This window comes from Perca flavescens, chromosome 9, assembly GCF_004354835.1.
Source record: "Perca flavescens isolate YP-PL-M2 chromosome 9, PFLA_1.0, whole genome shotgun sequence".
Classification (NCBI taxonomy): Eukaryota; Metazoa; Chordata; class Actinopteri; order Perciformes; family Percidae; genus Perca; species Perca flavescens.
This window is the reverse complement of record NC_041339.1, coordinates 20,595,004-20,739,182: the sequence shown is the minus strand read 5'-3', so window position 1 is coordinate 20,739,182 and position 144,179 is coordinate 20,595,004. Positions and strand designations below refer to the sequence as shown.

Here is a 144,179-nt window from a genome sequence, read left to right as displayed (position 1 = left end):
GATGAGGCAATTTCTGCAATGTGTCTGCAACTATCAGTCCTGGATGAGATGCATGCAGCCAACATAGGATTTGTGTTTGTTACATTTGAGCTGTGGAGCAGGAGTGAACAGAGTATCATTGGGGAGTGAAGACTGTGAAATATTTACTTCAATCTGATACTTCCCTAAAAGTGCTAGTTAAACCAGTTTGAGTTAAATCGCTACAAAAGGCAAATGCTTTACTTTCCAGTCCTTCCCCTAAAAAAATCACCCGGCTTAAAACAAAAGAGTCCCTTTCCCTTTGACTGTTCAGCCATGTTTCAGATTTAGCCAATTATTTGTCATGCAGAGGAACACACTCAAAGCCTTTTCTCGAGGAGCATGTGCAATCACTCTGAGAGATACCGGCAAAGTATGCCAAGCAGATTTATTAGGTGAAATTTAATTCAGACAAGTTATTCAAAGAAACACTGAACCAAAGTGACTTCTTACAAAAGAAAAAACAGGGGAAACGCTGGATATCTGGATGTTTGTCTGATTTGCTGTACAATACTGTAGGTCCTTGTTAGGTTTCAAGACAGCTTATCTTGCTCAGACTGAAGACATTTCAAAGTGAATGCATTTATAATATTTTCACATCCAAGATAAAAAAAAGGCTGTATTTTTAATTAGCAGTGTTATATTCTAATAAATACAGCATTAAATTATTTCGGAGAGGAGAAATTGTGATACGGTCCAATGATCAATCTTCAGACTGATGCCATTAAAATCACATTTGTTAGTTTCATATTATAATGTGAATTCTGAAACAATATCTTGGCTGGAGGGTATGTAAAGGTCTCACTTTCGGACAGCTACTGCAGATTAGTGTGCTTTCTGGAAATAATAACTTTCTGCTAACAATCTAACCCGTCAGTCCAAATACTGGGAGAAGCTCTGTGTTTCACAGCCCAGTGAACAGATAGGCGGATTGTCTGTCGCCAACACAGACAGTAGATCATATCCTTTTGTTGGCACCAGGGAGCTGCCGTGGCACTCAGGCATAGTAACCAAACCCTCAACTTAATGCAAACTAACAGGGAATCATCAGGTGCAAGACAATTTCAAAAACACGAATCCGGTTTATAGTTTGTTCCCGTTTGAGTTGCAAATATGGGGCTCTGACAAAGGTGCCTACAGTGTATGCACGGTGTCTGCTTAAATGGTGAATAAATAACACCCATGGAAGCTTAACTTGAAGATAACAATACCCGGGAAGCACAAGTGTAAGTGCTTAGCCCAGGAGGCAGGCCTGGCAGCAGGACGGCAGGAGAGCTCAATTGGTATTCCTGCCTGAGCTGCATCCCAGAAGGCCAGCCCTCATAAATAATATGATAATGCTGTATTTCCAGTTCTGCTGAGGTTAGCTGTATGGCAGCGGAGGAACAATGCACGGTGCTGTGAGAGTGACCCGAGGTGAGTGGCAGGGATCGGCAGCCGCGGGTGCATCCTGAGGTGATTGCGTTTGCCACCAGTCGGAAGCCGAGGAGAAGAGGAGTGTTGACAAGTTTAATCAAACTGTGTCAAGCTTGACAAGTGCAAGATTGGGACTGTAAAAATGGCTGACAGGGGCCTTATGTTTATGCAGAAAGCACAGCGCTGCTGGTAACAGATCATTTAGCCAAAGGTTTGGGGTTTGTCTGAAGAACGCTTTTGCCCCTTGTTTAAGGAGAGGAGATCTTAAGCTGCTCGTGTCATGACCCAATCTTTCTAAACAAACCCTGCTCCTGCCAGACAGGGTATGAGAGCGGAAACATTGAATTTAACACTGCCACAGGGTACATAGATGGGAAAGTACAGGTTCAGTTTCTTGTTGCAGCTGCAGCATAAAAAGGTGACTGCTGAAATCAACAGACACACAGAGAGTGTAACTGCTCAACCCACTGTTTCTGCAGAGAACAGCTACAGCAGCATCTGCATATGTATGCAGAACCGATTTCGACTGTAATGGCATTTTATCTCTTTGGGTTCACTGTAAGGATGATATGGATGTTAACAGGATGTGTACAGTACCATTATAGTGCCAGAGAGCTTTATCTCCCTGTCTTTCTCCCTCCCTCCCTCATATCTTCCCCTATTTTCTTTATAAGTGACATTCAGTGTTTGTGATATCTTTAGCTCAAGTGTTTGCATTCGCTGTCATTTTTCAACATGACACCCAAGCACGCTATAGTGGAACCACTTAGATGTAAGCAATATCTGCCACCTGAGATGGGATATACAGTGGGGGAAATAAGTATTTGACCCCTTGCTGATTTTGCAGGTTTGCCCACTTACAAAGAATGCAAAAATCTACAATTTTAATCATATGTACATTCTAACAGTGAAAGACAGAATCCCAAAGAAAATTCCAGAAAATCACATCATATGAATTTATTAAAATTGATAACCATCTGATGAGGAAAAACAAGTATTTGACCCCCTGGACAAACAGCAAGTATTCTGGCTCCTACAAGCCAGTTAGTCTTTCTTTAAGACACAGCCCCAATCCGAACCAATTATCTACATCAAATACACCTGCCTCACCTCGTTACCTGTATAAAAGACACCTGTTAACACCCAAACAACCAGCATCCAACATCACCACCATGGGCAAGACCAAAGAGCTTTCTACGGACATCAGGGACAAGATTGTTGATCTGCACAAGGCTGGGATGGGCTACAAGAGAATCGGACTGTCGGTGCAGTTATCAGGAAATGGAAGAAGCACCACACCACCGCCAACCTCCCTCGGTCTGGGCCTCCACACAAGATCTTGCCTCGTGGGGTGTCCCTGATCATGCGAACGGTGAGGAATCATCCCAAAACCACAAGGGGGGAACTGATGAATCAACTGAAGGCAGCTGGGACCACAGTTACAAAAGAAACGGTTGGTAACACACTACGCCGTCATGGATTGAAATCCTGCAGCGCACGCAAGGTCCCCCTGCTCAAGAAGAAACATGTACAGGCCCGCATGAAGTTCGCCATTCACCACCTGGACGACTCAGAAGAGGCCTGGAAGAAGGTGATGGGTCAGATGAGACCAAAATAGAACTTTTGGCCTCAACTCAACTCGTCGTGTTTGGAGGGCAAAGAACACCGAGTACAACCCAAAGAACACCATCCCCACCGTCAAGCATGGTGGTGGCAACATCATGCTTTGGGGGTGCTTTTCAGCCAAGGGGAAGGGACAACTCCATCGTATTGAGGGGAGGATGGACGGGGCCATGTATCGTGGAATTCTGGACCGACATCTCCTTCCCTCAGTGAGAGAGCTGAAGATGGGTCGAGGATGGGTGTTTCAGCAGGACAACGACCCTAAGCACATCGCCAAAGCAACAAAAGAGTGGCTGAAGAAGAAGCACATCAAGGTTCTGGAGTGGCCTAGCCAGTCTCCAGACCTGAATCCGATTGAAAATCTTTGGAGGGAGCTTAAAATTCGAGTTGCCAGGCGACAACCTCGGAACCTGAATGATTTGGAGGCTGTCTGCAGGGAGGAGTGGGCCAACATCCCTGCCGAAATGTGCACAAACCTTGTCACCAACTATAAAAACCGTTTGACATCTGTGCTGGCCAATAATGGCTTTTCTACAAAATATTAAGATGCTGTTTGTCCAGGGGGTCAAATACTTGTTTTTCCTCATCAGATGGTTATCAATTTTAATAAATTCATAGGATGTGATTTTCTGGAATTTTCTTTGGGATTCTGTCTTTCACTGTTAGAATGTACATATGATTAAAATTGTAGATTTTTGCATTCTTTGTAAGTGGGCAAACCTGCAAAATCAGCAAGGGGTCAAATACTTATTTCCCCCACTGTATAAACTATAATTCAATACAGTGCAGTGTTCCTTAGTGAAATGGTTTTCGTACTTCACTGCAATAAATATACTATATGTGGAGACATCTTTTTACTTGCATTTGGCAGCATAATATCTTAAATGATTGTGCTTGGAGGATAGAGCTGTGATAGCAATGCACCCCAACGAGAATATTTTTCCCAAACAACAAGCCCAACACATTTTTATGATAGCTGAGACAGCATTACCTTTATCACCACGTAGTCACTCAAACTATTTTCAGTTCTTCAAAGGCTTATTTTGAAAATTTTAAAGCTGAGAAGGTACATCTTCACATTACCATATCAATATACATTTACATCTATGTATTTTCTTTTTTAAATGGATATGGATGTGTTTATGTTCACCTTCCCAAAATAGTATTCACAAAATCCTTCCACTAAAACAAGTTGCCTCATGAGATGGTTTACCACATTTTTACTGCTCGATAATATTCAACAGTGAGTCACATATTAAGTTATGTGGCTTGTTTATGTGACAGTTTTGTTCTTGTTTTTTGAGAACAATTTGTTTTGTTCATTCTAACATAATTCTTACATTGATGTTACAACAGCGTAGTTGATATTTTCTGTTTTCAAACCTGTAATGACTGTGACTAATAATAGTATTATACTACTACTATTACTCTCTACTCTCTACTCTCTACAGTGACCGCCAACTTTTTTAACGGCTCTGGTTCCGGAAGTGTTTTTCCCCATTTAATTTTTCCATTGACGTTTCAAAAATTGCTTATATAAAGATTTTTAAGTCTACAACCAAGCCAGCCAGCTACGTGAGGAATCATGACAAGTAAACATTTGATTTGGCGCAAAAAAGGCAAAGGTACAAGACTGTGTAGAAACTATCATAGACTTCTCTAACCAAACTAGCCGTTTGCGGTTCACGGGTACGATAAACATTTCCATGGTAAAAGTGAGTTGGACCAATCAGAGACGTTGCTGTTATGCTTAGGTGGGCAGTGTAGCATTTCTCAATAAGATGCAAATAAAACATGTTTTTCTTAAAACAAGGTTGATTTCAGCCAAAACTTTCATTTCAACTTCTGGAACAACACTGTTGATCTCTACATACTATTAATTTTAGATTTGTGTCATTTTCATCACATCATACCACACATATTTTGTCAACAGGAACATCAGTCTACTAAAACTTTGAAACTTGAAACAACAATTTATTTCCGGTTGAAAATGTATCTGACTATCCACCAGCTGCATCCCAATGTCCTAATTTTGTTCTGCTCTCTATTTACAGGACAAACTGTGGCCTGTTTCTAACCATGTCTCTGACAGGTAATCCTTTCCTGCCGGGCAAATAGTTTTGCATTTTAAGACATAGTGCTCCTTTCAGAAAAGAATCAGGAGACTGGCTTCGAAATCCAGTTTTTCATCCAACTACAGCAACTCATTCAAACATTTAGTTGTTTCCTGTTTTAAAAATTGGGATGTCTATATTTAAGAAATCAATGTATACTGGTTATCATCTAAATAGAAATTGTAACAACCCTAAGGATGGTAGGATTTCAAGAGTTGTTGGAGCAGTTGTATGCGCTGAAAACAAGAACATTGTGCCTCTATTTAAACAAACATGAACTGTAAATCATCAATAGATTGATGTTAAAAGAGGCTTAATGCTACATTTGTGGCTTTGACATTATCTTTCCTTTAATCTTTCATGTCAGATCAGTATGCCAAATGTTTTTTTCATTGGCAAAACTATCAATAATTTGAATCATCAGTATTGTCGCATTACAAACATTGATAAATCCATATATTGTCCCATGGCTATAGTTGGAACACTATTACAGTAAAACCATTGGCTTGTTGCTAGACTGACGAGCCTGCGGTCTTTTTCTACAATACACACAATAAGCATTTGTTGGGAGCCGAGCCAGAGTGTGTGAGAGTTGATTTCTGCCTGTGGTGAGGGTAACACTCAAACCGTTCGATTAACAAAGTCTGCCTGGAGGCTCCATTTTGAGACTTCCTCAAAAGGGGAGGACTTTATCTCACAGTGAGGACATGATGGAGAATTCTGCCTTTGCAGTGGGTAAAACACCATGAAACTCAAGCCAGAGTTAATATCGATCCGCTACAAAAGTCATTCTTTTCTTGCCCTTGGAGTCAGAAACAAAAAAGAAATCTGTTTCCTTCATTGACCCACCCACACAGACTTGTGTATATATCCCTGCATAATATGTAGCTTTAAGTACATTAAGTCAGATTTTAAGGAACGGGCAGTGCTGCAGCATAAAATGTGAAAATATTATCAAAAATCTGCACCACCCAGATTTTATTTTATTAATTTTAATTATTTACAGGCCAGTGTGGTGGAAGTTTTCCTTGAAGCAGCAGCGTTTAGAAATATCAATGATCAAATGAAAACGAATAACGACTGTTTGAGAATTAAACCAAAGTTTGGTCTTTGAGTATTTATTTACATTTGCAAATGGAGAAAACACAGTTTCAAAGGTACACGCAGCACAACTGAAAATGTCTTTCTAACCTAAAATCTAAACATCCAAACATCATATAGTGAAGACCTCTGTTAAGCCACCCCTCTAAATGTGTCTTTTAGCATGGCCATGATTAAAGAGAGGACATCATTAACAGTCACACCATTGTCTCACCTTCCCCTCTGCTCTCTGTTCTTAACATTAGCCTAAACAACACTTTTATCTCAGGAGACAGAAACCTACGTAGTTGTCACTGTTGTAAACAGTCATCGGCCTTCTCCACTTCTATCTAAGCAAAAAGTGAGAAGGTTCAGGCTAGTAGAACTAAATAACTCTACTGGGCTATAGTTCACGGTTGCCAACTATTTCACTTGGAGCCTTTTGAATCTACACATGAAGAAGCTAAATCTTGTGGCGTTATAAAACAATCAAACCAATGGTTAATATCATTAAACAAATGGTTAAAATAAAATTTGCCACCACACCAGCGCAATCTATTCCGGAGGCCTGTAGATGATGCTGCAATTCAGATGCTGCTAAATAAGTTAGAAAGAGCTGTTTTGTAAGAAATGTAAAGCCGCCTGGATTACAGTTTCTATCAACATGATGATGTAAAGGTTTTTAATGTATGTGGAAAGTCACAAAATGCTAAATGTATGGTCAAAGTATTTTACATTTATTTTCCTTGAAATATCCGCACATAGCAAGTAAGCATTTAACGTTTTCATGGTTTTGTTGTGTAGCTCATAGCGCATGGATCGCCGTCTTGGTAAAATATTAATAAAGTCAAAGGGGTCACGTAACGAAAGACATGTTTACTTCTTTTTTTTTCTTTTTAAATAAAAACATGTTTTTACCTAGCCTGACGTGGTCCCGACCCGTTGTGGGCAGGGCTAAGTTCAGCTGGCATCCAGGCTAGTTTTTACCAGGAAAAAGGGAATTTTAGCCTAAACTTAACCACACAGAGCAGATGCCTCAGGGCCAATAACTCCAGGGCTTTATAAAAGTTTATACCTCACAACAGGGAATTAAAGTGGGTCCTGCTTTATTATCTGATCTTTCAATCCTGTCTTGAAGATGTCCTGTCAAAATATACTGTAGTTTCAACACCATCATGTCAGATTTGTGCTTAGATGTTGCATATTCCTACAACAATTTGTAATTGATCAAATCAACATACAGCAAATCTGGCAGGCTGTTTTTGTATGCTATTTTTACGAACCTGTTCATGAGAATGCGTTGCAGCCATGTAGTATCCTGCATAGAAAGGCTGTACACAATACACATTGCACAGAAAGTGGGAGGAATGAGATCCAATGGGGGTATTTATTTTTTTTGTAAATCCAGCAAACAGGAACCCTAACACTAACACTCCAGCCTGAAAGAAATGTAGACAGTGACATAATCCATGCATTAATCATATGTGTCACACTGTATAGGAGACAGGGTCAATAATGTCCCTCTTACTGTTGTACTGTAAAATGTAATAATTTACAAAGTAGTGATTTGGTTCCTTTGATGATTTCATGTGGCTGTAGAGCATGTCAAGGCTGTGATGTGCTGAATTCTGACAGCATTGGTCACATTGCCAGGTGCTCTTTTCTCAATTCAGGTCAGTGCCAATGTGGGACGCCGTGGAGGCATTGGTGCAAGAACACATGAATGTCCGTCGATGTGCTAGACTCATAGAGAGACGTGTTGAAAACTCCTGTAGAACCAGAGAAAAAGGAAGAATGAAGTGTGTTATCGCAGACGAGAAGAAAAAAAAAAAGCCCACTGTGTGAATGACAAGCCTCGGAGAGACAGGAGGACGTTGCATTGCCATGCTGACATTCACTCTCTGGAAGGGAGCTTACTGCCAAAGATATGGCAAACCCTGTGGCGCTTTCACAGGGAGCAGTGAACACACACATCGGTGGGCTTCAAAGCTCTTGTCAAGCCACTTTAACCTCACCCTCATCCTCTCCGCACGTAACCCTTAACCCTCACCTTTGTTATTTTCCCAGAGTTTCCAAGCATCCTGTGACAAGCCAGGTATATCTAATTTGCCCCTGTGCCCTGTGGGCTGGAGGAGCTGCCGTGCGCTGGCTGTGAACCGTAGGTGTGACATGGCAGATGGAAGGAGCGGTGGGAGACTAGGTGATTCTTTCAGTCCTACAGCGAGTCTCCTGGGCTGCAAGTGGAAAGTGACCGCGGTAATTAATCCATTTTCACCACGTTTTTTATCCTCCAAACATTGAGCCTCACGGGAAGAGTGATCACTGAAGGACACAAGTACACCAAATTTAATTTCAACCTTTTTTTTTTTGCTCTCTTGAAGTGGAGGGGAAAGGAGGGAGTGAGGTTGTGTGTAAGTGCGAAGGTAATGTGTAGTAACTGCATAGAGCCGTGTAGAGGGCACATGGTTGTATCATTCCAGGGGAATAAACTGAAAGAAATCCAAACATGTTAATGCATAGCTCAATTTTATGTAGATGTTCCTCATGTATCAATCAACTTTCACTGTCATGCATAAAATATTCCAAGAGACTAGAAAGGATAATCTTCTTAGAGAAAGTATTTGAATATTGGATGTATTAAATTGATGAGGCCTTATGCATCAGTCTCTAGCTATAGGCTTCAACCTTTTGTTGCATTCATTGGGATGCATTTGAAATGTGCAAATAAAGTTTTTTTTAGAGCACAGCATCATCCTCATTTTTTTCTCCCCACAAGCAGCTTCACATACCATTACAGAGAAACCCAGAAATTGGTCAAAATTATCACATTTCTCACCCTCCTGGCGATTTCCCTTATGAAATCTGTTCAGATCTCAGAGGTTGCAAAGAAATTTCGATGTTGCATCATAATGAAAACATTACATCAAAGGAAGGAACTCTGTCTCTATAGATTAGCAGTGTAACAGCAAGTATTATATTACAGAGAACAAAGGGGTGGTGTGCTGTACAAGCATGTACAAGACACAGAATTAAGCTTGTGGACGGCCAGGTGCAAAGTACTCAAGCACATACACAGGGAAGATACATTTTAATTATTTCAATTTACAGCAGCAGTTCGGAAAGAAAGCAATTCGGCACTTGGCCTTCATCAGTGTTATCATGATCTTGAAGGGAAGTGACCTCTGGTCAACAAGAGACAACCGTTAAGGCAGTAAACAAGAAATGCCCGGGAGGTTTACTGAGAACATTTCATTAAACAGATGACCAGTCTTGATGAAATTTCTCTTTGGATTTAAGATTGACCTTTTTATTGCCTTATAAAGAAGTTGACCCGAATATGAAAACATAATGAAGTCTCTCTTCATCAAGGATGCACCTTATCATTGCTACCCCTGAGATATGGGGTAAGCTCTTGTGAAAAACAAATTTTATTTTTTAAGGGTATTTATGTAAAGTCGCTCTGAACTAAGATATATATATATATATATATATATATATATATATATATATATATATATATATATATATATATATTCTATGAAGGATAGAGTGGGCTAACATTAGAAAAGTAACTGCCAAAAGAAATAACCATCTTGTCAGAAAATCATATTTCGTTCTACACATGCCTGCCTGAAATTACTTTAAAAAGATTAGCATTAGTAGTGAGTGCAAGAAAAAGCTTTAAAAGTTAACCAAGCCCTGGGTAGTATTTTTAAATACCTTCCATGGTTAACTACAAATCAAAGAATAACTTTGAACTAAAATCTTATAGAAAATTAAAAACTGCTTAGAGAGTTCTGAAGGCATCATTATCATTAACAAGACAAAATAAATGCCTCATCATTTTATTATCAAAGATTCACATTTGACACATTTTGACATACAGTATATATATTTATATAAATGGTTAAAAGAAGAAAACCAAGCACCGAGCCTGGGAGCTCCTTTGACGACTGATAGAAATCTATGAAGCAAAAATATCAAACTCGGTCTGTCATCATTTACAAACCACAGCCTGGGCCGATGACTCAGTGCCAAGTAATCTCTGTCAGGAAATAGTGCGATCAACAGTGTCAGAAAGATCTATAAATAGGCAGCAATTATTATCTGTGAATTCAATGAATTTCAGTCTACCTGCCTCCTGACAAGCAGGCTTTGTCATACTCCATACTTGCAGCAGTGGTGTTTGGTGCAGCGTTAAAGTATCACAACATACCGAGGTTGAACTTTCACGTGTCGGTTGTATCTCACAACATTTTCTCTTAAACTGCAAAGTTCGTTTTCTTCTGCTTCTGGGATCAGATCTGTGCAGTTTATAACACTGAAAGATATTTAACATCAGGCAAAGTTATTTATGAAAAATATACTTTTTATTGCCTTAAAAGGAAAGCTACATGATGGCAAACCTCATCTGCCAGACATGTGACAGAAGTTTTGAAAATACAAACTTTGAGGATTGTTTTGGACAAATATTTTACAGAGACTTGGTTTTTAACATGAGTGCTGATGTTACTTTATTGTTTATTAGTCAGACACAAAACATGCATACTTTAGACTAATTGCTTCTAATTTATATGGACTGTATATATAGTAAAATATATCCCAGGTATTTGCTGAACATTGACAATCAACATCTGCAGGAATACATAGGTTCATAAAAGGAGATTATCATTGAAGATATGTCTTACATTTATGTCTTCTAAATTTGATGGCAGTTAAAGGGGTGATAGAATGCAAAACCGATTTGACCCTGTCATAGTTGAAAAACGAGAGTTTGGAGGGTAACTAGGACATACATAGAACCTCAAAATCCCATTGACACCTCTTTCCTCTGCAAATCTCACAATTTGAAACTGCCTGTGAAAACGCCCCAACATTTACATACACTACACCACTGATCTGAGGTCAGCTTAATCTTCTGAATCTAGCAGATCTCAGAAATGTTATACATTGTTTGTCCGCTTTTTAATTACTAAATTCACTTCTGAGACTTTTTTTATGCGAGAAATCAACTATGTAGAGGTCAAATATGGACTGTTTTACAAAAATTGATGGCTAATTGCAAATTTTGTCCGACTGCGTGTCGCAGTTCAGCAGTAGCTCAGCAGGCTAACGTGACAGCGGCCGGTGCTGCCTCGCCACGCGGCGTGTCCTCCTTCAGAGACCCTGGCTCGCTGTGAGCTAGATGGACTCCGTCACATCAAAACAAAAACAATTTGGAAAAAAGGCATGACCCTCCCCCAACAATTTATTGATATCTTCTGGTTTGCTATTGTTTTTTTACAGCAATGACATAGGTATGTGACTAAACCTGTGCATTCTCATCTGACGCATCCCAGTCCTCTGTTATGGTGTGGTGGCCATTTCAGTAGATTTACTCACTAACATTGTTGTGGAAACACAATAAGCATGGAAACTAAATGCACACTTCCTGCATTACTGCATTACTTCAAATACTAAGTTACTCCTCTAGTAAACTAGTATTCACATAAAATAAAACAATACAATATTGAGACCATTCAGCAAGGCACTCTGCGTAACATTCAACACACAAACTGGTTGCTATGGTTTCGTCGCTAGTCTTCCTCCACTTCGCCGTTTAAACAAAGTGGAATAAACGTAACTCCAAATCTACACAAAACCCTAAAATCTATTAGTAAGCTGACATCAAATGTGGCATTTAGGAAACCTTTATTGCAACCTTGGCACGGTAAGATGTCCAGACTAGCAATAGTCATTTTTGTTTTTTACGTCATGCTGCTCCCATCGTCAGCCAGGAAATATTTTTTTTACTAAAGCAGTATATGAAATCAGATGTATTACCTACCACCATTTAGTTGTTTTGTGTTATTTAAGATATTTATAAAATATCTGGTCATGCCAGACGTAATTATTCCACTAATTTTTTAAACAATGCAATTATCCGTTTCAGCCACCAGGGGGGGCAATGCTCCCCCTGCCCCACAGCAAACTAATGGACCAGACCCATCTGGTAGCGGAGGGCCGAGACTGAGGGCTACATGGAAAAATATGCACCAAACAAGCCACTTTGAAATTTTCTATGAATACAAAAGTTGGGTGACCCCGGACAACATTTTTTGGATGACCCTCCCCTCAACAAAGAATAAAAAGACCTACTGGTGGTGCAAGAGCAAAAGTCAAAGGATCCGTTAAGTTCATCCTGGAACCATGATTGTTTGTACAAAATGTTATGGCAATCCATCCAATAGTTAGTAAGATATTTCAGTCTGGACCTCAAGGGTGGACTGCCATCATGGCTAAAAACAACTGATGTAAACACAAGTGACTGAAAGTGGGATTATTTGTAGTGCTCATTTCACACCACTGTATGTTTTTCATCTTGTAACTGAAATGCTCTGAAGAATCTGCAAATACAAGTAGATCCATCTACATGCCACCTCAAGAGTATGTGGCCTAAATTATGACGACAGTAAGAGCTAAAAGCTTGAAACCAAACACACAATAGATGTATTTCATGAAACGTTTGGATTTGAAGGTAAACATTCAATGATTCAGTTAAGGCTTGCATACACACATTAATTGCAAGATCTTACAGGATTCAGTGCATGCATATTATGCTTGCCTTAAGGCGCTATGAATGAAGACAAGCGGAGAAGGGGTTTTACCGCCAAGTCTATTAGTAGCAAGCCCATTAATCCTGAACATTAATGCACAACATAATTATAGCTATTTAGTGACTTTTATGTCTTCAATTTTTCTTGTGCACAGTTTGTGTGACATGCCATGCTGTCTATGGTAACTGGAAGCTAAAGACCAGTCAGGTGAGACTTTTTTTTGAGGGGGTTGAGCAAGTTATTCCCATTACTGATGTTTGGTTTGTTGGTATCTGTCCTGTGCCCACAAATGAATCCCATTATAATCCAACCAAATGTCTTTGTTTGTGTTTATTTGTTTGGCAAAGCGCTGAGATGCTCTTTGACACTAGTGACTTTAAATGTGACTTTCAGCAGCCAATTTCTGTGCATTCGTGGCAACATTTGCAAAAAGAGCTAAAATGTTGAGCTAAATGCCAATGTCAAAATGCTAACATGCTCAAAATGACAATGCTAAAATGCTGATGTTCAGCAGGTATATTGTTTACCCGGATTATCTACACACAAGGACAGCTGAGGCTGATGGGAAAATCTTAATTTGTCATAAACCAAAGTATTGGACACACTGAAGTTTTGACCTGATGTTGGGGCTTGATGTCAGGGAATCACGAAAGTTAATACAGTTCATTCATGGGGAACATGGATGCCTGAACACAACTGAATGGCAATTCATCCAATAATTGCGGCAAAAATGTTACTTAAAACTACAAATGTAGACCTGATGGGGGCGCTTGAGGAAAAGTCAGGCAGTCACCAAAGTCAGTAGGATTCATCATCTGGGCACCATGAGAATATTCTCCAAATTTTGTCATTTAAATAAAAGGTGTTGCTGATAGATGATTGGTGCTCTCTGAATCCATGACAGTCATATAACACAGTTATTCAACACAATGATGCAGTCTGCTTGGCTGTGCTGCTCCAGGATGGAAAACCAGTCATGGCAGATTATATTTATAGGCTCATTTGTGTGTATTGTGTCTCAACAGATACCCTGTGGTGTGTGTTTTTCAGATTACACCTATTTATGTCTGAGGCAGTGCAGCCACAGTCAACTTGTCAAGTTGTTGTGTTAAGTGTTACTTTAATCATTCTGCTTCACTGAGAGCAGACATGGCATCAGACCTGCAGTAAAAGCCAAAGCACAGTGGAGATTAGGCACATATTTCAGGGTGTCTAAAAGTGTTTGATAGTTGCAAAATTGAAATTCTCTCATTTATTTTACAGTGTGACACAATAATTTATTATGCTACTTCTCATTACCAGTGTGTCAAATGAAGTTGACTGGTAGAACACATTTGTAGCTTCATCACATCACAATATGATGTCTGGCTTGTCACACTGTATACAAAACACATGGTATCTTGCCTGCTCGATTAATTTGCATTTGAAATATTTATTAATCTTATAAAGGTGTTATGCAACCTGTAGCCAGTCAACATTAGCCACCAATGCAGCAACATGCAGTCCATGACTCTCCCTTCAAAGAATATAATAGCTCATATTAGTAAAGAGACAGCAACAAAACACATTTCAAGCAGTTTCATGCTGTGATGGCCTGTAATTTCTGGCTATTATCTCTCTATGGATGTGACGATATCAAAAGCAAGAGTGCAGTCCATCAACAAAGACCACTTTAGCTCAGTTTCCTATAATATGTAGCCTAATTGATGCAAGACTGAGTAACAAGAAAGGAAAAATGCCATTTGGTCTGAAACCCTTTAAGGAAAGAAGGTAACTACTTCACACGCGTTTCAAAATACATTTTTTTTAGCTAAAATCTTGCTCCATTAATGAGCTGAGCTGAACTCAGGTGTCACACTGGGTGTACCTGTTATGACTGTTATGCTTTTTTTTTTACATGCAGGTAAGCCTATTAGGAACAGCAGTCACACTAGTTCTTTGTGTGTGTGTGTGTGTGTGTGTGTGTGTGTGTGAGGATGGGGGCAATCTGTGATCTACACAATCTGCAATCTACTTAGCTTAGCTTGCCACTTTTCGAGTGGGAGATAGTTAGCTTAGCAATGGGTCCTTCCAAATAGCCTATTAAATGTTGTAAAGGGACAAACATCTTAAATCGCTACATAACCAGCGCTTGTTTAAAAAAGGGAAACATGTCTTGTGTGAATGTTCGTAGGCTATTAAGGCTATAACATGCTCCATTTAGGAGCACACCACACAAGTTCAAAACATGTCTCCTAGCAACAGCGGTTCAGTATCAGCCAATTGTGTCATGAGAAATGGCCACCAAGCGGCCTGACTCTGTTACAAATATGTCAGAAATTGTTTTGTTCATCATGATATCATTATAGTTATATTTCCTTAAACAGAAAGCGAGGACAATTCAAATTTCAAGTCGACTTTATGTAGCAAGAGCCAGGAGTCGATTAGCTTAGCTTAGCATAAGGACTGGATGCACAGGTTTAAATAAAAAGTTAAAAAAAATGCTTATTAACACCTCTAAAGCTCACTTATCCACACTTTGTATCGTCCATTTGTTTATTATTGTTGTAACTATTTCTTCCAGTCTCTTTGCAGTCTCTCCACTGGTTGCTGCTGTTCTCCAAGAAGTAGTTACACCACATGACTCCCCAGTTAGTACATTTCTGTTTGAGTATTGATTAACAAACAAGATACAATGTGTTAATAAGTGAGCAGCAGAGGTGTTGGGAGGTATTTTCTTTCTCATCTAACTCTCTGCAAGGAAGCAAGTATGCATATTTATAGTATAAGCCTAACTGCATTGCAATCATACATGTGATATTTTTTCTCCACTGAGAATATGAGCCCAAATTTTAAGTTGTACCACACTGTGAGATTTATTGGCTTCATCTCTAATTTCTGTACAGAGTAAATTTGGTTTTGATGGGTTATTCCCGTTGTAAGAAACTCTTAATTGCATCTTGTTATGGTATGGTTAAATGAGCCGCAGCATCAGTGTGTTACACAGTGTATATTCTGGTCTTTGCAGGGATCAAGCCTGCAAGCCTCCAGTCACACCGCTAATCTCTAATCACCGTGTGGCCCTGCCATATGCTCACCTCAGTATGTAAATGTTTACTAACTACAATATAAGCTGCCTGATAGATTAATTTATCCGCTTGAGCATATGTCATGTTTTCACTTGACATCTGATGCTGTTCAGAGATCAAAACTACCCATCACACCTCATAGTGAGCTTGTTTTTCTGACAATGCATCTGCATGTGTGTGTTTGCATGTTATTGTATATCACATGTACAGTATGTGTGTGTAACACCAGTAGACTCCCCTAGTCTTTATCGCCTAGAGAACCATGATAAACTGTATGGTTGCCATGACGACCACTCTTCACAGGCGGGAGGCTCAGTGGCCTTCCTCTGGGATAAATACAGAGCCTATAGGACTGCACATGAGGAATAAGTGTGTTCTTGGCTGCCGAATACCTCACTGCTGCTCTTTCACAGTGCAATTTCTCTTCCTTAATTATCAAAGATCTCCTAGCAGAGTTACAGTGTTTCAGAGGAGAAGGAGGGAATTGAGTTGCCTACTTTAGTAGTGAAGCAGATTTTCTTATTGCTTTATTTATCATTTATGTAACAAAAACCTTTATTATGCAAGAGCCTTGTTGGCCTTGTAGCTCTCTGACTATCAGTACAATAGATGCTTTATATGCAAAAGATAGATATTGGGATGTAAGGAATGTTTCCATATGATTTGAAGTTGCATATGCTGTGCACCATAAAGTATGATTTCAAATGTATCATTCTTTAACAAGACACTTGTTTTGTTGTGTGTATCTTCATTTCTGGGTCAAATGGGAGGAACAGGAGAATAGCACTGATCTGTACAGGAAGACATCACATTTATTATTTTATAAGAAGTAAAAATAGAAAGGAAGGTCTCCACATGTAAAGGCTCCTTACGTCGCTGGTCAGATCAACAGTGCCCCCTCCTGGTTGTTTGGCTGTGTAATCTGTGTTATCTCAGTTAAAAACTGCTCCTAAATAGTTGCTGGGAAAATTGAATGACATCTACAAGTTACACTGTGTGCGTCTGTAAAAATAGTGATTATGTCTGATCAGTTAAAAGGACTAAAACAGACAATGCTGATGCCAACGAGAGTAATGGATATTTAAAGCTTTAAAGTGTTTTGCCTGCTGTTCTATCAGACAGAATTACTGTGTTAGAGGATCAAAAGATTATGTATTGCCTACCAAGTTAATGTTTATCCAATCAGCCCTGATTGTGCAGAAAATTGCTTCTGTTACTCCCATGAAAACATTTTATGCAGCATGCCACACATTTGGGAAACCTTTTAACTCAGGCACAATGACTCCAATGTGCCATAATCATTTAGAGGCGCAGGGGGCGGCCATTAAGTCCACTTTAAGTAGGAAGAAAGACAATAAAAAACAATAAATATCCAAAATATGTTACCTTATGTATGGAAGATGTGTGTAAACTTGAAATCTTCTTAATTTGTATTCACAATAAAGGCAAAAAAGATCATATAACAAAAATGGTATGCCTTAGGGACGCTATAGTCAGTCATTTGAGCAGCTTGTATTTTTTGCTATGTCTGAAACTTCCTGAGTCTGCCGTTGATGCAGGATCTGAGCTCGGAGGGTTTTCTGAGGAAGTGAAAAGACAAGAATATCAAACTATTGACTGACCAGCTACAAGGATCAGCCAATCTAGGTGCATGTTATAAAAATGTTGATGAGACGCTTGAAAAATGGAAGTTGCATTTAGCTGAATGGAGCCCTTTGTGTTATCTGGCTTGTTTTAGTCATTATGCATCAATCAAACCTGCAATAACTAACTGAATTTGGGGGCAACACTGACATATTATTGTTTCAGTTGTGATGAACTTGTTAGCAAACATTTGCCTATTTCACAGACAGAGCAACAGTAGCATTCAGTTATTAATTTGGAGTCGCATTTCTGTCCACTTGGTTAATGTAAGTCTAATATTTACTCTCCTTTTAGCTCTAATTTTGGTCTCTACCAACTCCTGAAACAAAAAGGGTCTTTGGCTGTTGAATAGTCCACTTTGTCTAATTTAGTAGAAGTTATCTGAGTCCATTGTTAATATAAAAAACATTTATTATAACTGCTTAAATTAGCTGTTTTTATACATTATGTAACTGTGCACATTAAATTGGGAACATCCAGTGCAACCAGTGCTCAGAGGTCAACATAATATGAGCAGAAAAAATGTGTCTGTGTGCATGTGTGTGTTCAAGTGTGTAGTCCAATGAATGCCGGGCTTTCGGCAATACCAGTTGGTCAGTCGTTTTGGCACATTGAGCTGCCGACCTTACCTATGTTCCCTTAGGAGTGCACCCTTTATAGACCATTTTTGTTGGGGTTTAAGTCAGGGTGGGCTTATTCAGGTTGATTTCAAGGAGCCTCACTGCAGCCAGGGGCCACTGGCAGGGTTTATGGATTTGTGATGTACTTATTGGATAGCTGAGAATAATCCTAAAAATATTACAGAAGCAAAAGCTGCCTCTGTGAAAACGCCTTGGCATTTGGCGCTAATAGGATTCAGCAGGCATTCACACAATAAGAAAAAGACTTTTTGATTTTACTACACAGGTTAATACCTCAAACAGTCATAAAGACACCTCTTTTGTGTTAAGCTGTTGCATTTCGACAAAGGAATTCCCATTTTGAATGCTCATGATTTAATCCGTCTATGTGCTGTCAATATATTATGCAATCTGTTCACCCCCATAGCTTCACTATAAGAAGTTATTCCAGCAGTTAGGTTCTCATAAATCTAAACACACTACAAATCACTTCAACTCTTATACATCCCCTTTGTATTTAGAATGTTGGTGTCCAACCTTATTACTACCTTCACCTTCTAAACAAAACTCAAGTCTTTGGGCATCATCATTCCCACAAAATTGTCGGATCTAGTTTCTGTTGTGGTCTGTGTAACCCTCTACTCAAAACAATAGATCTTTCATCAGTGTAAGCACCTTTTGTTGCCTTTCAGAGGCAGAATGGTCACTATAGAAATAACAGTTCTCCTCAAACTCAACTATGTCTTCTCTGCAGTCCAAGACATACAGTATACCCCCTCTATCTAATTAAGTTCTCTAGACTCCATAATTACAAAAGAAAACCCCAAAATAAGATTCACAGCTGGCAGAAAAACAGATCTTGTAGAATTCTGGAAGCATCAAACATTTATAATTGCTTTTTGAATAACCAAGGTTAGTGTATTTTTTGAAACAGTTATATTCCAACATCAATATATAATTATTATTATTCACTAATCTATCCACTTTCTATACCGCTTGTCCTGTTTAGCTTCAAAAACTCTGCAACTCTGACAGCTTAGGGCAAACCACACAAAATCACAAATTTCACACAGGCACTAAGGAACAGCTTTTACTTAACAATAAACAACAGAGCTTAATAAAGGAGAACTCCGGCCGATTTTTACCTGAATCTTGATCGCTAGATGTCTACGAGTACTGTCGATAGGAAAAAAAAAAAACAGTTGTGGGGGCATATTTTAAAGAGTGCCTTTATGCCTATTCGCAGACACAAAATGCAATTAAAATTTCTGTGCAACATGACAACAAGATGCGTTTTCAACTCAGATATTGTATTGGTGTTTATGCTAAGGCTAAGAAAACAACCACACAAGCCACCTCTACCAAGCTTGTATCTCTCCAATGCCAAATCCCTGGAGCATAAAATGGACGACTTGGAATTACAACTCGCTGGAAATCGTTATGTTCGTGACTGCTGTGTTTTGATTATCACTGAAACCTGGCTTCACCCGTGGATACCCGATGCTAGCATGCAGCTAGCAGGTAGCACTCTGCTCCACTGGGACAGGACTGAGACATGCATGAAAACTGGTGTACTGGTGTAACAGGATAATTATACTGTAGATAAACACTGTTCCCCTGACCTCGAGTATGTCTGTAAGATGCCGGCCTTTTTTTCTACCTGAGAGAGCTAACAGTAGTGATCGTCACGGCTGTGTATATTCCACATACGCCAATGTCAACACGTCACTCTCTCTCCTGCTGAACACCATAAACGAACAGCAGCGGGCCCACCCCGATGGTGTTCATATAATCGCAGGAGACTTTAATAAGGCCAACTTGATGCACAGGAATTTTAATTGCATTTTGTGTCTGTTTAGAGGCACAAAGGTACTCTTTAAAATATGCCCCCACAAGTGGCATTTTAGCTAACTGGGAGCTCTGGCTCTGGCTGCAGCAACTCCAGTTTGCTAGCACCAATTTTGGTCGACAGTACTCGTAGACATCTAGCAATCAAGATTCAGGTAAAAATCGGCTGGAGTTCTCCTTTAACTGGCAACAAAAAGGCTCTGTACAACTTTATCAGAACAACTCTTTTCTAAACTTGGAACAGAACTTTACAGTCTAATTTCTTGGTATCTAAATAAATAAAAATAAACTTTTTTTTAAAAGTACCAATTACATGTTTTATTTATCAAGTAAAAAACATGAACACGCTTTTGAGTGACATCACATATGTTTTAAAAAATAGAAACATAAAGGGCTAAAAAAAAAACAGTCATTATACTGTTAATGCTCACTGTTGACTGATCTTGAATTGAGCATTATGAATTGATATTTCCCTTAGTGTGGAATTATGTTTCTGTATTCTTCAGCCTTGTGATATACCCTCTATTAGCGTACAGCTCCTGAAATAATCAGTGTCTGCACTGGCTCAATAAAAAAACTGTGTTTGAGACAGCAGATTTTACAGCCTCTGGCATGAAAATCTCACTTCAGCCATCTGACCTTAGTTGGCAGTTCTGTTTATACAAAGGCCCCAAAGAGGCTGCAATCACTGCTGTTATTCAAAATAATAGCAGCAACACAGCATGGTAATCACATATAATAATATTAATATTGACACAACAGTCTAAAGTGTGTCATGATCCTGAACATAGACATACTCTTAAGATGACAGTAATGTTTCAAATGAGAAGCCACGTTATACTACGCTTTGCCCTTCCCTTAAAATATGGCACAACTACTTCAGTGCAGATCAACATGATTTTTTAACAACATCAAGGAACTTGGCAACAAGCTCATTTAATGAGAGTGATGGTGAAATGATGTGAGCTCGGTGGAAGTCATACAGCAGGCGTGATGTCAGATTTTGAGCCCTCTGGAGGAGTCATGAAGTGTCTGTAACTAGGTGTGCCCACTTGGTAACGTCAGTGATGTAACCGGTCTCGCCCACTCAGTCACATTTCACCCTACATACACGCCTAATGTCAGTGTACCTAAAATTAGAAAGGGAGGCAGTTTATGTAACTTCATGTGTGCTGGTGAAAAAGCAATCCAGTTTATGGCTCATCCGAATTACCCGATTGATCATTCGCTGATGCTCTTCTTCACCTGACACCAAACCAGCTCCCCTTGCTAATGAGAAATTGGTATCAACTCAGAGACGAATGTGCCCATGCAACTGTAAGTGCAACTCCCCTGAACATAAACCATGATTATCTGTTAATTACTTTAAAAAAAAACAGCATTAAGATAAAGTGGTTAGCAGTATGCTGCTGCCTTCAGCAAATAATATTAACAGTCAGTCACTGACTGCTCTGCCAGGCATATTTTAATGTCTGCTAAACACTGTCCTCTAGTGCTCACTCTTTGAAACACACACACACACACACACACACACACACACACACACACACACACACACACACACACACACACACACACACACACACACACACACACACACACACACACAGGCTTGTGGCACTATCTTTGTGGGGACCCGTAATTGACATATTTGCATTCCCTAGCCCCTTAACCTAACCTTAACCATCACAACTAAATGCCTAACCTTAACCCTTACCCTCACCATAACCATAACCTAATTATATCCCTAATCATAAAACCAAGTCTTAACCCTCAAACAGCCCTTTAAAGTTGTGGGGTCCAGCATTTTGGCCCCACAAAGCTGTCGGGACCCCACAAGTATACTGGACTCCACAAACCCCCACAAATATAGTTAAACAAGAACACACACACACACACACACACACACACACACACACACACACACACACACACATAACACAGGATTATGCTCCCATGTTGTCAATGAAAAAAAATTTGCTTAGGCTGATGTTAATTGTTCCTAACGTGCACCATCTGTTCAAAAACTGCCCCAAATCATTTTCATGAAGTGTCACTTGTTGAACTATTGGTTTTATAACAAAACTCTTCAGCTGCATTGACTTTTTGTTCCTCCAACATGGAGTAATAGCTGCAATTGGACAAAATGTCTGTAGCCATGGTTTTATTATCAGCTACCCTCAGATGACTTTTAGCAGGGCTGGTATAGTCTGCCTAATGAGGCAAGTCACAGTCACAGAGTGAGCAGCAATGAAAAAGGAGGGGAGGGCCTATACCTCCTCCTCCAAATTACCTGATCAATCATTTACTAATGCTTTCTAACCAGCTGATTTCACCTGTCAACACAAGGTCAGGGTGTCCCGATCATCTAGATGACAAGAGGTGATGTGAATCTTGACGTAGGCACAACAGATTCACAATCAGCCTGTCAACCGGCACTTGAAAGCCCACAGGATATTAGAGATGTAAATGGAACATAATGGTGCCATTAGAATTGTGCTCATCCTGTTCAGGCTTTGATGGCAATGTCTTTTCTCTGCAATTCAACACCATCTGGCTAAATCCGCGTAGGCAGGAGAAGCAGAGCCAGGAGTAGTTAGGACAACCAGTCTTTGGTAAGGATGCAATCATTATCTTTGGCTAGTGCTACATCCCATTTGTTACAACTCAAAGTCAAGATTTGGGCCGAGGCCAGTTCAGGAGCCCCATTTACAGATGATTTACATCTTTCATCCGTTTACAAAGTAATACCTCTACTTTCAGATCTCTTAATATTAAATAATGTAGTGCAACTGTTCAATGAACATCTGACATGTTTTAGCAAAGGGCACAGAGTGCTTTGTTTGGCAGAGGCAGTGAACTTTAAGGGCATGCATGGTGACATTGTGTACTGATATCTGCAAACAGTCCTGTTGGGTGAGTTGACCAAACAAACAGAGCAGGTCATACAGACCTTGTACACATCGGTCTCTTTCAGTAGAAAGGTTCCAAAAAGGACATTCATGATCCAGTTTGATGAATCCAAAACTAAACATTCAGTATTTTGACAATGAAATGGGATATTTAGAGAATAACAGGACCCGTAACAAAGGCTATTCGTTTGCCAAATTGGCTGCTAGAGTAGACAAACCTGCCAACTCCATCTCTTCCATATTGTAAGGAAAATTAGAATTGGCAAATATAATGTCATGCAAATTCCTTTTTTTTTTAAAAGCAAAAGCAAAGAGCAGTGCAAAGTTACAATCAGACAAGTTGACACTCTTCATTTAAAACTAGAGATTTTATTACTTGACCTGGATTTCTAGGGATTTCTACTGCTGTCTAACTTCACAACATTGTGTGATGAGCTCAGATTACATCTCAGTTAGTGTAATACCATAAATCAATCATTTAGTTCTAAATTATATGTCATGAAACGGTCTTCTGTAACTACAATCCAGCTGCAGAAACTGAACTTGGTGGAGACTCATTAAATGTTGCTGTTCTGCATTTTAATCATGGGATACACAGATTCAACACGTTTGGATTAACAAAAGATTTATATTAACAGAATTCAGAGCGAAAACACAGATTGCTGAAACAAGTTTTGATGAATCCAGTATTATGAACAGGGCATGAAATTAACACCCGCCCACCCGCCAAATGCGGGTGAATTTTGCAATTGGCGGGTAACACTGTCACTTTGGCAGGTAGCCAATGACAATTGAGTGATTCAGATGCGTAACTATAGAGAGCCGAAGTCCCGCCCCTACCGGTGGACCTCATGGGACCTTAACTCAGAAAAAATATGAACGGTAGTGAGCGGGGAGAGGAAAATTATTTTTTGATCCCGTTTGAATTGAGCCATGGATTACAAATATGATGTTCGTCAATTTAAAAGAGAATTTTTCAACCGATGAAAGTCTCAGTTAGCCTTAGGTTTGTCATATGACCACTTCGTTTTGTGTGAAACCGCTCAGTGAACTACTGTACATCTCCCGTCTCACACAATCTACCTCACCTAGCTTGCTGCTCAGCTTGCTAGCTAGCTAGCTAGCTAGCTTAGCTCTGTTAAACAACACATGTAACGTTATCTTAGCTGGTGTGTTTTATCCAGTGAAGTGTTTTCAGCAGGTAAGCAAAAGAACAAGCAAGATCCTCTGCTCATTAGAGTAACGTTACATCCCCTGGTCCAATCAGGGGCCTGCATCACTGGAAGACATTGATTGACAGCCGGGGCTCCCTATCGTGCAGCAACTGTCCAAGCGGGAATGAGAACAGGTAAAATGAATTTCCTTGTTTCTGAAGACGAGACGTGTGTGTGACTTGAACATCTCACATTACCAACAAAACGTACGGCGAAAGACCGTGCAAAACATTTCAGACCGTCCTACCAACATGTATACATTATAATCAATCAATGTACGCTGTAACAATTTTTCACTCTAAAATTGCTGCTGTTTCAATCTTGTCAGCTGTCTGCAGCGGGCGGGGCTGTTGCGCCGTTTCCCCCGCGACTGACGCGCACACACACACAAACACACACACAATCACACACGGTGGATGCAGGAAATAACGCAAATGAGACCTAAAGGATGACCTAAATTGAGGATAGCTACTTTATTGGAAGTGCAATGATAAGTTAAAGTCCAATTAAGTACTTTATTAAACCGTATGAATGAGAGTCCCAGCCCAGGATAGGAAATTAACTAACAATGTAAAGATCAACAACTACTACAGCACGTGATGACGGCGCAATGTCCATGAGTAGGCTACCATGAATAGGACAGGATAGGATCATAGAGACACAGCAAGTCCAGTTTTTCACCTTTATGAGGCAAAAAAAAATCCACCTGCCAAAGTGGCTGGTGGTCAAAAAAGTTAACTTCATTCCCTGATTATGAAGATACAATATTTCGGGACATAATCATGAATTTACAAAATATTTCATCAAAAGACGGTGTTCAAATATTAACACACTTTATAATGAATAATTCAGGACCTTTACAGGTTATTTTCAAAAGGGTGACATCTGACAGATTACTGATGCAACTTTTATGATCCTCACTTTCATCACGGTGGTGAGATTTTGGTTGCAGCGTTATCACTGTGAAAAGAGGCATCTGGATCCCATCTCACACACACACACACACACACACACACACACACACATTACACAATACTCAAAAAGACAGAGGATTAATATGAAAATACAATTAAGGTTAATCAAACTGGTTTCATGCAGCTTACATGTTTTTATGCGCATCCAAAGCTGTCGTTTGTTGTGTTTCTGAGGTGTTGAAAATCCTGAAAACAGCCAGGTGGCAGTGGAAACGGAAAAGCCTGCCTGTAGACTGTATACTAATGACAAGACAGAAGAAATGACACATTCATGTAAATGCAAGTTTTGCATAAAAATGTAGGTAGTAAATGTTTCCTCCAATACCTCTGGGAATTTAATCTTCACATCGACGCTGTCTGCTGAGGCAACAACAACTGATGCAGAAACCTCCTGCTTGGCATTTCTCTCATGTTGCTCGTAGAAGCCGAGAATAAAAGCGATGCCTGGAATGTAGCTTTCAATTCTGGGAGAGGTAAAATAAATAAATAAATAAATAAATGCTTCTTTAACAACACATGCCAGTATGTCTCAAAATTGTGAACACAGAATATTTTCCCACCATGCTCTATAAAGCAAAGTAAGTGATTTGAAGTCATTTTTCTCCTTCTTCTTTAGATCACACTCCTCTTCCTCCTCACATTTTATTTACTCCTTGATACAAACTTCACCGTTGTTCTACTGAGGCTCACCTTATGCCCATCTCTGCCATGGTCTCCGGTATCTTGGTCCACTGTACTTTGGCCTTGATTGTTGGCTTGGAGCCAGGCTGATGTGCAGTTGCACATACTATTGACATTTCATAAGACTGACATTCAGCTCCCCATCCAATGTGTGCCTAGGCCAAACACAAGAGATCAATCATGAAGGGAGTACCTACAAGCAAAAGACTTGGCTTCAGCCTCAGTATACAATATAATAAATACCTGACCATATTATATGTACCATATGATTTTTAATGTTAAAATTGAACGTACAGTTTCATAGACAGTGTATTTGAACAGATGTATAGGGCAAAATATATACATAGACAACAACTGAATCTGTGTTTTTATATATATGTTTTTGATGCTATAAAAACTGAAAAATGTAAAAGCCAGTATGCAGTTAGACTTACAGTCATTTACAAAAAGACTGTATTTGTCCATTTTAAGAAAGGACAATTGATAGTGATGGTGGCAGGATGTAATTTGGTTATGTATTTTAAATGTTTTTAAAGGATAAGGCTAGCAATCATTGCTGGTTTTAGTCTTCTTAGGGAATTTGCTGGTAATAGCATAAGCTAACAACAATATTATTCTTGACATTTCTGGCATTTTATTCACTCAGATAAAAATAAAAATTTGTATTGTGTGTGTTTTTTATCTACCATTGCCTCGACATGGGCATTCACATTGGTGTCGATGCACATCTTCCAGTTGGTGTCTTCCCCAACCTGGGACACAATCATCTGGGCATTGTGAATGTTTGGCTCGGGTGTGTAGTAGAAGACTGCATCGTAACCCTCTGGCTTCTGGTTGCCACTCATGGCCAAGGCTTTGATAATCAACACAGCTTCAGGTGTTGAGTTCAAGCCCTATTGAATGAGATAGAAGGCAATCCATTAGGCTGTAATAGGTTAGTGGGCATCATGTCCAATATGTGCAGAGTTTAGATCACATGCACACAAATAGCTGCATTTCTAATATGGGCCACTTTTTTGTGATGGGATCATGAATCATTAGCACAGCTGAAACATTTTACATGATGACTTTGCTCAGAACAAACAGCCTATTGTTTTGTTTATTTTGTTTTGCAGTGAAACAAATCTTAGGTCACTCTGTGGAGCATGTTTAGCATACTTCAAATAGGTCGTCATGATGACTGTGATGAGATCCTCTGACGCTTGAGGCTGAATCAGAGGACAGACGTACTCCCTGGGTGGCTTTCTGTAAACACAATTAAGCACCAGGAGAATTTGAATCGATAAAACACCAGAGCAGGTGCACAGATAACAACATTACAAGGGTAGCCGAATACCTTGGAAAGCCTCCTCAGAGTCTCAATCAGTTGGCTTGTGCTGACTGGATGTTTGCTCGGGCCGGCGTTAACCTCAAAGTGGATTTTGTCAACAGCTTTGATTGCCTGGACTAATAAAAGTGCACAGGCTACGTTAGCAAAGAATTAAGACAGAAATGTATACAGGCAGAAACAATAACACGAACACCTGTAAAATCTAATGAAATCCAATTTCTGCTTTGCCATCATAAATTTATTTTACTTTGATAATTGTGCAAAACCAAAGAAATAATGAATAAAAAATAACAATTTAAGAGTAACTTAACATCCCCTAAAATCTTGTTTTTTTTAACTCCAGTGGTTAAAGTTGCTGTACTGATATAAAAGTGTATACTCCAGGGTGTATTAGTACATGGTGACATCAGTCTTGGGTTTGGTTACAGGTGCAACAGAGCACACTTCTGAACACACCCTGTCAGAAGTGCATTGTGTCTATAATGTAAGTTTAGCAGTGTGACTCGAGTTGTGTGCCCTAACTGCGTTCTTGAGGCCATATGTAAGTTTATGATGCTGTTTTGGATTGCCCAGTACTGTAAGGTGTAGGTGTAGATGTGTTGGGCTTGTTGTACTGTACCTGGGACTACTTTCAATGCCATGTGGGTATATCCCAGGAAATAGTACAGGGGGTATTCCTCATGATAATAGTCTCTCCTTAACTCAGACTCCACACACAGACCAGCTCCATAAATCTTACTCTCAGCACACAAGTTGTATCTCGGATGCCATGTGTTTGGTGTCAGTACCTGTTGGATTGGATGAAAATCATAAATATATTAATCTACTTTGAATTCTTTGAATCAAATATCAAATAAAAATAAAAAGGAAGGGGACGTATGATGAAAAACTCACTTTTTCAGTGCTTGTGCACATACATTTGAGTATCTAGAATGCATATCAACCTAACGGCATCCTTCAGTGCTAAAAAATGAGTGCCAAGCATTTCATAAATTAGCATCCCTAGAGGTGGCAGGAAATACAACCCACAGGCGGGACTTAAATGCGCTCTGTCTCTATGGTAGGATGGAGGTGGGCTGTAGTAGGATGTGATTGACCATTGTTCAGATGAGAGGCAAACCAGTGGGTCAATCATGTGATCTTTCTCCTCTCTGTGGGCCGGTCAGTCAAAGACCGATGATGTGAATGGCCAGTGTTTACATTAAAGACACATAAGTGGGCCAATCATATGATCTCTCTTCTCTCTAACGGCATACAGCACATGCGGCCCACACAAATAGACCCGCCCACCGGGAAATCTCCCGGTACTCCGGATGGCCAATCCATCCCTGCCAATGGCTTGAGAACTACTTTTGCATAAGTGTGCCAAATTTTTCTCACAAGCCAAATAGAGAAAAATGGGCTTCACGGGAGGGGGGCTTAAAGAGACAGGCGCAAAAACTGAGCGTTTCAGACAGAGGGTGAATACAGGTATATTCAGACAGACAGTATGAGAATAGCAGTGTGTTCTGAATTAATCAGTTCAGCTCTAATCTTAGGTGTTGACTGTACCTGATCTGACTCAGGCCCCACAGCTGTTGGTCCCTTGTGGACGACTTCATCATTGGAGTCGATAGCGGTGGGCATAATTGGAGTCATTTTAGTCAAAGCTGGATCTTCAGTGTTCCTGGAGACTGCATACACATTGGAACTGTTGGTTGGAAAGGAACGTAAGAACTCTTATACTTGGCACATTGGATTTGGATAGCTTTTATAAAACTTAAAGCACAACTGTATTACATAACCATTATAAATAATACGTGGGTTTGATTTTGATTCTTAGTGTCATGATTCAATTCAGTTGAATTTCGATTTGGCGTCAGGGGCATTATTTTAAGGCTGTTACTCCAGCACAGAGCATGACAAAGCATTCAGTGTTTAGTCCGCTGAGTTTCAACAACCCGCTGTTTTTTTAACATAGCGAGGAGAAACCATGATGTTACTTTATGGGCCTACAAGAATTGATTTTTGAAATTTGTGAATTAATTCAGAATTTATAACTTATGTTGAACTATTACTTCCCATACCCTAAAAACATACCTGACTGAAAAAAGTTCAAACTCTTTTTTGCATGGAGGGAAGTCGAGTTCAAACTTCATTTCTGCGACATTGATCTTGGCAGCAAAATTCCAAGGGATAGCAATAGGTATTTTGCTCTTAAATTCGGAACCGCACTGAAAAAGCTCGGTGTTGATCCCATAGAAAACCCAAAAATCCTTTGTGTAACTAAAAAAGAAGAGGTTAATTCACAAGTTGTAACTCCACAGAATGAATACAAATAGTGTACAGACAGTGTAAGGCAATTTGGTTTGCTTACTACAGTAAGTTGCTTAACATGATGGTATATGTTATTTAAATTAAATGAAGATTAGATATTTTACCCAATAAGACCATCAGTCTCCAGTGAAATTTCAGAAGTCAGCAGTTGCCCAAGATGATCAGTCAGTGGTGGATTTACTGCAGCCTTGGCTACATAAGAAGAAAAGGACTTTAATATTGGTTTATTGAATAAAATAAGTTGTTTTAGTCATTAATAAATATTCATTTGATTTGTAAGGCATTTAAATGCTGTAGGATTTGACTCCTCACCATTTACAGTGATCCCATTGATGGTCTGATAATATTTGCTTATCTCCAGTGGGACACCCAGGGTGGTAGCTTGGAAGTAGCGAACTTCAAAGATTAAGTATGGTTTTGTCCAATGCCATGACACTCCCTTCTGTAAATTCTCAATCGAAGCCCACAGAGGGCTCTCTTTCCCTGAAGAAGGACTGACAGCCTGCAAGAGGGATCACAGGGGAGCAGCATGTAACAGGCTTTGTACACTGCATGAAAATATGGTCCTTTTTGTTGACTAAACTAGCTTAGACATGAAAAGATTGTTCTCTCACCCTGAATATGTTCTGAATGGTGTCTTTGGTAATATCAGCAAAGAACCACTCTTGTCCAAAGGTCCGTGTGTAGGCAGAAAGGACAGGCTTATCATTGGGCAGAATTTCCCAGTTTTTAAGCTGAAAATGACATAGCACAATGGTCACCCAGAAATGAAGCTGACACATCATAGTACAGTTGTGATGCTGCGTTAAAGTCTCAGTTATATACTCACCACATTGAGAACAGCCTGAAAGTCACTGACACTGAGATCTCCTTTAAAATTAGGGATGCCAGCTCCAAGCAGCTCCTTAAGCCCATCAGCATGGATACCCAACTGCGGCATAAAAAGAAAAGATGATTAATATTCACAATTGGGGGACATGTTTATCTTTAGTGAAAGTTTCAATATAGCGCTGTACCTCCAATAGCTGCAGAATTCTACCAATGAAATAAAATTTTCCTTTCATCATGATTTCAGTGGGAAAGATGTTTGTTGCACTTCGTAGCATGAAGACTTCTGCTGCTGTACCAATTAGGAAATCATCTGTATCGGAGGAAAAAAAGCAAATTGTCATGTCAACAGTTTCAGATAAATCCAAGAATCTGTATTAGAGCATACCATTAAACCAGTCCATGCGCGTTGCTTTGCTGTAGTGATAGCTGAGACGACCAAATTTAGGGGCCAGGATTTTCCCGGCTACGTTGCAGGCAGTTGAACTATCGTCGAGAACACAAAAAAGGTAAGTGAAAGCTGGAGAACATCTGAGATTATATAACATAAACAATAACACCCAACTGGTTATAACTGCATTGTTTTGCTCACAGGAAGTGGTTGTTTGGAGTACTGGATCTGGCAATGCTTTTAAAGTAGGAGTATGCAAAGCTAATAACATGGAGGTCTTCTTCCTCCTGTAGATGTACAGTCACTGTGGACACCAGAGCCATTGATGGCTTAGCGTCAAACAGTATCATGAAGGCCATCATGCGTATCTCAGCGGGAAGGTTCTTCTGCAGGAACAGACTCATGGTGATGTCTTGGACCTGAAAACACAAGTATTATAATGATTAGGAGTTCAGAAAGATCGCCATTTAACCAACTACTGCTCTGAATTGATGTTCTGTTCGAATACAGTGTCTACAAATTCCAAACTAACAATGAACTAGTACTTGAACTGTAAATATAGATGTCAATATGGAGACGATGATGTACTTCCACAATGTAAAGACAACATAATAGCAACACATTTGACATCTTTATATGATTGTTAAAAAAATAATTCTCACCTGCGACAATGAAGAAAATTAAATGCGCTTTCCAGAATTACAATAGTTCACTGTTTCATGTAAATGCATTGTTAATCTGAATTTGACCTTATTAAAAAAAAAACATTTTCAGTTTGACTATGAAGCACAATGCAATTGCAATCAGCATAACATGATTTATATAAAAACCTAGCATGTAGCTGTGATAAATGAGCATCTAAAAGGTATTCTTGTTATATATAGTTACACTGCGAGGGTCTTTGGCAGCTATAAGTCTCATAGACTGCACAGCGGCACTCAGCACACGAGGTGGCAGATTCACAGGGCTGGCAGCAACTCCGGGGAGGAAGCGCATGATGGTTTTAATGCTGCCTGGATGACCCGCATTCCCCAGAGCTTTCAGAGCAATGACCATGTCTGCCTCGGTGCCATTCCTCAGACTTTCCACAGCCATGTCCAGCAGCGGCTGGTACAGATGTTGAACAATTATGCAGTCAGTTACTTCAAATACTTATATATACTTATATAGTATACTTTTACATGCTAGCGTGTTAATTTATTGATGTTACTATGCAGGAAAGTGATGTATTCCTCTGGTTAATTACCTGAACAGCAGCTACAGGACAAGGTGTATAATAGGTGCAGTGCTTGTACACCAGAGAGCCATAGGAAAGCACCACAGCATGCCACAGATAGATATTGGATTTAGAAAAGGGCATGTTTAAAAACATCTGTGAAAAATACACAAAAGACAAAGGAAAAAAGACGTTTTGACATGATCAGGTATCATTGCATGTATATCATTCTTCTTCAAACAATTTCTCTGTCTTTAGTATTAACTTACTTTAGCCATCTCAACCAGATCAGGAATAGGCTGGAGATGGTTCATCACAAGCAAAATGGCTTGCAGAGCTTCATTAGCAGACACATCTCCAGTCTGGAACCTCATTTGGAAGAACTTCAGGATTCTGGCATCGTTGACCTCAACAATCATGTCCAAAAACCAACGTCTAATAATAAGTCAAAGAGGAGAAAATGGATAAATCAGATAATACATAAAGGTCCAATATGTAATATATTTACTATAATAAATCCCAAAATGACCCCAATGCGTCATCAGATATTAAGGAAACATGTTAAGTTGAAATACTATCTTTTCTGACAACAATGCTAATGCCAGTATTTTCTCCTTTTGAAATTTCTGTTTGTGTTTTGGCCTGTGTGTTGTTATCAACGGCCCAGTTTAACAGCCAGGCCGGGTTGCCAGACATACCTGTAAAAACATAAACCCAGCGCGCTACAGCGTTAAAGTTAGTACAGCCATGGAAGCAGCAAACAAACAAACAGGATCAACGGAGATAGATTCTACCCGACTAATCTGGCATGTTTCTAACAGTTGCGTGACCAGAGACATAACAAACCCCGGGTAAATATTGGAGATGTATTTGAAAGACGGAGACAGCTTAGAGCCCAGAAGGACGCCAAGTTGGCTAATTTCCTCCTGAACAGGTTAGCATTAGCTACTTTATCACAGTTACTAAGGACGGGCATTTTATGTAATTTCAATATTCGTGTACTAACATTGAATAATATAGCTAGGGTACCCGAGTTGGTTACTTGCAAAAACAGTTGAGACACAGCCAGTAAAGTGATCCCGACTGGTCCTGGCTAACACCATCATGCTAACCCTGCTAACTGCTAACGTTACCGGAGGACCAGGTAAGCGGGCCACGGCTGTTTACAACGTGTAGCCTGTTCAGCGGCCGTAGCCAACAACGGTGAGTTATTTGAAGCCAAGAGAGGGGGGCTGTAGGTCGGGAAGAGAGGACCGTGAGTTTGGAGTGTGTTTAGCGATTGTTACTGTAATTCTAAACCAATAAAGTGTGTATTTCAGTCGGGTGGAGAGGACGGAAAGGTAGCAGTATTTTTAGCGGTACCTACCGTAATTCTAAGCCAAGGAAGTGTGTCTGTCTGGTATGTGGAGAGGACGGCGAGGTTGTGGGGTTTTTTAACGGTTCCTACTGTAATTCTAAGCCGAAAAAGTGTGTCTGTCCGTCGGGTGGAGAGCTCCGCGTGAGCACAGGCTTCAATGACTGTCAGTATATCCAGCATCTAACGTTAGCCACTCCGCTGTACTGTGGAGTAATGTCTGGCTATGTGAGACAAGCGTCTAGCAGCATTGTTGGATGCTGTGGTCTCAGCCTGGCAACCAATGTGAACTTCAAGTCTGGGGAGGAGGGGGTGGGGGAGACGACTCTCTCCAGTATTTTGAATTTGTAATGCAGTAACTATTTTAAACATTATCTATCAGTATTACATATTGCACCTTTAAGACAAAACTTATCCTTCAAATACATAAAGAGAGAAAAATGAAAAGTGTGAAGGACAAGTTCAGATGTCACATTTAATTGCACTTGTACAGGATAAAATACAAGGTTTTGGTTACTGCCGTGATCTTAATGAGTGAGGAAAGCAGTCTCTTTCTGTCATCATGCCTCAACTTGATTATAAATCATTCATCGAAGCTAATGTGCTAAATCCCCCCTGAACTAACTCAGAGGATGCTCTTTAATTAGCAATTCAGTTGAGTGGATCAGTATCAAATTTGAGAGATGGCCTTGGACTATTTTGTTCACCATCCTATAATACTATAATGAAATGCTTGGTTAAAGGTTATCTATAAAGGAATTTTACTTTCAAACCTTGCTGCAGTGTTCTCACTGGGTCCAGGGTCAAGTTTAGTGAATGATCACATCTTCAAGGCGACACTGACACACCCATGCACCCAACCCCCACAGCATGACATTTTGCTCTACTGCATGATAATCACAATACTTCCTGAACTGAAAATTGCAATTGGCATGTCTGCTAAGATGCCTTTTGAAAATATATTTCATCGCATTACAGTATATACTGGAATTTGGATTTCTGTTTTAGTTTTAACCATTTGTTGCTGCATTTAAAAGGTTTACACTTAAATTGTAACTCTTCCGTTAATTTTGGAGATTTATTTACCAAGTTGCTGGTGCACAATGTGTTATGTTCAAAATAAATAACTATTCAGTAAATATATATATATATATATATATATATATATATATATATATATATATATATATAAATATCATATATATGTATTTATTTATTTTCGTTTTGCAAAGTTAGTAAGGCAATGTTTTATTCAAGCCTGTTGTTGCCTTTCACATAAAAGAATGATTCGAGGTACTTTCATACAGCTTATTAATTAAACAATGGTATCGGTATCGGTATCGGTATCGGTATCGGTATCGGTGTCGGTGTTGGTGTCTGTGTCAGTATCGTTGTCAGGGCTAAAAAAGGCGGATCCATGAATCCCTACAGTTTTCATATTTTGAATTTCTGTTTTTCATCTGAAATTTATATTATATTCTTAATATTTAGAGCTTATAAAGTGCTTATTGAACCGCTGTTTTATTTTTTGATTATTCATTATTGACCAACCCATAACCAAGTACTCACCTTTGCTCATCATTGGCTGCAAATTGCTTCCACATAACTTCTAATCCTTCATAGGGAATCACTCGCAGGAGTTGATACAGCTTTATAGTGTCCTCTGATGTTGCACTGTCAATCTGGTAACGATTAACCTCAGCCAGATGCTTGACCAACTCAATAGCCTTTAAAGAGGATCAGACAAAGTCATTCCTTGATCAGTGTATGCAACTCTAGAAATAATTTTTCTTTAGAGTTAGGTCACTTTAAACGACATTATACATTATTTCAGTTCATTATAGAAAAGGAAAAATAATAAATAGGAATGTAATTGATCTCATTTAATTGTTTCCTGCTATTTCTATATTTATTTATTTTCTAGATTTCACGTTGTGTATATCTTTTACAGTGCTTTGTGATGCTTTCTGGAAAGATTTTACAAACCTATGAATTTTATGTAGCAGCAGTATATAACTGTTACCTTTGGTACTGGGTTGTCCAGGCTCTGCATCAAAATAGGGACATTAGCTTCTGCATTGACAAACTTGTAAACAAGGTTGCCCTTGCTTTCCATTGGCCCAAACACGGCGTTTCTCTCTGTGTCATTCACGCCGAGCAGCACTATTTCCTTCCTGCAGGAGAGGTTATTTAAAGCAGGCAATTTGTATTGCAGACAAGCATTGTGGATGAGTGGGCGTAATGTCTTACATCGCTAGCATCTGGAAACTGCCACCCTTCACGTTGAAGGGACTGAAGAGCTGTTGCTCCAGGCCATGAGCCTTGGTAATGAGACCTCCCTCTGCTGTTGGCTTGACAGTGTAAATATATCTCACTGTTGAAATGACAGATTCCCCTCTCTAGATTGGAGGACACACAAGCAAAAATAGTACTGACCTAGGTCTGTTTCATTTATAATGATAGGATCAGATGCTTCTTCAGTGAGGTAAACAGACCTGTTTGGAGACTTGGTCAAACACAGCGGTAGCCATGCCACTGTACATGGCTGCCTTCTCCCTGCAGTTACCGACATCCACAACCTGAGTGATGGTCATGTCCTTTGTTTTCACGTTTACTTCAGTAGCATAGTTACTCGGACACATGCCATGGATGCCAGCCTACAAACAAAATCAAACGTTGAAAAGAAAAATCACATTTTTACTGATGCTGATGGTGCAGCGTAGAAAGTAATGTATTTGTCTGCAGTGATTTACCTCTTCAAGCTCATAGATCGTCTGTGTGGTCTTCACAGTGACTTGGAACAATCCCAGAATCCCTCTCACAATGTTGACAATAGTGTCAGAAATCTCAGCAGAGGCTTGGATGTTACCAACGTGTCCACCAATGTAGTCAAACATGAAAGGTTTGACAAGCTGGGCAGCAATACGCTGGGTGAGCTTTTGGGAGACATTAAAGCTGTTTTTCCCCAGGAAGCCATTGAACTCCTCGAAGGCCAAATCTGAAACCTTTGAACCAGAGTTATTGATCATGTGCCACATTAATGAGTATTTGTAATGAGTCAACATGAAAAACTCTCTGATGATTCTCTGTTAGATGAAACACAGGTGGCATTTGTAACCCAACAAAAGTAGACAATAACTGGTATGTGCCTGTAGTATTTTACTGGATTATTAAAGCTTACTTTACTTTAATTATAATAGAGTTTGAACACAAAATCTGTTTGGCCACCTGTTGGTATGCAAACATTTGTAACAAACAATCTCTGAACTTATTTTCAGCCCTTTCATAAAGAAAGAAGAACATTTCAATTTATTAGATGGTTTACAAAAAATCTCTACATTATTTAAAAAGTCATTTTGGTGGATTAGAGGCTTCACAACCTTCCAAATAATTTATGAAACCTTAATTAATGATAAATGACAAATGATGCATTTACTGTATTGTGTTAGAACTGAAATGAACAACTTGTCATTGTTCGTGCTGCACTACTCAGTTACAGCTTTTCTAACATGTTTAAACAACATATTCTGAGAGAGTTTGTATAACCCTCTTCTGTCTTACCTGAAGGATGAATGTTTGTGCAGACACACCAATGATCTTGATCTTGCACGTGATTCTTGCACCAGACTCAGCGAGGTTTGGCATGCCGAGTCCAAAATTTACCGCTCCCTCATATTTGTACTCGTAGGTTTTCTTTGGGTTCAGGTGGGGCTCTGGAATATGTTTTCCAAAATGAAATGTCATTTCACTTCTTCTTTATGGAAAGTTCTAGAAATGATTATTTTGACTTTATGATGACGATAAAAAGACTCACCATAATTGACACTTTGACTCGCTAAAAGAATAAAAATCATAGTGTCAGCATAATAACCTTTGTAAATATATCAGCACATTTATTTGATGTATTTATGATCTACAAAACAGGTTAAAGTGAGAACATTTCCAACTTGATCCCAAGATGTTAAAAGACAGACACAAGACATCAAAATGAATTTAGAATTGTAAACCAAACCAAAAGAGAAAGGGTGAGGCTATTTGCCCCCCTGGTACAATTAGCAGTGTATGCTATTTGCCCCCCTGGTACAATTAGCAGTGTATGCTATTTGTACCCCTGGTACAATTAGAAGTGTATGCTATTTGCACCCCTGGTACAATTAGCAGTATGCTATTTGTACCCTGGTGCAATTAGAAGTGCTATTTGTACCCTGGTGCAATTAGAAATGAATGCTATTAGTACCCCGCCGGTGCACACAGCAATGTGTTCTATTAATACCCTGTCTGGTACAAATATCAATGTATGCTATTTGCACCCCTGTGCATTTACAGTACCTTGGCATATATTTACACACAGTTATCCATACTACTCATGTATTACACCTTTTGGGAATATTATCGCCCTGACATTCTTACCTAACCATAACCAATCCTATTCCTCTTGCCTAAACCTAACCAACCCAACCAGAGCAGGCATATTCATGAGTCTTCCCCTACCACCCCGCAAAAAAAACAAAAAAAAACATTCGCGTTCGCGGGTCCTGACTTGCGCAATTGCATGCAAATTATCCAATCCAAATTAAAAAAAATAAGACCACCACACAGGGAACTCGAACTCCAAACTCCCATACCAAAGGTAAGCGTACTAAGCACTCATCTAGCAGTTCCTTCAGGATATTAAACAGTACTGTTTACTACTTGGTAGGTACTAGCTAACTAACAAACCAACGGTTATATGCTTTCACTGAAGACAGAAAGTGCAACCGTAGTATCCATTTTCCGCTAGAAATTCAATTGTTATAAACTTTAGAGACAAAACTTCCCTAATATGCCAGTTTCTGCGGTCATGGAAGATGAACGTCGGCCATGATTTCGGTGCACGCGAGCAACGTTTTTTTGTTGTTACGTCACAGGGTGTAAATAGCTCAGCTGTGTGGCCGAGGCTATTCGTACCGGGGGTGCAAATAGACACTCCGAAAAAGAAACATCCATGTGATACACCAAAATACATCGAAAACAGATCGATGGCTAAAGTAAAATTCATCGTACTCTGTAAATGATTCACCTCTAAAAGTCATAATTGACCAACTGTAACTAGATTACTATATTACCTTTCAAGATATGTTAAAAACATATTTCTTATTGAATGGTGGAATAACAATTGCAAAAAATATAAGTGAATCCTCAGGATTATGAGTAATTTGCAAAAGCTCTGAAACTGAAGTTAAACAATTCTGAGGCAGGATTGTGATATCCTTCTACAAGTTAAACAAATCCATGAAAACTTACTGGCCAGACCCACGAGGCAGCATAGGAGGAGCCCTTGCATGTTGAACTTGAGGAGTAGAATTGAATTTTCTGCATTTGTCCTTTATATATACCAGCATGGGTTTTGATTGGGGAAACTGGTTGCATTGAGATCTTGTGATCAGGACAGAGGTCCAGTTTAGAGAAGTGACTGATTTAAAGTAAACACATGCTGTCAGCACAAAAGCCATGTTGACCTGTGACAATGTCAGAGGGACATGAGTAATATGTTAAAGATAACTGTCTCAACAATATTGGGAAAAATAAGGGTTAAGGTTAAGGTCAACTTTATTATCCCACAAGGAAAAATAAAGTGTTTAAAACACAGAGGTACAAAAATAAAAACGGAGGTACACTGTGTAAAAGTACCTTGAATTTGAATATCAAAGTTGAAACCTTATTTTTATTCACTCAGAAAATGAAGTAAACACATTTCTCACGGCTGAATGAAGGGATTAACCCAGTGGGATGCTCATCTATTCCCTCAGTGAAACCCAGTCACGTGGAGTGAAGGCAGAGCAGATGCCGGCTGGTTTATTCTTTTACTTATTAAATATCTGGAGCAACTCCTGCTCTTAAAATGTATACACTGTCCCCTGGCATCACAAAGCTCTCCTCCTGGATACAACAAAATCAAACAGTGTTGTGAATTGCTGCTCTTCATGCCAATTTTACATTCTGTCCCAGCCTAAAGGGCTTCGCAAACAGCGCTGTTGTTTACATGTGCAGTTTGAATGTGATGACACCAAACAGCAATCATCCAAAATGGTGTGTTCCTGTTGTCTTTTAGGGTTAGGTTTAGATTGTACAACACAGGAGTACTTTGTGTAATAAATCGCACATAAGCCATTGTACCTCTTTCATTCCCAGGCTTCGATTCACCTGACCATCTGCTTTTCCTGTTCGTAATTTCAGCAATAGCCAGTAGAGGTCTCCAACATCACATTTTTGTCCTAAAATTGGATCGAGAAACATTTTGAGGACAAACAAAGAGGGGAAAAGCATTTCAAACACCTTTGAAGATCTGTGGGGTTTATTCAGGTCATGATCTGAGTTCCAGTAGCACCTTTGTCAGCTAAGCCTAGTACTTTCTAGTCAATTCTGTATTTCTCTCCACTTTTTAAAGTACTGAGACAGCAGTGAGACAGCAGGAAACGTAGTGCAACTTAGTGTAAAAAAAAGAGAGAGATGTAGACCTACAGTATCTGCAAGGATATCATCAAATTATGGACCAGAGTTTAGAAGTCAAAGAATGCCTCTTTGCACAGACATGTGACCCATGCACAGGAAAACATACACTAACTCATTTTTAGACACTAAAAAAAACTATCTATGATTATTGTAGGATATCAGTGTCTTGTCTCCATTCATTCATACAAGAAATGTAAAAATAACTATTTTAAAATATATTAATGAATAATCAATTAACACGCTGCATGAAATTTCCTGTTCTTGTACCTGTATTTCCTGTTGGCTCAACGTCTCAACATGTTTGTTAATTACAGTAAAAGATTAGTGTTAAAGATTCTGGACTGGATTATTGGACTAGACTGGGGGGGTGGTTTGAGTTGTCATTAAAAATCATTCGTTGTTTTAGGCATAGGCTTAGTTTACAGGGGGGATGGGGTGGTTACAACCCCCCCCCCTACCAAATATCTAATAATAAGTTCCTTTACATAATTAAAGATATTTGCACCATAAATTGATGCAGACAAGGCACAAATTGTTGCAGAAAAATTCTCCAGAAATGAAGTGTTTAATATGCTCAAGAGTAAAATTTTGCTTAAAAGTGGAGATATCAACCCCCCTCAATGTTGAACCCAAAGTTACGTCCTTGGTTTTAGGCCTACTGTAGTTTTGCTCTGTAAGACAGTACAGGTGAATAAGGCAAATATTTTAACTAATAGATATCACCATGAAAATATTTTAACTAATATATATATATATATATATATATATATATATATATATATATATATATATATATATATATATTTATATATATCACCATGAAACTTCCCCAGTTGATTACTTGCCTTAATAAGACAGTTATTTTTTGTATTACAAGTTATCTGAAATGTTTAAATCTGCAAATGAGACATTATCTAATTAAATATTTGCTTATTATTTGGGATTCAGACAATTTATGAATATAAAGTCACAATATAAGCACATTTACTGGGAAGATATTTATAATGTCAGTAATTTGATACATTTAGTTCATTGTCCAACACTCAGCTTCTTAAAGTCATTATAATACCCTGCAGCCCAGGAGACAGCTGAGTAAGAATTGTTGTAGCAATAAGGCAAAAACACTTAAAAAGCAAACATTAATGTATTTATGTACAGCCCAGTATCACAAGGCCTTAAAGGGCAACAACATCGCTCATACGGACCAACATGCTACAAAAAAAAAGAAATACACAAAGAGGAGTGTTTGTCTGATCATGCAGACAAATATAATAATCGGACAGTGTTACCAGCTATGAGTTTCTGTCAAACGATTTCTCATTATGTCCAGTAGATGGGGCCATTGGCCTACCTTACTGTCATGAAAGAGAGAAACGGTCCTCACAAAAATTTATGTTTAATATATTGTACACTTAAGTTGTGTGATGTTCATAAAAGGGAGGGTGAAGAATGTATTAAACACACATAAAAAGACATGCTCACATAAAAAAAGTGAGCAGCAGCATGTGTTAGTTTGCCATGTTCATTTTTAATAATTTACAAATCAATATCAAACACAAGAAAGAAACAAAGACAATAGACTGCGTAAATTATTTGGAGTGTAACGCTGATAACTGCAAAGGTGTTAAATTACACTGAACATACACAAAATATTTTGATACCTGCATTACTCTCAGAAGAATGTGTTTGTGTCCATTGTACATAAAAGAAACAAAAATGATGTATATGTGTCGCAGTATGTGCTACGTGTTCTCATTTATAAGACATTTGTACTGAACAATTCCTCCCACACTGTTTTTCAAAACTGAAAGCATGAGTCACAGGATATTGCAAAGATGTACTGTGGACTATTATTGTAAAAGTGATCATGCTTTGGTCGCATTAATTCATCTCAGGCATTCAAAACAACAAGGCACGTTTCTGAAAAGCCTGTAGTACTCCTCTTGAATCTGGAACGACACATTCAAGAAAGTAGGATTTACATCAAAACATATATATATAATATAATATACTGTATAATTAAATAAAATTCTGAGGCATAAAATAAGCATTGTTACAGAATAAACTAACCAACAACTTTCAAAGTTCTAGCTCTAAAATTAAATTTTATAGATTTAGCTCTACCTTGGCAACCTTAAATTGCTCCTTACATGTTCAACAGCTTCAATGAATCAGTAATAATATTCCAAGAAACATACAGTTTATATATAATCAGATTGGGGCCAGTACTATTATTTTTTAACATTAAGTACATTTTGATGCTAATAGTTATGGAAGAAGGTTAGGTCCAAACACAGAATTCTGACTTTTTTCTCAGAATTCTGACTTTAAACTGAGAATTATGACTATAAACTCAGAGCTCAAAGAAATGTTTCACATGTGGCCCTAATCCTCGTCCGTAAATAGTCCTTTAAGAGTTTGAATGCAGGACTTTTACCTGTAATTCTTTTATTGTGGTATTGCTACTTTAACAAAAGTAAAAGATCTCAATACTTTTTGCATTACCTAATAGTAATATAATATTATATAAAATTCAAATGAAACTTTCTAAATAGCAAAAAGATAGCAGATTTCCTTCCTATTTTCCTGATCTGAACTGTTAACTGTCCAACTATAGTCACGTAATGAATGTTGAATGAATAAATAGAAAAATGAGACTTGTTACCTTTCTGGACAGGACACAGAGGAAGATGAAGATGAACATCCCCTGGAAGGCGTTTGCGATGGTGAACAGATATGCAGTGAGGGTGGTCTCATTGAGGATGTGCAGCACTCCTAGGGTCCAGGTGGCTCCCAGCACAAACAGCAGAGCCAAGGCACCACGGGCACAGGACCTGAGGGTCATAAAACTGACATTAATAGTCTCGCTTTGCCAGACCTATCTCCACAACGCTGCGGAGGAGGGTCTGGCTAGTCCAGCATTCCGGGATGGCATTTCTTTAAACCAATCACAATTGTCATGGGCGTCACTAAAAATAATAATAATAATAATACTACGTTTATTTGATACAACATCTTTTACAGACAAAGTGCTTCACATGATAAACATTTGTAAAAATACAGTAAGATCCAACAGAAAATCAGCAAGGAAAAAATAATTGAAAGACCAATGAAAATCATTTAAAAGATTAAAACCTAAAACCCAAAGTTACAACATGAGTCAAAAGCGAATTTAAACACGTGCGTCTTCAGCTGCTTTTTAAAAGCTTCAACAGAGACTGCAGAACGTAAGACAATAGGAAGGGCGTTCCACAGGTTTGGAGCCACCGCTTCAAAGGAACGGTCACCTTTAGTTTTTAAGTGAGTGCGTGGGACCACCAGTAATCCCTGGTTAAAAGATCTGAGGGACCTGTTAGTAGTGTACGGATGGAGCAGGTCCGAGGTACAAACAGGTGCCTGACCATGCAAAGCTTTATAAGTCAGAACAAGAACTTTAAATTGGATCCTGAACTTGATTGGAAGCCAATGTAATGAGTATAAAATTGGAGTGATGTGCGACATCCTGCTGGACCTGGTCAACAGCCTTGCAGCAGAGTTCTTAACCAGTTGTAGACGGTCCTGGGACAACTTGCTGAGACAGGTGAAAATGGAGTTGCAGTAATCAAGCCGGGATGATATATAAAACCATGACTGATCTTCTCAAGCTCAGAATGCAAAACAACAGCTCTAAGTTTGGCAATGTTTCTTAATTGAAAGAAACATGTGCGGGTCAGTGATTTGATATGTTGATGTAGTGACTTCGCTCTTATCTTCATTAAGCTGTAGGAAGTTGTTTGCCAGCCAATCCTTGATGGAAGCCAAACATTTAAGCAATTCCAACACTTTGTCAGTCTCTTCCATGTTAAAAGAGACATAAAGCTGGATGTCATCTGCATAGAAGTGACAACGGATATCCCCAAATTGGCTAATTATATGTCCCAGGGAAAGCATATACAATGCAAATAAAATCTGACCTAACACAGAACCCTGAGGCACCCCACAGGAAAGGGCAGCAGTTTCTGAACAATAGGGACCAAGTGACACAGAAAAACTTCTATCTGAAAGTTAGGAGGTGAACCAATCCAGGGAGCTCCCTGAGATACCAACCTAGTGCTTAAATCTTTCAAGCAAGATGTTGTGATCCACTGTATCAAAAGCTGCGCTATGCTCCAGCAGCACCAAAATGTAGCATTTGCCCATGTCAAAGGACATTAATAAATCGTTGGACACTCTAAGAAGAGCGGTTTCTGTTGAGTGTTTCTGACAGAAGTCAGATTGAAATTTATCTAAAATGTTGTCTGTATTCAAGACAGCAGTGAGCAGTTTAGCAACAACGTTTTCTAAAATTTTAGAAATAAAAGGCATCTTGGAAATGGGCCTACAATTTGCGGGAATTGATGTTAAAATACGAAGGGACACAACCAGATTGCAGAGAGCTGTTCAGTATAGAGAGAACCCAAGTACTAACAGACCCAAGAACATTTTTAAACAAGGTAGTTGGTATAATATCTACTGGGCTTGAGGAAGATTTCATACTACTAAACAGATCAGTGAGTTCTTGTAGCGAGATCGACGCAAAACAGTTCAAGATTGGTGGCCAGATTGAGTGAACCGAATATGGAGTAGTAGAGGGGATAATGCCATTTCCGACATCACTAATTTTATTAACCAAGAAATAGAGAAGTCACTGCAGTCCTTATTTGAAAACACTGGCACTTCAGGAGGAGCAGGATTGACAATATTATTGATGGTTTCAAAAAGGACTTCAGGGTTATGTTTACTGGAAGAAATAAGGTTAGCAAAGTAAGATGTCCTCGCCTCCTTAAGCATGTTGTTGTATTCAGTCAATAGGTCTTGAACATAAAGCATGAAGGATTTCCACTGTCGTTCCGCCGTTAGTTGACGGAGGAAACACACCGCATTTTACTTGGAGCCACTTTATCCAAAACTGATGAGCAATATGTGTTGAATGAATGGACCAGACAATTAATATCAGCATGAGAAGACAGCACTGTGCTTTGGTCAAAAGCTGCAGAAAACTTGTCAGCTGAGAAGCGATTTAAAATGCGACAACAGCTTACATGTTTACTGGGCATTCAATCTAAACTAAAGATAGGTTGAACAAAATGCAGTCATGGTCAGTAATATGCAGTTCCTCAGAGCAAACAGAGTCAAGATTAAGACCAAGTGTAAAAAAAAGGTCCAACGTATGACCCCTGACGTGTGTGGGACCAGACACATGTTGGATAAAATAAAAAGTGACATTAAGAAAATCAGCAGCAAAAGTGCAAGAAATGTCATCGACATGAATATTGAAATCTCCAACCATAACCACTTTATCCAACTTAATAATAAAAAAATCATGTTTGAACCAGGGGTAAATTAAAATACAATAAAACGGATTAGAACTACCAACTTTGGTCACCTGCAGTTCAAATGAGGAAAGACCCCCAATGGGTACTCTCTGACTTTGAAAGCAATTTTTATACACAACTAAATAGCCTCAGGAAGGAACTTGTTTTTGTGGAACATGTATACGTTCAAAAGTTGTTTTAGTCGTGCAACAGAAAACTCTATAGATTTGACACATAGTCTAGCTAGCTGTCTGTGTTTACCCTACAGAGATCTGAGGAGCAGTTAACCATAGTCCTCAAAAATCGACCAGAGTTTTAAATTCCAACACAAAGAAAGCGGAAAGGAAACGGACATCTAGGCGAAAAGAGCGTGATCCGGCGGAATTTACGGCAGCACCAGAGCAATTCCCGGAAGTGGAATGTCGTGGATATTGAATAGTCGACAGCTAACTGTAATCTGATACTACAAGAACACCACGTGATACCATAATAATCCACCATAAGGAAATTTCATCTCGATTTTCAATATTTTTTTTACCTTCTCAACAAGAATACTGATCATCCTACCTGATGTTTTCATAGTGGCTGATTTCAGGCCTTTTCACAGCAGTATGCCGGTACACTTTGTAGATGATGACTCCAAAAGCCAAGAGATTAACCTTTAGTGGAGGACGACCAAAACAAACACAACAAACACACACATTCAAATGGATATTTATCTTTGAAACAATCCCTATTTGATGATTCCAATTAATACTTTAACACTCATTTTTAGATCTTACCAGAATGATCAAACATGCCGGCCCAATGAAACTCCATATAAAGTGGTTTTCTGTGCTCAGCCAGCAACTGTAATACAAATATAGAATGTGTTATTTAACAAACACTTTATTGATTGAATGTGTGTTTTAAGATCTCTTTGTTGCAATAATCCCTCCTCTTGCAATACCCTCTATCATTGTACTTCAGTCTAATCTAGCCCAATCTTAATTATGATACAATATTGTACGGGCTAGTACATACCTTTTCTTTATCTTACAAGCACAAAAACAATTGGTTAGAAAAAGCTACCTCAACAATCAGCACTTCTTTTGCATAACCTCAATCTTTTAATTATATTTTACATTAGATTCTATTCAAACTCTCCATGGTACCCAAAACCTTTCAAAATTTCTTTTACACTAATTCAGTTATTACCTTACTCTCTACGAGGCAGTGTAAGCATCTTCTACTTCCTTTATGTCCCCGCAGGCCAAATTTAATCTCTAAAGCATTTGTCTTCCCACTCTTTCATTCCACTTACACTTTATCGGTGCCATAATATTTGGAGCCAAGTGTTGCCGAGATGGTCACCACCACTGCTGGGCTTCCATAGCCGAAGATGTAAAAGTTACGGTGCAGGAAGCCTTTGTTGTAGATGACGCCAACCACTATTAAGTACAGATGGATGCCCTCGATGCACATCCAGGCAAAGGCCGCAAGGAAGAAATAGTGTAGCAGCCCTGCAATAACGGAGCAGAAAAGCTGCCAAGAAACAGACAAAAGAGGAGAGAGGAGAGAAGAAGGGTTTTTACTCAATGAAACACAATGACACACACACACACACACACACACACACACACACACACACACACACAGAGACAGGAGATTTCCTTTGTTTCACTGGTTTCATCCAGAGCTCACCTTATGTGTGTTCATGTTGATCCCCACCAGGAAGATGAACTCGGCCATGAAGAGGCTGCAGCACAGGTTCTTGTGGATGGTGGTTCTGGTGCTCTGGATCTCACTGAAGAACCAGAAGGTGAAGATGCACATGGACAGACAGATGAGGGAGATAATCATCCCCAGCTGGGTGATCCGGGTCAGGATGGTGTTGTGTGCCACCAACTGAGAAGCAAATGGAAAGGGAGGCAGTTTCATTCACGGTTTCACGGTATGCTGAAGTTGGAATTTGTTAGGTTTTCTGCTTGGAATCATTTGACATGACATGGGTAGATATGGGCTGGGGTTACACTATGTGCAGACATACAGGAGAGCTCTGGTCCTGCTGTATCAAATATCAGCCAGTTGTAAGCCAGTTGCAACCAAAATGGTCGGAAAAAATTTCATTTTATTTTGCATCATTCAGTATCTTTTTCTTTTTTCGGCAAATTAATTCTTCATTTATAGATACACTCCCTGTTTTTGTTAAAGCAGTGCTTCAAAATCCCTAAAAAGATTAAAGAATTTGAGGGCACTGCTGAGTGCTGTAAAGCAATGGAGGTTGTGGGTGGATATCTCCCACAGTTTCTTTGCCATCCAATATTTGTAGTGAGTCACATTGCGGGAACAATTCGGGGGTGTCTTGCCCCAGGACATTGGATCGAATCACTGAACTTCTGATTGGTAGACAACTGCTCTACCACCTGAGCCACGGCCTCCCTACTTATCTAGAATATCATCCTGAGTGGAATTAAATACTTGGAAGTCTTGGTATGCAAAAAATTGGATAGAAGTTGCTACATTTTATTAAAAGCTGGCACAATGTTGACAATCAGCACCTTCAACACAAAATACTGGTGTTGTCATATAAAAGCGTGTATTGGTGGAAAACAAGCACACACAGAGGTGCATCTAAATAGTGTTTGATCTAAATAATGGTTAAACATAAACAGTAGGTAATAACATTCATTACATTTGAGGTATTAGTGCTATTTTATAATATTTAGAATTTTCCAAACATAATGGGAAGATTATGGATTGGGAAAAATAATTTAAAAAAAAAACATAGAATTATCCTAAAATTCATTGTTACAAATTCTTCTTAGCTCATGAAAAGTTAGCATTTGGGAGAAATGTGTTTCTCACAGGACAGCAACAATAGATGATCTGAGCACATAAGGAATTATATAAGTAGGGAGTAATATAAATAATAGAATAAATAATTTAATACTAAATATATTAATTTCCTCACTGAGGTTTGCTCTTTAATTAGTCATATAGTTATAATAAGTCATAGATCTAAGGTTCAATATTCTGTATCTGTTGTATAAAACCCTCAATAAATAAATCATTTTCTTCCAGTAAAAATCTAGATCCAGATATGAGGTTCAACTCTTACTAATTTAAATGAATGTGTTCACTATGATCAACATTTTTTTCTAAAATCATTTTAATAAATAATGTAAAGCCCCTGCGGAGAAATGTAAAAAAAAAAAAAAAAGGAAATACCTTTGCACAGTTGTATTTTTAATGTATGATCACTCACATTGGCTCGCCCAGAGGACATGAGGATGGCAAAGTGTGTGAGGTGATTGCAGGAGCAGGTGGTTGTGTTGCTATTGACGTGGATGGTCTTGCAGCCGCGCGTGGCCCAGTGGCCCTGCAGGCTGTCCACCCCGTACTCCCAGAAGGCGCACTTGGTCACATCAGCTTTAGTGTCTATGGGCTTTAGAGGATAGAGAGGAACAAAGATGCTGTTAACTCTTCATGGTGCTGTTTTTATTAGTTTTTATACTGCGCTGCTTTCTGATACCACAACAGGGGGTTAAAAACAGATTGTGCAGGTCTCATCAAAATAGCACACATAAATGAATTACTATGCATCCAAAGTTTTGATATGTAAAAACATTATTTTAGTGTAATTTCCATGGGTTGTCCAATTATGGCTGTGTTTTGCATTGGCTTTTCTTCTTATCGTCTGGCAACTTGTATTACTCATTATTAGAAAAATAAAATGGCAAATAATTATCATGCATGACTTTGGGTCAAAATGAATGGCACGGGGGCAGAAAGTGCAGTCATGTGTGCTGCACCACACAATGCAGCTCACTGTAGGTGTTTTTGTGGGAAAGTAATCTCATTAAGATGAACATATGTACAGCACTACAAATTATCATTAAAGTTCGTGTGAACATTTTGAAAGCACATATTTTACTTTGATTATTATATGCAATCTTACTAGAATGAAAACGATCCACAAATTAACCACATTTGCAGTAAAAAATGAACATACAATAAACAAATAAATTAAAGTGAGGTTTAGTTTAACTCTCTAATTCTCTATATGTTTACATTCAGTTAGATTTGTATGCAGCCCAATTGGTGTAACATGTATGATATGTTTTGTGTAAGAACTAGCTATTCATCCACATAAATCACTAAATTATTTACTTTCAAATGAATGCGAGCAGAGTAAATCTCAAGAATACTGAACAGGTGCAAGCAAGAAAAAAATAACCTGTGTGTCACAGGAAAATATACCACTTCTCAGGCAGAAAGTGTCTGCATGAAAATAGAGCCCAAATTATTGATTTTTTCTCTTTAAAGGCAATTTACAGAGGATTTTCACTGCTCAACATAAATCATCACCTTCTTTGTTAGGCTTAAGCCTCAAGGGTCCAACAAAAATAATGATTTCACTTTCTCATACATTTTAATTATCTTAAAAGAAAATACCAGTACATTAACTTTTAGGGTTATTTCCCTCATTACTCCGCTTTCCTCCATCATCTATTCACCTTTCCTCTTTCATTTCCCTTAACTGAGAGGTCATTGCAAGAAATACATGGAGCAAAATCTTTCATAAAAACCTTACACAAAGCACTAAAGACTCCTCCCATGTGAGTTTGTTTGAATTTGACTTTAACGGAAACTCTGGCAGTTATCAAGTTGCTGCGAGAGTCAGTGTGAGAATAAGTAAGCTGTTCTTCACAGCCTGACAGGGATATATATGATGGGATATTGATGTTTCAAATCAAAGATGATCATGTTGGAAGCCACTGTAATGTTGATAAATGAATCATATATGAAACAGGAAAGGTAGCAGTGTGTTTAAGGTAGTAGGGAAGTAAAGAAAGCTTTCATCTAGATTGCGCTCAGATTTGTCAAACAATAGAACATCTTTTAAAAAACATCATCAAGAAAGATGTTCCTTTAGCCTCATCAAATGCTGCTTAAATAAATCAAGTCATTAAGGGATTGAATCAGGAAGAAGAGCAAAAAAATCCACCACCAGCTACTGTATAACTGAGTATAACACTGCCACTCTAAAGCAGCATACATTTTGAAGGTATACATTAAGAGTGCAGAAGTGGAAAAACAGCCTCAGCACTCTGTATAGTCTTTACCTCGATGTGTCTCAGAGTGAAGGTGACGTGGTCAAGTTGGTAAACGTCAGCAGGTTTGACGGCTGCGGCTATGACTTGGGAATTGACAGTGATTTCCCCAGTTCCTGCATACCGCGAGTAGTCGGTGACACCAGGGTCGCTGCTCGGCTTCAGGATGTCACCGATGCTGTCATATTGCACAAACACCACTGACACACTACCTGATAGACACAAAAATAAAGTTGGACAGGGGGGATTCAGACTTACTGTATTTTTAATCAAACTTTGCCAGTCGATTCAAAGTGTCTCATAGATCATGCAGAGCAGAAAGCTTTTTAGGAGATGTTAAAAGTCAGTGTGCAGATCTGACTAAATGTGTAGAGTTCAATGTGTATAACTAATTTACCACACCGACAGTAACTTGAATGTCCAATAAAATCATTTAACAATTGAAATTGTCTTTGATGGTTTACTTTGTTTCTGCATGTAAGAAAATGTTAAAACAGGAATCAATTTTGGATTTGGTTTAAATAAACAGTTCATAAAGATTTTTTTTTTGTATCCATCATTTGCAACTGTTGCAATAAGGACAAGGTAGCCTTGCAGATTTCGGGATGGATCAGATTTTTATTGCGAATTCTAACATATGCACCTGAAGGCATCAGAGAAAATGGACTTTTCAGAAATATATAATATGAAAAAAAAATCTGAATACTTAATTTGTCTTCGGCATACAACATATGTGGCATTTGGCGACACATAGCAAAACAGTACTCCCTGTACACCCAAACACGCAGATGGTCACAGATTTTACCATCCGTTAAACATGTAAACTAGGCTACTTTACCATTTCTGTCCTCCCCTGGTCTCAGTTTTGGAGTTAGATGTATATGATTTCCTCCCATGAAAGCAGACAGTTTGGTTGTTATGCGTCGAGCATCAAAGGTGAAGAGTTTCAATTCTGCGGTTGAGGATTAAAAGAAAATATTCAGATGCCAAGGAATTAAAAGTATGAAAATGACAATTATCCAAAACCTCACTTCTCTGCTCACAGGTGGCAGGACAATTTAATGTAATTGGAGTGTCTGTAAGAGTGCTCTGTGTTAATAATTATCTCACCCATTTCTGTGGCTTTGATTTGGAGCTCAGTTGGAGTTTTGTAGTTGTTAGCCAGAGTCAGAGCACTTTCTTCAACAGTATGTAACAGCTTGGTGATAGTATGTTCCCGGCGTCCTTCTTTCATTCGGTTCCAAGCCACCAGTTCATCCTTCTCCACCAAGTTGTTTACTGCTTTCACTAATTTCTGTAGGAAGGCAGATTTATCAGTGTGACATGTGTGTGATAGTATAGCATGTAACCTAACATGTGCCTGTACTGCAGTGTTTTTAATAAGGTATGGTTAGAGGATTGTTTTTCATCTTCTTTAGGTATGTGTCTTTTGACATTTTAATAATTACTGAATATGATGTGGCTTTTATTTTTTTAGTGCACATAGTAACCAAAGTAACCTAGCATAGACGTTTCTCTTCTATTGCATCGTATAGCTTTTTAAAATGCTGTCTACACAGTGCAAGGTAGGAGAGGTTAGTGGATAATTTTGGTGACATAAGCAAGAACATAAGCTTGTACCTTCAATACAAAAGTCTCTAAATTGTCTTTCCCAGAAATGCACAGCACGCGATAAGAAGGAACTAGATTGTATGCAGTGTAGTCCCCAGCCCCCTCCCCCAAACCAGTTCAAAAGAACAATAGCAGTTGAGGCAGAACTCCACATGTTGATGGAGAAACAAGAATGGTAAACAAAGATTACTGTAAGACTTGAGTTGATGACGGATGGTTTGACAGTGTAATCCTTTTCTTGGGCAGACAGTTTTGAGGCAGATTGAGACAAGGCCTCAACATATGCGATCACTTCCACTGAGGTGAGTTCGCCGGACGTCTGCTTGACAATTTCCTTCAGTAGACTCTGGGGCTCCGTGAGGTTGCTCATCTAGGATGGAGGGGGGGGGGGGGGGGTTAAATATCATTACAATTATTCATTATTCAATCACATTCCTGCAACCCAATACATCCAGTCCTTCAGGGTTATTTGTTGGATCCAGACTGTGAAATGACAATCACTAATAGGCTACTTCTGCAGCTTTCTTTATTTCTTTATTTGTTTTTTAATTTCTTTTTTAGATTTAACTGGTATGAAGCTCACTCACAAACTTTAGCAAGTTGGAGACTCCCGACAAGGAAGAGCTGTTTGGTCATTCTAAGAACAGACTTTGGCACCTATACGTAGGTTATAGGAGCAGTTTAGACATAAGTAAATTTCACCTCTAACAAATAATGAAAGTAAAAGATAATGGCATGTTAACACCTGCAGGCAATGGGTGTTTTAACAACTGCTGTTTTGTTGTTGTTGGAGTGTATGTTTAAATATAATTTCCAATATAATTTTCATTTCTCATTTCTTTTCAACAGAGGGCAGTGTCATTCTATCTATGTTTACCTTAATTGGCTGAAACCCTGAGGAGGGGTACTTACATATTCAAGTGTTTTGTTGACAGTCCGTGTGATACAGCCGATGTTGTCATGGCAGTATTTTTGGGGATGCTCTGAAAAACAACAATTACCCAAAGTATCTCCTTGATTGCTAAATTTCTTTCCATCATTTCAACACAATAAAACATGTTACAGTAAAGTCTGAATTGCATAAAACCTGCACAGACATAACATCTCATGGCTCTCTTTGTGATTAACATAGCTTAAAACATCAGGAAAACGTAAGATTGCACTGTTAACTTGATGTATTGCATAATAGATTCTCCAAAAATGTTTAAAATTCAGTTATGTGCGGTGCCATGAGTGACAGAGAAAGTAGAGATGAAGAAAGATGTATATCCCTGGATGAAAGTATGAATGCGAGAGTGTTTTGTGTGTGTGTGTGTGTGTGTGTGTGTGTGTGTGTGCATGTGAGCTCTTCCTCATACCGACCTTTACATCTTACACCTCTCTCTGGATGAAAGTGCTGAGTGCCTGAAGTTGGGATGTAATCACGCTGACAGGTGCAATAGAAAGATCCATTCGTATTATGGCAGTGTGAGTTTGGTCCACAGACCTGTCCTGACTTGCATTCATCAACATCTGAAAGGTGCAAATGAAGAGGTCTGCTCCATTAAAGATAAAAACAATATGATTAAAGTCACACTTTCAACATAACATTATGTAAACAACTAATAAAAACACACATGTTAATGAGACTGTCCTCCCCCGAGAAATGACCCCATAGGTTGTTTGTTCAAGCAACTATTACTGCCGATATTTACGTTTATTGTTAGGCAGCGTCCTCTAGTGGCCGTAGTAATTATGACGTGAGCAAAGCAAAAAGTTACATTCTGTGAGGTGGTATTAAGACCGAGAAAGTCCGTTAAGGTTAGGGGGGGAAGGATGGTAAATTTGTCAGAACAAGCACACAACCTTCACCCAGGAGACCGGTGTTCATGCCTCGATTGAAAATAACAGTAAACGACAAGTCATTTTAACGTCAAGTACGTACGCACAGAAGTGAAGTAACAAATTACTAGTACTAATTTTAAACCAAACCATGATCTTCTTCTAAACCTAACCAAACTACTTGGTTAGGTTTAGTCTCGCTTTGCCAGACCTTCCTCTAAAGCACGCTGAAAGAGAATCTGGCTACTTCACACAGCATTCTGGGATGGGAGGAAAACGTGCTCTGGTTAAATGGCATTTCTTTAAACCAGTCAGAATCGTCATGGGCGGTGCTAAACTCCGCACAGAGCCGCTGCAAAATAGTCGTGCGAGAGAAAACTCAGATTTGACAGATAGTCTAGCTAGCTGTCTCAATTTACCATGCAGAGATCTGAGGAGCAGTCAACAATAGTCCTCATAAATCCACCGAATTTAAAATTCCAAAACAAAGAAAGCGGAAGGAAACAGAATTTCCTGCAGCACCGGAGCAATCCCGGAAGTGGAACGTGAAGGATATAGACTAGGTTAGGCTTAACAACATGTTTAAAATTGTAACCGTAACGTTTCGGTGTGAGGACGGAATACGCTCCTGTGGGTTGTATTTCCTGTCGCTGCTAGGGGCGCTAATTTATGAAACGCTCCGATGGGTAGAATTAGAGTGTAGGAACAAACAACCTATTGTTTGTTTGAAGGACTTGTTGGTATTTATGTCTACACTATTTCCTCCTCAAAATGAGGGAAAGTGATGCTGAAAGGGAAGTTAATGATTTATCTTAATACAAATAAAGAATGAGGCATAAGTAGTCACGCCCATTACATTACACTGTATAATTGATTTTGGAAGAGAAACTGCAATTCTTGCATGAATGTTATACATTTGAATATTTATGAGTTCTAACTTCTAGAATCAGCTACATGCTTCTTGTAGTGTGTACTAAGGAAGACTTATGCTGCAACATGGGATAATGGTGTTCTTCTATTGCAAATGGAGCAAAAGATCTCGGGTGGTTACTCAGAATAGCAGATGGGAAGGAAGTGAAAGGCCAAAAGGGACAAATCACCTCCAACACGTTTATCCTCCTCAGTAGATTGAAAGAGAACACAAACAACTCACACACACACACACACACACACACACACAGTCTTGACGCACTCACAGCTGTGTGGTACGTGCTTTTACACATTTACATGATATCTTGCCTACTCGTATGTGAGGTCCTCTGTCAGACAAAAACAAACTTCTGTGCATTTCTAGTGCTGAGCGAGTAAATCGGGCATTACCGATGCATTCAGTGCCATCGTTAGGCTGGAACTTGGCCAGTCCTGTCGATGTGTATCCAGAGAGACATGTACAGTAGTAGCTGCCAGCTGTGTTGGTGCAGCTCCCCCTGTCCCCGCAGATATTAGTCACATTCTGGCATTCGTTGTCATCTGTGGTGAAAAGACCAGGATAGAAAAATAAACTTGGTTAGTTGCTAGAGGAAATACAATTACATAAAACTCAAATAGGATTGAAACACAAAGTGGATGAGCAAAGGAAAGACAACACATCTTTGCAGATGAAACTGACTGCTTTTTGGTTGCTGTGATTTGCCCAGACAGTGTAAAAAACAACTGACCAGCAGGTCAAGACTACTTACTGTAGGTGTACTCCTCATTTTTATTACAAATACAAATTCCTGAAAAAGTATTTAGATCTACAAAAAAATTTACTAATTGTGGATGGTTGTTTATAACCTTTTATTTGGACAAGGATATTTTTTTATATTCTTAAATACAACATTCAAGTGTTTAATCATCAATTTATGGCTGCTCTTCAATTTATTGTACTGTAATAGTTTCCTTTTGACTTTTGTTCAGTCTACCATGTTATCATTCCTTCTTCTGCTACCTTTCCCATAAGGCCTTTCAATATACTCCAGAGAAATGCCTGGATGTGTAGCAATCAGCTGTTCAATGAGTTTCTGTTGGAGATATTTGGAGAAAACTGTAGTTGAGTAATGACTAAGCATCAGTTCAAGTTTAGCGAACGTGAATCTTTCCTAACTCGAAGAGCTGCAAGCCTTGTGGCTGAATAGCATTTTGGTTTGCAGTTGGTAATGAAAGTAGAAATCTCTGCTCTGCCTCTTTAACAATGAATTTCTTCTTTGACTGCTGAACAATATGCAAAATGGCTGGACTATCATACAGCCCTGGCACTAACTGATGTTAATCCTTTATGTTTAACTTGCAGTAAATTATCTCTGCAGTATAAAAGGATAACACCACAAAACACCAAAATTAGCATGACGTGCTTGGGATATGGTGGCAATATTTCTTAACAAGAAAAAAACAGAATCCATAGTGAGTATAATGCATTTAGCCATCAATATACGAGAGAAGAGTTGGTAGGATTAAGTAAGTCAGTAAAAAGTAAGTGAAAATGTGGATTTCCTATATTAATCCATGTATTATTTATCATTTCATCACCATAGCAGTATATTTTCAGATTTTCAATTTTGTGTTTTGCTTTTGGCTTTGAATGTTCACACAAATATTGACTTGATCCGTCCTCCACAATTAGATTACAAGTTAAAAAAAACTTCAATTTGATCCTGACCCTGGGTCCTGGTGTTGATTTAAACTTGGTGAAGCTCAGTTTTGGTCTTGTCTTAGGCTCCACTACATTAGTCTTTATTAAAGCCTTGGCTGGCTCTAACTTCTATGCAATTTGTATTGTTCCTATGTGTCATTGCTGAGCAGTTGTTTGCCTTTGTTTGATTTTGAGAAACTAAAATTAAAATATATTTATCTTTGTTGCCTAGGTTTAGAAAGGACCAGATACAGAGCTATTTACCGCGGATGCTACTGTGGCCCACGCATTATAGAAAGTGCAGTTCCAGCTTTATTCTCAAACACACCTTCCGTCTCTGGTTTCTCAGTTTATTGGAAATGACCTGGTGAGACTTTCCACTGTTGTTTTCACTTGTCTATGATGGATGCTTTGCTCTTCCTCTCCTCTGTACCTTTTGCACAAAAGCTGTCCGGGAAGGGAAATCCTCTGCTCTGATGAGAGAGGTGACTATATTCAAAGGGGAAATACCTCCATAACACACGGGACCCTTGAGCCGTCATTGTTGCACACACATTGCACCCTACATGTTTTATGATTCACTTTGATGTCTTTAATTACACAGTAGACAGTGCTTTCGTGACTTAGTTTTTTTATTTTTTTAAATTAAACAGTGAATGTATCCTGTCAACAATTCTATAAATTATTTTTTTTCGCATTCTTTTAAATTTTTGATAGTAGTTCAGTCTTTACACACACACAAAGTTATAGTAAAGTCAAGTTATGAACTATTTCATGGCACAAAGAGTGACAGTTTACTAATAATCACTTTGTTGATGTTTGCGTTAAACTGTTACACACACCAAAAAAACAAAATTATTTTTTTGTATTTGCTGCTACATAAGGACTCCCTTAACCTTAAAATGCATTCTGCCTTTTTGTTTTAAAATCATTTGCCACAGTGTTTGCACACTTACATGATGTTGGCCCTTGAAATGTGTAAACTGTTCTGTGATTGTGATCAGGTTTGGTCAGGAAACAAAAAGGGTTCCCGGAATTCTAAACAGCCCAGAAACATAACAGGAGTAACAATGCTGACTGAGAGGCAGTGCTGGCCATTAAAAATGTTACTAAAATAATCTGCATTGTGGAGATATTTTTTCACATTGCAGTGTTTTCTCTGTAATTAACTCTCAATGAGGTGAGCTGCCGACTAACTGGTGCGGATACAAAAATGTTTTCCCCACCAGTTCCAAACCACCACAGCTGTTCCAACAAAGACAAACTGGGTCTCAAGGAGGGTATGGTGGACAAGAACACATAAAGTTGTTGAAATTATTAACACAGATCTTAATTAAACTAACCCACATGGTGCCTTTGTCTTTTGCACTGCCATTCAGCTCAAACACAAGAATTAAAAGCAAGTTTCCTTGCATGTAAAAATCACAGTTAGTTAATTCCCTTCCAAGTCAATGGGCTAAGAAATGCAGCATACTGGCTTTACTATTGTTGAAAATAATGTGTGATTTTTGCGGGCTAACCATCTCAAATTCTTTAGATAATAAGAGACAGTTGCAGAAGAGCAATATTGTACAGAACATGCTGATGGTGTTTTTTATGGGTTTATCTGAAACTGAAATGGATTTCTGTCATGACATCTTAAGAAGCTTTAACACATCTAGCGCCTGATATATTTTTAATTGCTTCCATCCTAGTTATTTTTTAACTGCACAGTCAACCACCATGCTCTAAAAATGTTAAATGAGGCCACATGTGTACAAATGTTGGCCTCATGCTTCTGTCTGCTTATATTAAGCAGCCACAAACAACAAAGGCCTCCTAAAATAGTCAAGGCTTCCATGACAGCTACACACAAGGTTGTACTCTTGCATCATTGTAAATACTCAGTAACATATCGGTGGCTCTGTTTTTTTATATTCACCATTGCAAAATGTTGTTCCATCTCCAGTATATCCGTGGTTGCAGAAGCAGGCATCGTTTGATCCGTTCAGGGCCTTGCATGTTGCGAATTGGTGACAGGAATCACAAATGCCAGAGAGGCTGCATGGGTCCATCAGACTGGACAGCCATGCTGCGTAGACACAAGAGTAGGTAAGTTTAACTTATACCATGAAAGTAATAGTCCAAATCATTTTGTGATGCCACTGCTGCTTTTTTTTTCCAGTAAAAATCACTTCTTCTTCTTTTTATCTCTGGCTCTCCGGTTAACCTGCTATCCACACTGGGATCCACTGATCCACTGAACTAATCCATTGAACCAAAGTACATACACATTTAGAATACAGCAACACAAATAATCTGTTGTAAATGGAGAAAAAAAATCACAACATCAATTATAATTTAAAACTGATTTGGAAATCTTATATCAAGCTCAACGGCTGCTCCATCACATAGCCCAAACCCATCACAGCTAATATGTAAACCCATATATAAAGCTACATCTACTACTGTCTCATTCTAAAGGATAGATAAGCTCACGTACCTGTCAAAAGTACAAGTTTCATTGGTGATTTGAGCAAAGACTCCATACTTGCTCTTGGTCTCGATTCTACTTTTAGCGCAGACTGCGGTGGGCTGGCTGGTGACGCAGTCCATTTCCTTGCATCAGTTTTCCTGTTTCCCTAAACCTGGCCCTTCCTGTCTTGATCTTTAATCTGCTTTGAAAAACATGCAGCCTGGTCCCTTCACCAAACCACTCCAACACACAGCACCCAGTACACTTTCTCATTTGGTTCCACTTTACACCGAATGTGAAAGACGTTTCAGCAGCATTCAGTAAATTTTTTGTTGCGTTGTTGACAGTGTGACCTATGTCACCATTTTGCAAGCCTCCATGCTATTGTTCTCACTTGAACACGTACAGTAGGCTGTGTAAACACAGGCCAAAACAACACTGACTAACATCACGAAAGGACGACCCCCTCCCTTCCGCAAAGGACTGTACACATATCCATACACACATTCCAGTGCTGTGTCTTCCAGTGACCATCTCATTGTTCTTCAGACAGAGGCCAAATATTAGTTAATATACTGAATAATGTAATGGATATTCTTTAGTGTACTCACTGCTGTTTTTAATATTAACTAAATGCTTGCCTTATTGGGTCATATACAGGATATATGACACACAAAAAAAGAGAAGGTGAAAGAAAATATTCCATGTCTTGTCTTAATAATGACCAACTTCTTATTTAGATTCAAAGAATTAGCCTTTTTTTCTGATCTGTTGAAGATAAAATGTGCCATTTATGAAGTTGTTGAAACGTTGGGCTGTCTGCTATTGTTCACATTTCTATGTACAGTGCCTTGAAAAGACGTTGGATTTCTATCAGCTGGCTGAGGTAACAGTGGTTTTGTAAAAAAACAAAATGTTAATATAAGCAGCATTTTACGGCCCTTTGTCCTGCAGTTAAGTATGCCTTTGAAGATAAGCAATAAAACAACACATTTTACTTTTGTTTCTTTGGCATCTGTCATGGACTAATGACCCCATTCTCTGTGCGGGAAACGAGCAGGGCCGGGTGTTTGTGCTGGTGAGTTACTGACCCACACAAAACAAAGTTGTGTTAGGTCACCTAACGGCACATGTCAGTTTTCTTCGAAGCCTCAAAGCTATCCAATTCAGGTGCAGATATTTATAATTTTGCTAATCCACCACGCCCATAAATGTTAATACTTAGTACAGTTTTTTGAAGAATGAATTTAACTGGAGTGGCAGTTAGGAAACAGGTGAATTCAAATGTGAAATGGGGACAATACTCAAAAAAGAGAAGTAGCCATTCAGGTGTAACTAAGGTCCTTTCAAACCGCCTTCTTCTTTTTGGCACACAAACACATTCATTGATGAATAGTTTCACTTGGAAGATAAGTTCTTTGTTGAATGTAATGCAATCTATGGAGGCGGTTTGAATTGCTTAGGCAAGGCGTTCAGTTTATTGCTGAGAAAGGCAGCTGCTTTGAATGACACCATTAGAATTGTGCAGCATTACTGTCCTGGGAAAGTGCTTGGTGAAAACCACATCTGAATGTCTCTCTCTGACACTCTCCTAATGCTAAGGAAGGAAGTGATGTTGTCTAGAACAAACCTGGACTGATTGCAACCTTCCTCCTCCGCTTTTTTGTCTTTGAAAACCTCTCATTTAGTGAGAAATTCATAAAGCTCACAGGAGCTTGCTTGCTCCACAATGACATTGTAAAAAAGACACCTAAGAGAAAAGATCTCTTCAACTGTGTGGAGGCAGTCTTGTGTAAATGTTTCCTCTTTTCCTTTCCTCTCTCATGGATATGGAAATTTTGACTGCAGTAGCAGAATTGTGTGTGTGTGTGTGTGTGAGCAAACGAAGAGTGTTGTTTATTTATGCTATTCAAGCAATATTGAGATTTGCAATACAGAGTACAGTGGAGAATGTATTTTGACACTTCTCAAACATATCTGTTCTGATGTTGGCCTTATGTTCAGCCATGATGGGAGGACTGAACGCTTGGGGCACAGATGGCAGTAACTGTCTCCTAAACTTGGAGCTCTTGAATATTTCAGTACACAAGGTTGAAGAGACAAAGTGCGCTCTCTGCTTGGGTTCAGAGATGCCAGCTGCTGTGCGAGTGGAGAACACACAACATTTACATTACACTTAAGTATAGATGGCTCTGCTTTAACAAAACAGTCTGCACTTCATTCAGAGGAAATATCCATCCTAAAACTGAAATAACACCTGACAGGCTTACAAGAGTAAAAGGCAGTAACTTCAATTTTGGTTGAAAATGAGATTTTGTCATTTTTTGTATGTCAGCATTTGGTCAGGGGAAGATAAGAGGATCAAGAATATCCTCTTATAACATCATCAAATCACCACAATTTCAGGAGTCTTTTACAAGCTATTTGGCTGACCGGTGAAAAAGAAACCTCAGAGGCATTTTTGACAGCTTATGTGTTTTGAATTGTACTTTTGGAGACCAAAAACTCTCTCTAATATAGGCTACAAATAAGCTGATTATATGTTAACAGGACAATAGACAATCGACCTACTGTATGATAAATCATATAAGTGACACACAACTAACAATAGTTACCAAACTGTGAATAGTAATACTAAATGTGTTTGGTAAAGGTTTCTTCTTCTGTGATTTCCTTCAAAACTTACAGAGCTAACTGTTGAAGTTGAAAGACCATCTTGGCAAGGTTTTCACTGTTAGAGACATTTGTTAATAAAAAATAAATAAAAAAATCCATGTCCTTATTTTGTGTCATATTAGTCATAAAATGTAGGTCTCCCAAAAGAAACAATTTGAGTAATTAAAATGACTTTGTTTTTGCATTGAGTTCAACTTTAGTGCACTTTGACACTGAATTTGCGCCGTTGACCAATAGCAAGCCGTCTTGACAGCGTCAATGACCTGTGAGATATATCCACAATATGGGAAGCTATCATTACATGTGTGTAACTTTACATCCACTTTTATTTAGCCCTTCACTCCTTTTTAAAGTATAAACTGCTACGCAAAAGTACTGGTTTGCAGGCAGTAATGACACAGGAGTCGACGGTAAGATTTTATTATGTGTATTACTAGATACTGTATCATTGTCCCGTTAGCGCCCAAGCTAGCGAGCTTGGAGAGCTTTTTATTAGCTAACGTTAGCTCTTTATTGAAGGAAATTATGCTACAGTCTTGAGAAAATGCCAAGGGGAGTAAACGGTCCCGTACATAGAAACTAGAGAGAGCTATTGTGACTGTTAAACTAGAAATAAGCATTGTAGCATGTTCTCAGCTCGCTAGCATGTTAGCTGACTCAGCAGCTACGTAAATTAAGGATAGCTACAGTAACGTTAGCTAACTAGCTCACCAACTAGCTAGCCGTGAGTAACATTAGCTAACAGTCCCCATGTCTCTGTGCCTCTAGCAGATGGATGACTGTTGTTGTGCCACTGGTGTGGAACTTATAAGGCCCACACCAGTGGCACATTGAACCTGATATTTTAAGAGAGATGTGATAATGGTGGCTAGGCTAGCAAGTTTGTACTTAGCTAATGTCCACAGTGTGTTTGCCATCCATTAATCATCAGTTTAATAGTTTTGTTCTATCTCATGTGCTTTGCCATCACAGAGTAAATAACAAGATGGAAGCATTAGTGGGCTTTTTAACAGCAGAAATGGACCGGTTCCCAAGCGAACAACTCATGCTAGAAGGTGGTAAGTTTAAAACACTCTTAACCCTTGTGTTGTCCTTGACTCAAATTTGACCCAGAATTATGGGTCAAATAATTGACAGAAATATGGGTTTCTTTCAACCAAATAGCCCACAAATAACATGGATGTATGTATTTACATTGTAGGGAACCTATACAGTACAATGTTCTTCGCAGGTAAAATAAATGATTGCTTTCATTGAATTTTGGATGTTTTATTACATTTTATAGCATTTGGAGAAAGAAAATGTCAATGGTTTCAAAACAGCATCCTGACTAAACTTTGACATAAACCAGTCCGTCATAATTTCTGCTTTTTACAAAAAATTAGCTATAAAGTCATTTAAATTAGGTTTATTGACCACCAAAGCTTTGAAGAGTCCGTTTATTTTTGTATTTAACCCAGAAGGACAACAAGTTAATGGTCGACAGGAAGACAACACAAAGGTTAAAAAGCTAGCTAACTTAAACAATCAAAGAAAATCTTTCTGTCAGTAGCGCCGAGTTGGAAAGTGGCTGATGGTCAGCCACTGAGGTACATAGGCCTATGCTGATCACCTGGCAGCACATGCCGCTCACTACAGCGGCATGTGCTGGTGGCTGATGGCATATATGCCACTGACTGTGACAGTGGCATAAACCGATCCACTGGCGGCACTGGCCGCTCACTACTCCGACCTGTGCCGGTTGTGTTCCACCCGCTAACCGTTTAACGGCAGGTGGACGTGGTAACGTTAGGCAACGGTCAGTGACAGTTAAGTAATTTCATATACCCTTGCAGATGTACCCAAAGTATTAGTGCTAACATGGCTATTGTCAGCCTCACTACAGTAGAGGCTTATTCCCACAGACTGCTTAACGTTATGCAAACCGTTTAACTTTAAGGTTACTCATTCGAAGTCTCCTTATGGTGAATAACTTGTGGTAAATAACATTATGCCATACTTGTAATTGTTCAGAAGCATCACTCATGTTATAAATCATGGATGAAAAGAAACATATAACTTTACATGCCTTTTACTTTGTTAACTTTTGTTGACTTATATTAGATTAGTTAGACTGGCTACGGTGGCGAGCATAGAAATAAAAATATGTATAATTATACAGTCTATGGTGGTGGTATAGGCATAAGCAAATCCCCTGGTGGCACTGCCCATTCACTAGGCACACCAGTCACGGTGGCTGATGGCATATGTCACTGTGGTACGTTAATACATCCATGGAATAAGCCACTACGGTAGCAAAGCCAGCAATAGCCATGTTAGCTCATGTTGGCTCTAATACTTTAGGTACATCTGCAAGAATATATGAAATTACTTAACTGTTTGACCCTTACCTAACGTTACCACGTCCACCTGCCGTTAAACGGTGTGACGTTGGAACACAACCGGCACAAGTCAATGTAGTGAGCGGCCATTGCCGCCAGGAGATTGGTTAATGCCGCTATCACGGTATATGTTTTTATATATATATATATATATATATATATATATACGCTTTAAGAGGGATTTATGATTCCTCGGAGGCTCCACGCAGAGCTTTCGCTGTAGCCTACATAAGTGGCCTGACGTTTAAACTTGTGTGTTAGAGCGAGTGAAGGCGATTAGCTTCGGAGCGACAATTCTAATGGCATAGTTAGAGAAACAAAGTGTCTACCCTGTGCTTTCTGACCACTGTGGGAAATCTGTAGCAGGAAAAGTTAACCCTGTCCTTGATTTCATGTTGTTTATGGAGTAACTTTTCCTTTTAAGGATTTCCCACCTTGGTCAGAAAGCACAGGGGAGACACTTTGTTTCTCTCACTATGACTCTCTGAGTCGGCACTCGTTTAGAAGCTAATCGCCGACACTCTCTCAAACAGTCTACTACAAACTCCCCCCACACGTGCCTGCCCTGTAATTCTCTTAAAAGGACAGATGTACGTAGGCTACGGCGAAAGCTCTGCGTGGAGCCTTCACAGGACCATAAATCGCACTGTAGGGTCAGTGTCTCCACGTATCTACGTATGTAGCCACTAGAGGTCGACCGATATGGGTTTTCTCTGGCCGATGCCGATGCCGATCTTTAGAAATCAGGGTCAGCCGATGGCCAATAAATGCTGCCGATTAATTTTGGCCGATATTTGGCCGATATGTGCTTGTTTTTAAACCTCTATTTGAAAGATAAAATGTAACACTAATGTACACAGAATTTCTCAACAAAAACATTTATTAAACACTTCACCAATCTACACTTGTATAATGTAAAAACATACTGTATATTGTATAAATAATGTATGAAAAATATATTAAATAAACGAAACAGGTAAGAAGAAAATAAACTTTGTCAAATAAACTTTTAAATGAAAAAATAAATTTTAGTGCACTTAGCAGCATTTAAACTTCTGAGAATACAAATCTGCAAGCTTCACAGAAAGTGACATGTTAATATTAATCTCAACACTAACTCCTGTTGAATCACATCAGACTAGGGCTATCTAAAGTCAATTCTTGTTCACCTTGTTTGTTAGATCATTGTTCATTTGTTGAAGTGTTGTATCCGTGTTTTGGGGATCCTACTGTTACATGTCCTGTTGCACTCATTAGGATCTTATCTGAGCAGATTTCTGTCATTCAAACAACTCTGAGTTGTAATTTAAAACTAGTCCAGCCAATTTAATAAAAGTAAGGGTTTTATTCGTGCTCGAGTCCATAGATGCAGTTAATGGATACAGGCACGGAGAACTGAAGGCTCTGTTAGCAACGATTAGCTCCGTTAGCGGTTAGCTCCGTTAGCGGATAGCTTCAGTTAGTGGATGAGACTGTCACGGACAAGGGTAACAACCAGACTCTGATAAATGACATTCGGGGAGCTTCCACAGCGGTGTGGCCGCGGTGTTTTGTACAGTTTTATTAGTACAGTTAAACAAGGCGATCAAGGCAAGAACACCAGCAATATGCTAGCTACTACTAACGGTAGCGTCTGAGCCTAAAGTGACTGTGCGAGACACACAGCGCAAGAATTCATGAGGGGAGGGGCTGGAGGCAGCTGGTCTGAGTGCGCTGTAAAAAATGTTGCCTAATCATGTTTTTAACACTAGGCTGCCCGCAGATGCGCCTGCCAATAATCGGCTTGATATACTGGGATATTGGCCGATGCCGATTATGTTAAAAAATGCCCAAAATCGTCCGATTAATCGGCCGACCGATTAATCGGTCGACCTCTAGTAGCCACGGCGTAGATTTAATGCAGAAGCATAAGTCACGCTTTAAACAGAGTGAGGGAATGTAGTTACTTTGCTATAATGTCATGTGTACTCTGAAATTGAGGCAATTTTTACGTTAATCTTGTTAAGTCCCGTTTAGCCAAAATGGCAGTTTTGGGAGCATAATACAGAGTGCCTTTGTTCCTCTTAACAGACACAAAATGCAATTAAAATGTGTGTACAACATGAACAGGGCTCTTACCTGACAACAACATGTGTTTTCAACTCAGACATCCTGCCGCTAGCTCGCCCTGCAAGCTGCCATCCAAGAGCCTGTGTTCAGCCAGGCTCCTGCAATAATGATCACCGTGTGTATTTGTAGCTCATCTATTGTGTGTGACCTTGATCTGGTGTTGGTGAGTAGGAGTCTTGGCAGTGGCGATCTGTTTGGTAGTTTCCTTAGCCGGGCTAGGTGGCCCGACTGGCCTCCTTGCTTCAGCTTCCTCCCCGCCTTCCTCGCCTGCTGCGGCTGACAACAATCCAACGAGTGTCCGTTGGTCTGGTGGATGTCCTCCAGAGGACCGGTCATGCCTTCGCAGCGAGACTTTTTTGTTTATTTCCCCCTCAAAAATAGGTAATTCAGCACTGTAGTGGTTATGACCATATCAGTGGCTATGTAACTACATGAAAACGGACCAAATTATGTTTGTGGCTTGCACAGTGATAGCAGAGAAGGCTAGCTGTAGTCTCATGCTGAAGTCCCGTGGGAATTCAGTTGTAGCAGGAAAAGGTAAACAGTAGTGTGCAGATTGGAGTGTAGTGTGTGAAGAGTGAAGATCGGAGGTGTTCACAAGGGAAGAAGCTTGGAGTAAGAATAACTGTCCTCTGGAAGACGTAGCCAGAACAGCGGGCACTCAGTGGATTGTTGTCGGCCGCGGCAGGTGACGAAGGCGAGGAGAAGCAAGGATGTCAGGCGGGCCTGCTAGCCCGGCTAAGGGAACTATCACACAGATCGTCAATGCCAAGCCTCCTACTCACCAACGCCAGATCAATCACACACAAAATGGATGAGCTACAACTACACACGGAACTGCTGCTAGTTGATTATCACCGAAGCCTAGCTGAATACACTGAAGGCCAGATGGCAGCTAGCAGGGCGAGCTAGCTACCGGCAGGATGTCTGAGTTGAAAAAGCATATTGTTGTCAAGCGGAGATGGGGACTTGGGTCTGAGACTCGGACTCGAGTCGCACTAACAGCTGACTTCAGACTTGACTCGGACTCGACCCAAAAGACTTCAGACTTGACTCGGACTCGAGCTTCGAGACTCGTCAACAACCTGTTTTCATGCAATTATTGCTTTTTAAATCTAAATTTATTCATGTATTTCTATTTTCTTTCATTGGCGCATATACGTTGGGGAAACGTATGATGAGCTGCATGTCCCCTGCCCTTTGCCATAATGTGCAACGTAGCGCATGCGTTATGCCTTATATGCCGGACATAACATCGGACTTCATCAGGCATCTCAAAACGCACCCAGGCAGGTCAGTCACTTGCAATGTGAAAGAGACGTTACATTTAGCAAAGTGTTGTGCTAATGCTGGGAACAGGCAGATTGTATCTGTATAGTTAGTAGTTGCTGAGGCTCAGACATCCATGGCGCACAGGAGGCGGGACGCACAGATCCATCTCCGCAGAAACAAACGCTGTGCCAGGTGGACAAACTCATGTGATGCGTAATTGATCCTGTGGATGATTTGTAGGCTATTAAGTGAACAAGGTGTACCTGGTCCACCAAACACTGGGCCATCTTGACTGTCTTAATTTTGGACGTATTTCTGTTACTGTAGTCCTGTTTACTATTTCATTATTTCATCCATGCGTGGCGCAGCGGATCCGTGTGCACGGTCACCTGCCGTGGAGACGCTGGCCTCACTAACCTCTCCTCCTCTGAGTTGGGTCTCCCTCGCGCTGGAAGCAGTTTCACTGAGCGTACTAACACACATAAATAAATTGCATTACATCAGTGTGTTCAAACTGCTTATTGTGGGTAATTTGGCATTGAGACAGTGAGATGCATGTTGTTCTGCAACTGGTGTGGCGCTGCCACTATACTCTTGATTTCCACCTCAACATTAGACATTTCTTTGAGTGAAAGTGTTATGCTAATGCTGGGAACAGGTAAATTGTATCTTTATAGTTGTATCCATATGATGTTACAGACTTAGGTTAATATTTCACCAGGTTCGAGGGCTAGAAGGATGTGTTAAGTAGACCCCATGAAGTTATCCTACAACTGATTTTGATACTGTACTGTATGGATGGTAGTAGGGCTGAAACGATTCCTCGAATAACTTGAATAATTCGATTACAAAAAAAGCTCGAAGCAAAATTCTTTGCTTCGTTAAATCAATGTAATTAAGGTTGTACGGCTCACTGTTTCCGCACGGAGGATTATTACTAGCGCACAAGAGGTTTGCGCTTCTGCGGATACAACCAATGGACACAACACAAGCACAGACAGTATATAAACACAAGACCGACGGCCCAGATTACAAATGAAGGAAGACGAAAATAGCGAGGGTCTAAGAGAAGAGACAGGCGAGAGAGAACGACAGAAAGTTTGGGATCATTTTAAGCTGCAAACATGCTTCTACATCACCTCTGTAACAAACATCCAGTGTACACATCCATTCCACGGAGCCAACCCGACACAAGGTAGCTAACGTCTGCTGCTCTCGTCCACCGCGCTGTTTACACAAGCTACTTACACAAGCTACTTACAACATGCTACTCTGCTAATAGTGATGTTTTACACAACTAGCCTCCGGTATTTGGTTTTGATTGCAGTCATTTCTGAGAATCCTGCCTCACACAAATATGCCGACGTGAAAGGGAGGAGAATCTTCAAGGTGACGTCACAGAGTTGAGAGTATTCCTGCATCAATGCTGCCCAGAATGACGAAAGAGGGCAGGAGGTCAGTGGCGTAACTAGCCAACACCGGGCCCCTATGCAGGATTATCAAGGCGGGCCCCCTAACAAAGGCAGGTATGACGGGCGCAATGTCCACGAGTAGGCTACCATGAATAGGACAGGATAGGATCATAGAGACACAGCATATAAGAGATGGGATGACTGACAAAATCAGGAGTAGCCTACGCGCACCACAACAACAAAAAAAATACTGGTGAACGTTGACCATAACACATGAAAAACCACACAAGGGCAGTCCCTCCAGGATTTCACAGCCTTTTTTGAGATTGTTGCGGCCCAAAATGCCTGATTTCACGGGAGCTTTTGTTAAAAATTGCGATAAAAGTTGTGGTGTCTTTTGTATGTGTGTTGCAATGAAGTTGCAGAAGTTGCTGCAACTGCTGCAACTTCTGCAGAGTGATAGTGCTTTCGAGTCTCCAAACACCACAAAAGTCTCCAATAACACCAGTAAAAGTCGCTAGATTAGTTTTTGACAAAAAAGTCGCCAGGAGGATGATTTGTTTGTGTGTTACAGTCCAACCACTTGCATTTCAACATGGGGGAAATTCTTTTTCGGAAATCTTTTTTTTTTTTTTTTCCCATCCTGTAGCCTACTCGCGCCCCCCCGGGAGAGTGTCCGCGCCCCCCCAGGGGGGCGGGCCCCACCGGTTGAGAACCACTGGTATAGTTGAATAGCCCTGCTGTAAGCTTCATACAGTCACATTTACCCTCTGGTCAGTGAACAGCTCTTTTGCATATCCAGTGCAAAGAGCCAGAGGCAAGAAGGGGAATGGGGTGAAAAGTATTAACATTTGGGCCACCAAAAATGTACTGTTGTAATGTATTTTTATTTGTAAACAGCAATAATAAATATTTACTATTGCTGCTTACTAAGTATTTCTTACTAAGTGTTTCTTATCCGATTACTCGATTAATCGATGGAATAATCGGTAGAATATTTGATTACTAAAAAAATCGATAGCTGCAGCCCTAGATGGTAGCTACAGGACATGCTTTGAATTCATAATATTTAACAATACAGTGTTAGGGACAGATCAGATGGCCAGAGACTTGAGACTTGACTTGGACTCGTGGCAAAAGACTTGAGACTTGACTTGAACTTGCCCCCAAAGACTTGAGACTTGACTTGGACTCAAGCTCAAAGACTTGAGACTTGACTTGGACTTCCAAAAAATGACTTGTGAACATCTCTGTTGTCACGTAAGGGCCCTGTTCATGTTGCACAGACATTTTAATTGTATTTTATGTCTGTTAAGAGGCACAAAGGCACTCTTTAGATCATGCCCCCACAACTGCCGTTTTAGCTAAGTTGGAGCTCTACATGTAGCTGCAACAGCTCCGTGTTACTAGCACCGATTTGGCTCGGTTTTTTTATCTATTGACTGTACTAGCGTATTTATAGCGATCAAGATTAACGTAAAAATGGGCTTTTCCTGCTACAGGGCTCTAGAGTGCGACCAAAATTTGTAAGGGTGCGACTAAGATTTTTCCTAGGTCGCACCGCATCCGCTGCCTCTCCACAAACGAAGCGATATCGTTTATATGGATATGGTTTAATGTTGCATTACATGACCCATTCCTTCTGGAAAGCCGTGCCTGTGTTTGGAGCTCTCCTCCGCGCATCCCCGCTTACATTTGTCTATTTGTCTAAGACGGAGCCTGCTGGATCATAGTTCATAAAAATACTAACTATAAACTAACTATATATATATATATATATATATATATATATATATATATATATATATATATATCAGGGCTTGACATTAAGGCTTGTCCGCTTGTCCGGGACAAGTGGATTTTTTGTAGGGCAAGTGGAAGAGAAATTTACTTGTCCCACTGGACAAGTTAAAACTCAAACAAACTAAAATGCCATTTTAGTTCACGTTACCGTGAACTTACCGATTTGAAACGATAATTTCTTTCCCCGCAATCCCGGTCAGCGGACCGCTAACGTTAGACCCAGCCCGCTGTTCAGCTCGTTCTCTGTAAGCAATGCAGCATGAAAGCACGGTGAACCTGCCGGTGTTAGTTAGCTAACGTTAGCTTGCTAACTAACTCCGCCTTAACGTTACCTCCTCGCCACATCGTTGACAGAAAAGGAGAGACCCGGTGCTAATACGGCACCGGTGCCTTAACGACCGTTATCTACCGGACCGAATTGCAACGCGGTGCCACTGAAATGCCTGCGCTTCTCTCGGATGCTCCGAAAACGGACGTTAGAGGCAACCTATACATCGCCGCATGTTACGATAGTTAACACTACACTCAACAGCAAGTAACGTTAGCCTATCGTTAGCTAGCAGCTGGAGTAAACAACTAAAATCCTGAAAGCTAAACTGTGTAAAAGTGTGTCTGAATTTCACTGGAGAGGAACATATGACGGTATGCAGCTGCTGTTGTCGGAAAAACACAGATGTTGCGTTCACTTGAAATTCGCCCCGTCAGCATCGTGCTGCATTCAAAGTTGTTGTAAAATACCCTTTTTCCTATCCAGTGGTTGTTTTTGTCGTTTAACAGGAACTTACTGGTGAAATAAGTTATTTTTATAAGTTATTGTTGTTACATTTTTAATAAATCATTTAATTTTTCCTTAGCAATAAACAAGCCGTTCTTAAAAAAATATGCAGATTAAATATCAGGTAATAATCAACTGTAAAGTAGCTACACCTTTTTAAAAGGATCCTTTCGGTAAATCAGCCTCTGCCGGGTAGAAATTTGTGAAAATGTATAAAAAAAGTTAACACCAACATTTAGTGGCAAATTCCATTGTTATGTCTACAAAATTATTTTAGATATAGTAGAAGTTCAAGTCACCACTACCTCTGGTCAAAATAATGACTTAGTATCTCAGAATATAAACTAAGAATCTCTAAGTAATGAGAAAATGTCAAATATTGACTTAGAATCTCAATATATTGGCTTAGTATCTCAATATATTAATTTATCTCAAAATATTGACTTAGTATCTCAATATTGACTTAATATCTCACTATATTGACTTAGTATCTAAATATATTGACTTATCTCAAAATATTGACTTAGTATCTCAATATATTGACTTAATATCTCACTATATTGATTTAACTCAAAATATTGACTTAGTATCTCAATATATTGACTTAGTAACTCAGAATATTGACAAAGAATCTCAAACCAATAAGAACATTTAAAATATTGACTTACAATCTCAATATATTGACTCAATATCTCAAAGTATCGACTTAGTATCTCAATATATTGACTAAGTAACTTAGAATATTGACTAGGAATCTGAAAGTAATGACAAACTTTCAAATATTGAATTAGAATCTCAATATATTAACTTCTGCACACCAGCGTGCAACATATTACTTTGTATTATGGAGTCTGGAGATCCTTTTTTCTTGTTGAAGGGGAAATCTATTGTTGGGGCACGTTTGTTTCTACTGTTTCAACAGAATTGTATTAATGTTGATAGTGTTTGGATGCTTTCAATGGTTTGTTCAAATTCTGCATTAACAAAACACAATTTTTTTTTATAAAATGATGAATCTTTACCCGGACAAGTGACTTTTATGCATGGACAAGTGAAAGGTAAATGTACTTGTCCGAAGGACAAGTGCCTCAAAAAGTTAATATATATATATATATATATATATATATATATATATATATATATATATATATATATATATATATATATATATATATATATATATATATATATATATATATCTATATATATATATATATATATATATATATATATATATATATATATATATATATATATATATATATATATATAGTTAGTCTGGAGCCCTGTGCTAAAGGTTTCCGACTGTGGTCAGAAAGCACAGGGGAGACACTTTGTTTCTCCGTCTCCACTGCCAGAGTTGATACTCACTCTGGAGCTAACCCCGTCACTCTCTCACTTGCTACCACACACCTCATGCACACACACTACGTACTGGCTCTGCTATTCTTTTAAAAAGATACGCTAGAACGACACAGACACCAGCGAGCTTGTGAACTGTGAAATTTATGCCCTATATAGTCCTCTAAAAAATTCCAACAATAGGCCCCTTTAACAAAAGATGCTTTTGTCTGCTGTGAAAAAAGCCTATAGACTGAAAAAGGTAGAGTCCATGGCAGTGCAATGTGTCACATTTTAAAGATGCACAGATGTTTTACAGATTTGTTGTTGTTTTACTAAAATTGCAAGTTACTACTTACTTTAACTATTGAATGTTGATTATATAGGGACTAGTGAGTGAATGAACAAGTGAATGATTTCAGACAGCACTTATATTTCATGAAATTTAGAATATAAAAGCAGCATCAAAACTTGTTATATGTTTTATTTGATTTCATGTGGCATTTTGTTGGCAAGTGGCTTTCCGTTAGTTGGTCATTTGGCTGCTGTCTGTTTTACAGCAAGTTAATTACTGTAGATGAAACCTTCCATTGTTTTAAAAAATGTAATAAAAACAGCTTGCAGATATTATATCCCTGCCATCAACTAAGATGAAACTTTCTTTCTAACATGACATAGTAACACCTGCTAGTTTGACCTTAAGTTCATTTTCGCTGCTTTACTTTCACTACTGTAGATGTGAAGGCAGACAGGAACTTGTGACGTTCAAGTGTTGTTTGCAATAAGTGTGCCTGCGCCACCCACACTCTGTATTGTTCCTGTAAATTTAGAGGTGTAGTGGAAAAAGGGGGGTTTGCTCTCGCAGCTGCCTGGTGGTCAGGAGTCAGGTTAGGGGCTTTTTCCTCTCACATCCAGACAATAGGAACAGAGCAGCCGACAGCATGTTCCCCTTCAGGCTGCAAGTGTGCCACATGGGCGTCATATGTAGTGTGAAGGGCCTGATTGTTATATAAGTTAGTCTAAATACTAAGGGTTTTCGACGTTTTACCATGTTTTGGCCTTGACGAACACTTGATTTAAATGTTGCTGTAAAGGTAGTTCAGATTAATTTGTTTTGCTGTTTTTCTGTGTTTTGCCACCAAGGACAAGATGTGCCAATTCTAGGCAGCACTTACAGAGACATATAATAAATCAAATATTCAACAGTCATGAAATTGAATGCAGTAGTTTATGTATGTTATTGAATAGTAATAGCTGGACCCTTTTCATACACAAGTGGCCAAAAGCCTGCATGCTGTTGACAAACTAATATGACCGCCAAGCAACCAGCATACAAGCAGTGATTCCTCAACTGAGTGAGGCTTAAGAGATGCAAGGTTTTCAAGGCCACACGTGTCCATTTGTTACACCGGAGCTTTCAAGGCCAGTGAAGTTGGCTAAATAGTTTCTAGAGTCAAAGTGGATGTCCCTGGAAATATCTGACAGGCTTTGATAACACAATTGAAACCACTTTGCGTAATTGTAAAAGTAATTGGAAGGATCGCCGGATCAAAGTTCCTGTGTGATTATGAAGGACTGGAATGGGGTCAGTTGTCTTAGTCTATAGTTTGGACATGTGATGAACTCTGCAACTGACCAACACAAAGTTCATAATGAATAGGTGCTTTATTTCTCTTAGTTAAGTAGAGGACTGCAGTACATTTATAAAAATAAAATAAAATGAAGTGGCTCAGTATTATATTTATTAAAATAGAAGCTAGCAAAGGGCAGTCATTTATTTTTGTGGAAACAACAAGACTTTTTATATCAGTGGCTGGCCTTCAGAATAAAAGTGTGTGAATTATATTAATTTTCTTTTAGTTTTTTAAAGTGCTGTAATTTGGTGTATAATCATCCTTCACTAAATGAAAGCGAAGATTAATATTTGGCTTCAGAAAATTAGTGAAAATAATAGAATGACAATTGTCCAGGCAGAGCTGTTTTAATCAGACACAGTACAATTCCTCTTAATGCACAAAAATACATCATCATCTTTGCTTCCAAATAAATGTAATATTCCAAATAGATCTGTATACATGGAATTACACATCAATATTTCTTTCTTCTATATGACTCCGGTTGGACCTTAGTACCCTCTCTATACCCACATCCTTCTGTCCTTTTGTTGAAAGTTATTTGATAGGGACGGATCATTTACATACAAATTATTGTAGGATTACATGTTTTCCTTGTCTCCATTTAAAATTGCCAAATAAATAAATTCATGCAACGGAAAGAATGGCATTTTAAAATGTCATAAAAAAACGTAATAAAAATGATCCTGGCACTTTCCTAGAGGCTGTCACATTCAATATGATGATAGCTTGTAGAAAACTGGCAAAGGATACTACTAAAGTGAAAAGTAGTTTTGTGTTCTTTTATTGGAAACATGAAATATACTTAACTCAGATGAAATCCCTGTACAGTTGTATATATGAAATAGACTTTGTTTTGTGTCAATTCTGCATCTGGACCTGAATTTGAAAGGGAGCAATTTCTCCAAAGATCGGGTGCAATTTACAAATGAATTTTCTACACGCTCGACTGCTTCATAAAGGAATTTGTCCTGACTCAGATTGAACACAGTTGAATGATCCTATCCATATTCCCGACTTCTTTACAAGACAATGTTTTCCATTTTCTCAAACAGAAGTCTTAAGATTTCAATGTTCTTAGGTGCAACAAGTGTTACTGATAGGGCCTTTTTTTCTGCCACCAACCTCTTGTTAGGTTACTGACTGGAACAAAATGACAGTGGAAAGAGCTTGTGCTCTTTCAAGGATAAAGGAGACCCTATTGAGGTGACAAAGCTTTAGACTGTCACGTCTCACAACTGCACAAAGTACGATGATCCATATTGCTTTCATATTAAGTTTTTCAACTGTATTCAGATTGAGATAATTGCTGAATAGTCATGGAAACGGATCAATATATCAAAATCAATTATGACAAATGCATTTCCACTTCTAAAATAATGAGGATTCCACCCACAGGGCTTAAAGTATTCCGGCACCGTGCTGGGTCTCCGGCGTGCGGCTGTGAGGAAAAAATAAAAAACTTTGCATGCGGTTTAGTATTTTCGAGTCAGTTGATTTCACCTACCAATCATATGAGAGGAACTCAGCTCTAACTAACGCAGGGCTTAAGTATTCGGGCCTGGTGCCCGATTTCTGGCGTATGATATTTTAGAAAAAGTAAATAAATTAGAAAGTGGGATTTGTTTTTGATGCGCTGGATTTAGCCAATCATCGAACTTCCAGCCAATCAGATGCAAAGTAGGGCGGGTCTTTGCCGAAAAGCGAGAGTGCGGTGTGGTCTCCGTGGTAACGCGGCTAAAAAAAAATGGAGGCAAAGTTTATCAAAATGGAGCATATGGATACAGCTTTAGTTGAGAAAGGAGTTAAAAACAAATGGCGCTGGGCAAGAATAGAGGACAAGGGTGGAGACAGGATCCCGTTTAGGCCTAACAAAAATAATTGTTTGGTTCCGGTTTCCGACCGACCCAGTCAATTTATGTGCGACCCAAATTTATTTTATGAGCTTGGGGAAGAAATTATACAAATTTAATAAATACACAAATAAAAAGTTTGAGGCAAACTATAATTACATTTTTGTACAGCACTCTTGCGATGCAAGATGCCTGTTGTCCTCCAGCAATGCTGGAAGAGGACCCAATGTCGCTGCAGCGGCACTTAACGTTGCTGTGTCTAGTTTTACGGCAGCAGCAGCAGTGTGAGGACGGCGCCTTCAACCAGCCCTCACCGGCTTGCTACAGCGCTACTGCGCCGCCGGGGAGCGTCAACACGTTAAACAGGGCAGATGAAACCACTCATGAACTTTATGTTGTGTTTAATGTCGTTCAAGAGGATGGCAACGTAGCAAGCAAACACGATCAAATGAAAGGTAAACACCCTTTAGAGTGCTCTAACGTTACAGCAAGTCCCTGTGGCTCAATGGAGGTGGCTAACAGCAGTGAAGCTAATGACAACTTCACAACACAATTCATTTGGATGCAAGAGTTGCATTATGGAAGATAGACGGGATTCTGAACAGCGATGCACGCACACACACACACACACACACACACACACACACAGCAGAGCCAATGTGTGTGCGTTACTTCACGCAGCACATGTAACTGATTGGAAACAATACAGATTATACATTATTTACTGCCGCTGGCGCGGATGAACTAACGCTACACTCCTGTAAGTAGCCTACAATAAACTCTCCATGATTTAAAAAGTCAATACTTATCAATACCCACCTACCTGTTCTACAGGCGGAAACATGTAGAAACCAATATTTCAGTCTGCTCTGGCTGCGCTGTCCACTCTTGTCCACCGTGCTGTGCAAACACAGCTCTACTCTGCAAGCGACTTTTTACAAACAAGCTGAAATGAAAGATGTCAGTTTGTAGTCTAACTGTTTATCTTAGTTTGCAACGATTCTTGAATTTTGGACAAACTCTTATAAACTTAGCTGCTGTCTAAACGAACCATCCTCTCCGCTGGAGCGGTAAACCTGTAGATATATATCACCAAAACAGATAAATGTGGCTACTTAATATGCATGTGATTGACGCCTATCCGTGTTTTCAATTTACTAAGTGACAACTGTACATGTAGTAACAGGTAGGCTATGTTATGAAAAAATACAGTATCCATTGCCACTGAAAAAAAAAAGAAGAAAATTCCCTATCTGTATACATGGAATTACACATCAATATTTCTTTCTTCTATATGACTCCGGTTGGACCTTAGTACCCTCTCTATTCCCTATCGATCCATGACCTCAACTGACAACCAACCAGAACCAAACTATTATTTTTTTTATGCCTTAGCACTTGATGCCTCAAATTGAGGGAGCCGTGTGCTTTCTTCTGCAGCGCATGTTCAAGGAAGATATTGTACGGCAGCAGCGGTAAGAAAGTGCTTGCTAGTCACAAAGCTTCGGTCCGTGCACTACGAGTAAGTTATTGGGCAGTAACACCTCTCCGCTGCAACTGCGCCTTCACTGACCGACCGTGTTTGTGATATAAACATGGACAAAATCATCCATCCATCCATCCATCTTTGTCCACTTATCCGGTATTGGGTCGCGGGGGGAGCAGCTCCAGCAGGGGACCCCAAAATTCCCTTTCCCGAGCAACATTAACCAGCTCCGACTGGGGGATCCCGAGGCGTTCCCAGGCCAGGTTGGAGATATAATCCCTCCACCTAGTCCTGAGTCTTCCCCGAGGCCTCCTCCCAGCTGGACGTGCCTGGAACACCTCCCTAGGGAGGCGACCAGGGGGCATCCTTACCAGATGCCCGAACCACCTCAACTGGCTCCTTTCGACGCCGGGCGAGCAGCGGCTCTACTCCGAGCTCCTCACGGATGACTGAGCTTCTCCCCTATCTCTAAGGGAGACGCCAGCCACCCTCCTGAGGCCGCTTGTACCCTGGATCTCGTTCTTTCGGTCATGACCCAGCCTTCATGACGATTATTGAGGGTAGGAACGAAAACTGACCGATAGATCGAGAGCTTTGCCTTCTGGCTCAGCTCTCTTTTCGTCACAACGGTGCGATAAATTGAATGTAATACCGCACCCGCTGCGCCGATTCTCCGACCAATCTCCCGCTCCATTGTCCCCTCACTCGCGAACAAAACCCCAAGGTACTTCCTTCCTTCACTTCACTTTCCTAAGGACTCATTCCCTACCTGGAGTAGGCACTCCATCGGTTTCCTGCTGAGAACCATGGCCTCAGATTTAGAGGTGCTGATCCTCATCCCAGCCACTTCACACTGGGCTGCAAACCGATCCAGTGAGTGCTGAAGGTCACAGTCCGATGATGCCATCAGGACCACATCATCTGCAAAGAGAAGCGATGAGATCCCCAGCCCATCGAACTGCAACCCCTCTCCACCCCAACTACGCCTTGATATCCTGTCCATAAATATTACAAACAGGATTGGTGACAAAGCGCAGCCCTGGCGGAGGCCAACCCTCACCTGAAACGAGTCCGACTTACTGCTGAGAACCCGGACACAGCTCTCACTTTGGTTGTACAGAGATTGGATGGCCCTGAGAAGAGACCCCCTCACCCCATACTCCCGCAGCACCTCCCACAGTATCTCCTGGGGGACCCGGTCATACGCCTTTTCCAGATCCACAAAACACATGTAGACCAGTTGGGCATACTCCCAGGCTCCCTCCAGGATCCTTGCGAGAGTAAAGATCTGGTCCGTTGTTGCACGACCAGGACGGAATCCGCATTGTTCCTCCTCAACCCGAGGTTCAACTATCGGCCGAACCCTCCTTTCCAGCACCTTGGAGTAGACTTTACCAGGGAGGCTGAGAAGTGTGATACCCCTGTAGGCAGGTCCCCCTTTTTAAAAAGGGGAACCACCACCCCGGTCTGCCACTCCTTTGGCACCGTCCCAGACTGTGCTCCTTCCACCGCCCTATTACCTCCTCAGTTGAGGTCAACAGTGTCCCATCCTTACTGGTCCCCCCGCCCCCCTCCTGAGGTGGCGAACAGCTTTCCAGAAGCACCTTTGTGCCGACCGAAAGTCCTTCTCCATGTCTTCTCCAAACTTCTCCCACACCCGCTGCTTTGCCTCTTTCACGGCAGAGGCTGCAGCCCTCCTTCCGGTACCCTGCAACCGCCTCCGAGTCCTCTGGGATAACATATCCCGGAAAGACGGCTTCCTGACCACACGTTGTCCACCACGGTGTTCCCGCCCCTTGAGGCACCTAAGACCCTAAGACCAAAGCTCCTCAGCTTCAGCAAGGGAAACTTTGAACATTGTCCACAGGTTCAATGCCCCAGCCTCCCAGGGATGCCTCCGCCGGAGGTGTGAGTTGAAAGTCTGTCGGACAGGGGCCTCCTCAGCGCTTGGATGGTTGGGCTTACCAGGTCTGTCCAGAGTCTTCCCCACCCCTGACCCAACTCACCACCAGATGGTGATCAGTTGACAGCTTCTCTTCACCCGAAAAACACACGGCCTCACGGATGAAACGATTACAAAATCGATTTGGGTGCTCTGGTACCAAGTACACTTATGAGCATCCCTTGTTCAACATGGTGTTTGTTATAGACAATCCATGACTCACAAAGTCCAACAACAAACAATCACTCTGGTTTAGATCCCACACCCTCCCAATCACGCCTCCAGGTGTCTCCATCATTGCCCACGTGCGCGCTGAAGTCCCCCAGCAGAACTATGGAGGGAGCCCCATGCAGGACTCCAGTCAAGGTCTCCAAGAAGGCCCCGAACTCCTGTTTGGTGCATATGCACAAACAACAGTCAGAGTTTTCCCCACAACCCGCCCCTCTCGCAACCACCGGGTAAACTCCAACGTGCGGGCGAGTCCCCACACCCGGGCGCCTCATAACAAAAGAAAGAGTCCAACCCCTATCCAGGAAAGAACCGAGACTATCCCCCACCAGATCTAACCGACCACCTCCCGCACCAGTTCCGTCCTTTCCCCACAGAGTGTTTCCCCAGAGCCAGCGTCTGCTGCCCGAGTCTGGTCCGTCGAGGCCCCTGACCTTCACTACCACCCGTGTGACAACGCACCCGACACCAGCGGTTCCTCCCACAGGTGGTGGGCCCATGGGCTGGAGAGATAGGTGCCACGTAGCTTTTTCGGGCTGTGCCCGGCCGGGCTCCGTGGCAAACCCGGCCAGGAGGCGCTCGCCGACGAGCCCGCCATCTCGGCCTGGCTCCAGACGGGGGCCCCGGGCTTTCTCCGGGCAGGGTCACTCCATCTCTACCTCATTTATTCATTGGGGTTTTTGAACCATTCTTTGTCTGGCCCCTCACCTGAGACCACTTTGCCTTGGGAGACCCTACCAGGAGCACACAGCTCCAGACAACACAGCCCTCAGGTTCACATAGACACACAAACCTCTCCACCACGATAAGGTGATGGTTCACGGAGAGGTGGACAAAATCATGAATATACTAATTCACTTTTTTGATGATGACCTGGCCAAAGTATACACAACATCTAGAAAGTTTAGTTTTCACAATGATTCATTGTAGGATTATGATATTATTGCAATATGTAAATCTACATTGACTCTTAATTTAACATATGGTTGGAAGAAGTAAAAATTGATCCAAAACTTTTTACTTCTTAAAAATTATGACTTTTATTATTGTGTAATGTTTTGCCAGTCAAATTAACTTTAATAAGTGCATGTTGAAATATTACACTGTGAACCCCACTCTCCCCCCAAAAAATCCTGAGCCTGAAACTTTTTTTTGCTCTGCACCCAGTAGGTCACATCATAACAATCTGAAAAATCTGCTTTTACATTCTCTTTTCTTTGCGCCAATTATTTCCATTGTCAATTAATTTGTTAATTATTTTCTTGAATGATGGATTAATCTTTTGGTCTAAAATATGTTACATACCACTGAAAAAAGACCATCAAAAGTTCAGAATGCCCATGGTATTATCTTCAAAATTGCTTGTTTTGTCCGAGCAGCTGGAACCTAAGAATGTTTAGCAATTTTACGATTTTATGACTTAAACAATAAATCAAATACCTACATTTAATTTTCGATTTACTAATCATTTCGGCTCGGTAAAGATTGTTTTTGTTATTTTTAATGGTTTATAATTATTAATTTTAAGCAGGTGTATATCCCAAGTCCATATCCCATAAGAAACTGAATGAAATGACATATTATAGTTTTATATTTACATTGATATGACATACTTATTGTTGGTGGATTTTACTGTACTCAGTGTTCTTCAAGACAGAATCAGTGATCATATGTGTGTGCATACATGCAAGGATACATATGATCTCATACACCTGTCTTTTACACTTCCTAAATTACTACATGTTATGTTGTTAAAAACGGCATTGATACATCCTGGCATGATGTGTTCTAACCTTTGGTGCGATTGATTTATGCAAAGCTAAAGGTGAAGCCATTAGTTTCTGGTATGAGATCTCTCTGTGAGGCCGATTCTGAATTTATAAAATTTCAAGGAGCTCTGATAATTTAATTTAGAGTGCCCTTTCATAGGTTAGGTCACCTGTAGCGCGTCCCGCAAATTGAATAAAGAACAGTAATAGAAAACAGGATGTCAGGTGGGCTCCCTGCTTATAAAATCATTAACAACAGTTTGTCTTTTCTCATAAAGGAGCTCATTTATTCTGAGGAGGAAATGTTATGAAAGTGTAGGGAGCAACTCAATTTATTTTTCATTAGAAATTAACTCAGGAGAATCACTGAGAGGGTTAATAGCTGTATGTGTACATCAGCAGTGTGAACTAATAGGTTGGGGAAAAGCCTGTTCAAAAGACTGCTGTACATTTAAAAAAAAAATGCATTCACTCAATGTGCCCTTTAAGAAAGGTGGAGTCACCATGTATAGTATTAATAATGCTGTATTAGTTAGAGCATATAAAATACTTAATTTCTAATGCGTTTATTGTTTACATAGCAATATAATTTCATTCCAATTCTAAAGGTATTGCCTCTTAATGTAACTGAGTTTTTCTTGTAAATTCTGTCCATATATTCATCTTTGTATATAAAGAGGGAGGATAAATGACAGACACAGACTGCACCCCCTACACTTGTCCCATGCTGATGGCTTTGTTTGGGTCATATCAGAATAATGCAGCAGCTAGTCCTAATCCTCTACTTCCTCACCAGACTTCCCACAGAGCTCCTGGTGCTCCCAGCATGACTCAGGCCATGTACCGCAGGAGGTAGAAAACCCTGCCTAATCACCTTAGTGCTTTTACAAATATCTATATTTCCTCACTGAAGAGATCTGAAGATTACTGCTGCAGCCCATGTATCTGTGAACAATTAGTTATTATTGTAGCCACATGGTGGCTTTTCATAGGCCCAGCAATCTATTTTATGGTTCATGCAGCTTTTCTGCCACAGATCTTGAGAATACAGTAGAGTATGTGTTGCAGCAGCTGTAAGTTAAATACTTTTTAAATTGAATATTAAAACAAAATGGTTTTGGACTAGTCACTGTCACTAGAGCTGATTTGGGAATAGTATTATAACAAAGTTATGCCTTTTTACAAAGCTGTTATGAGCTCTCAAACTATTTTGGACCCTCAAGCAAGACATTTGAAAGTAGACCACTTATTGCCTGGCAATGCTGCATTATTTCTGCCACAAATTGCCAACTTTGGCAGGGCTCGAAAGTAATGGTTGTCCGGTTGTCCGGTTGCCCTTGGCAACCAGATTGAGTCAATTGGCAACCATTTCGTGGCCTTTGGTTGCCCCCTTTGGCAACCACCTGTTCAATATTTGTTTTTGTTTTTTTCCAAAACTTTTTCTATTAGAATTTAAAATGTTTGGGCGCCCAGATAGCTTGGTTGGTAGAGCGGGCAGCCATGTGTAGAGGTTTACACCTCGACGCAGCGGACCCGGGTTCAATTCCGACCTGCGGCCCTTTGCTGCATGTCATTCCCCCTCTCTCTCCCCTTTCACTTCTTCAGCTGTCCTATCATTAAAGGCCTAAAATGCCCAAAAAAAATAATCTTAAAAAAAAAAAAAAAAAAAAGAATTTAAAATGTTTGTGTTTTTTTTTTTTATTATAAAAACGCAAACACAACATTTCAGCTGTTGTGCGACCGCTTTCCACACATGCACGTTTGCCGTGAAAATGGCACAGATGTCCGGTATCTACCGGACGGAATAGCAACACGGATTTCGGTGCCTCATTACTGGCTGGCGGCAGAAAGACCCGCTCTCTCACTAACGAGGCACTAACCCGACACCTTCACAACGGTGAAACGGTACCACAGGAGTGGATTCTATATTCACTGTCCACCGGAGACATTTGTTGCGTTGCCTGTAAAGTGCTCCCAACACACAGCAGCGCATGTGTAGTAGGGTTTAGCGAGCTGCTGAGGGAGCTGGACTTTGAGGATTTGATCTGCGACTTTGCAAAGAAAAAGACAAGAAATTAGAACTTCTAAAGGTAAGAGCTATTATGCTATCTGTAAATTGAGTAGGTTAATATAATCTGTTGTGACCGTGTGACCAGATAATGTACATATTTTGTTTAGTTTATTGAAATGCCATGCATATCAGACGTATTGCATCATAATTTTGTGATGCTGCTATAGGCCTGTATGAGACAGTTGTCAAGTGCAGTAGCCTATATGTTGGCACTCTTAGATACTGTCACCAAAAATCTGGACTCAGCACATCCACACACCAGGATTTTATTTATGGATTTTTCCTCAGCTTTTAACACGGTGTGCATTGATAAACTTTTACATCACCTTTCTGACCTTCACGTTCACCCAACACTGACCCTGTGGACAAAATGTTTTCTGCTGGACAGACCACAACAGGTGTCTTTTAATGGGGTTGAATCAACCAAGCTTATTTTAAATACTGGACTTCCCCAAGGCTGTGTTTTATCCCCAATCCTCTTCTCTGTGTATACTAATAACATATTGTGTAACAGTGAAGGTATGGCACTTTTTAAATATGCAGATGACATTGCTTTGGTTGCACACATGGCCAATATTGACGCTGTAACCCGCTACCAGCAGGTTGTAAACAATCTCTCTCAAACTTTTGTTGAGCTCTCCTTGGAGCTCAACACTACAAAAACTAAGGAGCTCTGCTGTGGGGGCAGTGACAAGGCATCACCTCTGTTCCAGCCACTTAGCATCCATGGTCAGCCAGTGGAACAAGTGGAGGTATTTCGGTACCTGGGCACAGAAGTAGACACTTCCCTGTCCTTTTCACAACACACAGACATAATATACAAAAAATCACAACAGCGGCTACACCTGCTCAGGAAACTCAGAACCTTTGAGATCAGTAAGGACGTGCTAACTTTGGTTTACCGCATTTCAATATCTCTTCCTGGTTCAACCAACTCACCATCAAACACAAAACAAGACTTTCACGCATAGTGAATCATGCTGCCAAAATAACTGGCTCATCCCATGCTCCCCTATCTGAGCTGTATATCAGGAAAGCTAACCTGATCACAGAGGACCCGTCTCACCCCCTCCATCAATCCTTCCAGCTATTACCATCAGGCAGGCGTTTTTAGGGTACCATTGGCCCGGAAAAACCTCTACAAGAAATCCTTCATCCCATCTGCAATGTTAAATAGGACAAAATGAACACTGCTGATACCTCAAATTCATCCCATGTCTTGTTTTTACATGTATGTATGAATGTCTCTTTGTAACTGGAGCCTTGTCAAAGACAATTTTCTGGAACCCTGTGTTACAGACAATAAAGTATTATCTTATCTTATCTTATCTTATCTTTTGCAGTTTGTGATTAAATTAATTGTAACACTGTCTTGTGATGTGTGAGTCAGATGGCAGTACTTGGTTTATTGAACTGGAAAGGTATACTTGATGCCTGCTCAGCTGGACTAGTCATTCATCTTTTTTTTTTTTTTTTTTTTATTGTTTATTCGATAGTGACAGTGGATAGACAGAAAAGGGGGGGAGAGAGAGGGAATGACACACAGCAAAGGGCCGCAGGTCGGATTTAAACCCGGGCCGCTGCAAAGGAATCTTTTGACCAGTAGTGATTGGCATTGATTTAGTGCCCATTTAGTTTGCACCGTATGTAGCCTACTTCATGGAGGGGGGGGGAGGCAGAGGTAGAGTCGTTCTGCGCACCCCCCCCCCCCCTTCCCGACAGCACCCCGCACCTCCTGCTGAAAATGACTTCCCGCGCCTCTGACTGCTAGTAAGTCTTAGGGGTGGGAATCACCAAAGGCCTCACGATACGATATTGCAATTTATTATCTTTTTTCCAATTTCAAATTATTTCCCCAAAAGGAAACTTTGTCTCTATTTAATTTAAAAAGCACAGAAATACATTTCTCTCTCACTTCACTTGTATTGCTGCAAAATGGAATTGTCAAGCAGACAAACTGACCAACACAGCAGACAAACTGACCAACACATATTTTTATATAATAATAGATCGATACTTGGCGTTTGTGTATCGATACAGTATTGCCATGGAAAATATCGCGATATGCTGTATCAATTTTTTCTCCTCACACCTAGTAAGTCTGGTAAGTTCAGAAAAATACATCACTTAATGTACAAACGTAATGCAGCCTTTAAAACCAGGAAAAGACAACATTTGTATCATATCATGATATTACGATATCCAGATTTAAGACGATATCCAGCCTCATATATCAATGTGTGTGAATATTCGACAGAATAGTTCGACAGAATATTCGACAGAATAAATGCCTGGCTTTATTTCCCCTGCCTCTACATGTCTTCTTTTGAAGTAAAGAAAGAAACTACATATAAATAAACAGATAATTTACACATTTTCATCTGCATACATCATCTGCAGTTGTTCATTAGAATATTGTGCTTTGTAAGATATGATTATAATGTAAGATTGAACACGGAGTATACACATATTGGTTATTCATACAGGTTGTGAATAGTATTATTCCGTATAGTGCATCTCTGATGTGTTTAATTAGGGGCTGGGCTTTTGAAGTGTTTCTTTACCAGCAGAGTATGCTCATGGCATTACAGCCAACTCTGAAGAAGAAGAGCCTCTCTTCCTATTTCCCTGGAAGTTCACTCACCAGGGAGGCTCTGCTAATAAGTTCCCTTGGCTAAACTCAACCTGTTTTCTGCCTCATTCACAGCAATATAGAGAGACCTAAAGATGCATTTGCTCCTGTAGAGATTTCACTAGACGTCCAAGCGGTTGTACATAATGTTCTGCTGTACAGTTTTGGACTTTTAAAAATTAATTATTTGTACTGTGAAATATAAAAAAATAATGTATGAAGCCCAAACAGAGTTAAATATGTGTTCGCTTTCCTCACCACCTCACTGTAAGAAAAAAAATCCGTAAAAAAACGGATAAAGTCCTGGCAGAAAATTACCAGGAATTTATCCGTTATTGTCACGGACACTTCTGTTAATCCTAGAACGGATAATTCCGTAGATTTACAGTATATTCTCTGTTTATTCACAGACACTCCTGTTAATCCTAGAACGGATAATTCCGTAGATTTACAGTATTTCTCTTTTATTCAGTATAATCCTAGAACTCTGTTTATATTCTCTGTTTATTCACAGACACTCCTGTTAATCCTAGAATGGATAATTCCGTAGATTTACAATATATTCTCTGTTTATTCACAGACATTTCTGTTAATCCTAGAATGGACAATTCCGTAGATTTACAGTATACCCTCAGTAGCATTTGCTACCAAAAAATGTCTTCACCACAGAAAAATCTGTACCATTTCTATGGACAGTTTCTTTAAATCTGAAACATAAAATTCTGAATGGTGTTCTTCCACTCTAATGCTAAAATACAATGACAAATGGTATCCATCACCAGACCAATGTAATGTAATGAGTTAGAATTACTAAACATCTAATACAGCAACATGATCAAATACAATCACCACAAAATAAATAAATTGAACAGGTTTATTTTTTTATGCCATGAAGGATATGCATAAAAGTGCATTCAATGGCTACATTTTTAAATGAGAATTTTTGTACAAATTATTTTTACAATATGCAAAGCACCATGTTTTGGATCAGACTTTTTGCATTAAAACAGCAACAAACTGAATAAAACAAATTTAAAACTATGATTCATAAAGTGCATTCTAGGGATGGCCCAATGGATCATCATATGAGATCTGAGAATTTGTTCATAGGCGAATGGAGAGGAAGATTATGAATTGATCGAGGCTTCCCTAGTTTGTTTTGTATAGCTTGAAACACATAACAGACTAAAACAATACATTGAACGATAATTCATTGAACTATGTGCAAAACACCATTAAAAAGTGCTCATTTTGTAGAAGATTGTTTAAATAGCAACAGAGTAAACATTCATTAATAACATGACAATAATGGTGTTGCATCAAAAGGTGGTCACAAACAAGTAAAACAGCTTTTCAACTTCGTTTTAAACATTTCCAAATACATGTCAAAAATCATCATCCACACACAGCTCAAATTACCATCCATGGATTCTCGAAGTTGTTTAGTTCAAACAGGAACTTCAGCAGTCTTGGAGGAATGTGCTGGTGTTTGGTCATCTTCTTCTCGGCCTTTGACCCTCGCTCAGGATTTATTCCCAGGAAAACTCTTAAAGAAATGGATTTTGTTTTTAGCACCACAAGTAATGAAATGAATGAAACTGACAGAGAGTAACATGCAGACCAAGTTGAGATGGAAAAATCCTCGTAAATCCAATTTGAGTATTGTTCCATTACAGGACAACTACTAGAACAAATTAACATTTGTAATAGGGCTGCACGATTATGGCCAAAATGATTATCACGATTATTTGTTAAATTTTAACCAAAACAAATTGTATTGTCACTTAGGCTAATTATAACTGCTTTCACATCCATATTGTGCTACATTCCTCCTTTGTTGAAGGATATTATGAAGGAGTATGCCATTTCATCTGTTGTGCAACCGCTTTCCAAACATGCGTGTTCGCTGTGAAAAGATACAGGCAACGCAATTATCTGTTCACGTAAACGGCACATGTTAAAATCCGGTGCCAATAGGGCACCGGTGCCCGGTATCTACCGGACGAAATAGCAATGTGGATTACGGTGCAACTTAAATGTCTGTGTTGTGCTCTTGTGCTCCAAAAGAGGTTGTGGTTAGAGGTTAGAGAGCTAGTAAACACTAATAACACGTTACACAGCAGGTAACCTTAGCCTACCATTAGCTACAGTAGTGACTGGATTAAACACAGCTAAAATGCTGACAGTTAAACGGTGTAGTGTGACTGTATTTCACTGAAGAGGATTCCAACAGCAAGACGTACAACAGTCTGCTGCTAAAGCTATGAGCTAACAGACACAAACTAGCTCTGATCACTGCTGTTGTATGAAAAACAAAACAGACGGGACTAAATGTTGCGTTTACTGGTAAACTGGTAAACCTCGGGACCGACTTATGACTGACTGCTATCTGTTGTGCAATTTTCCTCACGTTAATCTGTCCTCTGTGACTGTCTACATCTAAAATAAGCTGTGTGGTGCAGGGAACAACTCTGACTGGCTCATGGTAGGGCTCACAATTAATCAAATTTTAATCACGATCACGATTTTGGCTTCCCACGATCAAATTTGCGTGATCGTGCGATATTTAAAATGCGTCATTCCGTTCATAGAACAGTTTTTGCAAAGCCAATCTGGCGCTCCATAAACCACTGTCTGATCATGTGTCTCCATGAGCCAATCAGAGTTGTTCCCTGCACCCTGCAGCCAGCAGGGTTAAGACGACGTGAAAATATATTTATTAATCACATTTTATTATGCTGTGTTAAAAAAAATTCCATGACTTTTCCAAAACTTTCTGGGTCTTTTGATGTTTCCAAAACCTTTCCAGGCCTGGAATTTTCATTTTTCAAATTCCATGACTTTTCCAGTTTTTTTCAAAACGTATGAACCCTGAGCCAAGCACCGGACATGACCGATCAGCTGAAAATCGGCAGGTCTTAATTGGGGACAAACAAATTGACCATGAAATGATCAAATTGCCATACTTAATACTTTCCAATTCAGCTATTGCATTAATAATGCTACGACGTAATGTTTCAAATGGTTGCCATTTGCATCTCAGTCATGTGAGTTTGTCATCTGAAATACGTCTTAAACCATACACTCACAAGCCACTTTATTAGGTACACCTGTGCAATCTAATCCAATCCAACACAACAGCTCTGTCAGAGGTGATAAGTGAAGGTGATAATTATACTTTATGGTTATTATTGAGGTTGTAGTGGGTGGTGCTGGTGTACTCAGGGCTCCAGAATTTTAGGGGCACAACAAGAAAATTTAGCAGCACACACCCTAAATCAACATTTAACCAAATATTCACATTTCTACTAATTTCCACTGTATTACTAATAAATACTTTGATAATAGATGCAGAAATTACAATGTGCTGTTTCAAATTCAGTGTCACTTTTGAAGATGCAACATAGAAGGTAAACTGACAGTAAACTGTTTTTATTTTCATCCTGACCGTTTTTAATTGCTCTTTAATGTTTCATGTAAAGCACTTTGAACTGCCTTGTTGCTGAAAGGTGCTGTAGAAATAAAGTTGCCTTGCCTTTCACCCTCAGCCTGTCAGTCAGGCACCAGGGCACATAAACCACTGTTGTGCCTGGCTGCTCGTTTCAGAGGAAGTATAACATCAACAGCACCGCGACCGCTTTCGGCTCGCAATTAATATCATATCGCAGCAAACGCTGTCTGCGTGAAGTTATGAAAAACTGTAACCACACTTGAAACCACTTTATCGGCATTTCCGTGACTCTCTGTGACTTCAACAAAACTGCAGAGCCGACGTAGTTTGCATCGTCTGCAGCTCTGCGTGTGTTTGTGTCAGAGCTCTGCTCTCTGTCCACTTTCAGAGAGGACAGATAAGCTTGCGCTGACGCGGTCTCAGGTACCGAAATTTCAACGTTTAACGTGTAAAAAAAGGGGGCAAATTTACTGGTCACACACACTCAAATTTTGGTCGCAAAATGCGACCATTTGGTCGCAGTCTGGAGCCCTGTGTACTGGAGTGCAAGAAAAGTGTTCCTAATATTTTGTCCTCCTCAATGTATGGTTAAACTCCAGGGTCCAGATGAAAGCAGGAAAAGCTCACACACTGATCAGAGAAAAGGAATGTCCACTCCAAAGGTTGATGGATGTCCCAGTTCCATTTTTAATGGTCCATCAAAAATATATATACACAGGTATTATACAGCTGTTATATATTTTTGTATATATTTTTGATCGACCATTAAAAATGTATAAAGTATAAGGACAACACTCAATATAATGCACTCAAGTACACCACCAACATTCACTATGACCTCAATAATAAATAAAGTATAATCATCACCTTTCTGACAATGTCAACAAAAACTGAAAATGTAAAAGCCTCATAAAAGAAGAATGTATATTATATTGCACAGATGTACCTAATAAAGTGTCTGGTGAGTGTATTTACAATGTCAAACTTAATAAACAGCAACACAATATGCTCTTTACATAACATTTCAAAACAAAAACAAAGAGTTGCTTACCTTTGTATGAATTCCAGGGTGATTGACATCTCCTTTGGGTATTTTATGTTCAATACATAAAACAAAGAAAGCGTAGCTCAGGGCCACAATGATGGAGTCGATATGGTAATTGACCACTTCCTGATCGACAGCAATCTTGAATCGTCGCTCACCTTAAACATAGATTAACTTAGATATTAGAAGATAGAAAATATTAACAAAAAAAAAAAAGAATAACAATGCAAATCCACAGTAAAGAGTAAAAAGTACGAGTAAAGAGTATAAAGTAAGAGTAAAGAGTAAGAGTTAACAGTAAAGAGTAGGAGTAATAGTAAGTGAAATCCATAACATGCATGCCTAAATATTATACAGAATACATACCCATGATAAGGATGCAAGGGGTGCTTGGGATGCTCAGTCCAGCAGCAGTTGACTCCTGTTGTTGGAAAATAAAATATCAAAGAAACACAAATGTCATGAACTATGTTTCCAATGTATACAGTATTTACAGTATTTACTGTAAAACAGCTAGATTTTCTGTGTAACTACAATGGCATGTTGTTAAGAGCATCTTTTTATCTTACTCTCAGCAGTTAGCTAAGAGTTTGTTTACTGTTTATTTTCTTTTTAACTAAGGTCTACATCAACATCATTAAAATCTTTTCCTTTTTTTTTTTTTGTCTGCAGGCCTGCAAACCCAAGTCAATCTAGATTTTCTGTGTAGGCATTCCTTAATTCTCTTTGGTCTAGGTCTGCATTACTCATGTCCCTCTCACCTGGAAAATACTGTTCTGCAGCTTCACACAGATGAATAGGTGCTATCTGGGTGACACTCCACCCTCTGTGATATCTGGACAGATGAGATGAAAAGGATGTTTTTACATTAAATGTCTTAGAACATCGATCAAAGGGACAAGTTACAGTTAGACCCTCTTGTATGTGGTCACTCAAGTGAGACACAAGCCGTTTAACATCTGCATATTCTCTGCTGCAAAAATTTAACAAACACCTCAACTGCACAGACACACTCCGGTTCCAAGTTCGTCTGATCCCTGTGTCTGGGTGTGTTCGTGACATGTGACCAGCAAGGCAGTTGAATGAGGAAGACCTCCTTCCCCAATCTTTATGGCCACATGATAAAAGTACATTATTAAGATGTCTGTGTGATCTGCAGTGCTTCAGATATTCTGTCAATGAGACGCATTTAGATTCACAGACATTACAAGCCAACATGACGGCACTCGTTAACTGGCGTCGGCCGGTTAACTATCTTTAGCCGGCCCAACTAGCCAAAACAGACGGCTAATGGCTAAGTTATAATTTTTGTATCATGTCCGAATATGTGAATCGACTAAGGCTGGGGCTATGGTAACTTTAGCCCGTTGTCTCGCCAACTGGTGTTGGTTAGCTAGCTACTAATGGCGCATTATGCTTATCCGGTAATGTTAACGGTAACGTTAAAGACAGGTTAACACAGACTGGACAACTCTTTCTAATTAAAACTATACAGAACTATATATATATATATATATATATATACTATATTATTTTAGTTAAAGAAAATATATTTTTTACCACAGAAGTGCAACTCCGAAGATGAAACTCCGTTTGAAACGTCCGTTGATGACCGCTTCTTCATTGAGACGTTAGCACGTACGGCGCTTCATGCTCCCACAATGCAATGCGTCCTTAAAAAATACGGTTAAAACTCCTGTAAAAGAATATTACGGAAAATTCCTTCACATTAACACGGTAAATTGTACCGTATATTTACGGACTTTTCTTACAGTGCTCATAGCGGTGAATAAGGATTAAATAAAGTGCCTAAGTGAAGGCAGGGCCATTTCTGGTCATATTTTCACAGCTTAAATCTGAAATGGGAATAAGAGGCAATTATAAAAGTTTTTAATATCACCATTATAACATGGTGACCCTTCATTTCACACTGTTTGGGCACTTTGGTTAAAGCAGGCATGTTGAAAGTTACACAAGCTTTTGTTTCTGGCTGAAAGGAAACTTGTCTTTGCTTTGACCTCTCAGTGGAGTGCTTTGTATGCTCACTTGCTATTTTTTTTCTTCCATTTTTCAGCTGTGTCAGGGTGTCTGACTGTCCAGGAACAGTCACCCAATCTGCCCTGCTGACACAGAAGAGGGCTGTTACAGGCTTCTGTGATTTCTTGGGGGGAATCACAATCTGAAGTGTCCACTACGGCCACTGAAGAGCTGCTGGCAGCTGTCATTAATGTGATTTATTTTCTGCTGATAGAAAAAAATCCCCCCTTAACCACAGATTTCATTCAAGTATAATAGTAAGGGTCTTTCTTTCCAAGGATTAGACTGTTCTCCATCTGTCTCGTTGGTACTATTTTCAAGAAATAAATACATTTAAAATAAAAGAATGCATAAAAATGATGCTTTAACATCAAGTTGGAACTAGAGGAAAGCAATTAGGCAATTAATGTATTAGGCTAGTTGATTGACCAAAAGGTAATCGGCAACAATTTTGATTCGTTTAAATTCCAGCTTTTCAAATGTAAATATTTGCTGGTTTTAGTCTCATATGATTGTAAACTGAATACTTATGGGTTTTGGACTGAGCCTGGCAAATTTGACATTTGTCGCTGTTTTCTGACATTTTGAAGACCAACCGATTAAACACATAATCAAGAAAAATAATTAGCATATGAATCTATAATGAAAATACTCATTCGTTGCAGACCTATCTGAAATAGAAATGTAGTCTCATATGTTCTAGTTTTCACTGGCATCATAAAGATTTTGTCTCCCCTTTGTTCTCGTTTTCCTCCCCAGTACATTTCTGTGAGCGTGATGCTTGTTGACACGTTTGGACAGAGCAGAGCCTCTTCTATCAGTGGAAGGTGTCCAAATTCTTGTGAAGTTATCACCTCCAACAGATCAAAGACAGTTGGCACATTATTTATGCATTGTTGAAAGATGAGGTATGCAGTTGAAGTCGGGCTGCAAAGCATACCTACCCCTTTATTCTGAAGTAATGACTTCTTCTTGATTGAGTGCAGCAAGGCGCTGCTTTGTGAGTGTCCTATTTGCTTGTTCTGTGTAAAAGGCCACAATATGAGACATGAGACCCTGAGAAAACGTATCCATAAACAGTGTTGTGTATTTTGTCCCCAAGAAAATCCACAATTAGCTATTTTCACAAAGTAACATTCAATTTCAAGCATCTTGTCAGACCAAAAAACTCTAAAATGCTCTATTCTGTGACTATTTTCAACGAAAATAATCTTCAAAGTTATCAGCATATTCTCCCTACCAAATTATTTAGGATGAGTGAATATGTAGCCAAAAAAGTCAAACTGTGTTGATTTCACAGCCAAAATGAATATTGGCACAAACACACATGCCTAACTTCGAGGTTACATCCTCCAGACTGTGATGATTTTTAAAAATAAAACATTGTGTTATGGAGATAAAACACAGTGGTGAGCCCAAAGCTTCTCTTTTGCTCCTCTTTACTCTAATGCAGGGATCTTCAACAGGGGGTCCGGGACCCCTAGGGGGTCCTCAGAGTCAATGCAAGGGGACCTGGTGGATAAAACACAGGACTTTCACCCAGGAGAGCTGGGATCGTGTCCCACGTGTGGTGTTTGTCGTTTTTTTTTTTTCATGTTTTTCTTTTTTTTTTAAGCCTTCCCCAATGTTTCTATCCTAAACCCAACCGTTTATTGTTTTCCTAAACGTGTGACGTCGGTCACCGTCGTGTTTTTGTTGTTTTTTGTGTTACTAAAGCCTTTCCCAATGTTCTTTTCCTAAACCCAACTTTGTTTTTTGTTTTTCGCGATAAGACGCCACATGGTTTGTATATTTACATCCACTGTATACAGCGTAGACATAGACGTGGAAAGCTCAAAATGCGTACAGATGACACGCCATTTGGCTTTAGGAAAGTGGCGTGTATGTTTACGCAAAGTCATGATGCCATGTTGTAATTTTATACAATATATGAGGTAGGGGGTCCCTGATCCATCTCTCTTTCAGTTAGGGGGTCCTTGGCTTTAAAAACGTTGAAGACCCCTGCTCTAACGCCTATGGCAACAACCTGTGTTTGTACATTTCAACAGCTTTCAATATCAGATGGGACGTATCCCGTGCCTGCATTTATTGATTATCTTCACTGTTACACTGCAGGAAATAAGAGCATAAGTGGTCTTGCTTAATGTTTTGTTTATCTCAGCAGTTTGAACTGATGATGAACCAGCTTTAAAGGTTCTGTGCCACTTTAAACAAATATTTCTAATGACCAGTAGAAGCAGATTTAAGCAACTTGTTTACTAAGGACTATTTTCACTCAAAGGTCATCCAGAATAAGTGGGGAGGAGGATGTAGACCTTGTCACTTTTTGAAGGACTAAGTGTTCTGCTCTGAAATATACCATTGGGAGACTCAAATGACTCAAAAGGCTATATCACCGAGCACTTGTGGTTGACGTTATTTATTTATTAATTTGAGGCCTGTCTACTGACACATCTGAGTGGTCTAATTGCTGCGAATTGACACCGGTTACTGTCCATAATGGGAGCTTGGGAGTCTTTCCTAACCGCGGTTCATTCAGCTGCCCCTCGCTGCAGCTTAACTGCCCTTAAAATGTCTGATTGCAACACGGGAGCTGTGGGGCGAGACAGGATTATCAGTCTTTGTTATGTGACTGTGTCTATTATCCTGACCTCTATTCACAGTGGGCCCTTAGGAGTGTCGCTTCCAGCCACACAGCAAACTACCCCATCCCCGACAAACAACAAGTGAACCAGAGATCTCCCCCTGTCCCAATGCACTAGACACTTACAACTCCAACACTGGACAAAGCACTCCACTGCAGGTAAGGCTATCAAATCCCTATTGATTTAATAAAGATAAATTGGAGGCACTTCCTTTCAATGTTATTGCAGCAGATGTGATTGATTGTTTGTGTTGACTGGTGATATTGTCACCAAGCTGGGGGACCACTGTTAGTTTAGGAAGTTCATTACTAGTGAAGAGCTGCTGAAAGAGTCTTTAATAGGGAGATAAAATGCAGCCAGGATGGTGGGCTGCTCTGACTGTACTGTGTTGTTAAACCTGACAGTTGTGAACTGTGTAAGTTCTGTAGCTTGTGTGTGTGTTTGTTTGCATGCATGTGATTTTGGTAGAGGGATGGACACTGTGATATAACAATATTATGTATTTTGCCAAAAAGTTAAGCATATGTTATATTTTCAGTATCCTCCTATTTTAATTTTTTATTTCATAGTTTTGGGTATTTTTCTTTTAGTGTGTGCTTTCTAATAAGGCTAATTAAAACAATTTAATTGTGGCTTTTAAAAAGTGATATTTGAGAATTCAACTTTTTTTGTATTATTACATTTCTAGAAGTAATTATTTTAACGTACTTACAATTTTAAAACAATAAAAAGAATATAAAATTAGGGAATCCATCCAAAATATTTTTTAAAGTTAACCTGTATTTGTGTTAAATATAATAATAGAATGCATTATGCAAGTAATAACTGATAATAAATTAATCAATTGTTGAATTGTTATTATAATCTATTATTAATAATAAATTCTGGTGACCAACATTTAATTTGACATCTGAGGATAGGGTTTAATATTGATAGAACAAAATAATATTGTTAATAGCGTAGCAGCGTTGGAGGGAAAATGTATCTATGAAAAACCTGAATCAGGAAAATAAACTTGTCATCTCTAAAATTCTCTTTATCATTTCATAAAAGTTGTTAAAATAGTTATTTTCCTGGATGAAAATTCGGTTGCTATGCAGAAAAAGTCCAACGCTTTTTCTCTTTGTGCCACTGACATATGGTAAGAATAGTGATGAACAATGCCGGAGGACACAAATAAGGATCCTCGTCGCTACTCCCAGAGGTTTGTGGATTGAAGTCTGGCACGACACAACACACAGGCGTAGTAAGCTTTGGGATCCAGTTCCATAAATACATACCCATTAAAGCTCAACTGATTAATTCATCATGGTTATTTTCATGGTGGATGTCATGTAGCCTATATATAAACTCTCTGTCATCATAAAGATGTCAATGCGGCAATAGTTTTGAGGGCATCTGTGGCACATTTTCAGTATTACATTTTGACCTAAAACCTAAATACGCACATGATGAATGAAGGATGAAGAAAGACAATGGATTGTTTTTCGTTCTTTTGCTTTTAGTATTCACATAGTCAATTTTAAATGTCTATTTATATCATGGCAGGTTAAAAAGAGGAAAGGGCATTGAAGTTAACATCATCATTCATTAAGCCTTGTATAAAACCAAATATGGTAGTGCTTGGTTTACCTGAGCCAATTCTTTTAGAAATACAATGTGAGCATGTTCTTTTCCATCTGTTTTGAGAAGTTTCAACCACAGCAAGTGTGAACCAAGTGTGAATTCAATTTATTTCTGTGTGCCCTGATTCAACGGAAATTGCTTAATGGTTTGAAACTCCTGACAGCACCATTAGAGACTTGCACAGAGATCATTTCCAGTGAGGGCCATTAGCGATGTTTTCTACTTTATGCAATTTTTTTTCTGAAGAGTATTGAAATGGGGTCATCCTACAAATGTGCTCTGTTGGACAAAAGTGGGAAAGATGTAAACCAATTTAAAACGGAATAGTAATTACGGAAACCACAGATTTTAGATATGCAAAGAAAATACTATACATTTTAAGATAACAGACCAGTTAAAGGCATCAGGAGGGCACGTTTCTAATATTAGAGACGTTTTACAAAATGGCAATGATTTGGCATCGGGTGGTTGCAGGAAATAACTCTTTAAACTTACTTGATAGATTGTTTATTGCTGAAGTTATCTCAAACTTGTCCCGCTGTCAAACAGAGCTGGTTCACAAACTCCAACTATGGAGCCTCACTTATCCTCCCTCAGCCCACTACATCAGATGGGGATGATTGCAGTCTTGAAATCAATAAAACCACAAACCTTCCTGATAATATTCCCTCTTGGGGTGCGGTGGCAGTTACAGTTGGGGCACTATTTATCCGTCCACTGGAGTCTATGCTGGAGATATTTATGGGTTCAGTTTGTGAAAATGTTTTGATGCCTAAATCTGCATGTTTACCAAAACAAAGAAAGAAGCATTTTATAATATGGAAACAATCAATCAATGTTTTATGATAGGATCATTGACAATTCAATATACATTAACAGGGAGTCAGCAGGTTTTGATGTGTTTTCTTTTTGTTCTTTAGTGTTGAGAGGAAACCCTCAGGAACACTTGTACTGATGACACATTTGTTCTTTTGATGTGTAAGATCATGCCCCCTTGAGAAACATCCACAGATCTGTAAATGGACCGATTTGACAATATAAAAGTCTTGGAATCCCTCCGATCAATCATAGCTTTCCACTGCATTATTCCCCAAAGAATAAAAAGACAATATCAGATTAATATATAGTCTGTTTTTCGCTGGGATTTATCCTTGTGGGGCGGGCAACGTATCCTTGTCTGAAGTCACCAAGTGGTAAGAAGGATTTGGTTTACAGAGCACAGAGGGCCCAGCGATGTCACTGCTTTTGAGGTCACTGGTGGATAGCGAAGTTATCTAAAGCCCGTTGATTTTCACCCCCTAATTCCAGAGTGAGTGTCAGAGATTAGTGGTGCATCCATTCTCCATGACCTCTAGGAACTATAGAGATACTGCGCTGCCATTTTGAGACGCGTCAAACTATGCAAGGGCAAGAATGTCATTTCAATGCCATGCAACGCCACTGGATGGCCCTTTTGTTAAATGCTTTAGAATGGTGGCCTTGCATGTGATTTCAGCCAGTATGCATTATCATGGGCACCTTCCCCCCATCCGCTAGGCTGGCTTTTAGAGACACCAATTTTGTTCTGCAGAGGCATGCACTGTAATGGTATCACTTGGAGTAGGAATGCACTTAAGTTATGTGGGTAAGGTTGAGAAGAATTTGCACCTCTTGGGAGATCACAGGATAATTCTAGTAGACTATTTCGGTCACTTCAGCCCTTTTAGATATTTTGATTGTGAGCAATATTTTGTTGTGATCTACCAGAATCCGTTTTTATCTTTCTTTCTAGAGCTTAATTTTCTGTTGCAAAGAATTATCTTAAAAATGTGATTTCTCCTCACATCTTTGTAATTTTTACAATCTAATGTCACACTTGTCACACAAACTTGACCTACTTACTATACTTACTGTATCTATAACTGTTTTTACCCTAACCTAAGTGTGAATTCTAATCATATATCACGTTACATAGCTCTTCTGTAAAAAACATAATTGGTTATTTGAAAAAGGTAGTCTGATAATTTATAGTCTGATGATTAATTGACGGGCCTTCGTGCATGGTTATAAACAGTTATCAGATATTCAGACATACGATTTCAGCATCTCTCTCATACTAACTGACAGGCCAGTGGTGGAAATGGACAAAGCTAATAGAAGTAGTGTCAAAATGTCAAACGGACCATCTCTGAGAACATCAACACAATGTCTGCATTGAATCTCTCTGAGGCCTCAGTATTCCCTGACCCAAACAACAGAACTCAATACAACCAGAAAACAAGCATAAAACCTCAGTCAGATATCTGACATTCCCATTTCTGAGGCTGTCAGGCCTTCTCCTGGTTCAGGCGTTGTGTGATGGATAAATCGTTCCCCTAAGGAAGGGGAGTTACTCAAAACTCCACAGATTCCATCCACCGTGTTAGAAGAAACCATGTCTAGGCTTTGCCAAGAGGCATGTTTTACAATATCTTATGAAAAAGATCTGCTGAGATGTGTTGAGTGGGTATGGGCATTTTTAAAGCATTATCTTAGAGTTACACACGTCTATTCTGAATATCAACAGTGATAGCAAAACCCTCGAAAGTGACACACTTTAAGTGATAAATATGAAATCACTGTAACAAAAAAGTAGAGCAGCGGAAAGTCACCCATTTTCTGAATGTAATCACTCCAAATGTCTCCAGTGAAATCATTTAGTTTACTTTGAGAGATTGACTGTAAAAATACACTATTAACATATTCAGATAGATCTCATGTCAGTATATTGTTTGTCTATATTGTCTGTCATATGTAGTATAAATAACATGCATAGTAATTTTGCATTACTTATGCTTTGACCAGTACATATATGGCCCAAAGTAAAACCCATCCCAGTAGGGACATGCACAGCCTCCTGAAGGGGCTAGTGCTTCAATTAAAAAACAGGAAATCCCCTTTCCTCCAAAATTTTTTGGGGTTTTCTACATTTTAAACAACAGTGTACATTTGTATAGAGGTATACTCTGCATGCATCTGATAAGCTTTCTTTCTCTTTCTCTTTATCTAGATCTTGATCTGTATAATGAAATGTAGGACTCTGTTCCAAAATGTCTCTATCTATTTTAGCAAATAAGAAAATGAAAGGAAAAAGTATTACCTCAGGTCAACTCATGCATTATTATTATTATTATTATTATTTCATTGTTTCATTGTTTCAAAGAATAATTGGCAACTCATTACATTGAATGACAAATAATTCAGTTTCATTGGTGAAATGGAGGCTATGAGGTGTTTTCCTAAATAAGATGTTGAGTTTTAGACATTTCTACATTACATGCACAGTTCCTTACAGCTTACTGTGTGGAGGGCAGAAATAATAATTTGGCAGGACGAATTAAATGTGGTCCATGATGCTTCACTACACAAGGCAGCAAAGATGTTTGAATTCATGGCCCTTCAAGTCATCAATTACCATTAATTGATGGACAAACTGCAATTACACCAGGGGTAGGGCTGGGCAATATATCGATATATCGATATTGTGATATAAGGCTAGATATAGGGATGCACCGAATTGTTGAGTCAAGTCTCGACTCCCCAGTCCGAGTCACTGAATAAGAGTCCGCATTATGTTGTTGTAAAATATGTTCCGAAGAGAGCCTTTACTGAAATACTTGCAGTATGTCATTCTTGGCTAACAGCATGTCATTCCGAATAACAACGACACAGTCAAGTAATTAAACCCAGATTCCCATGTTATATTACACAATCATGTTTTCCTGAGTTGAGTATACATTAAAAACCCTATTACCTTTACTGTAAAGCATTTTTGTACATCTTCCATTATTTTTCTCTTTTTGGCATGGAATATTGTGTGACCAAGAGCAAATAATGAGCCCATTGCATTATAAATACCCAAATATATCACATTAATTGTGATAAAAGTGTAGCTTTCTGAGCAGTAATTGTTTGGTAAACTGTAACTTTGGATATACATAAACGTTTATATGATTAAAAGGTACACATTAAAATAAATCCATTCCTGTTACCCAGGGAGGACATTTGTCATGGGATAAATCATCTGATTCATTAAAAAAAATTGAAATTGTATTTTTAAATTCAATTCCTGTTGAGATGAATACAGAACACTCTAATAAAGACAGAAAGTCCTTTAATTGCCATTTTGTTGACACTTTCATTTCTTTTCAAATTTGAAGTCAAATTTAAATGATTTTATTTGAAATGGGATCTTATAACAATTTCTTATTTCGCCAATAAATTGCTGTTAAATAACAAAAAGAACCACTAGATGGCAAAAGGGTATTTTAAAATAACTTTCAATGCACCACAAGGCTGTGTTGTTTTTTTTACTTTTCAGTGAAATACAGCCACCGTTTACACCGTTTAGCTGTCAGCATTTTAGCCGTGTGCAGCTACTAGCTAACGATAGGCTAATGTTACCTTCTGCCAAGTGTTAACTAGCATCACATGCAGCAATGCTTCTGTTTCCTTTGATGTCTGTTTCGGAGCACCAGAGAGCAGTGCAGACATTTAAGTGGCACCAAAACCCACGTTGCTATTCAGTCCGGTAGATACCGGTCATTTAGACAGTAGTCAGAAACCTTATCCAACTTCCGAGTCCTGTATGAACTTACCAGACTGTTCTAGCTGTTCTATTATTTGCCTTTAACCACTTAGTCATTGTATCCACATTACTGAAAATCATTTATCACAAATCTAATTGTGAAGATATTTTGTTAAAGTACCAATTGTCAAGCCCACAATATTGTTACAGTAACAACATTGAGGTATTCGGTCAAGGACATTGTAATTTTCTCCATATTGCCCATCCTTAACCAGGGGTAGTGAATTAATTAGTAAGCATGAGAAGGATTAGAGGGACATTGTCCACTCTTTGGCCAATGTTTTCAAGCACAGTGGTTTACCTGCAAGTTTTTATTTGCTGTTTTTCAGTCTCCATGGACATTCAAGCACACTGAGACTTTTTTTTTACTTGACAAATCTATCCCATGTGGTTCATTAGATATATTACAACAATTGCTGAAAAGCTTTAAAGGGAAGCTATAACTAAAAATGTAAACTAAGATTGTTTGTGTTTGTGCTTATGTGCTTTAAATTCCTTTATTATTTGGACACTTGTGTAATTGTTAACCACTTTTACCAGTCAGGATACTCAGCAGCTAGATGTAGGTTATCAAGTTCATTTCAATGCATATGGCAGTTTCAAGTGTGCATATTTACAGAAAAAGAGATTGTGAATCTCATTTTCAGTCTCAATCTTGGCATGGAACAGTATTTGTGTTAGTTTGTATTGATTACAATGGTTGGAAAAGAAACCAACTTATCTATTCTTACTGTTTTATACATATTGTAACCTGACATTTAAGTTAAAACAGTATGTCACTCAATACTGCTGCACTCTTTTTATCTGCATCTTTGCTGCAGGATGTGGAAGAAAGGACAGGCTTGAGAGCATTTTTTACCTATAGTTGATACTTAGGGTAAAGTAAAATAGGAGTTGCTTTTCATTATGCCCATGCTCTTGACTGGCAAAAAGCTTGCTGTGTGATGGGTCATGTTTATTGTGAAAGTGTCAGCAGGTCCATACAACCAGACTGGACTGGTGTAATAACCATATAATTTGAGTTGTCAGCCCCTTTCCACGTTGCAACATAGAGAAGGAGCTGTCCATCAAGTGCTGCAGCTTGCTTTTTAAATGGCCTTTTTCAAGTGATACTAGCTGCTCGGGCACTTACGTTCCAGTTTCATGCATGGCGCTTTCATTACATTACAATTTTAAGAGCACTTTGTGGGCTGTTTAAGTAGTGTTTAATAGGAAACTATTCGTATTACTCTTAACTGAGTGGAACAGACGGTCAGGACCTGACTCATACTACCAATAATATGGCTTTGCCTCAATGTGGGCTGTAACAGTATGCCTGGCAGTCAGGAGTTAATGATGAGTATTGGAAGGAATGACATTATCTGCTTAGTGTTCATCTCCAAGAGCGCTGCCACATAATGTGCTACCTGTGCCCAAGGCAGAATTGGTGTTCGTACCTAGATAGGACCCCAGCTGTGTGTTCCACCGAGATAGCAAACCACAAAAGTAGCCATGACCAAAATGCTGATAATGGAATCAGTGACATTTGATGTGTTAGTTTAATTCCCCCACTTTGAGATTCTCTCACTTTATTTATCAATTCATTTTGTGGATTTGCTCCACCTTGGCTAAGAGGGGTTTGGATTTGTGGCTTCAGGAGGACTTCCGGTTGATTGATATGTTTTTCATATAAAACATGTCGTGATTCAATGTTTATAACTATTCTGCCCTCAAGGAAAAGACGTTTGAGATGTTGGCCTCTTTTTAATTCATGAGGAACTTCAAATCATAAAGAAACTATTTTTATGACCCCATTTTCAAGTTCTCATGACAAACTCTCTGTCAGAGCATTTGATATGAGATTCTTTTTTTTTTATTACTTTATTTGACAGGGACTATGCTTATTGATAAACAGAAAAGGAAAAGGAAACTGTAAATGAGCCAGAGTTAGCCCAAACGTCTTATTTTTATTAATTATTTTTGGCCAGTTATTAAAAAGGCACCCCAAAATGGAATAAAATTACATCTTATAAAATTCATACACACAAAATGATAAATATGCACAAATACAGTACACATCCACCAATTGATTATGACACATTCTATTTTCAAGAGCATTGAGGGGCTCAAGTTAAACGTTTCAAGTCTTTATTTTATGTTTTCTATATTTTCTATATTTCTATGTTTACTGTAAAAAAAAAAACTTTCTTAGGAATCTCTCTATATGCAAGTAAAATGACCCGTTGTTGTGCGACAACCTCAAGGTTGAAATGCTCAGCACTAAACCAAGGAATGGTGACTGAGACTAACAAGTAGCAACAGTGTGACCAGTCGGCTGGTTTCTAGTTGCTATCACTTGGTTAAGAGAAGGAATTAAAAATATCCTATTATTATCGATGATTTTACAGCATAGGTCACAGTTTACCAGCTAGCATGAGGAGATCAATTTGGAGACATTTTTTTACATTTGTCCTAAAAGCCAGACATAAAACGACCATATTGTCACTTATAATAACATAATTTATCAATGTAAAATAATGGCATGAAAAAAATACTACAACTACATTACAACCAAATCCTTCACTAATGAGATGAGCAGCACCATCAAGGAAATAAAAGATGCTGACTATGAAAAATCAATGAATAAGCTGTATACAGATATCACAGGCTGCTACAGTATATGCTGCATTGGTTTATTTAAGCTGCATGAGATTACTATGCAAGAACAGTGAGCTTTCTTCCTTGATTCGACTTCAGAGCAGACTGTTTTCAGATGCCTCTCCAAGTTCTACCACATGCCATGATTAATTCAGCAGTAATGTATGTTAATGTATGTTAATCTGTGTCACCAATATGCTAATGAATACCTAACTCCCACCATCCAACTTGTCCGTGGTGGCAACACACACTCGTTGAAGGAGGTGCCACGTTGAAATTCTGAGAAAGGATTGTGTGTACAAATTGTGTTTATACAGTAGGCCTGTGCTGCTTTGTGAGTTGTTTGTGGCAAACATGAGGCTTGCCTTGAATATTGTCTAGCATTTCTACAAAATTATAAAATGGAACCACATTAAGCCTATGGCAATACAAATTATGTACATGAAACAAGTTGTGCCAGATTCAGTTTTTGTTTGTTTCTTTGTTTGGTTAAAGTTTATCATACAGAAGAAAAATGTCAGTTTTCTTTTTTAATAGTATGCTGCTGTTGAAGAAATGGACATGTAAAAATACACATTAAGCAAAAGAAGGCTAAATAGTAGTTTAAATGTATTATTTAAACTTATCTGAGCTGCCCTATTCTGAGTTTTTTAATGCATAACACCCCAAGCAATATGATCTCTATATTAACAGTAGATGGCACCAAGTCATCATGATGTAAAAGGGTGAGATTAAACTCGGCTATTATTTTGAATCCAGTTCCACCATGAATAATTGGGTTATGGGGGAAAAGAGAAATAAAATATATCTGGCCACCCAAATGGATGGGTTGGAATAATTTTCCTGTATTTTTGTATTTCAAACTTCCACATTCAGAAACAAAGACATGCAATACCACTGCAGTTCATAGCTCATTAGAAAAAAATACAACTCTCTGTAATCAGATCAGCCTGATACAGTTTGGGAGCAACCATACTGATATTGTTTTTAAGCAGGTGGTGTTTATTGGAGCTGAAAGCTTACCGTTTGTGTCGTTACATTTGTTGAGTGAGAGATGCTCAGAAGGGTTGCAAAGGTGTTTACAACTACACTAAAATACAATCACTGTAAAATATGTTGCTAGAATAAATGTTTGTGTTTTCTGGAGATAACACTATTTGAACCTTGACCGTTACTTTACTGCTGTACTTAAAGAGGCATGAATGCCTTGATAGTATTTGGTCAGTATTCTTCAGCTGTGATGCATGTTGTAAGTGGTGGAACATTTCCTATTTGTTGTCCCTTACCTTTTAAAGTTCATGGTCTTTAACTTGTCTCAATGAGGACACCTGTATCCATGTAAAAATTACTTTGAAATTAATAATTGTCAGGCCATCACTCGAGTGAATATTTTATGATTCTATTCCACTCTATTTGTCTTGGTTTGTGACAGTCAAGCCATTGGAAAAACAGTTATCAATTATTCACATATGCTCAACAGGCTCATCAAAATTTATCAGAATGGTCAAATGACAAGACACATACTAATACAGGAAAAAAAGCTGTTTAACATTTTTGTTTTCATAATTACTTTTGAAGATGTGAACACATAATTAATGAGGACAAGATACAAGCTGTTTGAAAATGTTATTGTTGGATCAGGGGCACAATGAGAAGAAATTATACAAGAGAAAGAGTGTTGAAGTTTAAGATTGGTCTCATGTCTTGTTAACATTTTAGCATATACAGTAGTTATACAATCATAATTATAATTTTCTTTTTTAATTTATTTTTTACATTTGTCATACATCACATTTCATGTTTTTTGTTCTTAACCTTTTTAAATTTTGATATTAGTTCTTGACTCTTATTTCCTCGTAGTAATAGGTCATGTATTTAAGTCTTTATTTATGTTCTGTTTTTTTTTTTTTTTACATTTTTGAAAAAGCAAATAATTATACTGCATATAGTCTAGATCAACGGAAGTACATTTCCAGGATAATTGCCTGACATCCCACCCGTGGCTCTGTTGTCCCTCACCTTCTGCTCTCTGTGTGTTGCACGTTCTTCGAGTCACATGCTGAAAATTTGGATTTTGCAACAAGGCGGGCCTGCTTGGTTCTTTCGGGGAATAATTGTATAGATTTACAAATAATATGTTTATGGCATTTACTATAACTGGGACGTTTTGGGACCAATATGAGAGATTTGCTATGGATGAAGGACACACGGCGGTACACTGGTAAGAGCAAACTACGTTTATCCATGTATCAACGTAATTTGAATGTAACTGTATTGTGTGAACAGTTAACTTCATTTAATATTGTACATGGCGTTTTCTTTTGCGGGGTGCAAATGTTCCCCCAAAAGAAGTTCTTTCCCAATACCACTTTGAAGAGGCATCGTCACTGCGTCCGGAGCTTAGCGCCGCCCAAGACAATTGTGATTGGTTTAAAGAAATGCAAACAACCCAGAGCATTTTTTTCTCCTATCCCAGAATGTATGTATGGTAGAGCCAGACCATACCCCGCAGCGCTGTGGAGATAGGTCTGGCAATGCAAGACTATATTGTAGGTCTGGGCGATATAATAGTTTGTTGATTTTATCGATTAACTCGAATGTGTAGTGTCCATTTGTTTAAATGAAAATCGGTTTTCTCCTCAACATTCACCGATGCTCCCCTCTGGGCTCCCATAGTTCCGAACAGGCTCAGCCCTCCCCCTGCGCATTTGCCACAGAGATACACAAACAACATGGCAGCGACAGGTACTAACATTAGTTCTTTTCTTAACTAGTCGTTTCATTACTTACGTAACCAAGTGTTGAGGAACTCTGTTGCGGCTCAACACATCTACTAAATGCAGCTGATTCGACCGAGCTGTGACAGAGGTCTGTAGCGGCTTAAACAACTAGCAATCGCCACTTTGTAGCACGGAGGTCCTCTTCGTTGTTTTTTTACCGCTAGTTACTACAAAGGAGCTTGCTACAGGTATGCTACATTCAAGAGACCTTTGGATGTTACTCAGCAACAGTTGAAAATAGGGGCAAGGTTGCGTGACTAAAGTCAAAATGATTTAAACTTTTAGCGAGGAACGAGAAGAATTACCTGTATGTGTGAAAACAGCTTTATCTCATGCATCCGTTTTGTTGTTAAATATATAAGCTTAATTATATAATTTTGTCATTCCCCCCAAAACAATGGTAGGGAAAACACTCAAAGCAATTTATATTTCCACAAAATTGCCACGAATAATCATAATGGTATACATGCCCCATGTGTGTGTGCGTATATGAGTCAAAACAAAATAAAGTTAAAACTTGTTTTGAACAATTTCTTTGTCATTTGCAGATTGATTTTAAGTAAATCGGATTTTTTTGTGAAGAAATCTGGAATTCTTTTTCGCCCAGCCCTACTATACTGCATATAACATGGTGCAGTTGGATATTTCGTCAAATATAAGCAGGGGTTTAATTTAATAACAAAAGCTAGTTAAATGACACTTAGATTTAACTTTATTTTCTGTATGAAGATTTACAGACTTTTTTGCACCTGGTGTGTGATGCAATATTTCTTTTCTTGTTTTACTTTTCTTCAACTTTGTTTTTGCCTACTGTTAATGATCAGGAAAACAGTTTACATTCATACTCATAAACACACTTTGGCCATTTGCTTAGTCAATGTTGTAAAAGATAATGACATGTTGAAAATAAATGAGCCTACTCATAATCATGCCTAATCTGCCATTGCAGCCCTTCTTGTGACAGACATTAATCATGTCTGCATCCAGTGGGATATTTTATTTGCTATGCCTCAGGATAGGTAAGTGAGTGTAGACACTTCAACAAGAGTTGAGTTGCTCTGACTATAATACAATGACCAATAATTGCTAATTATGAAATTCTCTGGTGGGCAGAAGCACAGTGGATTCATCCCATTATTGTTTATTCCTCATTATGTTGAGCTTTGTGCTAATGATTCCATTTTATTCACTCTACATACACTAAGGAGTTTATCTACTGTCATGTGCAATATACAGTATATACACTGTGCCGGATATAGTCATTGCACGTAGGTCAACAATGCAAAAAAACAAAGCTTTAAAAGGAATGTTTTCAACTGTGCCATTTCATAGTCTTAATTGAATTTAAATGACTGTTTGCTTAGAGGGCCATAAAGTCCCTCAACAAAATGTCTCTAGAATCGAGCCTTAACATCAAATGAAGTCTTTAAAACAGTCAAGGAAACATAACAACAAATCTCTGAACAGCTCAACTGTAAAAACTAATTGTTATTGTTTGTGGAAAACTCTTCCACAAAGCAATTCGGCTTTGAATCGAGACGAGATTTAAGCAAATATATGGAATGTAATTTTACAGCTTATGTGTGTTCCTGCAATTCCCAAATGGTCACCCTCCGGATACAGTTAAAATTGCACCTCACCAGGGCCATTAATGACTCTAATAGTTTTGGCGTTGTAAAAATACTGCTCAGCAACCAGCACTGATCATACTATCCAAGCTTTTGAACATGCAGCGCAGGCAATTACTGCATATCCATGCCTCAATACATATAGTTTTTACAGAAGGTAGCACTTCTGCTGCCAGACAGTATCATTACTAATGACTCCTAAACCTGTCATCAATTTCTATCAGACCATCTGTTCGCTGCCCGTTACACATTACAGGTTCATGTAAAAGTCATTAACTCTATTTAGATATAGAGAAGCATGAGTCAATAACATCATTGTGGGTGGGAGGCATGTCTCACTCTGTCCCTCAAAGTCAGCGTTGATCTCCCTGAATTAGAACTTTTGTTAAAAATAATTTGTCCGTGGGAAATCATGTTGGTAACACACCTGAAGACAATGTTGAGGTACCATGAGTATATGTGCAGTAAATATGATGGACATTAATAAATCTTCCTGTATAAAAGCAATAATTCTGCTACCCGCTAACGTGTCTCAAATTGACTTTGTCACTACATTGTGTAGTTACATAGGGACATTTGCAGTTCTAATGTTCCGGGGCAAGTGTTTTCTTTGCAAGCATATGAGCTTCACCTCATTTATTAAAGTAGGACACTCCTGCGCAGCCTGCCGCTCTGCTCTGCAGTGTTATTGTACAGTACAAGAAGCGTGACGTGACGAGAATAGCAATTTGTTCAACGAGGCATTTTGCTCTGTGATTGACAGTAACTTCTTATTATATATATTGCCTATTTTTTTGTGTATGCTGTTTTTAGGGCATGTACCAAGTCTTTTAAGGTAAACTCCTTCAGGTCAGGTTTGGTCTTCCATTGTTCTTTGTTAATAAAAGAGCTACTCACTAATATGAAAGAAGTGAAGAACAAAACACCGTTTTTTTAACCACTGTACAACATATGTCCATTGACATAGAAAACTTGGATTTAAAGTGCTCATATTATGCTCATTTTCAGGTTCATAATTGTATTTAGAGGTTATATCAGAATAGGTTTACATGGTTTAATTTTCAGAAAACATCATATTTTTGTTGTGCTGCACATTGCTGCAGCTCCTCTTTTCACCCTGTGTGTTGAGCTCTCTGTTTTAGCTACAGAGTGAGGCATCTCACTTCTATTCCATCTTTGTTGGGAGTCGCACATGCGGAGTAGCTAGGTCAGCACTGCTAGCTAGTCAGTTGCAGAGTATGAGGACGTGTCGCACTAGCAGCTAGGCGAGCATTATAACGTGTGTTACAAAGTGACGCACGTTCGTCACGGAAGTAAAGGCTGGACTACTAACTAACAAAACTTTGGCAGATAATAGTTTGTTCTTTAGCATCAGTCATAGTAAGAAGAAGCAGAGTTAAAATGCATTTTCAGGGCATTTAAAGGTTGGAATGAGTAGGCGCAGGGATGAAGGTGCTTGTTTGCTGGATCAACTGATAAGGTTTTGAGGTCTGGATATACTTTTTCAGTACTTCTTTGTGAAGAACATTTGATGATTATCAGTACATGTAAAGCCTTTCCAACAACCCATGGGACTGTCACCTGACCTATTTATTGCATTCAAATGACTAGGGAATATAGCTAATTTAAATACTAGAGAGTTGATGTTTGTTTCACCCTTGGCTATTGAGTGGGCCTTAAATTATACATCCTCGATAGCAGGGGCTCTTTGTTGCCAAGCAAATATCTTCACCATCAGTGGTCATGGTAGGGGCAGAATGAGAAAATAACTCCGGCACGACCAGAGGCGGAGGACTGCATTTTTGTGCACAATGAATGGAGTACCAACTGCAGGATTGTTGCCCAGCACGGCTCACCTGACCTGGAGCCCTGTCGGTAATATACTGACCATTTTATTTACTACGAAAACAGCACACTGCCGTCTACATATCCCCCGATGCTAACGTTAGCAAAAGTTTGGTTCACTGCTAACCATAGTGAACAAACTGCAGCGCGATCACCTGGATACGGGATACAGGGGACTTTTACAAGGCGTCCTTAAAGTCTGTTCCCCTCCAGCTTTCTCCTAGCATGTAGATTGTGTTACTAGAGGGAAGAAGACACTAGATCATGTATACTCTAACATCAAAAAAGCATACAGAACTGCACCTCTCCCTCACCTCGGCCAGTCAGATCACATCCAACTCCTGATCCCAGCATAAGTCCCGGTCAGAAGGACTATACAGCCAAGTAGAAGGACTATCAGAACCTAGTCTGACCCGGCCCTGTCCCAGCTCCAGGACTGCTTCCAATAAGGACATGGTTGTGTGCAATATGTTACAGAACAGAGCCCTTTGTTTATTGTTATGATTTCATCTTGCTTGTACATTTTCCCAAGAGAACCACCGAAATAGCCTCCGAACAGGGCTTCTTTTAACTTCTAGAAGGATTTCAAAAATATCGTCTGAATATCGATATCGAGATATTGAAAAAAAATATCAAGATATTCATTTTTGTCAATATCTCCCACCCCTAGTTTTAACACATTATTTCAGTGTTTGAAAGTGTGCACGCAGCAATAACATCTATGCAGAAACATTTTCTGCAGAAGTATTGGCCATAACTCTGTTTGTATGGCATTCAAAATCAGGTGCAGTGATTAACACGGTGCCTTTTGTATTTGAACGCTGTGCTCTAAGTGCATGTTAGAATAATTACATTATGAAAGGATAGACAGAGCCACTGAAGTTATATTAAAGTTTGTTTACTTGCAAGTAGAGTCCGTTTACAGCACTCACAGCATAAGTACAGAAAGTGACTAACGTAAGCCTCAAACAGCTTTTTTATGTGTGAAATACAGTCATAATACAGAGTTGATGTCGTCAGTTGTTATCTGGTCAGAATCAATGACGTCTCCTTTATCTGTTTAGAGAGACGCATGTTCTGTCCTCAGGCTGGGAATCTCCTCTGCCTGCTCTGCCCTCAGAAACATCCTGTGCCTTCACAAGGACAGACGATGGCTCCATGGTATTTTGTTTAGAGTAATCAGTATTATATGGTATTCTTATGCAAACTGTCTAATAAATAACAAGAGGAAACGTATGTAAATTATAATTTTCCTAACAAAAAAGTAGTTTTTAGATTACTTTGGTATTGAGGGTAAAATAATCTCTATTGAATTTGTCTGAACCTGACTGAAGGTGGCTAATATTTATTTCATATGGCATTTACAACACAGTGAGATACAGTATCTCATATTATCCATCCATCCATTCATCACTCATTTTTTATGGAATTGCTTCAGGGTAAAGAGTGAAAAAGAACAGAATTCAATTGCAGTTAGATTTTTCAGGTTTTCATTATTTTCTGTTCTCAAGAGGAGTCATTTTTGTATCAAGTTTGCAATGGCTATAATTTGATTGAATCCCTGCCATCAGCTCAACTATTATATTCCAAACACCTCTGTTCTTTTATACTTCTTCATTCATGACATTCCAATTATCTTTGCATCAATCATTAAAATCTATTAACATTTTATGTGTTTTTGGATTATCATATGCTGCAGTTCTATTCTTAATGCTGACATTTTTTCTGACTGAATAAAAGTTTTACTCATTATATTTGATTCTGTATGTCTCTATCAGGCAATATCTAAATGGACTCATATACACTTCCTCTTAATCGTGATGATAGCACAGTCTTGTGTTTTATGATACGCAGCTTTAATTAAAATGTAGGGTATTTTTACAAGTTGGAAGATATAAAGTATTTTTTAAGCTTGCAGGGTTTGAATGTGAGTTATGTGGTACTTTGTATGGTCTGATTTAGGATAAATGTAGTAATAAATCTATAGGCATTGCCAAATAGATCCTATGATACACTGAATACCACATTGTTTAGATAACAAGTACTGTATCTGTATTTCTGCATCTGTATTTTTCTTCTGGTTACTTACCTGACAAAATCCCAATTATTAGTTAATTATAAGCAGGGTAAAACTTTAACACTTTGTAGTAAATTAGGGCTTGATATAATGACTAACTATAATGAATAACTATTTTCATAATTAAATAATGTGCCAGTTATTTTCTTGTTGAATTGTTGTCTATAAAATGTCAAATGGAAAAAAAATTGTTTCGTCTGACCAACTGTCCAAAACCCAAAGAAATTTCATTCACAAATATATAAAACGAGAAAAGCAGAATATTGGAGAAGCTGGAACCAGATAATGTTTGCCATTTCTGCTTGAAAAATGACTTAATTAATCAATTACCAATGCATTTCCCAATGTATTTTCTATTGGTCGACTAATGGATTAATTAACTAATCATTGCAGCTCTTAAGTATTTAACTGGTGCAATTCCTTTGTTAATATGTATATGTATTTGTGACAATTTGCCAAATATCCTCCACCATCTCATGGTTTATACTTACAGACTGACTAGTTTTATTTCACTTTTATGGACTCAAGGGTTTACCAGACACATTGATGCTATTGTATGACAAAGAAATGTTTGTCCTTCTTTCTGAAGCTGTCACTCTTTCCAGAGAAACCCCATGGTAAGATGCATTACAGCTAGGAAGGGGATCAGTGCTGAATCACTTGCTCACGGTGGCTTTTAAAGGCCTCCAACCTCCGCAAAAACAGGAACCTGAAACTCTACACCATATCCATTAAGTGCATAACTTACGGTGGACAACACCTCCACTGAATGAACTTGATAGGATTATTTTTGGTCAGCAGAGGATCAGTGTCAGTATTAGACTTGGGTCTAATTTCCAGCATTGTGTAATTTTGGAGTTTTTTCTTTAAAAAACTCACAAAGTCAGTGGTTAAAGGTAAATTAGCCAACATTGTGCTGTTATGACTCAAACCAGGCCAGGTCACAGTTTGAAAAATGTGATCTTTAAACCTTGTAACGTTATATAATACAAGATATTAAAATGATGAAAAAGGAAAAAGATCTGTTGTTGGCTCACTTTCGGCTTTTTCGATATGATACCATTGGTGGAATTATCAATCACTCAAGTACTTTACCTATGTATAACTCGGAAGGGTACTTAAGTATTTCCATTTTATGCTACTTCCACTCCATTACGTTTGAGAGGGAAATATTGTACTTTGTGCACCACATTTGAGGACTATAGTTTTTAGTTACCTAGTTTTTGGTTAAATTACGGCAACAACCGCTAAAAACACCGCAACCTTGCGGTCCTCTACCTGATTGACAGCCACCCTTTCTTGGCTTAAAATTACGTCAACAGCTGCTAACTAGAACTGCAAGCAGTTATGACGGGGTCCAAGCCTCCCCGGCGCAAGTCCCCCTGGCGCAAGTCGCCCCTGATGACACAGGGAGCCCACAAAAGCGAAGCCTACGAAAGGAGAACTCAAAGCACAATGACGGCGAGGCAAAAGCCAGGAAATTTCACTAAGTGCGAGCTTCAAAGTCTGTAGTGAAATGCTATAGCAAATTTCCCATTCAATGAGTAAAAGGCCAAAACGCTTCAAACTCAATTATAGCGCCCCCTAAAGGCAGATCATCACCAAATCTGGTATAGAGCCGCAGAGTGGCATGTCGAACAATAATCTGAAGTTTTGTGATGATAGCATTTACTGCGGCAGAGACATTGCCATTGCAAATTTTCCATTTAAGTGCATTGAGTTATTTGCCAAAACGCGTCTGCGCTCATTATAGTGCCCCCTTATGGCCGATCCTCACGAAATTTGGTACAGAGCCTCGGAGTGGGATGTCGAACAATAAAACTCTTTGCTCTGATACCTGTTAATTTTGACGAGATATGCTAAAGTTCGTGTTTTGTGGCTAGCTAGGAAAATTAGTTTGGTCGTAAAATGTGCGTAGTAGTCAAATTCTTTTGATAACTTTTGGTATGCTACGGACCAGGTTTTGTGCAGATCGGTTGCACGGCCTAGGAGGAGATAGAAAAAGTTGGTTTTGCGCATTGCGAAAAAACTTCTTAGCGGCAGTGGGCGTGGCCTATATCATCAGATTCAGCTCGATTCAAGGAACATGGGGATGTAAGGATTTCTAATGTGCGATGTGGAATATGGGAGTTATAGGCAAAAACACATTTTACGTCATTATAGCGCCACCTAGTGGTCCTGTGAGGTCCATGAACCATTACTAACTATTACATATTGGACCTTTAACTTAAGGAATGTATCAGAATACTTCTTCCACCACTTTATGATACCACAGTTTATTTTAAGTAAAAAATAAATAGGGTCTCTTTGCTTTTCTTAAAAGTACTTGTGTAAGTGAATAAATCTCATTTTTATCTCTCTTGCTCACTGGTGTTATTAGTCATTCATTTGATCACTTGCCGCCTTTCATTTTCTCCTGTACATACTTTCACACACACACACACACACACACACACACACACACACACACACACACACACACACACACACACACACACACACACCTGTACTATTCCTCACTGGCTAACTGGCAAACTGTAGCTTTTTACAGATACAAATACATTTAACAGTGTTGAAATTAACTTAAAAGAAATGAGAATGAAAGGTCCTTGGGAAAACAATGCACTGTATTGTACTCATGTAATGAAAAAAACCCAGCTCAGTGCCAGTCAAAGAGATTGATTTCCATGTTCACAGGGGGGTCAGCTTTTGTATCAAAGACGCTGAGATGTGATTTTGATTGTGACTGCTTCAGTGCCACCCTACTGAGATGATGTTTTTGGTTGCTGTCTCAGACATTTGAAATTGCTTAAATAACAAAATGAACTGACAGACAGACAGACATTGAAGAGAGTATATAAAGGAATCTACCTTTTGAATTGTAACTTCAGTTAAAGGACCAGTGTGTAGGATTTAGGGGCAGCGCCATGTTTCTAGAGTAGCCTAGAACAGACAAACCAATCACTGCTCTAGTTTAGGGCTTGGTTTATGTTACCTGAAGGCCACTGTGGGTTCTACTATATGCTTGGAAAGGTAGGGGTGAGCGGAGGGGTATTCAGTTGGTTGCAATCTGCAACTGCAGTTGTAGTGTTTATGGGAATAATGAAAGGGCAGTGATATTCTTAGATTTCTCCCTTGTAATGCAACAGAGACGTCTCGATGCTACTGTGAAGACATCCAATTAAAATCAGAAAATATGGCCTTTGAGCTAGAGGTTACTGCTCCCAATGGTGTTCTACAAACAATATATTAATGGACAAATGTCTGTCGATGGAAATAATTGTCATTTACACTGTTCAATTCAATGGCTTTGTTTCTGTGACTCCAAATAATGGCAGACCTAATTGCAAACTCAGTATTTTGTGCTATAGTGTGGTTTTGGTTGTACAGTTTGATATGGTAGCAACATAATACTTTGATTAAGAGCCAGTTTCCAATAAGAGGTGGGAATCTGTCAGTTTTGTGGTCCAATGAGATGAGTTGATAAAGCTTTGTATACTGTACGGTAGTACAACTGTGGCCAGTGAGGATACATATAAAAATCCAAAACTACAGCAGTATTCCAGTGCTGTCTATGATTAACTTCCTTCTCAAGATCTATGGCGTCAGTTGTGAGTATGTGTGTATAATTAATCACCCCAAATTAAATTCATGGTGATGAAGTCATTATGAGATTGATCATTTTTAAAAAGTGAGGTCACTGTGGTCACTGTAAATCAGTGGAGCTGTCACACATACCTCAGTCATAATAGTTATGGTTAAATACAACGGGTGCTTCAACAGTAAACTGACCGACATTTGGTCTACGGATGCTTTACACCTTGTATGAATTAGTTCAGCTTTGCCTCCATGTCTGTAATTACTGCCCCCATCTGAATGGGCTTAGCAGGCTAGTGTGAAGGAGTCCCAGTGGGGCCCAGCGTGGGTCTTTTCAGCTTTGTATATTCCAGCTGTGCCATTTCAAAAAAATGTATTACCGCCTTGCAGCTCTGGTAAATGTCATGCCATTCTCTCCTGTGTGGGAGGAATTACAGCCATGGCGGTGGTCAAAGAACTCCAGCCCTGAAACCAACAGGAGGCCGGGCATTTGAGAAATGGGAATAGATAAGCAAACAATACATTTTGTTCCTTTTTCCTCTTCTTTACTTACTTTGAAAATGGAAGAGAAAGAGGGAGATTAAAATAAAATGGAATAGATGTTACAGACTTTGCTCGATTTATGAACCGAAGACAGGCAGTAATAATAGGTTTGTCCCTATCTTTAACACTTTGGTTGAGGTTAGGGACAGATTGTGGTTTTAATTAAAAACATTTAAAACAACAGTCCTTTCTTGTGATCATGTCAGCATTGACTTTTACTTAACTTTAAGTGCTTAACGTAAGCAAGTTGTCATGTTTTAGTTGCTACAAACGGATATTGTATTGTTGTGCTCTGATACGAATAGGGAGAACTAATGAAATACGTTGTCACGTATCTTTTTATGAACATTTTGCGACTTTGCAGGTATATTCATTACAAATGTTTTTCCAATGATGCGGATTAATTGGGCCAGCATTACTTTCCTCTTTAAACACACTGTAGTGGCCGGAATTTTAGACTATCCTGATTATAAGATGATGCTCCTTTTCCCAATACCTCTTTTTGGAAAAAAACAGTTTCAAACTGTGATACTATTAGTCCAATCAGAAGATAATCCTCATTCCTGATGCCTTTTCTCTTGTAAAAAGGGAAAATGAAATACTTAACCAGAACATAAACCCCACATTTGTTTGTGTAGTCAGTCAGTCAACTACTCACAGTCGCCTGTCAGACTCTTGAAAGTGGTCAGAATAATTTTCTGTCAGTTAGCATGTTTTTGTTTGTTTTTGAGCTCCTCCTCATCTGTGAAACCTGCAAAATTCTTGGCAGTTTGACAGATGATTCGGCCCCTTGTCTGTGTCTGCAGTAAAGACGTCAGAAGGCGATTTCCACAGGAATCTATTTCCTCCAACACACGCTGCACACTCCCTAAGAAACTCCTGTGGGTTACACTTGGCTAACTAAACTCTCTCAGGGCTGAATAACTCTGACCCATTATAAACTGACTAAAAAGACTTGCTAGTCTGGCAATATTAAGGCTACAAAACCTATAATGCCCTGGTATTCTCTCAAATATTAATGTTGTGAATATGTAATGTCTAAATGTTGTGTAAAGGACTTCACTGTGACTTCCCTGTGTCATGTTGCATATTAACAGATAGCTGATCACACTTCAAAAGAGTGTGGGTGAGTGGTTTTTAAAGACGATCTCTCTATCTCATCTCATTTGATTATCACTGAACATTGCGTTGGGAGCTTGAGTTTTGCTCATTATCAAAGGTGCCCCACCAAAGAGGTATTTAGAGTGGCTTAGCTCTGTGGATGATGTATATGTTTATGTCATGCCACACTGAGTCTGAGGAATGACTTGAAAACTAGAATGAATGAGCCGTTATGGTTTATATAAAGACAAAAAAAAACCACACCAGATTGCCAGAGGTAATTGCAGTTTTTTAGCTGCTTGGTAATCTCCAAGCACATAAAATCATGTTGAAAAACGACATGTTGCAAAACTTAAATGGCATAAAGCAATACAAACATATAGTCTTTTTTTCATTAAACATCATTAAAATAAAGCTCAAAGTGTATTTGAAATGTGAAGTTATAGATGTGTTCCAGTTCGGAAAATAAATCATTAAGATCAAATGAATCATCTTTCTATGCCAAGGCAATTAGGCAAGCAAGGAGGTATCCCATGTGCCAAAGGAGTGTGTATTTTTACTCAAAAGTGAGCATTCATCATATCACAGCTTGGTTTCCTGATCAGCTTAAAGTGTCCCTCAGGTGATTCTTCTTTAAAGACATTAATCATGGATGCTTATTACACATGACCTGCTGATTCCAGGTTTCTTCATTTATCTCAGGAAGGAAGACTCCCCCTTGTGCACAGTCAAATACTTGCACCTGATCCCTCTGAATCTCAACAACAACCCACCTCCTATCCAGCTCTTCCCCCAAATGAAGAGGAATAACTGCGGAATACACTGTTTTTTTTTGTCATTTCTTTCTACACATATACATACAGAGTCCACATAATACTTTAGACAACATGATAACAACAGAAAATGCAACATTTAACAAATAACAGCACTGAAAAACAAAACAAAAAGAAACACTTAAGTTTTTAACATTTAGTACGAGCACAAAGAAATAGTTAACTACACCAACATTTGATGCAACTTCTCTATTGCTGTCTGTGTCTTTTTTAATACAAGTAAATGGCCGTTTTCACTGTCTGAAAAAACTATTTGATTTTTCCAGGATATAGAAACACCTGACTAAGTGTTTACAATAGTAAATGCCAATGCTTTCTTGCTGTCAAATGTCAAGGTAATATTGAGTAATATAATTCAGGTTTAAAATACATATACAGGAATAGTTCAGCTAACTGTGGAAGTTATTATATTTACAAATGAATAAAGGTATATTTGTTGAACGATGACATTAGTCCATTTCAATGCAATTCTGCGTCAATGGGAGCAATTTGCAGCTCCCTTCAAAAGAAGATACCTCTTCTCCCATAATGAGGGATTCTAACATCTATCATGTACTTAAAAAAACAACTAATAATAACACAACCATGGTTTTAAAATTTTTCCCCAAAAAGTATTCATTTGTCCTGGCTATATTGTAGGTACATTTGGATCATATGCATTATTATAGTGTTTGATCTCATTGCTTTAATAGTTTGCAACATTTCTCTCTGAGCTCTCTGTTTTAGCTACAGAGTGAGACATCACACTTCTATCCCATCATTGTTGGGAGTCGCACATGCGCAGTAGCTAGGTACTGGGCTACTAGCTAGAAGCTAACGCTGCTAGGGCTTAGCAACCTTGTTCTCAACGGCAAAACACTGCTACAACACACACGAGTTCACCCTAATCTACAAAAGAAATTGTATAGAACTACTTACATGTCCCTCGACTGCAGGTATTCAACACAAAGTTGGAAGTGTGCCCTCGTTTAGAAGAAGTCTCCCGGCTAATCCATCCTTGTACTGACCGAAGTTGCAGAAACAGCTAGCTGATGTGGTATTAGCTAAAGTGGTTAGCACACACCAAATGTTTCGGCCGATGACGTAGACGGCCCTGCCGATTTTGAACATCTCACCCGGAGAATGAAGGCAGGACATATTCAGAAACCTGTATCTCACTCAAAACAGCATGGATGTTTTTTTTTCCAAGTTTGTATGTGTGTGGAAGCACCAGAGACACAAAATAACCCCAAATCCCAGAAAAAAGTGATATTCTTTTCATAATATGGGCACTTTAAGAACTGCCATAGAGTTAAATCAACAGCTATATGACACAACAGACTTCACTACAGTATTTACTGCAGGGCTATTTTACTTGGTTGCATTATTTCATAAGGTGTTCCTGTTCCTCACCTTTATAATTCCATTGTCTTATGTGATTAATGGGATATTAAAAGTTCTTTTATTGCCTTATGGCAGGGGTTCTCAACCTTTTGCAAGCTGGACCCCCCCAAAGCTGGTTCATTGCAGTTGGGGCCCACCCCCTCCAATTTCTTGGCAAAATGTCTGATAAACGTAGCCTCAAATCATCCTCGATTTGTGCACGATTGCGGTATTTCGTTTTGAGTGCAGTCATTTCTGAGAATCCTGCCTCACACAAATATGCCGACGTGAAAGGGAGGAGAATCTTCAAGGTGACGTCACAGAGTTGAGAGTATTCCTGCATCAATGCTGCCCAGAATGACGAAAGAGGGCAGGAGGTCAGTGGCGTAACTAGCCAACACCGGGCCCCTATGCAGGATTATCAAGGCGGGCCCCCCTACTAAAGCACGTGATGACGGCGCAATGTCCACAAGTAGGCTACCATGAATAGGACAGGATAGGATCATAGAGACACAGCATATAAGAGATGGGATGACTGATAAAATCAGGAGTAGCCTATGAACACCACAACAACATAACACTGGTTAATGTTGACCATAACACATGAAAAAATACACAAGGGCAGTCCCTCCAGGATTTCACTGCCTTTTTTTGAGATTGTTGCGGCCCAAAATGCCTGATTTCACGGGAGCTTTTGTTAAAAATTGCGCTAAAAGTTGTGGTGTCTTTTGTATGTGTGTTGCAATGAAGTTGCAGAAGACAGTGAAAGGTGCAAAAAAAGTTCTTCTTATAGTTCTTTAAAAATAAAAAGGAAACTTGTTTTGGGGAGAATAATAATTAGTACTATTAAGATTTGATTTGATTTGAGATTTCCGAGGAACCTTAAAAGGCTCTGGATGCTGCAAATGTTGGTATAATAGGAAAATGGCAGGTGGATTTAAGACAAAAAATAATAATTTATTGAATGAATCAAATCTGAACATATCTGTCACTGTCAGTGGCTTGTTGATCTTTACCTATCCTGGCCACACACACACACACACACACACACACACACACACACACACACACATTCATACGGTTTGATAAAGTACTTATTGGACTTTAACTTATCATTGCACTTGATCAGTGGCTGCTCTCTCATTGCTGACAGGTGCTCAGACGCCGATTGAAATAGAGAGGAGAAGTCGTGTGATGTGCATCAGTGATAAAGTCTGCGAGGCTGGGGAACATGTCGCAGTTCCCTCGACTGATGCGGCCATGCCATAGGTCAAGTTTTTGTGTGAAGGCGTCCACTCTGTCTGCAAGGAGCAAACTCTGAGTTTATATGAGGAGTGGTGTGTGTTTCCTCTCTGGTCCGACTGCTGCGCGAGGCTACTGAGAGACTGACCGCCTGTGAGTGCTTTTGGACGGGGGAGGGGCTCACGGCAACACCCGCTGCTCGTTGAGCACAGTAGCTGCAGAGTGATAGTGCTTTCGAGTCTCCAAACACCACAAAAGTCTCCAATAACACCAGTAAAAGTCGCTAGATTAGTTTTTGACAAAAAAGTCGCCAGGAGGATGATTTGTTTGTGTGTTACAGTCCAACCACTTGCATTTCAACATGGGGGAAATTCTTTTTCTGAAATCTTTTTTTTTTTTTCTCCCATCCTGTAGCCTACTTGCGCCCCCCCGGGAGAGTGTCCGCGCCCCCCCAGGGGGGCGGGCCCCACCGGTTGAGAACCATTGCCTTATGGCATTTGAAATTATACTGGTGAAAAGACACTGCTGAAGATTCTAGTCATTTTTCCAGACTGCTAGCTTGAATTCTCTGCACCTCCCAAACTTGAGGACACACAGCTACCAGGCAAAGAGTGTGTCTGTTTCAGAGGCTTGTATACAGGGAGGGTGAAACAAAGGTTATGGAAGCTCTTCAATATTTTACAGGGGAAACTCTCCCTCGCCATAATTAGACAGATTACCTGTTAGTCATGCTCCCGTGTGCAGAAATGTTTTTAAACTGCTCTATCCTCCAGGCAAATGGAAAGAAAAGTCAGAAAGAATTACACGCTGTCCGAGCAACAGTGAATGTGCCAAAGCCATGCAAAGAAAAAAAAAAGACAGTAACTTTCTCATGTCGAGGACTCATTAATTTTTAACTGGTTTGGAGTACAAAAGGTTTGGTTAAAAATTTAAATGCCTTTTGGCTGAGAGTGGCAGTCAGATGTCGAGACAGTTCAATCACTACTACGCAGTCTGTTTGTGTGCTGTAGCTCCACATTGGGTTCACAAACAGTGTTTACCATTTACATCTACAATGCAGTACAATACAGTGTAATACCAGAAAATAACAAATGCTATTGAGACAAAAACAAACAGGTTCCCACGTGTGAAGTTACAGCAGGACCGTCTGCTGTCAACTCTCTGTCATAACTAAAACATAACCTACCAAAACCATAAAGTGTTCTTTTCAGTCAGAGAGCATATGATATGCTACTTTTGCACAGATTTGCTGATGTTTGATCTATTACCAATCACACTTGCACTGATTTTAAACATGCATTCGTGCATGCACGCATTCTTATTTATTTATTTTTTTATTTTTTTATTGTATCCACTTGTATGGTAGAACATTGGGTCATGGAATTCACTGCATTTTATAACTCTGTGCTGAAGCACTGCCTTTTGAAATAGAAGAATCACCCAAGGAACACTTTAAGCTGATCAGAAAATCAAGCTGTGATATGAACAATGCTCACTTTTGAGTCAAAATACTCACTCTGATTCCTTTGGCACATGGGAAACCTTCCTGCTTCCCCGCTGTTTTATGTTATTTAAATCAGTTGAATGATTTATTGATGTGATGTACAAAATATAGATTGTAATAACCAATTTATGTTTTGCACAGGTTCTTAAACATGCTGATAAATAAACAGCAATGCTTATTTCTTTGTAAGTTTGTGTAAACAGTTTACTTGTCTTTTGTATGCACCAATTCTACAGCGTGTTGTCTTCTCCTCGTCCTATAAATCCATCCTTACTCTAGCCAACAGCAACAGATGATGTTTACTACTCAAAATGACATGGCTGCGCTCTTTTTGATCTTCACTGAGTGTGTACCGTCACAGTGTACTGTACGTGGTAAAAATTCCATGACAGTCTTTTTTATTTTTCTTTGTTTGAAAGTGTAGCCCTGTGTCACAACTATTGACTTTAAAAATTGACCTCTTGCGACACACATGTTTCTGTGCACATTTGCATTTTTGCTTCTGTATTGTGTATATTTCAGTGTGAGTGATTTCTCAACCTTTGTATCGTAGTATCATAGTGCTAAATTGCATATATTTGATATTACTGGAGATCATTTCCGATAGCATACTGTGAGCATACCTTAATGTCCACGTTAAGTCATTGTTACATGGTAATGCAGTTTTTAAAATGGTACACTTCAACTTCTGATATTTGAGAGCTGTGAGAGACGAAAGTTGTAAAATCACAACCCTCAGATTCATGAGCTATAAATTTACAAACACTGAATGCCCAGTCCATCTTTTAAACTTAATCAGTGTAAGGGATTTACATCCTCCTTGTGCTTTGTGAATGCTCTCCCTTTTGATCATCCATTAAAACTTAAAAAAGCTTACATGTGAGATGTATATTAAGGTATATTTGTTTCAAAAGGAGAGTTCACTTTCAAAGCTCATTGAAAACATTCAGTGGAATTAGATAGGCCTTTTTTATTCTATTTTTTTTTCTTCATTAAGTCAATTTTTTTGGCAACTTCTATTTGTGACCAGTAAGAATTTGTATCATTCTTGACAGCTATTATATTAAAAGTGAACTTTTTTTTTTTATAAAACTAAGTGAGAATTTCAGTTATCTGTGTATTCTTATAATCAAATTTCTTTGGGCGGTAGGAAATACAGTCATTATGAGGTTTACCTTTCTTAAAATAAACGCCATTTATTATACTGCATTGTATGAAGTGAAAAAGTATTTCCCTCATACAGTGCTGGAGTAATTAATCGCTTGCTACTTTTCCAATATAATCACATATGCTATATTTAAACCAAGTACAGTCTGTATAATGTTTCCCCTGTTGAAAGCAGGACCATCTGTTTTTTTTTTTTTTTTTGATGACACCAGTGCTTCAGTTGCACAATGTTTCTAAACTTGGCCCAAGCTTGATGCAATTGCCTAGCTTGTCTAATGTTAATCTTTCACCAAATCTTCTTGTTCCTGGGAGTGAATACTCACGGCACCTCACATTAGGTCAGATGTTTTCCTGTCTATTTTCCAGATTGTTGTGTTCCAGATTAATTTGTGTCGTGTCCAAGTTTGTAAAATACGTGTCACTGCGTGGCAGCATTTTGTGGCATAGTGGTGGGAGCATCATGCTGTGGTCGATGCTGCTGATGGATTCTTCTCTGCAGCAGGCCCTGAAAGGGTTGTGAAATTAAAGGGTAACATGAATGCAACAAAATACAGACAATTTCTGTAGGAAAAGTGGCTGCAGTCTGCAGGAAAAGTGCAAATGGAGAGACAATGTATTTGCTAATAATAGGACAAATGTGAGTAATAGCTTAAAAACACCAATTTTAATGTCCTAAGGTGGCCAAGTCAGAGTTCAGACCTCTTTCCTATTACAAATTATTGAGGCAGGACTCAAAAAAGCCCCTTTATATCTTCTGTGATTCAAACTTAAAAAAAACAATACATTGTGTAAATTTCTAGGTGTGGTGAACACTTATTTGGTCATGTGTACATGTACTCTTTATAAAACATAATTGAGTTATAATCTATAATGCTTGCTGCAGTAAGGGGCAAATTAACCCTTGCCAATTAGACTTAGTAAAGATAAGGCTCAGATATTTAAATCACCAAATGGGGATTTCTGTCATCTTATATTCATCACGCACTGACACCAGGCACCTGCTTCGGGTGCTTTGATTGAATTTTATGGAGGTCAAATCTTAATGGCTGGAGGGCTTTTAAAAATAAAAGTATGAGTGAAATCCTGATGCAATATTTCATCTAGCAGAGGCCAGATAAAGCCTAATGAAAACCGACTGCATCGCTGTACACTGTGCTGCTCAAATGGCAGCTGCACGCCTCCGCACTTAGTCAATCAGTATGCAAAGCATTGAACAAGAGGCTCGAGAATCACAAGTCTTATGGGACACCACCACAAAAGGGTTGAGGACATGCAAGTACCTTTCTCACATGTAACTAAACCATTCCTTTTCTCAGAGCAAGGAGAAAAGGGGAATTGCGTAAAGCGATGTCAGAGCCAAATAAAGGAAAATAGGCAATGTCACTGCCAGGCTATCAGGAGACTCGTTCTTTTTAATCAAAGGCCGCCATCGAAATGTCCACAAGCCTTCATTTGCAGTGGTCTTTGCAGAGAGTTGCAGAACTGCTGGCATACTGAAAGCTCTCGCTCTCTCCCTGCTGCGATTCTCTGTAGATCATCTTTGATTGACCCAATTAGGTGAGTCCACCGGGTGATGCTTGCTGCTTATTAGTGTTTCACATTGGCTTAATCATTGGATGCAGTACGTGAATGAGGTACAGAGCAACCTGGCAGAGGGCTGACACAGGCCTCCTTTCAAGTGCAAATGAAACCAAATGATGGTAACCTCTGGTAACTCCAACAGCTGCTTTGAGTGCTTATCAAAACCAGTCTTAATACAATTTAATAGCTCACTGGTTAGGAGAAATATTTAAGAAACCTTACAAAGTACAGTAGGGCTATTGCTTGACGGTCATTATATAAATTTGCAGGCAAGCAAGCAAGCCAATCAAATGTTCTCCCGAGTGACAGTTTTAAGTGTGTGTCAGCTAACATTTGTGCACATTATTTAAAATTTGCAGCATTGGTGACATTCTTTCAAGATATAATGAAGCACTTTTATGAGATGAGCTGCAGAGAAGTGGGATGTGAAAGGAGCGAGCAGCAGAGCATTGTGCTACAGATGCAGGTGAACTCCCTTGTGTGACGGATAGAGGGGAAAAGGTAATTTGTGAAGAGACCTACCTGCCAAGATGATGAAGAGTTCTCCTTTGTTGATTTTCCCAAAAGTGTCTCCCAGTCATGAGTCATAAGAGAGCAGAGCTTACAGTGACACCTTGACTGGCAATCAGGGAGAGGTAGTCCATTCTTAAAGCTTTGTGTGTGTTTAAAAAAACGAATACCATTATGTTTTGATAGGAATATTCTGTCATTTGCAGAGGCAATTCCTCTTCTCTGTGTGACATTGTTGCCTTTGGGCTTACTGTATGACAGTATTTGTAAATAGATAAAACTTTCCTTAAGGAATGCGATAGGCATGCAGTAACCTAGACAATAGTTTAGTATTTGGAAACAAAGAATCAAGGTGTATGTGCTGCTTGCTGTTTGAAACGTGAAGAGTGATTGATATGTGGAACATTAACCCAGAGGTTCTGAATTTTAACTTTATACGTTTAACGTTTAACTTTAACGTAATTATCATACACTCTGAAGAATAAAGTTGTGCTTTTGAAAATGAAATGCCACCATTTACATTTCACTTTCTTAGGACAACATGCATGTATAGAATTACAAGATTATTTCATTTATAAACTTTAAAACTTTGACCATTTGAACTTTTCCATTTCAGTTTCAGTTGGTATTCACTGTTATTGTTGGTGTTTGGGGCTTTGTCTAAAGAGCCCTTCTCAATGATGTTGCAGTGTATAAATCTGATATAATCTCTCATATTCTTCATTGTGTCATTAGATTATTGATTACATTATTGATAGAAAGATGACTGTGTTGGTTACAAGTTTGATGTGCACATGGCACCGTGTCCAACATAACATTTCTTCCCCACTGGCCACCCGGACCAGTAGATCAGGTTTTTACTGGGCCCTTGTATATTTTTACTGGCCCGGGAAAAATTTTGTTAATAAAATACACTGTAATGATTCATCCAAACAACAAACAAAAAGCCTATTCTTCATCTACAAAGATGAGTTCATTCAATTTAGTTGGATTTGCACTCTAATAATTCATAGTTATTATACAGTAATGCTTATTTAATTTATGTTGAAAGGCCAGAGTGAGGCTATAGTTTCACTGTGTCAAGTCAATGACACTGCTGCCTTCACTCACTCTTTGTAAACTTCCAATGCCGGTGATTGCCATCATGCATCAATATTGTGTATTTTGGTTAAAAAAGAGCAATCATTAATAACTTGTTACATGGTTTTGGTATATATGTTATTGGTCTTAAATTATGCAACATAGCTAATTTACTACAATGAAGAGTAGAAGACATGCTGACCAAACAAATCAGATCAGATATTTAAAGTACAATTATTTTATTTAAACATCAGCCACTTTGTGTTCATATCGTAGTAACCTGAATATTCCCCAGCCATGTTTACTGGGCTACGTTAAGCGTTCATTTTGAAATGATTGTAAAATTTCCGACAGCATTTGAACGCAGCACTGGGGAAGCTTACTTTGCAGTTAGCTAACGTTAGCTAGTAATTATTATCGCACCCCGCGGTGCCTCCGTCTCACACCCAGCCTCTAGGAGACTACTTCACCGAGAGGAGCGCTGACCACATGAAATTACAAAGAACTGACTTGTGACTTTGAATGGGCCAGTGACTGGCCAATCAACTTGCCCGACATACTGTTTTACTGGCCCCGGGTCAGTGTTTATGTCGAACCCTGCATGATGACAGTTTTATAATTATTTAAAGTGTGATAATGTAGGTATGAGCTAATTATCCAAGTCACTGCAAGGTGTCTTATATTCAGAGCCTTTTTTTGCTTTGAATTCAACCTTCTTGGATACGCTTGTATATCTGTCCGAGCTGCTGTATGTTGCATTATGTTATATTGACAGCAGAAATATTTGCTGTTTGATTCAGAATTTAATCTTGCTCTCAGTTAATGAGAGCACTACTTGTCAGTGAAATGACCAAATTTCAGTGGCATCCGTGTTGCATATGGTGATAGTTGTTTATGCAGAAGTACTTAAATATTTCAAACAGAGAGAGATGTAGACAGGTGTTGTTTTAACAAACAGCATGCGCCTAAGCACATCCCTTAAGTGAGATGCAGTCAGGAACACATAAGGATCTTCGTATGTCATGAAGAGATGGAGGCTGGCCCAGAGGAACTCACACAAGTAGACTCTGTAAAATCAATAACAGTACTCTCTATGCATGTGTAATGTGCTGTCAAACTTCCTGATGGTGTGGCCTCCTCTATTGTTCCCAATAAAATGTAATTTGAAGTTGTAAAAGCTTCATGACACGCCTCTTTTGAGCAAACCGTTCAGAGCTGTAGCGAAGTTGGAATCATAAAGCTTTAACAACAATGGATGGCTTTGATGTACTTTTTTTATAGCAATTATGTCTTATACTGTATTTATTTCTTGAATGGCCAAAATGGATCCCTCATTCTGTTGAATTAATGTCAGGCCAAGGTAAACAAATTGAAAGCTGCCAGCAGATCTTAAAAAAATAATAGAAATAGACAAGTGATATCATCGTTTTCTGTTAAAACAACCTTTATGTTGTGAATAGAACTACAACGTTCTCTTCTCTACATCTAAAGTGATGTAACAGTGATGGTCATGAATTTATGATTAGACTACTATTCACTTCTTGATACAGTGTCTCATTCAACTGCAAGAGCTGTTTGATGTAACAAGATCAGTATTTATACTTTTTAGAAACATATACTTTATACTAATTTAGAAACTTATCTTGACATGTAGGAAATACAGTACCAGTTGTGGATTTATGAGGACAACATTCCAATAGTAAGAAGCTGTGTTGCAATAGATAGACACTTCCAAAGAGTATTTTCAATATTTTTTGTATTACTATAGGTTTCTCACACCATTAAAAAAATAAATAAAAAAATAGGTATAGGTAAGTTTAACTTTTTCCATTAACGCTCTGTTTTGATTGTGAGCTCAGCCACAGTCTTTCAGTCATCATGCTAACTACTCAGTTCTTATGTAATGGAAGCTAAAATGCATTGGTTCTGCTGCACCCATGGATATATAGAAACAGTTTAACCCTAGATTTAGAATTGAAATATTCAAGCTTTTATAGTTTGAATGACTTTTAAACTGTCAAGCAGTCTGTCATTTATTCATGTGACAGATTCTTGTATTATTATGTTAACTATTTGCATTCGTCCAGGGTTATTTGTTACTTGAAATATCACCAATGCTGAAAAAACAACATTTGCTCTATTTGGTACCCATAATGCGGTCTATCAGAGGAGTGACGCCCTCTCACAGTTGTCAAAAGTGCTCTGTCTCGTGTCTCCCCTCGGACTGCATTAGTGTCAGCGTGCGCTCTGCTCTCCTCATTGTGTGTAATCATTGCTTTTTCTCTGGTGCCCTGACACACACCTCACTGCATGCAACTTCCGCAGTCCCACCGGTCCCCCCACCACCAAATCTCTTGCCGTCCCCTGCGCCACTGAACTGCACTCGCCTCACACCTAAAGGGATTGCTGTCACGTTGAAAAGGCCAGGCTTGCTATGCCTGACAACATGCATATTTGTACACCGCGATGCAAATGTTTCCCCACTGATATTGTTTTGTCACTTAATGGTGACCCCCACTAGTGCGCCATTAAGAGCTAGGCATTCCACAGTCTCACAGAAACAAGGCATTTCTGTAAACTTGTCCCCATAGGACATTTTCAATACTTGTCCTTCTTGTTATCTATGCGCTATTGTATGCTGCACAAACCCATTTTCTGCTTTAATCGTCCCCCGCTGCATGATGTTGCTGGGAACCCATGGGGGGGTGACAAGAGCCCTTCCCCACTTTCTTGCTGAAAAGTTTCTCCTTTTGTCTACGGTCTTATTTCTGTGTTAAGATGGCACCTGAGAATAATCCCGGGGGTTTTGACATAAATGGAATTCAAATTAACTGGATTAAATGCTAGAATCATAACAGGCATAATAACTATTACAACTTCTCTTATGTTTTGATCATGTCCCTCATTTTATTCACTTTTTTTTTTTACAATCAGCTTGGAATAAAGGAACTTATTTTGGACTAAAGCTGTAAATGGAATCAAATCTCAGATATTAGCATGCTGCCCTACAAAGGGAAATAAAATCTTCTAATTTAAAAAACACACTTTAAAAGGAAGTTGGACAACATGTTTATAACTCCCAATTAATCTGAATTTGCAAACTTAATGTAATTGATGTGACCTAAATAAAATTGCATTCAAAACAATTTATGTTGAATACGAACAGTAATAAATCATGTGTTCTACTTTCCAATGCAGTGTGCAACATATGAGCCATATGGTACCATATTCTTTTCCTGCCACATAAGGGATTGGCCTGTCTCCATGGCGCACATAGTTTACCCTGTTACCTGTCACCACCTCAGCTTTGAGAGACTTTGTGTCAGCAATCACTGTCACGAGTCACATGGTTATGAATAAATTCTAGTGGGCCTTTCAATTCTCTTGGTGGTGTGCAGGCAAAGCTGTCACGAAGCCCTTTCGAGTTCCATTTTTTAGAAACAATCATTGGTTGAGATTTTAAAGGATCTTCTTGTAACATTTTTTACATCATTATTGTAATTTAGCTTGCCGACTGTTGACAGCCACGGCAAAAATATCATGGTATTGTAAATTTTTATCAATAAAAACACTCAAAGTTGGAGAGGGTTGACTTGCCCTTGAAAGTTAAGAACTGTTATTAAAATGTCTAAAGCAATGCATTTTCACAATGTAGGGATTTCAAATTGTTTAGCACACTTTTTTCGTGCACTGATATCAAGTTGTGTGCGCGGAGCACGGGTAAGCAAGGCTTTCTTGTCAAAGTGTGAATTGTTCACTTAAGGTCAGAAAGATTAATTGAATGTATTCCACTTTTCCATACGAGTGTTCTACTACACTGAGAGGCCTTGTCTCCATTTTATGCAAAAGTTGAAGATGTGTCAAGAGAAAAAAAGTATGCTGTCTGTTGAAACCTTGCTGCTTTCAAGGACACATAAATACCTGGGGGGATATGTTTTTCCCCGTAATAGTACATATTTTACAGTATATAGAATGAAGTGAATCCTGTTTCCTCCCCTTTTTAATTAATTGTGAAGACTATGATACTTGCATACTTATGTGGACGTACTTTCTAAATAGGTAGAGGGGAGCAGAGGAGCCATATGGTGTTGTCTGACATGAAGAAATTAGGCCACCAATGCTGTCTGTTCATTGTCATCAACCTGGCCACCTGCTTTGCTTCTGCAGCAGGTAAACTAGTGTAGACCCCCTCCCACTACCGCCTCCGCAGTCCAACTTGTTATATCTTTATAAAACAAGCTTTAACAGAAAACCAAACTATTCAGTGGCAAGTCTTATTTTGATACAAATTAGCTTGAGAGGCCAGTAGAGGTTGTCTGGCTTCACTCCAGCGAGTTCAGTAGTTTTGTCTAATATTCAAAGTAAACAGATATGTTTGTTTGTGGCTTGAACGTGATGATACAGATGGTTAGATTGGCCCCCGCCATATCCTCTTAAGTTGTGTCCTTGACGTAGGGATTCTAGGTGGTAGTGCCAAAGCCCACACACTGAGTAGCCTTACTTTTAAAACATCGTCCAACAAGCTTTTTTTTTATTCCACCATAGTAAACAGGATTTTTTTTTTCTTTTCTTTGTGCTTTCCTCTGAGACAGACTTACATGCACACATTTGACCAGACCCTTCAAGACTTTCTCACTCTCGGGTAACCTTGCTACTCTTTGTTTGCAATGAAATCATTTACTTAAATTTAGTGGGTTGTGTTATTCTGGTAAGAAAACATATGGTGGGACTAAAGCTCAGACTATCAGTCAGCAGACAGTTACTTAGGTCGCATTACAAGCTGCTGGGTTCCACTCAGAATAGACACATTTAAAGCAGACCTCAATGCCGAGAGAACAACCTCTGGGGACAGGCTACACACTCTTCCTGAGGCACTTAATTTTTTTTTGGTGTCTGAATTAATTTTTCATCATTGTGCTCTAGACTCAGCGAGGCTCCATGGTTTCACTGATCTACAGTGAAGCGAACTGTCATATCCATTTGGCAACCACTCACAGGCTATACCCAGCTGCTATGTTTGTGGCTTTGGTACGGTGATACAGATAGTTATTTAGATTGTCCTCTGTCGTATCAGCTTAGTCTGTGTCCTTGACTTTTGGATGCTGGGAAAAAGTGCCAAAGCCCACACAACAACAGGCAGCCTTAGTTTTAATACTCCTTCCAACTAAATCTTAACTCTTTGCTGCCAATACTGAATCTCATTACATTTGACTGGATACAATTTTTGCTTTGAATGTTTACCTCAAAAACTGTAAAATGTTAATATTCTCCAATTTCCGCACATTAGCAATACCGTTTACAATTGAATTAACTGATATTCATTTCATCTACCCATGTAAGATATGGTGAATGCCTGAATATACATAATCTTTCAGATTTCCTTTATCTTTTCCTTTATTGCCTTTAAATTGCAGAACATGGCCAAGGCAAAATACAGCACACTGTTGTGTTTTGTGAAAACTGTGTAATGTATTATTTCTATTATCTGACACAAAGCTCTAAAGAGGCATGCCAAAAACCTTTGGTCCAGACAAAAGGTGGGAATTGGCAAATGTTAAAGCCATTGGGTAGAAAGAGTTGAAAGGTCCCCTCAGTTGATTTGGCCCTATCAACTGTCAACAAGTCTTCTAGGCCTTTGCTTGAACCTTGAATGTGCTGGATTCCGGCCTCGTTCTGTTTTTTTTTGCAGGGATGTTTTTACTCACTGCGGCCCCACGGAGCCTTAGGAAGGATTAAAGATTGATGAGAGCTCTCAGAATCAGTTTATTGCTCCAGAGATCCTCGCATGTGTTATGAGTGGGAAGATTGCGTTGCTGCTTTGCCTCCTAGAAGTTCATGAGGCTGGTGCAGCACTGAAGTGGTTGACAATCAAGGTTAGATTGTTTTCTTTTTCTTTTCTTTTTGCCCAGCATATAGCCTTTGGATTGCTGGAGAGCTGTGAGTAGCAACAGTACAGTATATTCTGATGAGAAATGTGATGAAATTCTTGTGCTATCAGGAAGAGAAGCTTTCATATTTCCACAGACTCATGCATTTTGGCTCACTTTAAAGTTGATAAGGGCTACCCTCACTCACTATTGCAGATAATACCCGGACCATGTTGAATGAATTCCCACTTTTGCCCCTTTGCAGCACTACATCTGTCTAAAAAGAACATGAACTGTATCACTTTAGCTTCAGTGAGGAATATAATGCATTTCAATATGGCTGGATTGTGAGTTACTTATGTTGAGACTTAGTGCTGTTCATGAAATCATATGAGGACATGCAATACATAGAGAAGTTAGTGAGCCCATAAGAGTGGAAAAGCTAGTTCATCCATCCACGTATTTATGCACATTTTAAATTTGCACCTCAGTGAAAACGCAAAGTAAATTAAAAATGAAAGTCAAAATATTGCTTAGTTGGTGTATTAATAAAAGCAAAATGAAAAAGTCCTTTAATGCTACCATTCCATAGAAGAGATGAAAACTTTCTGCAGATGAAAACATCAGATCTGTTTGGAGCGATGAGGAAACGTTTATTTAAGGTTTGCCTTTTATCTCATTGCGCCTTCTTTTTCTGCAATAGTTTAATGGCACCCGACAGGAGAATTAGTGCGCCCAACACCTAATAATCGTGGACAAGCTTTTTCTGGAGCTTTCACAGCATCTGACAGTATTAATCGGCACATGGCGTGAGCTCAGTATGAAACTTTATTTTTATTTTAGTACAGGGATTTCACTGACAATTTTGTTGTCTGTGGTCTAATTGCTTTTTCTAGTGTTTCCACCCTGCCACATATTAAAGATTAACACAAAATATTGTCTATCTCTAACTTCAATTTAAATATGTCTGCAAAAACTCATATCTGTCAAGCCTTAATGGATGTATTTGAAGCAGACCTGAAGCTGTGATAGAAATATCTGTGGGGACAAATAAGAGACTGTATTACAACACATTAATTTTTTGGTGAGTTTAATTTTTCATCCATGTGCTATAGACTCAGCATGGCTCCGTAGTTTCACTGATGAACAATGGAGCAAACTGTCATCTCTATTTGACTACTCACAATCTACACCCAGCTGCATCCTACAGCACGGGGGAAAAGGGGGGCCTGCTAACAACATAGGGCTTTATTACCTGGGAAATTAATGATCTGAGAGACTAAGATGTAATGGCTGAACCATCTGCAAGAAATCATCCTAGAGAGGATCCACTTTCTATCCAGTTTCCTATCTGTATCTGTCTATTCATAATGCTCTAGGAACATAAATCAGTGAGCTAATTCATACTGTTAAGGTGAAGACACCACAGTTAGCAAACACAACCTTATGATTGATTACCTGCAATTATAGTTAAGTAGGTTAAGTTAAGTTATGCTTTGAGATTTGTTTTGATGCTGTTGTTTGCTCCTTATAATTTATAAATGGGATTACTGACTGGAATTAGAAATATATGTTAAAAAAATATATGGATGTTTTGTTGATTTTGTTTCTGCTTTTCACACTTTTTGTCATAATACTCTTAATTTTTTTTTTTTTAAATCTGCAGTATAATGTGTGAGCTACCGGGAGAAGACTGGAGCTCAATGAAGTTGTAGTTGATGGCATTACTGGTGCAGGCCTGGGTTTCTATGTGGTGGTAGAATGGTAGAGCTGGGCCATTGGTGATTGGCTGACAGGGCGTTGGAAAGAGCCAATAGGATCGCTGTTCTTTATGTGTGGAGTGCACGCACAGTGAAGAAGCACCCCCATTTGCACAATTGTAGGATTTACCCTCCTGGCTCCATCTTTAGCCCTCTTGGGGCTCGCTAGTCCACGGTTTTTACAGATTATAAGCTACAGTACCGGACCACAATGCCACAAGGCCTCAGCAGTGTTCTACTTTAATAGCAGATTTTCTCCATAAACCCTGAGGATCCTGTAGCTGGATTTTGTTGCACTGCTACTGTATGTTCATGATCTGTTCTATGAAGTAGGCATTGTGAGCTCAGAGTCGGGAGAAAGAACCTGATGAAAATCAGGCATTTGCGCCATGGCTGGGAAAAAAAGCTTTGGCCTTTCACAGTAAAATTTAAAATGCAGATGATCATGAATGGAGCCTAACACCAAACTTTCTCCAACTCAGTTAATTGCCACGCTGTGTTTGCAGAATTTGAAACCTAACAATTTAGCCCTAAGAAGGCAATTTTGCCAATATTAAATAATATGTTATTCATTTTATGAATTCCATTATTGCCCAACTATTCAAACACGGTAATGGATGATTTGCTAACTTGCGAGCAGAGGAAATGAAATGGTTTGGTCAGATTTGAACAAAACCTGCGCACAGTAGCGATAAGTGTTTAATCTTTTTCAGCAGTATCTTATTTTTTCGTTGGTTAGACATCTCAGAATTTCACATGATAAAAATATCTTCAGCTTCCTGTAGACTTGGTAAAATCACTTCAACAACCCACAAATTCCTCCCCAGCTGCTAATCATATCCTATAGACCTTCCACACCTCTTTTAGTGAGACCATGTAGGAGCTACTGTTTGTCACATCTTGTGAACACATCCTCATCTCGACATCCTTGTCCTTTTAATTGAGTTGTTAGCCAGACTGCCATTCAGTCTTATATACTGTACATGTCTCCTTAGCTGACAGATGCAGAACCAGGTGGCTCCTCATGTGAAAAGCTCTGACCTTTCTTTTGTGGAGCAATCAAATGGGGCTGTCTTGGTCCTTGGCTCTGAATAATTAATTCCTCCCCTCAGTAGGAGTGTTTGCTAAACAGTGGGGTCCTCTGCAGTTCACTTTTTCTGCACCACTGCCACTGCACCCGAGGGGAGAGACGAGTGTACGCTTTAGTCAGACGTAAGATGTGCCTTTCAGGGAAAAGAGAGACAGTCAGGAGGTAGGCTATTTTCTTTTTTCTCTGAGGAGAAAAGACAACGGCATACAAAGGAACGTATAGTGAGCAAACTTTGCATAATTCTTCTCTATTTACAACAGTGGGACTATTTGTTGTCAATTAGTTCAAAATGGGACTTTTTTTTATTTTCAAAGATTTAGCTCCTTATCATAGCAGTGTGCGTGTGCGTTGATGCGATACATTTCTATGTAATGTCAGCTTCCTTGTTAACGTACCATGACAAGAGGTTATTTTGACTTTGGAGTCCTAATGTAATGGTCAGCCCTGGAGTGGATTGGTTTGCAGGGCAGCCCCAACCTAAACCATTTGTTACTCCTGCTGTCCTGCCTCTGCAAACCAATCCCCTGCGAGGGGGGCCTAATGTAACGCCCCCTACTGCATTTGCCTCGTAACAGCGTCATCTCCACCCTCGGTATACACTCTTTCATCATCCATAGAGGAATAATATATTGTAGGGAGGTGCTCCTGAACTGTCCTCCACTGGCAGTGTAGTGTGACAGCCACTTTGATCTCAATGTGAGAGGCTGAAGCTCCAGGAGAAATTATCAATGAGATGGGGAAAGAGAGGAAGACAGGAATAAAGAGAGGAGATGGGAATGGTACATAGTGGTGCGGTGTGCGGTGTGCGGTGTGTGTGTGTGTGTGTGTGTGTGTGTGTGTGTGTGTGTGTGTGTGTGTGTGTGTGTGTGTGTGTGTGTGTGTGTGTGTGTGAAAAATGGCCCATCCAATTAGAACATGATATTTATTATTTAGTGCCCATGGCTTATGAACAAATTGAAATGATGAAAACAAATGTGACAATATGTATAGTATATAGTAATTATTTGCTCCTCAGTGCTCTTAAAATATAAACATACAATAGAAGTTGCTTTTGTGGCAAGTTATTTCCAAAATATGTTCCCTGCAAATATCTAGCTCAGTGTACTGTATGCAAGGGGGCAGTACAGGACTTCATTAGAGGAGACAGAAACCTCCCAACTGCTCAACTTCCATGAAAGCTTCATTTAAGCTAAACCCTGTGATGAAGCATTATCAGTGATCCAGCTCCACATTGGCTCTGCATAAAAGCCAGTGGATTCTGTCACAAAATAAATAATAACCTAACCTACTTTTCACTGGAAAATATCAGATGATCAAACGTACTTCAACTGAACAACAGTGTATTTGTGGCGTATTTGTCATCACAGAATGGTGAAATGATGATGCAACCCTTGTTTATTTATTCATATTCATAAAAGCAGACCAGTGTTTTTTTTTTGTCTCTGGCGAGCCCATTTCTAAAAATTAAATTATATGTTTGACAGTGTATTTCAAGCATTGTTGACACACTGCTGTTTCTCTTATGAATGAGATATGCACATATTGAGCCACCTTGTTAGAACTGTATTAAGAGGAAGAGAACGTAATTCAAATGTAACATGCAAAAATATATTTATATAGTTGAGCGTGAAAGTTCATTGTTGACATTGGAAATAGTAAAACAGGAAGGCTCCCAAAAAAAGCTGGTAAGTGGACCTTGAGTAATATAATTTTGTCAAACTATATTTATATACATCTGCATGTACAATTAGTAAGTACTGCTTCAACTAAAAATGAATATATCAAGCCAGGTTAAACCGATGTCTGCGATAGTAGGAAAGACTTGAGATCGGTTTTGATTGACCCAAAAAAAAATCTCACAAAACTATATATCCATATCTGAAACAATAGAACTATTTTAAAAGAAACCTCTAAGAACTTTGAAGAAATAAAAGAAAAAAATTAACACTGAAATATAAAGAATTATACTGCCTTTCTATATAAAAAAAGAAAAACACTTTTTGGCACATCTGCATATGAAAAATTGCAGTGTAATGAAGACATATTAGACCATAGAAATGTTATTACGGGTGTAGGGAGGGCGTTGTTTTTTCCTAGGGAAATGTCTGATGGTGCTGTCTTTAGAGTTGCTTTTAGACCTGATCTCATCTGTTTGGCATGAAGGGGGAGCTGTGGCTCCTCCTGTCTGACCAAGGTTACAGCTCCGGGGTTCACTGTGTGTCTCACACATTTTCTCACACTTTTCTGGCTGCGCTGTGCCACATTGATTTAAATGTATCTGTTGAGGGGAAAATAATCAATGCAAATTCCCTGGCAGTGCAGCCAACAAATAAGACATGTCTGATTCATCAAGCGGACATTACTATAAAGACCACTCATTCTCCTTTGTCCCATTTCTCTCTCGCTCTCTCTTTCTCTCTCTCTCTCTCCCTCACCTCTGGGCCACTTCACCCTTATTTTACTCCATTCACCTTTTTCCGTCTTAAACCTCTTAGCCTGAATTAGTGGAAGGAGCTTCATACACCTATGGAATTGCAGCATAGATATTTAATCAAGGTAGGTGCAAATATACTTATCAGACATTTTAAGTAGCTATTGTGTTTTTTTGTTCTTATTTGTTAACATTATCGGCAACATGGAATGGTGGGGGAAAAAAAATACAGCCATTCGTTAAACTTTTTCTCGTCTGTTTTTAATATAGACTTCAATAAATAAAGAATCAAAAAAGATTTAATATCAATATTTCTTTTTAATTTAATTGTTAAGAACGTTAATTTGAAACATTCCCCTAGTTCTTAACCACATTACAATGAAAGTAAGTCAACATGTTAAACAGGAAGGAAGTCTCACCTGACACCTAACCTTAATATTTTGTTTTGCTCCATCTTGAACTTGGTCAAACGGTCTGGCTTCTAACAAGGGCAGAGTTTAGCCTGTGTATGTAAATTCACTACATGTGTGAGAGAAATAAAGGCTGGGGCTATTTGGAAATTCCTGTGTGATGAAAGGGAAAGAATATCCCCCAAAAAATGATTAATGTGGTGTTCAGGTACACAGAAGATTGAGTGATCCTGTCATCACACCATATGGTACCAATTTATTCCGGCAAGCATAAGGCAAACTCAGTGGAGGAGCTCTCACGACTATGCCTCCACCACTCTCCAAAAAGGGAAAAAAAATATACATATATAAATTTACATTGTTATTATGTATAGAGTGAGAACATTAACAAAAGCAGATACCCAGACAGATTTTTGAAATTGTTCAGTTAAGTGCTGATTGTTATCTCTGCAGTGTTGTTTTTAATTTTAAAGTGTCATTTATTGTGGAGGTGTAGGCTTAGAGAAAGGCCATAAGTAATTGCTCTGCACAAACTATTAAAATCCACTCCCATTATTATCGTTATTATTATTGGCATGTTCCCACATTCTTTTTCTTTTTTTCATTTTTTCATGGATGGAAAATTACATTAGCCACTGTGATGCAAGTCACTACTGTAAATGAAGGGTGTGTAGGTCTTAGAGTACTGCACTCGCAAGTGTCGTGAATGTTATCTTGCATTTTACTGCTCCTCCTCCTCATTACATTTTGGTGAAGCCAATAGAGATGAAAGTTGAGAGAAAGAAAAATCTGCCTGTTTTTATATTGATGAAGTTATTGCACAAATCTGGATCAGCAATTGTGGGCTGGTGGAAACATTTTCAACAATACAGCCTACTATTTTGACAGCAACTCCAGAGGTTTCAGGGTATACTTTCACTTTTCTAAAATATAGCCAGGTAGGCGACAGAAATGTAGGTTGGATCTAACAAGCCTGTCAAATCGGGTGGAGTGCTGTAATTTCACATGGTTTGTTCATCCTCTCCCACTTACATAGGATATTTTCCCAGAAATAGAAATTCTAAAACTCTGAAGGCTCTGAGTAACTGCATTACAAATATTTTAATTAAATTAATTCTAATGCAGCAATATACTGTAAATATTAAATGATTAACCTTGTTGCGAAAATTATTAGAATGATGCAACAAAGTATCCATATTTTAATATTTTTATTTTTTAGTCTTTCACTAGGCAGCCTATGCAGTGCTCGACACTTTGTGACGTTTCTGAGATGCACCAAGTGCAGCTTCTTTGAGTCACGTGACTTCGATATCTCCTTCTAATGCTGCTCAAACAGGACTTTTAACTCTAATCGTCTATCTCGAGACACAAGCGGAAATTTGTGTTTTTTGAAAATGCAGATGCCATTGGCAGGAGGGGGAAACAGGTTAGGTAACTGGACTACTACCACTTTTTTCACTACCTTGTTATTTGTCGCCTCACCCCTGCAGGGCATGCTGACAGGAACTGATAAACCTCTTTATGGGCTGAACTGAATTGGCTCCTATTATCCAAGGTGTGGAGCGACTCAATGGCGGAAATAAAAGACTTTATCCACTGCCCATCTGCCCACCCATCAGTCTCTGCCCATTTTTTAGGATTCCATGAAGCTGTGTCCCATTTGTGCTTGTAATGTTTATATAGCTAGCTCTGGAAAAAAAAAGAAAGAAATATATATTATTTTTTTTGTGCCAAATGCCTCATTTGAATACAGGCCCAATAGCCACAGCTTTTGGCATGAAAAATAAATTGCAGTCATAAAAATATTTTAATATATGGGTGTAACTGCAGTTGTATTTTATGAGTGTGTATTTGGGCGTAACTGTAACATTGAACAGAGAAAAGGGGTTTGCTTATAGAGGAACGGAGCCAGATCTTGTTTGACTTGTAATCAAGGATGTAAAACCAAGGAAATCTTTTAAAAAGTCACTCTTGTGGCTTTTGGCTCTCCAAAAAGCTCCCTCTGATTCCACTGGCATCACATCATTGTAGCAGTGTTTGTTGAAAGGATCATGCTATTGTAGCTCTGTTTTATTCTAATGGCGGAGAAGTAGATATTAAAAAAGTATGTATCCCCAGAGTGTTCAAATAGCTGTCAGATTATTTTAGGTGTTTCTGATTGACTGTGTGCTACTTACAGTTTTCATGAAAAATGTGGTACTTTACTCATAAATCAGTGAGGTCACACAGTCAGTGTTTTTAAAGAAATTAGTTTTCTTTTTTTCAGGTTAATTTATAAATGTTATGTTATTTATTTGTTTTAGGAGCAGTCAAAGTATGTTCTTCTCTTTACTGGGCTTTATTTTCAATCTTTTTTTTTTTTTTTTTTTTTTTTCTCCATACTTCAAATGAAAATTGCCATTATTTCTTATATATTGTACGATTATTCACATTTTAGCCAGATGTTTACTTTTAAGTTTCACCAGTTCATCCGTTCTGTGTCACACTAGAATAGATTGAGCAGAACATAGTGTACAGCTCTGTGCTCATTGAAATGCTAAGAGGTTCTATCCTTGATTACAGGGCCACCTGAAAATAAAATATACGTCATGGTGACTAAGGGTTGCAGACTTTCTTAAGTCACTGCATGAATTGTAGTGATTTGGAAGTGTCATTTGTGAAGCTTATATTAAATACTCAAATACTTGAGTCATCTTGAAATGACATAACTATCAAAAGTGCTGCAGATGTGTCATTGTTCTGAAATGGATGAACATGGCATTAAATTAAGCTGTCTGTACTCTAAGACATTATTGGAAATCCAAAGGAAAAGTGGTACATGGCCAAAAAGTCACTCTCTAAATGAATTTTAAGCTCACCGTTAGCCCTATTTTAAGTGTAAGAAAATAATTATACCACATATGCCAAATAATCTTTTTGGGTTCAAACTGGCTTTATATGCAATGCGTTGACAGTATCTCATCTTCCATAGCTTATCTTCAGCAGACTGGTGCTTTAAGGAACCATACGGCCAACTGTATTTCTCTTCAAAACAATCTTTTTTGCTAATGCATTGCTGCTTTTGCTTTAAATGGTCACATTATAGTAATTAGCAAAAAGGTGACTGTCTATAACTTGTCAAAGCAGTCTTTCTTGAAAAGGAGCAGTGCCTTATTAGATATCTTTGTTTTGTAAAATGGCACGTTGTCAAAGTTCAGGCTTGATACAATATGAGGCTTCCTTGTAAAAAAAAGTTTACTTGTTGAATGTCACTTTGAACAAATGAGGGTAAAAAAGAAATGTGTGGTAAAATGTCAGACTGTTCAAGGTGGTTGGAACCTGTTACGCTCACTTGATATTAGTGTCAACTGACTTGTTTAAGAAATACAGATGACAAAGATCCAAATCCTAGAAAGGAGACGGTTCGGCTCTGCGACAGGGAATCTCTCCCCCAAGCCAAGTGTATAATGACTCTGTTTGCATGGGGAATGGAACAAATAGATGGATGTCTAGTTTACTGTAACGCTATCTGTGGAGTTTTGGACTGCTTTAAGCAAGTTATCAAAGCCATCTGTTTGGGCCTACGGGCCGAGGCTGATTAATATAGCCATGGAATGAGAATGACACAAAGTCACAGGCACAGACTACAATATTTCTTCAACTAATTGAAGGATTTAAAGCCTTATTTAAACCATCCTGATGTTGGTCCTTAACCAAGGTAGCATCAAAAATGTACAAGGAAGGCATGGCTTCAGGTCATACTGTCATGTCTCATTACAGCAGACAAAACATGAGTTGAAAAAATCTGTTTGGGGTTTTTTAGGAGTCATTTGTAAGGGTCATTCGAGTATACTGTGTACTCTATGGGATGGTATTTTAGAGATGTGCAAACTGGCAAGAGAAATATGAAAAGATCTATAAAGAGGCAAATGACACAAAACTTTGAATTGATTGGTATAATAGGAGAAAAAAAATGAGGAAAAGGGCTCCAGGCCGAGATTGCAGAAGTGATTTCTTATGTTTTTTTTGGAGAAGTAAGTAGCTCAGCACAAAGGGCTATAGTAAGAATTTAAGGCGTCATGTCAAATTTAAGTTGCCACAAAGTTACAGTTAGTTAGCAATCAGTGAATTACTACATCAGTTATACTGAGCAATTTTAAAACAGCTTTAATCTTATTAGCATTTAGATGGGCATGCTAAATGGGGTATTGCACAGGACACGATATAAAAGCAACACCCAATTCATTGACTCGGTGCTAACCACTCACAAATACATCAATAAAAACAATCACTAGTAGTCCTACACTGCCCATCCTTGCCATTTGAATTATTTCAATTCAATTTAACTGCAGTGTCCCACCCTCTCAAGCACCACAACAACATTCAAAGTGCTCAGTGACTTTCTATTTTGGACTAATAATCCAGAAAACAGATTTCCCTTTCAGACCAGTAAGCTAAGCGTCATTGATAGTTAAAGGAAGACATTAGCATGAGTCGGTGGTTAATGACATTGTTTAATGGTGTGTTCACTTTGTTAATATGGCTGACAACACAGACACATTATGCTTGCAACTTTGAGTTGTTGTGAGTTCAATATGAAGAGTCACTTTCAAGGATAAGTTAACAAATTTTCGAATCATTTTTCAAACGACTTCTTGCCTGGAGGCTAGTCTGCAGGGCAGGTGAATAAGGAGTGATGGTTAGGTCAAAAAGCTTAACATACAGGGCAAATTGTTGAGGGGGCTATTTCATAGATTTGCAGAAAATAAAATATCCACCAAATGATAAATTGTAAGACTAGAAACATATTTTGAATGATGGCTAACCTGAGACCTGGATATAGAAGGTTTAGATACAATGAACAATGAACTTTCCCCCACAAACTTAGATACCACATTAAAAAAAAGAAGTTATTTATGCCACTGTTTAAGGGTTGAAGGACTAGACGTTTCCGTCCCAGAGTTTTAAGTACTCAATTTAATAGAAAACATATCAGGGTGTATGTTTGTTTCTCCAAGAGACCTGTATGACACAGAAATACTCACAGAGACATCTGATCCTATAGTAAACCTCCAAGATAGCTCAAGTAATTAGTATAATCTCCGTAGGATGCTTTCACTCCTCATAGTTAATTATAACAAATTCCCTCTCCATGATCCGCGGTATGCACGGATCAAATGTTCCAACTGCAATTGAAAGATAGAAGCATCTGTCACAAGTCGCCATCTTCAGAAACTCTAAGCCACATGTGTCAAACTCAAGGCCCGAGGGCCAAATCCGGCCCCTTGCAGGTTTTGATCCGGCCCACATTTCCATTTAGATTCACAATAAATTTAGGCCCACCTAGTTTTTGTCGCTTTTTCCAAAGTTTTTGGTGCTTTTTTATTTATTTATTTTTACATTTTTTACGCCTTTTCTGGTGGTTTTAGGCACTTTGTTTTAACGTTTTTGATGCTTGACTAAATGTTTTGCCACTTTTTCGGCCTTTTTCCAACTTTCTTGGCGCTTTATTCAACGGATTTTTCGCTGGCTGAGGAACTTTTTTGATTAACTTTTTTGGGGCATTATGAGGCCCAAAATGTAAGTGAGAAGACTTACATTTTGAGACCTTTTCTCTTAAATAAAAGCATATCAATAATCTCTACATGTCTGGCCCTTGATGTGGTTCTCATTTTCCAGTGTGGCGCTCTGGGAAACTG

The 144,179-nt window shown here is 39.0% G+C and overlaps 2 protein-coding genes and 1 long non-coding RNA gene across 6 annotated transcripts; 1 reads left to right on the top strand and 2 right to left on the bottom strand.

Annotated features, from left to right (window-relative positions):
* Positions 1-24,602: 24,602 nt before the first annotated feature.
* On the bottom strand, positions 24,603-38,604 carry vtg3 (vitellogenin 3, phosvitinless). Of its 4 annotated transcripts, none has more exons than XM_028587153.1 (28): positions 38,527-38,604; positions 37,058-37,078; positions 36,805-36,956; positions 35,997-36,248; positions 35,739-35,900; positions 35,494-35,642; positions 35,267-35,417; positions 34,813-34,970; positions 32,159-32,324; positions 31,920-32,045; positions 31,562-31,780; positions 30,875-31,092; positions 30,671-30,768; positions 30,471-30,595; positions 30,284-30,385; positions 30,069-30,188; positions 29,767-29,956; positions 29,559-29,646; positions 29,218-29,403; positions 28,690-28,828; positions 27,758-27,926; positions 27,145-27,254; positions 26,967-27,053; positions 26,495-26,701; positions 25,818-25,963; positions 25,453-25,591; positions 25,257-25,367; positions 24,603-25,140 (listed from the first exon to the last, which is right to left on the bottom strand). In XM_028587153.1, exons 1-27 carry the CDS (start codon positions 38,564-38,566, stop codon positions 25,263-25,265), a joined length of 3,825 nt encoding a protein of 1,274 aa, XP_028442954.1. In that variant the 5' UTR covers positions 38,567-38,604; the 3' UTR covers positions 24,603-25,140; positions 25,257-25,262. The 4 variants fall into 4 exon arrangements, with proteins under 4 accessions (XP_028442954.1, XP_028442955.1, XP_028442956.1 ...); XM_028587154.1 differs by having other exon boundaries at positions 24,603-25,129; XM_028587155.1 differs by lacking the exon at positions 38,527-38,604 and adding an exon at positions 37,869-38,024.
* A 2,639-nt stretch (positions 38,605-41,243) lies between these two features.
* adgrl4 (adhesion G protein-coupled receptor L4) lies at positions 41,244-58,959 on the bottom strand. The gene is made up of 16 exons (XM_028588295.1): positions 58,690-58,959; positions 58,129-58,278; positions 54,917-55,066; positions 53,138-53,287; positions 52,688-52,758; positions 51,966-52,145; positions 51,275-51,458; positions 51,003-51,116; positions 50,177-50,376; positions 48,316-48,495; positions 46,752-46,955; positions 46,372-46,592; positions 45,851-45,917; positions 45,636-45,727; positions 42,401-42,569; positions 41,244-41,684 (listed from the first exon to the last, which is right to left on the bottom strand). Exons 1-16 carry the CDS (start codon positions 58,733-58,735, stop codon positions 41,622-41,624), a joined length of 2,241 nt encoding a protein of 746 aa, XP_028444096.1. The 5' UTR covers positions 58,736-58,959; the 3' UTR covers positions 41,244-41,621.
* Positions 58,960-61,620: 2,661 nt separating this feature from the next.
* Positions 61,621-95,377, top strand: LOC114562047 (uncharacterized). Its single transcript, XR_003693429.1, has 3 exons — positions 61,621-61,748; positions 62,311-62,396; positions 95,243-95,377. It is a non-coding gene; the product is annotated as an uncharacterized LOC114562047 (long non-coding RNA).
* The last annotated feature ends 48,802 nt before the right edge of the window (positions 95,378-144,179 follow it).

What these genes read in the sequence shown, in the direction of transcription:
- vtg3 (XM_028587153.1), bottom strand. Translation starts at nt 38,566, where the DNA reads ATGCAAGGGCTCCTCCTATGCTGCCTCGTGGGTCTGGCCA. An exon ending in GTCCTGTAGCTGCTGTTCAG is followed by an intron (nt 31,781 to 31,919) that starts GTAATTAACCAG and finishes CATCTGTACCAG; the next exon opens with CCGCTGCTGGACATGGCTGT. An exon ending in ATGGCAGAGATGGGCATAAG is followed by an intron (nt 25,592 to 25,817) that starts GTGAGCCTCAGT and finishes TACCTCTCCCAG; the next exon opens with AATTGAAAGCTACATTCCAG.
- adgrl4 (XM_028588295.1), bottom strand. Translation starts at nt 58,735, where the DNA reads ATGGAGTCTTTGCTCAAATCACCAATGAAACTTGTACTTTTGACAG. An exon ending in TGGAACAACATTTTGCAATG is followed by an intron (nt 55,067 to 58,128) that starts GTGAATATAAAA and finishes TTTTCACCACAG; the next exon opens with ATGACAACGAATGCCAGAAT. An exon ending in TCAACAAAACACTTGAATAT is followed by an intron (nt 52,146 to 52,687) that starts GTAAGTACCCCT and finishes CCTCCATCCTAG; the next exon opens with ATGAGCAACCTCACGGAGCC.